The sequence below is a fragment of the Triturus cristatus genome, chromosome 12, assembly GCF_964204655.1.
Source record: "Triturus cristatus chromosome 12, aTriCri1.1, whole genome shotgun sequence".
Lineage (NCBI taxonomy): Eukaryota > Metazoa > Chordata > Amphibia > Caudata > Salamandridae > Triturus > Triturus cristatus.
In genome coordinates, this window is record NC_140595.1 from 569,881,965 (window position 1) to 570,026,143 (window position 144,179).

Here is a 144,179-nt window from a genome sequence, read left to right on the forward strand (position 1 = left end):
TGCAGAAAGGTCTCAAAGAAAGAGTTGTGTACTTACCTTTAGATTTTAGGAAAACACATTGACTGTGGGCGTAGAGAGAGAGTAAGAAGGTATTCTAGTAAATGGTGTACAAACAAAGAGTAGGAAAATCTGGCAAGAGTTTGTAGATGTTAATAAGGATGTATGATGTTACAACGCGATCATTTAGATCGCGGTACATTACATCGCTGTTTTTACAACGCAAGTCGTTACAACGACTTGCACAGGAGGGCGCTAGGAATAGTATGATTTACTATTTCAACTCCAGCCTACGTACAGTAGGGAAGGTGTTGGAATAGTAAATCACACTATTCCTTAGTCTATAGCGCCATCCAGCGCAAGACGTTGTTATGAATTGCATTGTAAAAGCAGCGATGTAAATGTATTACGGTGTTTTGACTGCGTTGTTAAGGTCGTTCTCCTGTTAATAAACTTCAAAATGCTACATTATACCTGGTACACAATAATATTAATTATAAAAATGTTAATGTTGATGAGAAAGTAATATGCTTAGAAGATGAAACCGTAATGGCAACTGGCCCAATTGAAAAAGTGGATAACACTAGGACTGAAGAGATTTTTGAACATTATGCAATACATCCTCTGCATTCAAAAGAAAAATAGGACATAGTATTGAATTATTTCAAATGAAGAATGCAAAGGGAACTCCCATGAGTGTATGGGAAAAAAGTTGAAAAGCTTGTTGTTTTCCACAGCTATTTCCCACTGGAGATGATGGACAATTGGAGGAGTGAGATGTATGGGTTCCAGCTTCAGAATAACGATCAACAAGAATCTATTGTGAAGATCCAAGGTTTCAGCAGTGCATTCCATACATATTTATTCTTCTGTTTGAAAACGATTTGTCTGCACTTTCATATGCAGTGAACCATACATTAAAAACCGGATTTCATCTTCAACATGTTTCTGCAAAACAGTTCAGGGACAAAGCTGAACAAAGAGATGAGAATTTAAAATCACAGGTAATTAATTTGATGGCGTGTCAACGTGGTACCAATGAATATTGGTATCACTGTCATGGTGAACTTAAATGCATGTTCAGAGACTTAGGTACACCTACATGGTTTGTAACACTAAGCTGTGCTGAATATGCCTTTGGATGATTTACTTGAGTTTCAACGAGAAGCAAATTTAAATGTTATAAACATTCAAGTGAAGACAGATGGAGAACTCTGTTCCTTGGATACGGTAAATGTTTGCAGGTATTTTAACCATCGGTTTCAAGCTATGATGTCATTTATCTGCAATAAAAAGATTCCACCTCTTGGAGAGGTAACTAATTTATTTTGGTAAAAAGAGTACCAAGTCAGAGGTGCTCCACATATACACATGCTATGATGGATAAAACAATGCACCAAAATTTGGAACAGATAGTGAGGAAGCTGTTTTGTCTTTCATTGAACAGTATGTTACATGTTCCATTCCAAGAGATGGAGGAGAGAAGAGCTTGAGACAACAAGTTTCACGGTTTCAAAGTCATAGATGTGGGAAATACTGCAGATGGAAATATAAATGTAAAAGGATATTTTGTACAAAATATCGTTTTGGATTCGTCATCCTATAATTTCTAAAGAAAGAGAAAATCATTTTTCCTCAGCAGTAAGGCATACCATAACTCGGAAATCTCCCAAGAATACATAAACTTGAAAACAACAGAAGCTTCAAAGTACATTATTGACTACAATCCAGTTATTTTGAAAATCTTGAATTCAAACATGGATATTCAGTATGTTGCAGATAATTTAATTGCTGTTGCTTGTTATGCTACATCATATATTACTGAATCTGAAAAGTCAGAGGTGAAAGAAATGTGGGACGGAATGTCAGCAGAAAAGAGTCTTAGCAAGAAATTGAGCAGCTTCAGCTTGAAAATGCTTTCCCGTAGAGAGATTGGATCCTATGAATTTTCAGATCGGTTGAGCTCAGCCAGTTTATATTCTAAGTCAAGAGGAATCATTTGGATAAGTCTAGGCTTTTGCCTCGACATGAAATAGAGTATTGAAATCTTTGCAAGAAATTGAACACTTAGCACAATATGAGCCAGAAAGTACTGATATTCTCAAAACTAATATGATGGATACATACTATCCCAAAAGGTGTCCACATCTTAAAAACCTATGTCTGTATGAAATACTTCAGCATTATACATTTAAAAAGAATTCTAGAGAAAATATTATAGAAGAAAAATATGCAGTGGTTGGATGTGATGGATGTTTATTGAAGCATGTGAAAGGAAATCATATTCACCTGGGAAAACTGAGGTGTGAAACTGTAGATAAGAGAAAACAATTCTATTTAGCACTTCTGCAACTGTTTAAGTTCTGGCGTAGTTAGACAGAATTACTTGAAGATTTCGACTGCTATGAAGATTCTTTTAATGCAACTAATGACAGCATTCTGTGCACAATTTTTCCAACTTACCTACAAATGTTAAATGATGAGATTGAGCTAGAAGCTACTCTTGCAGCTGAAATAGCTAGAGAAAGTTCACAAAACAGTCAAAGTTCTGGTTCACTGACTGAAGATCCACTGGTACAACCAATTATTGTAAATGAAGCCGCAATAGCCATGAATGAGGTAGAAACTGTAATGCAGCAAGCACCACAGGATATTATTCAGTGTGAAAAGTTAGAGGAACAACTAAATATTGAACAAAAAGAAATATATCAACAAGTCAAACAACAGGTAAAACATGGTTTGCTTCGTGAAAAAAAAGAATGCCAATGTTCATTATTCAAACTTATCCTATTGTACATTAGTGGTCAAGATGGAACAAGAAAAGTTTCATAATGAAAAGTTTGACCAGTTATCTACACAAAGCTTCACAATCACATTTATCTTGGGTCATAACAACTCCAACTGGATTAGCAGCACACAACAATAAAGGTATTACTTTACATTGATTACTTATGCTTCCAGTTGCACATGATGATAAACTACAATATCAGAAGCTATCTGGAGAAGTTTGCTATGAAGTCTCAAGAGTACTGAAGAAACTGATACTTCTAATCATTGATGAGGTGAGCATGGTCTCAAATGTAATACTTGCCTTTGTGCACTTGCATTAGCAACATATTTAAAAACAGATTATGATGTTCTGTTTGGAGGAAACCATGTAATTGTATTTGGCGACCTACTACAGCTTACTCCAGTTAAAGGACAACCTGTTTTTAAAACAATTGTCCATGATAACACAAGGAAATTTTTGGGGAAGTATTGGCAATGTAAATATTTGGTTAAACTTTGAATATAAACAACTTGCTGAGAATATGTGACAAGCAGGTGATGAAGACTCTAGAAATATTCTTAAAGACTTAAGAATCGGTATGTTGACACAACTTGGTAAAGATGCTTTAGAAAGTTAACTGTTAAAGAACTTGGATACATCTGAAAAAACAGCAGCAGAAGTAATGTACAATATGCTTGTTGAAAAGAAGTCTACAGTTTGCCTAATGCCTACACTACAACAGAGGTCTATATTCAATAAACAAGTTCCAAAATGGAGAAAAAAGTACATTCATGAAATTCAAGCTATTGACAAAATCGAACATCAAGGAGTAACAAATCTTATTAATGAGAAACTACAGACTACATTGAATTCCTTGGAAAAGTCGGTATCTAAAATGGCAGGATTAGAAAAGAGTTTACGTGTATATGAAAACTGTTTAGTAATTTTGCTCCGTAATTTGAATGTAGAAGAAAGATTAGAAAATGGAGCAATGGGAAAAGTTGTTAATTTTGTTAATTTTCAAAATAGAGATGGAATAGAATTTATGATTATAAAATTTGACCAGATTGATGAGGTAAGACAGATTGGGCATTGTGTAGTACGTTTTTTGCTTGTAAAAGACTTGTATGTTTGTAGACAACAGTTCCCTCTGTCTCTAGCATATGCAGTAACTATTCATAAATCTCAAGGTTCATGTATAGACACAGCTTTTGTAGATATTGGAAGTATGGTGTTCAAAGAGGGAATGGCATAAGTTGCACTGTCTTGAGTAAGAACATTGTCTGGTTTGTATTTGATAGATTTTGATGAGAAAAAGATTAGTGCTGATGCAAATTGTGTAAGCAAGTACAATCGTTTAAGAAGACTTTATACTTCTCATTTAGGTGAATATCCAATATATGAGAAACGTATACTGTGTCCAAAACGGAAATACATCAAACAATCAATTGAGGCTGAAAATAAGAAAACAATTGAAGAGAAAGTTGAAGGCATAAAGGAAAGTGATAATGATATTGTGGTATACCAGTTGGAAAATAGTTCAGGTATCAACTGTTATGATAATGTAATTCTGAATGTTGTGTTTTATTTACCAAATCTTCATCATGAAATCATGGAAAATCGTGGAAAAAGATTCTGTTCTGCTTTACATCATGTATTTCAACAGTTGGTAACTGATAGAAGAAAAATACATACTGCTTCTAGCATTTGACATCTTTTAGATATATGTACTGGTTCATTGACATTCACTCTAAACATACAACAAGATGAACAAGAATTTCTAATGCTCATGCTTTGAGTATTAGAACACAAAGGAATACACACTGGTAACTTATTTGGGCTAAGTTACAAATGGGACCATAACTGTAAAGAGTGGTTGTTTAGTTCTACCACTGAAATGCAATCCGAACAGTTACTGTACTTAACAATATCAGACTGTAAACCAGTACCTTTTAACAAATTGATTAAAACAGCAAATCAAGATATGACATGCTTACATTGTAGTTCAGAGATGTTGTCTGCATTACATATAGAAAGATTTGGAAAATATGTCATTTTAATGTTACAACATTGTAGATCAAATGGAAGAACACTGGAAACAAAAATTACAGATTTTAAAGGAAGTCCAATATCTATTTGAGAGGGAAATTATACAACAGTGGCTAATATGTTTCATGATGAACCCACTACTTCATCTGGACACTATACTGTTTATTTAAAGTGTAAGAAATGATGGACACATTGCAATGATGCCCACCTGGAATTCACAGCCAGTTTGCCTTCTCAGTTACCACATTCTTATATTGGGGAATATGTCAACAGAAAGTAGAAAGCACTGCAACCTATTACAGTTTATAATTAGTGTTTTGATTATTATTTGGCCTAATTGATATCAAAACTGTGTTTTAAAGCAAATAGTTTATAATTTTGCTGTTAATATTGTACCAGATATACATGAGATTCTACATTATTCCAAATGTATTTGTGATAAATAATGGAGTTAATGTGGATGAAAATAGTGATTAACAAAGTGCAGATAGTAAAACACATAGCTACACATATTCATAATGATGGACTGTGTATTTGTTTTTTTTTCAACAATCAACTTAACTGTTTTATTCCCCGCTGTTCAATGATGATGCTTCATTGAAAGCACTGTGTATGGTGAAGTTATGTGCAATCAGAGAACAGCAAAAAAGGGAAACTAATATTGTTATCTAATTTTAAATTAATGTTGTGTTCTCAAACAAATTATATTATAATTCCTCTAATATGTTATAATTAATTTTAAAAAAATCTTTTTCATAGTTGGTACTGTTGATAATTGAAAACAGTTTTGATGCAGATCAGGATAATAGTACTCAAGAATTAATTTAGTAAGTGATATATGAAAATGATTAGAGAGGTAAGGATATGTAATAGAATATTCATAATAAGCAGCCTAATTATTCACTGACGGCTTACAATGTTACTCCTAGCCAAATATAAAACAGCAACTCATCTGATTTCTCTGTTGTAAGTGTTACAATGTTTTTCAAAAGGTCAATGTGTGTATCTGTTCCTCTTTATGGTGACATGGTACATCAAAAGAAGACTACAAATACCAGAATACCTCTGTTATATACTACATGCTGTCTACATTTGTGTACAAGAAAGTGTATGTATTATGTTTTGTTAATTATATGGAACAGGTGAGTATTGAAAGGGTTTTTTCTTAGATTTGAAAATATAACAGTTTTAAAGTTTGATGTATGTTCTCATTTGAGGGTACTTCCCATGCACTCATGCAATCAACCAGGCACTATGTATGCACTTCTGCAATCACATACACACTAGTTGTGCAGTTATCCAATCATTCATGCACTACTTTTACACTCAACCATTGATGCAGGCTCTATCAACGCACTTATACAATCATCCAGGCACTAGCCTTGCACTCATCCATTAACTCAGGTACTATCCATACACTCCTGCAATCACTCACATAATGCACATCCACACATTCAATGATCCACCCAGTACTGTTGCACTAATCCATTCACTCACGTACTACCTATGCACTCATCCAACCACCCATGCACTACTTATGCACTCATCTAATCACTCTGGCAGTACCCTTGCACTCATCCAGTCACCCAAGCACTATGCATGCACTCATGCAATCAGTCAGGCACTACCCTTGCACTCATCCATTCACTTGGGCACTATCTATGCATGTATCTATTCACTCATGCACTACACATGCATTTATCCAATCAGTAAGACACTACCCTGCACTCTTCCAATCACTCAGGCACTACCCATGCAGTCATCCAATCATCTAGACTCAACCCATGCACTCATCCAATCAAACAGGCAGTACCCATGCACTCATTGAATGAGACAGGTACTATACTTGCACTCATCCATTCTCTCAAGCACTACCCAGGTACTCATTCAATCACCAAGACACTACCCTGCACTCTTACAATCACTCAGGTACTACTTATGCAGTCATCTATTCTCTCAGGCACTATCCAGGCACTCATCCATTGACTAAGGTACTAACCATGCATTCATCTAATCCCCCAGGCAATATCTATGCACTCATCCAGTCATTCAGGCTCTGCTCTTGCACTCAAACATTCACTCAAGCACTACCCATACACACCTGTATTCTCTCATGTACTAACCATACATGTATACAATAACGCAGGTACTACCCTTGCACTCATCCAGTCACCTATGCACTGCTCATGCACTCATCCAATCATTCAGGCAGTATTCTTGCACTCAAGCATGCACTCAGGCACTACCCATGAACTTCTGCACTCTCTCAGGCACTAGGCTTGCACTCATCCAATGACCATGGTACTACCCATGAACTCATGCATTCTCTCAGACACGACCTATTCATTCATCCAATCACCCAAACACTAGGCATGCACTCATGCAATCACCCAGGCACTCTCCTTGCACTCATCCAGTCACCCAGGCTCTACCCATGCACTCATTTAATCACTAAACCACTTCCCATGCACTTATCCAATCACTCAGGCACTACCCACAAACTCATGCATTCTCTCAAGCACTACCTATGCACTCATCCAATTACCCAGGCACTACGCATACACTTATCCAATCACCCAGTCCCTACCCTTGCGCTCATCCATTCGCTTGGGCACTAACCACACACTCATCCAATTACTCAGGCACTACCCTTGTACTCAACCCTTCATTCAGGCACTATGCATACACTCATACATTCTCTAAGGAACTACCCTTGCATCCATGCAATGACACAGGCACTACTTTTGTAGTCATCCATTCACTCAGCCACTACTCTTGCACTAAAACATTTACTCAGGCACTACTCATGCACTGATCCATTCTCTCATGCACTACCCCTGCACTCATTCAGTCACTCAGGCACTATCCTTGTACTCAACTATTTACTCAAGCACTACCCATGCACTTATCCAATCACTCAGGCAGTATCCTTCAACTCAACCACTCATTCACGCAGAACCAATGCACTCATGCATTTACTCAGGCAGTACTCATGCACACATCCAATCTCCCAGGTGCTACCCATGCACTCATCCAACCACCCAGACACTATGATTGCAGTCATGGAATCACCCAGGCACTACCCATACACTCATTCATTTAACCAGGCACTATCCATGCACTCATGGAATCACCCAGGCACTGCTCTTGCACTCATCAAGTCACTCAAGCACTACACATTAAATCATCCAGTCACTCAGACTCTACTCATGCACTCATCCAATCACTAAGGCACTACCCATGCACTTTTTCAATTACTCAGGTTCTACTCTTGTACTCAACTCTTCAGTCAGACACAATGTATAGATTCATCCATTCTCTCTACCCTTGCAGTCATCCATTTACTAAAGCACTACCATGCACTCATCCAATGACCTACACACTACCCTTGCACTCATCCATTCACTCAGGCACTACCCATGCACTCATCTAATTACCCAGGCACTACTTGTGCACTCATGCATTCAGTCAGGCACTACCCATGCACTCATCCAATTACACAGGCACTACCCATGCACTAATCCAATGACAAGTGCACTACCCTTGCACTCATGCAATCGCTCAGGCAGTACCCCTGCACTCAACCATTCACTCAGGCAGTATCCTTAGACTCATGCATTCACTGAGGTACTACCAATGCAGTCATTCAATCATCCAGGCACTATCCGTACATTCATCCACACACACATTTATGCAAGCAATCAGTACCAGTATAGGTGGTTCCGTTAGAACCTGTTTTTTAACTATTTTGATTTGATTTTGTATTTCTAACAATTTTTGTTGTTGTTGCTGTTTTGACATTTTTCAAGAGAAAAAAAACGTATATAGTCCAACTTCAGTGTTTCTAAAGAACAATGAAACACAAGGTTCCAAACCCAACAAAAAAATGAACACTTGTGTGTTTTCAGAAGGTTGATGATAGCATCAATAGATAGTTCTCCAACACAAAGAGTAGTTAGGCATTTCCTGCAGAGTATTCCTGCATCTGCCAATTCGGGGAAGATCTGGGGTTGAGGTTTGGTGAGAACAGCTCCAGCAGATGTTGATGGCTGATTTGGGTCACCTTGTGCAGCTTGCTCCCTCTTCTCCCAAGCCATCACCTCTCTCACAAGACGAGTCAGGTGCATCGTCAAAAGGTGTATTTTCATCAACGATGTGCCATAAGAATATTTTTTCTCCTATCCTCTGGAGAGAACTTTCTGGCACAGAGAGCAGGGGACTTAGCAAGCTTTCACCTTTTTTCACCCTCAGACACATTTAAAAAGTCACAAACAATAATCTCCTTGCACTCTTTGATGGGCTTTTCAATATCGTCAATGTCCTCCAGCTGCTCTTCATCTGGATTTGAAGATGCCATTTTAATATATTTGTTGATCAAAACACGAAAAATATAAAAAATTGACTAAAGCCTACAAAAAAACTGTCTTCACATGCAGACAAATCCACAATAAGAAGTAAAGAACAGGTGTTGGAAACTCCTTCTAAGAGAATGAAAACCTTTTAAACAAATGAAAAGCTTTTCTTTCCAAGTCCCATGGAGTTGCATAGGAGTCATGCACCCATTAGGTATACCTCCGCGCACCCGTAAAATGTGCTAAATTTATTCAAAAAGTATGAATTGCTATGTGTAAATTGTATTTAAACTATTTTAGTTGAAAGTCTTTAAGCAAAACAGATATTTGAACTTGGCACAGTGATATTTCATACTTTTTAAAATTATGCCAGAGTTGCGACTCCCTACGTGATCCCGGAAATACGTGCTGGCACAGTTCACGACTCCTATGTGACCAGTGCACGATGGAGCTGTGTACATAAAAATGTATTTTAAATGTCTTAAATATATTTTACAATGACACTAATACTCATTTTTTATATTCAGCGGATTCACGCACCAAATGCTTAGATCTATGACCAGTGCCCGATACCGTCGCGTCCATAAACATCTGTTTAAAACATTTGAAAACAAATGTATAACTTCTGTAATTCCAATTTTTTACACTCAGTAATGAACCTCTTCCTGAGAAATATATATTATTTAATTCTAATTATGTTTTTTATGCTTACATTCATATAACGGATTTGCGCACCAAGCACGTAGGTTCATGATCGGTGGGTGACCTTTTTTTTTATGCGAGTGAAATGTCTGACTAACTATAACATCCCTGTACCCTTTGTTCTTTTCTGTGAATTGCTTAGGTTTTTCAAATGCTAATTTCTAACTATAACGTCCCTGAAACCTTAGAATTTTTCAGTGAATATATATATGTATATGTATATATATATATATATATATATATATATATATATATATATATATATATATATATATATATATATATATATATATATATATCCTACTGATCACGAGCTGCATGCTAATTGGCTGTCAACTGTCTGTCAACACTCCAAATCAGGAAGTGTTGGCAGCCATTTTGTGCCTCGGTAGAAGCAAGGCTGAAGAAATCAGTGGAATTAGTGTGTAAAACTCATAAAGGGGCAGGGTAGAAATACCCTGACCCTCTATACCTGCTTAGGGGGTCCCACAAGGACCCCCAGGGCCGTAATTTGTTGTTGTTCTTTTTTAAACGGCGAAATATGTGCAGGGTGAGCGGATCATGCCGTAAAAAAAAAAACCAAGCGCTGGCTTTAATAATTAGCCCCCGGGGGGCCAAATCCCAGGGGCAAAAGTTTTAAATTTTATGGGGGCCCTGAGGGGCTCCCCAGCCCCGGGGACTGCCACCCCCCGGGGCTACAACATAAATGGGTGGGGGGCTCAACCACCACCCCTCCAGCAAAATAGATGGGTGGGGTCTGAAAGGCCCCCCCAGGGACCGCTACCCCCTGGGGCTTTCTCAAAAATGGTTGGGGGGCTTAAAGGACCCCCAAGCCCCAGGGACCACCACACCCGGGGCTTTGAATGTTGTGGAGGGAGGCCGCATGGCCCCCATCCTGGAGCCCTCGAGGGCCCTGGGGACCGACACCCCCCAGGGCCAGCTCCTGCAATGTCCCAGGGTGCCCCCCCCCCGGGACACTGCTGTCTGCTATGGCAGAGCGAGAGCCAAGTCTCCCGCCCTGTCATAGCAAACTTGGTTTGGATTTTGAAAGAGAGAGCAGGGAAACCTGCTCTCTCTATCAAAATGCAAAGCATTTTGCTTTTCCACATGGGGAGCTGCATGTTAGCATCTCCCCGTGTGGAAAAACAATGCCGGCTCCCGATGGACGCGGGGAGCCGGCTGGAACCGTGGGGGCATTGGGGCTCCCCCCACGGTCCCCAACGTTATATATGAGCCCTGGGGGATGGGGTCCCTGGGGAGAATAGAAATTAGTGATAGGTGCTATTTTTTTTTTACAGTAAAATTAGGAGTCGCGCACCCAGCGTGGTGCTCAGCGTGGCCCCCTTGTGTGCACGCGCTGGGTGCGCAACTCCTAACGCGTCGAACACGTATATGACGTCACGCAGAAGTGCACGAGCGTCGTGTAAAGTAATACGTATGTGTCGCGTATGCTCCTGTAGTCGCGTACCGGTCGCATAGCAATCGCGCAGGAAAATACGCACCCATCGCACACCCTAGGCGGATCCTACACAACAATCGTAAAATGGTGGCTAAGTTCCACGCAGTGATCGAGAAAGGTACGCTTTGGGTGCGCGACTCCAAAAAACTAAATTAAGAAAAAAAACAATTAAAAAATATTATAAATATATTTAAAAAAATATAAAATAAAATAAAACAATATTGGAGTTTCAATATTGTTCAAAACATTTTTTTTTAAATTTATATTAAAAATATGTAATGTAATTTAAAAAATAAAATATGGAAAAATAAATAGTTTAAAAATTTTAGAAAAACAGTATCAAAAAACTAAATATAACAATTAATATATTTAAAAATTATTATTTCAAAAACCTTTGAAATTCACTGAAAAAACCATAGGTTTCAGATATGTTATAGTTAGGAATTAGCATTTAAAAAACCTTTGAAATTCACTGAAAAAATCATAGGTTTCAGGGGCGTTATAGTTAGGAATTAGCATTTAAAAAACCTTTGAAATTCACTGAAAAAACCATAGGTTTCAGGTATGTCATAGTTAGGAATTAGCATTTAAAAAACCTTAGAAATTCACAGATAAAACCATAGGTTTTAGGGGTGTTATAGTTAGCTGGACATTTCACTTGTACAAAACCAGTGAAATTCCCCTGTTATAGTTAGTTTAGCTAACTATAACTCCCGCGCCCGCAATGCACTGCTGATGACGTCACATATTAGATCACTCATGAAATGGTCAGTGACATCACTCATGACATCACTGATGACATCTCAAATGACATCACTGATGACATCACTGATGACATCATCCTTGTGATAGAGTGGCAGACCTCCTCTCAACCCTAATATAACCTTTGATACACACACTCAAAAATAGAAATTAACATTTTCAAAACAATGGACATACCAATATCACTTACAACACACCTATTCAGTAATTCCAAGATCTACACACACATCCTCTCATTCACTAACAGTCCTATACAGTCACTCATACATGTACTCACGCATCATATGTACTCACACACCTATACATCCTGTTACACACCGACACTCATCCATAGAGTTACTCACACACATAGTCACACATGCAAACAAAGTATCAAACATCCATTTACTTGCATATACAGTTAGACACACACCACCACCCTTACTTTTACAGAAACTTACACATACTTACTCTCTTAAACAATCATTTATAGAAACACATACTAATTTATACAGGAACTCTACCAATCACTCATTCTCACATATACTCACTTATATACACCAATACTCACATATACAAGTTTAAAACATATGTAGTTACTCATAAAGACACTATTGAGACAGTCATTCACTCACTAACACACCCATACATACACTCCTCCACCCATACAGTCCTGCACACATGCTGTCTTCAACACATACAAACAGTGAGTCACTCATTCATGCATCTATGCACTACGTAAGACCCCCACCAAACCATACAGGCACTCAGACACTCATACTGATACTCAAAAAAACAACTAATAACCTGTATAGACACTTATGTAGCTACTCACCAACCCATGTAGCCACTTATACACAAAGTGAGAGACTGATACAGATATTTATATATTTAAACATTACTCACTAACCCATGTATTCACTAAGATACACTTAATCAGTCAGTTATATAATCAATTTTTCAAAACAAAATCATCCATTTAGACACTTATATACCCATTTATTCTTCCATCAACCTTGAGATATACATATATAAAACATATTTAAATTTCAGAAAAACACACATTCAGTGGATGTTGTCATCAGTGATGTCATCAGTGATGTCATTTGAGATGTCATCAGTGATGTCATGAGTGATGTCACTGGCCATGCATTGAGTGATGTAATAAGTGATGTCATCAGCAGTGCATTGCAGGCGCGCGAGTTATAGTTAGCTGAACTAACTATAACGGGGGAATTTCACTGGTTTTGTACAAGTGAAATGTCCAGCTAACATATATATATATATATATATATATTTTGAAAACAATCTCCCCCGGTTCGAGGAGCACTCAGAAGCAAACCCAGCAAACCCAGTGAAGGCAGTCAGAATTCAAACGTTCAGAGCTTTATTTTCAAGCCTTACGCGTTTCGAAGTTTTATACTTCTTGTTCACAGGCATCATGTACAGCTGTGCAGTATAAAAGAGGGCGGATGTCCCAGAATGCCTTGCAGTAGGTCTGTGCATTCTGGGATGTGTAGTACAATGTCCTAAGTAGGATGCCTCTTTTAATCATTATTACCTTAGTAGGCTCTGCGCAGCGACATGCAGAAATTAAAAAGTTAATGATGTTCTCTAGTCGGCCTCCAAACGAAAGATTCCGGTATTTCATGCCGGTCTGCAACCCAAACGGACTTGTGACAGTTCCATGTCCATGGCCCCACAGTATCAGGGGTGGTGCCTCCTCACGGCTGGAAAGCTGTCAGTACATTTTGAAAACAATCTCCCCCGGTTCAAGGAGCACTCAGAAGCAAACCCAGTGAAGGCAGTCAGAATTCAAACGTTCAGAGCTTTATTTTCAAGCCTTACGCGTTTCGAAGTTTTATACTTCTTGTTCACAGGCATCATGTACAGCTGTGCAGTATGAAAGAGGGCGGATGTCCCAGAATGCCTTGCAGTAGGTCTGTGCATTCTGGGATGTGTAGTACAATGTCCTAAGTAGGATGCCTCTTTAAATCATTATTACCTTAGTAGGCTCTGCGCAGCGACATGCAGAAATTTAAAAGTTAATGATGTTCTCTAGTCGGCCTCCAAACGAAAGATTCCGGTATTTCATGCCGGTCTGCAACCCAAACGGACTTGTGACAGTTCCATGTCCATGGCCCCACAGTATCAGGGGTGGTGCCTCCTCACGGCTGGAAAGCCCTCAGTAAATTTTGAAAACAATCTCCCCCGGTTCGAGGAGCACTCAGAAGCAAACCCAGTGAAGGCAGTCAGAATTCAAACGTTCAGAGCTTTATTTTCAAGCCTTACGCGTTTCGAAGTTTTATACTTCTTGTTCACAGGCATCATGTACAGCTGTGCAGTATGAAAGAGGGCGGATGTCCCAGAATGCCTTGCAGTAGGTCTGTGCATTCTGGGATGTGTAGTACAATGTCCTAAGTAGGATGCCTCTTTTAATCATTATTACCTTAGTAGGCTCTGCGCAGCGACATGCAGAAATTTAAAAGTTAATGATGTTCTCTAGTCGGTTTTCAAACGAAAGATTCCGGTATTTCATGCCGGTCTGCAACCCAAACGGACTTGTGACAGTTCCATGTCCATGGCCCCACAGTATCAGGGGTGGTGCCTCCTCACGGCTGGAAAGCCCTCAGTAAATTTTGAAAACAATATCCCCCGGTTCGAGGAGCACTCAGAAGCAAACCCAGTGAAGGCAGTCAGAATTCAAACGTTCAGAGCTTTATTTTCAAGCCTTACGCGTTTCGAAGTTTTATACTTCTTGTTCACAGGCATCATGTACAGCTGTGCAGTATGAAAGAGGGCGGATGTCCCAGAATGCCTTGCAGTAGGTCTGTGCATTCTGGGATGTGTAGTACAATGTCCTAAGTAGGATGCCTCTTTTAATCATTATTACCTCAGTAGGCTCTGCGCAGCGACATGCAGAAATTTAAAAGTTAATGATGTTCTCTAGTCGGTTTTCAAACGAAAGATTCCGGTATTTCATGCCGGTCTGCAACCCAAACGGACTTGTGACAGTTCCATGTCCATGGCCCCACAGTATCAGGGGTGGTGCCTCCTCACGGCTGGAAAGCCCTCAGTAAATTTTGAAAACCATCTCCCCCGGTTCGAGGAGCACTCAGAAGCAAACCCAGTGAAGGCAGTCAGAATTCAAACGTTCAGAGCTTTATTTTCAAGCCTTACGCGTTTCGAAGTTTTATACTTCTTGTTCACAGGCATCATGTACAGCTGTGCAGTATGAAAGAGGGCGGATGTCCCAGAATGCCTTGCAGTAGGTCTGTGCATTCTGGGATGTGTAGTACAATGTCCTAAGTAGGATGCCTCTTTTAATCATTATTACCTTAGTAGGCTCTGCGCAGCGACATGCAGAAATTTAAAAGTTAATGATGTTCTCTAGTCGGCCTCCAAACGAAAGATTCCGGTATTTCATGCCGGTCTGCAACCCAAACAGACTTGTGACAGTTCCATGTCCATGGCCCCACAGTATCAGGGGTGGTGCCTCCTCACGGCTGGAAAGCCCTCAGTAAATTTTGAAAACAATCTCCCCCGGTTCGAGGAGCACTCAGAAGCAAACCCAGTGAAGGCAGTCAGAATTCAAACGTTCAGAGCTTTATTTTCAAGCCTTACGCGTTTCGAAGTTTTATACTTCTTGTTCACAGGCATCATGTACAGCTGTGCAGTATGAAAGAGGGCGGGTGTCGCAGAATGCCTTGCAGTAGGTCTGTGCATTCTGGGATGTGTAGTACAATGTCCTAAGTAGGATGCCTCTTTTAATCATTATTACCTTAGTAGGCTCTGCGCAGCGACATGCAGAAATTTAAAAGTTAATGATGTTCTCTAGTCGGCCTCCAAACGAAAGATTCCGGTATTTCATGCCGGTCTGCAACCCAAACGGACTTGTGACAGTTCCATGTCCATGGCCCCACAGTATCAGGGGTGGTGCCTCCTCACGGCTGGAAAGCCCTCAGTAAATTTTGAAAACAATCTATATATATATATATATATATATATATATATATATATATATAAATATATATATATTTATATATGTATATATATAGAGAGAGAGATAGATAGATAGATAGATAGATAGATAGATAGATAGATAGATAGATAGATAGATAGATAGATAGATAGATAGATAGATAGATAGATAGATAGATAGATAGATAGATAGATAGATAGATAGATAGATAGATAGATAGATAGATAGATAGATAGATAGATAGATAGATAGATAGATAGATAGATAGATAGATAGATAGATAGATAATTTAGAGTGGCGGTAGCCATACTTAGGATTACTAGAGATAAGAATTCCTAGGGATTTTCACCATTAATAACTTTGCTCCCTTTTGACGAGACCCTACTTTTTTTGGGTGACTGGTCAAGGGGGTGCAAACATAAATGGGAGTCCCAAAACGTGTATTGTCACCAATGCATTTTCAACAGTGCTTAGTTTGTAAAGACATGAAGTCCATGTTCTCACATATTTGTCGAAGGCCACACCCACTTCCCCTGGCTCCACCCAGTTCCTCCACAGTGGGCCCTTACCTCCCCATACCCCCTCTGTTCCCTCCACCAGACCTGCAAACACCCTTACACCTCCGTTCAGCTGTCTCCACATACCTGTGCACTTTCCCCTCTTGAGCTCAGCCTTTATCGAGACAAGCTCTAACCCCCACCCCCTTCTTATGTCTCCAAGGCCTGAAAATCACCCTCTTCTGCTGCCAGTCCCCATCTGTACTGATCTCTCCTTGAGTCCTCCTCCTCTGTCAGCCCTGACCATGACCGTCCTCCCCCATATCAAGTTCTCACTTGGCTGTCCCCCACTTTCCTTTATGCCTTTTTACTATGCCTGACAACACCCCATCCTACACGCCCTTCTGACCCCCTCCCTCCCGCAGGCCTGCACACTTGCTCCTCTCTTCTGCTTTCTAAACATAAACTTACCCCTCTATCCTGCTCTCTCCTACAGGGCTGCCCCCTCTTCCTTCTGGTGTCCAGTCTCCTGTCCTAGACTGACACGGACTGACCCCACACGCCCTTTTCAACTCTTCCCCAGGCGGACATCACCTGCCCTCCTCAGCCCTCTCAAGGCAGGCCTCCAAACCACCATCTCTCCCGCTCTATTCTCTGTTCATGCCGGGAGGTTCTCCAGGCCGGGCACCACCCCGCATTTTGACCTTCTCTAGGAAGGCACTGCAAACCCCCTGCAGGGGGGTGCCCCAATGTGATGTCAAGTCACTGCCTCACTCTACAGACTAAACACTCACAAGCAAGGATATCATGCACCAGAACCTGCCTGCCAACAGACCTTTCATTGCCACCAACCCTCAAACTCCCCTGAGAGGTTGCAGCCAGGTCTGTGGACTGCTTTAAGGGAGATGATATGGAACAGGTTACACAAAGACAGTGAAACTACTCTCTACGAATAAAAAAAAGTAGGAAATGATAAATTGAAATGCGTGCTGCTGAAAGAGAGAGAACACTTCTGCGTGCAGAATGTCAGCGTGCCAGTCGCTCTGCCTAAATTATAGCACTCATACTCATTCTGTTCCTTGAATTGAATTTGTAGCACGACGGTGCTAAAAAAACAAAGTAGATTATTTAATGGAGGCAGGGACAATGTTGCTGGACGCCAGTGAAGCGTCAATTAAAAGAAGGCATTGTTGAGTTGTGTCTTTTATTCGCAGCACCGTTCTCATAATATGTCAGTTAGCAAATGTGCTTCTGAAGGCCCCTGGTGCTTAAAAGTGTTCTGTACTGTGTTTGATGTGTCACAAATGGACTTACAGCCAGCTGGAGGGGGCTGTGCAGGTATTATTTTTAGTTTCCGAAGGTCATCTCGACCAGGGAGTGTTGTACATATAACGGTGCATTGAGGACATTGGAAATCCGGGACGAGTGAGCTGTGATTTGGCTGCGCAATGTTTTTGTCACATGTGCAATGTGACCAGAATGATTCTTTGCACTGTGTCGTATCAATACACACAGTTCCCCCTCCAACGCCAGTGGCATGATTGCTGAGGCTTCTTTGGCTCGGTTCAAGTGACCGTCACCACGAGCCAGTAAAAGCAGCATTGTTTTTGATTACTTACTGACTGTCTGCTCCATGGTTACTATTGGTGGCACTTCCCACACCGTGCAAATCACAGTTCCAGAAAGATCATCATACTTTTCTTTATCCCTTTGAGTTTCATGGATTTTTTCATTTCGTTTGAAAACTGCAAACCAAGTAAAAGTAAGTATGTCTTGAAGAGTATACACTTTAGAGTAGACAGGGGTTAATTTAAGGGAATGGCCCTGCCCTTACGGCAACCTCGGAGCATAGCACTGCACACAGTGCCCCGCCCGATGTCAGTGGCATGAATGCAAGTGCCTCTGACTCGGTTCAGGTGACCGTCCCCACCGCCCAGTAAAAGAAGCAGCATTGGTTTGTATTACTTACTGCGGTTACTGGTGGTGGCACTGCTTTATTAAGAGGCCTTCTGCTGCTTCAAAGTGCCCGCTTCAATGTCATTCTAACTGATGCTGGTGACTCCTCCAGTGCTTGTGTGCTGGGGTGTGGTCCACCGTCCCTGGAATTAAGAAAGGTTACGCACGGCACGCTGCCGCAGCCCCCTATCCCATAGAACCAAATACAGCCCAATCAGTGGCACGCCCACCACCAGCAGCACTGAAAGAAAATGAATTTGCATCATGGATATGGATTTATTGGACTCGCTCTCTCAGCAGCACTGCAGAGCAATACTCTTCTTCACCGAGGCATGACTCTGGAGACAGTCTGTGAAGTGAACAACACTGCAGTAAGGCAGTCATATTTAATTTACTTTGACCATGACGTGCAGACTGCAGTGCAGTTGTGTCATTGATGTAAGTTGGCTCTGGCAGTGTAGACCCGGCCCTGATAAAAAGGTGCAGTGCTAAGCACCAGAAATCACCGGCACAAATTTTCCATAGACATTTGCATCTCACATATAGAGAAAACGGCTAAACAGATTCATATCAAATTTGGCAAGATTAGACATTAAGGTGCACAGACGAACCTTTTAGATAAGTAGGGTAAACATCGGTTAAATTATAAGGCTTTTTAACTTATTGATATCTGTTGTCATGGTATTGTGTGAAACTGTGCGATATTTTGTGGTATTTCGCAGTACCATAGCACATAGCGATGACAAGTTATTATATGATTGGATAATGACTGCCTTTACAAACGTTAAAGGCAGCCATATTGTTTTTAGGTACACTTTTCCTGTGTTCTGTGTTTCGCCCTTATTTTTTTCCCTACCTATTATCACTTTATTAATTTTATTATAAGTTTCCATATATTTTACAAAAATTGACAGAGCACCGCGGAACTGCCTCGAGAGTACAGCGGTGCCACAAATACATTTGAAAAAATGAATATGTTAAAAATTTTAAAACACACTGCTGTGCCCTATATTTTAGAAATGTAGTGCACCACAGTGTATTTTCAATTTTTAACATATTTGAGTCTTCAGTTAAAAATATACGCAGTACCAGAATAATACCTAACAATGACGCGCTGCCTTAAAAAAACTTTGAAAAATAGTGCAGTTCTTCCTAGACTGCTGTAAAAATATATCGAAAATTATAAGTATATTTCTCTATGTACTAACACTTTAATAAAGGGGTAATAGGTAGGGAATAGCAATAAAACCTATTACTTACTTACATCTAAGACCCTAACTCAGAACACAGAGAAAACCAGAAGGGAGAACGTCCACAAAATGTGCTGAAAGTAAACACAGCCACTAGCCAATCACATACTGCTTATCATGCACATGTGCCATGGTATACCACAAACTTACTGTGGTATACAGTGGCACAATATATGACTAAGTGTTTTAAAAATGATCACTTTAACACTACTTACACTATTCACACATACTACCAAAAATACAATTTACACAAAATAGTCTATTTTCCTGCACATTATATTTACATCCATTAACACACTTACACATCACATCTGTTTCAATTACCACACTCCACTGTACACCACCTCACTCTATGCCATTCCACTCACTCTATGCTATTACACTACACCACTCCACTCTATGTCACTCCACTAGACGCCATTCCACTCTAGTCTAATCCACTCTACACCACTCTACCCCACCCCACTGAACACCAATCCACTTTACACCACTACACTGTATGCTTTTACACTATACGCCTATCAATTTTATGACACTCCAATGTGCGCCAATACACTGTATGCCCTTACTTTCTATGCCACTCCACTGTGCTATTCCACTGTATGCAGCTCCATCCTTCAATGCCACACTCTATGCTATTCCACTCAATGCCACTCCACTGTACACCAGTTCCGTGTACACCACTACACTGTAAACTATTTTTCTGTCGGCCATTGTATTTTATACCACTCCACTCTATGTCACTCCACTATACACCACTCCATTCTACAATGACCCCATGTATCTTTTATACTGTGCATCATTCCATTCTTTGGCACTACACTCCATGTGACTCTACTCTACGGCAATCTAATCTACTGTACTACACTGTACGCTATTCCACTGTACGACACTTGACTCTACGCCACTCTACTCAATGCTATTCCACTATATGCCACTACACTCTACCTCACTAACTATCCACCAGTAACACTTAAAGTTATTGCAGTACTTCACACTACTCCCTTGTTTGCCATTCTACCCTACGCCATTCCACTGTACATGAAGATATTCTTTGCTATTTCACTGTACGCGACGCCATACTACAACACTCCACAGTATACCATTACACTATCTGCCACTACAGTCTATGCCACTACACTATAACCCACTCCACTCTACAATGCTCCACTCTACGGTATTCCACTCTACAACACTCCACTGTACACAACTACACTGTACACCAATCCACTCTACACCACTCCAGTCTATTTTATTCCACTTTATGTGTACCTTACTAAATTCTAAGCAATGCTACTCTGCTGTATGTCACTCCACTCTACAGTATTACAATCTACGCCCCTCCACTCTACACCACTCCACTCCACCCCACTCCATGCTATTCTGCTGTATGCCACTCTAGTATACACCACTCCACCCTTCACCACTCCGCTCAATGCTATTCCAATGTAAACAATTACACTGTACATCACTACACTCCACATCCGTCCTCTGTACAAAACTCCACTGTACACAGCACCACTCTGTGCCGCTTTACTATATACCACTCTACTATACGGTATTCCAATGTATGCCACTCCACCCTAACACAGTCCAATATAGGCCACTGCACTATGCATCACTCCACGGAACACTATTACACTGTATGCTGCTCTACTCTATGACACGCCAGTTCACTCGACTCCACTGTACGTATGGAACTATATGCCAATACACTCTACACTATTTCACTCTATGCAATTCAACTACTGTACACCAGTCCACTCTAGCCTATTCCACTCTATGCCACTTCACTCTATGCCACTCCACTCTATTCCACTCTACTACACGCTATTCCACTATATGCCACTCCACTGTATGCCACTCCACTCTACATCACTCTATTCTACGACACTCCACTCTATGCCACTCCACTCTCTACCACTCCGCTCTATGACACTCCACTCTATGCCACTTTAGTCTATGCCATTGCACTGTATGCCACTTCTGTATACATCACTCCACTATACGCCACTACACTCTACGTCAATCAACTATTTGCTATTACACTGTACATCACTCCATTGTACACCACTCCACTGTGCACCACTCCACTCCACAGCAATCCACTCTACCCTACTACACTCTACCCTATTCCACTGTATGACACTTCATTCTATGCCACTCTACTGTACACTATTCCACAATATATTACACTCTACATTACTACACTGTACAGCAATAACACTCAATCAATCAATCAATCAATGTATTTGTATAGCGCGCTACTCACCCGGAGGGTCTCAAGGCGCTAGGGGAAGGGGGTCCGCTACTGCTCGAACAGCCAGGTCTTGAGATGCTTCCTGAAGGAGAAGTGGTCTTGGGTGAGGCGGAGGTGGATGGGGAGGGAGTTCCATGTCTTGGCTGCCAGGTAGGAGAACGATCTTCCTCCCATGGTGGCTCTTCGAATGTGTGGAACGGCGGCGAGGGCGTGGCTGGAAGATCGTAGCTGGCGGGTGGGAGTATAGAAGATCAGGCGGTTGTTGAGGTACCTGGGGCCCAGGTTGTGGAGGGCATTGTGTGCGTGGGTGAGCAGTCGGAACGTGATTCTCTTGCTGACGGGGAGCCAGTGAAGGTCTTTCAGGTGTCCGGAGATGTGGCTGTGTCGGGGGATGTCTAGGATGAGTCGTGCGGAGGCGTTCTGGATGCGTTGAAGTCTTTTCTGTAGTTTGGCTGTGGTTCCGGTGTAGAGGGTGTTGCCGTAGTCCAAACGGCTGGTGACGAGTGCCTGGGTTACCGTCTTCCTGGTTTCGGTGGGGATCCATCGGAAGATCTTTCGGAGCATGCGTAGGATGTTGAAGCATGATGATGAGACGGCGTTGACTTGTCTGGTCATTGAGAGGGAGGAGTCCAGGATGAAGCCCAGGTTGCGTGTGTGGTCTGTTGGTTTGGGTGCGCTGCCCAGGGCGGGGGGCCACCAGGAATCGTCCCAAGCGGAGGGTGATGGTCCGAGGATGAGGACTTCCGTTTTGTCGGAGTTCAGTTTCAGGCGGCTGTTAGTCATCCACTCGGCTACGTCTTTCATCCCTTCGTGTAGGTTGGTTCTGGTGGTGGTTGGGTCATTGGTGAGGGAGAGGATCAGCTGGGTGTCGTCGGCATAGGAGATGATGTTGAGGTGGTGTCGGCGTGCGATGGCTGCGAGGGGGCTCATGTAGACGTTGAAGAGGGTGGGGCTGAGTGATGATCCTTGTGGTACGCTGCAAATAACTTCGGTGGCCTCGGATCTGAACGGGGGGAGGCGAACTCTCTGGGTTCTTCCGGCGAGGAATGAGATGATCCACTCCAGGGCCTTTTCTTGGATTCCGATGTTGCGGAGGCGCTGCACCAGGGTGCGGTGGCAGACAGTATCCAATGCTGCGGAGAGGTCTAGGAGGATGAGGGCCGCTGTTTCCCCGTTGTCGAGCATGGTTAAGATGTCATCAGTGGCTGCGATGAGGGCGGTCTCGGTGCTGTGGTTGGCTCTGAAACTGGACTGTGAATGGTCGAGGGATCCGTTTGTCTCGAGGAAGGTAGCAAGCTGTCTGTTGACGGTCTTCTCGATGACTTTGGCGGGGAACAGGAGGAGCCAGATGGGGCGGTAGTTCTTGAGGTCAGTGGGGTCTGCTGATGGTTTCTTCAGGAGGGCGCTGAGTTCGGCATGCTTCCAGCTCTCCGGGAAGGTGGCAGTGTTGAAGGAGCAGTTGATGATGTCCCGGAGTTGGGGTGCGATGACAGAGTCGGCCTTGTTGAAGATGCGGTGGGGGCATGGGTCGGTTGGTGATCGGGAGAGGATAGTGTTCATCGTGCGGATGGTGTCTTCGGTGCTGACCGAGGTCCAGGCACGGAGGGTGGTGGTGGGGGGCATCGGTTCGGTGGTTGGGTGCGTGGGCTGAGCGCCGAAGCTGTTGTGTATGTCGGCAATCTTGCGGTGAAAGAACGAGGCCAGTGAGTCCCAGAGGTCTTGTGAGGGAGTGATGTTGTTGTTTTTGGCTCTGGGGTTGGAGAGCTCTTTGACGATGTTGAAGAGTTCCTTGCTGTTGTTTGCGTTGTTGTCCAGTCGTTCCTTGAATGCTGTCCTCTTGGTGGTGTGGATCAGCTGGTGGTGTTTGCAGGAAGCTTGCTTGAGGGTGTTCATGTTGTCTGTAGTCGGGTTTTTTCGCCAGGCTTTCTCGAGGGTGCGGCAGTTCTTCTTGGAGTTCTTGAGGTCGTCGTTGAACCAAGGGGCTCAACATTATTCCACTCTACACAACTGTAAGCTACTCTACTGTATGCCTCTACTGTATGCCTCTTCACTCCACACCCCTCCACTGAATGCAATGCCACTCTATGCCACTCTACTCTATCCCACTCCACTCCCCTCTATGCTACACCAGTCTATGCCACTCCACTATATGTGACTCCAGTCTACGCCACAGCACTGTACGCCATTCCACTGTTGAACACTCTTGTATGACAATCCACTGTACTCTATTACACTTTACATCACTCTATTCCGCGCCACACCAGTGTGTCACGGATGTCCAAGCTCCTCAGGATCAGGGTGATGCTCATATATGTCCACCTCCTGATTTCCCCACACTCTGACTATACAAACGTTTACAGAGCATAGAGGTAATCAAGCGAGGGATAGGGTAGGGAAGGAACCGCAAGGGAAGGGATACCTGAAATGAGAGAAACACACAGGTTAGCAAAATATCATTCCCTGACTACTCTCATTTCATTCTCGCTAAGATCTTTTCGTACCATCGGCCTTCTCTCTTCCTGGGTGTGCTGAGTGTGAGATGCGTCTCTCACCAATGAGAAGCACCTTCCTAACCCCTTATAAAGCATAGAACATCTCGGCCAACTCCAAGCATCAAGAAACAGAAAGAACGAAAAACCCCCACAGGGGTGGGAAAACGATGCTACAAAGTTTAGAGCTGGTTATGAGAACGTACAACACGGGAAACAGCAGATTCCTTTGCCAATGTTTAACACCACAGACCCTTGCAAATAGTCATGAACAAAGGCCTCTTGAGTCAGTTGTCGAAAGGCATCACAGCCCGTCCCAGTGTTAGCAAAAGAAAGAAACTAGCCTCTTTTACTTCCTCACCGGAAGCCTAGAGGCGGTGACCAAATGTATCAAGAAAATGGGAAATGATTTCTCTCAACCTCCGATCCGGACGTCAAGAGGCTTACCACTCAGGTTCTCGGCATGCCCATGGTTCTCGGAGTCCTTCCGGGAATTCCCTGCCAAGGTACGGTGTCCCCCTCGGGGTGTCTGTGGTAGTCTGGCGAGACGCTGCGATTGCTCCCGCTTCCGAGGGAGGTCCGCGGCAGGTCCGCCACGGCGGAAAAAGGCCCCAAGGATCTCTCCACGCTCAGCCGAGCGGCGAAGCAAGACGGGTGGCTCTGAAATGAGCCCGGGTTTGGCGATGTCCTCGCTCTTGGCGTTCTCCACGAGAACGCGGTTTCTCCTTGCCAATGCGTCCGGTTGGCGATCTTGTCAGTATCACGTACGACGCTCCCAGTGTCGTACGCGATTATATGCGCGTGGCTCCTCCCCTCCGGAGAGGGCAGCCGGGAAAGGTAGTTCCTACGGAATGTCGGGGGTCGGCGCGGCTCGTTACATCACGGCCTGACACAGTGTGCGCCACTCCTCTTTACACCGATCCTTTCTACCCTACTACACTCTACCCTAATCCACTGTATGACACTTCTTTCTATGCCACTCTAATGTACACTTTCACTACTTGACACTCCACGCTACGGCACCACACTGCACACCAGTGACACTCTGTTATTCCACTCTACACCTCCCAACTTTATGCTACCCCACTTTATGCCATTCCATTCTATGCCACTCCACTATATGCCACTTTAGTCAATGCAGTGAATTGTACACCTCTCCAGTATACCCCCACTCCATTCTACAATAATCCAGTGTACGCTTTTACATTGTACATCTCTCAATTGGACGCCACTCCATTTTATGCTACATCACTCTGTACCAATCCACTTTACCCTACTACACTGTACCCTATCCTACTGTATGACACTCCATTCTACGCCACTCTAGTGCATGCTATTTCACTCTATGCCATTCCACTCTACGTCACTACACCGTATGCCAATAACAGTCACCATTATTACTCTACTGTAAGCTACTCCACTGTATGCCTCACCACTCACGGTCACTCAACTCCATGCCACTACACTCTATGTTTTAGCACTGTATGCCACATCACTCTAGAAACACTCCACTAAATGCAACTCCACAGTATGCTATTACAATGTTCATCACTACAGTCTACCTCTCTAGACTCTACCCTGCACCACCCTGCAGTATTTCACTCTACAACACTCCACTCACGCTATGGCACTTGACTGTGTGCCACTTGAATGTGTGCCACTCCAGACTACACTATTCCACTGTACACCACTAAGGGTGGGCAGAACTTACAGAGTTTCACTCGCGGAATTTCACAGAGTTACATGAAAGCTCTGTGAGATGGGCCAAGTCAAGACAATTTATAATGGTTTGGGACTCCGAAGAGTTCCACATAAAATAAATAATATACATCCAATGTCATCACAATCCACCCATATAAAATTCATTGTTTCATATAAAAACAGAGGAGGAGAATATATACACAAAATAACATTCCAAGGATCTGTCAAGTGCCAAGTGTGCAGGACCATAACAAATCAGATTACCACTGTGGGATTCTTCGGGAACTTCAGTTAGACTTTTATGGTAATTACAGAAATATATATATATATACAATACTACAATGAGCAACATAATAAATGTGCATGGGAATTAAAAACTCATAGTAAAAACAGGGTTTTCCGATTCAGGGTACAGTACACAATAGCTAGCAGCATAGTAAGAGTGCATGAAAATTAAAACTCATATTAAAAACAGGGCTTTACGAATCAGAATACAGTACTCGATAATTAGCAGCATTGTGAGTAGCAAAAAAGCACAAGTGCGTGAATACATTCTTAATAAACCAATACTCTTCTAGAATATATTTAAGAATTGTTTAAAAAAGCTTAAAAATGTAAAACAAACTAGTTCAGAAGGGGAGGCCAGCAGACAATTACGGGCTTCTTCTGCTGTGACAATGTTATACTTTAGGAACAAATTTCTTAAATATTTACGGCGTAAAGGTTGTAATATGGGACAAACGAATAGAACATGATTTAAGTCTTGAACACAGGAATTACATAAGTGGCAGAGTCTTTCATGTCTAGTAAAGCCCTCCCAAGCTCCTGTTACAATTCTTAAAGGGATTAAATTCAGCCTAAGCAGAAAAATAGCTCTACGTACTCCATGTTGAAGATTCCATAAAACATAAGGTTGAGGTTTTTTATAAATACTACTCCCTGCTATACAGTCATTATTATTATTCTTTGCACACAATGAAATATCTCTTTTACGAGATACACCAAAGATTGTTTTTCTAATTCTGGTTTTCAGGACTTGTTTAGGAAGCACCGCCATACTGTCCATCTCAAAGCCGAACAGTTTTTCGTCTTTTTGATAATTCCTAAAAAGAGCACTTTTTCCCTTTATGATCTCAAAAGTGTCCTCGTACAATGCTACCCGTAAGGTGTTCTCAGACCTATTCCCTAGTACGTTGCTCCATCTTAGGCACGCAGCCATAGAGAGCACTTAGGTGGAGAGTAAACCAAATTCTAGCCTAATCGCTGCTATAGGGGCAGCGCAAGTCAGATTACAGATTTGTCGCCAAATCTGTCCCTCTACTTTCTCAAAATTATCCCATTCTTCTGCATCTACTGTTTTGCAGTCATAGCTCAGTGCTGGCAGTATCTTTTTTTATAGACTGCTAATATATGTGCAAAATGTCTTTTCCAGCAGTGAGTGTGTATAAAATCGATTGATTGCAGAGGCCTGTGAAATTGCCTTGCCTCTGCATTGATCCATATGATTGCTGCTGGAACACCAGTTTGTAAAAAAAATCCTAAATATGGGTAAAACTTTACTACGTCAAATTTCTCATTCCCCCAAGAACCAATGCATGTTCTTTCTGACGCTGCATCCCCGATATCTAAAAACCATAAATTTACTCTTTAAAATATTTATTTTGAAGTAGTATTCTTCTTTGTACCTAGTTAACTCAGCAAGTCGTCTTTGGAGTCAAATTGGGGTTAAATCCATTAATATGGCGTCATCCATGTATAGCAGGCAGCTCACCTTTAAAGTTCCTAATTTTGGGGTATCCCTTTGCTGAGCCCCACTCTGCTTGGAAAATCATTAACATAAAGAGAAAATAGGAGAGGGGCCAGAAGTCACCCTTGCTTCAGCCCATTATGGGTCTCTATTTTACTTGACAGGCCCTGTGTTCCCCCCAATAGGCCCTACGTCCAGGTGGAGGAAAGCAGTGCAATAATCAGTCTTAGGGGCATATCAACAACAACCGGCGATAATTATCGCTCAGCGCTCTTAGCGTGAGGATAATTATCGCCGGCTAGCGTGAATTTTTATCGCTGAGATAGCGTGCTATTAGCAACGCTTATCTCAATAGCAATAAAAATCTACACGCTAACAGGTTAACGTGAGATTATCGCTGGAAACCCAGCGATAATCACACGTTACCTTGTTGATAGGGACAGGCAAACTTAGCCATGATATCCTCCTTCCATAGGATATCATGGCTAAGTCTGAAAATTAGCAGACGTAAAAAAGCAGCGTTAACCACGGTTAGCGCTGCTTTTTTTGTCTCTAACAGGGTTAGCGACATTCTTGATAATAGAAATGTCGCTTAGCGACATTTCTCCTATTATTTTACTCTGGAACGCCCCCTTTGCATCTCATTAGAGATGCAAGGGGAAGCGTAGAGTAAAAGGGTGCTAACATGCAAATTGTCGTGTTAGCACCCTGTTGTTGATAGGGCGCTAGTTTTATCTCTGCTTTTTTGGCTTTTAAAGCCAAAAAAGCAGAGATAAAGCCCTTGTTGAGTTCACTGGTATCCCCAAGGTGACCAATTTTCTCCACAAGGTCCCCCGATCAAACCGGTTGAAGGCCGTAGAGAAGTCTATAAAAGCCACATATAACGGCGTTCCCTGCCTCATTGGATATTTTTCAATTAAAGTTTGCAGGGCAGTGATGTTATCAAGGGTACCAATATTTTTGTGGAACCCTGTTTGCTCTACAGGAATAAAACCATTTCCAAAACCCCAATCTTGGAGATAGGTAAGAATGCTCTTAGCAAACAATTTACCAGTCGCATCCAGAAGAGCCATCTGTTTAAAACTGGCAGGGGAATTTTTGGGACCCTTTTTGTATAACGTAACAACTATACTTCCCTTCCAGGATAATGGAATGTTCCCATGAGTGTAACAGTGAACAAATAGTGGATGCAAGAATTCTGCCCATGCTTCGCCATCCTGTTTAATTATGGCTACTGGTACAGCGTCTGGGCCCATCGCACCTGAGTATTTTGCCCCTTAGATATAACCCTCGGTTTCATTGCACAAGGGGGCTCAATAATCACTCCCAATGGAAGAGTCAGAGCCAATGTCAAGATTCCATCTGACTGAGGAATTTAGAGCGTACAGCTGGGAAATATATGTAGTCCCCATTCTTCGTCTGATACCAGAATGGGCTTTGCCTTATCTCTCCCATCACACAATCTGCCTATTAAAGCCTAATATTTCCTGGTGTCACCGGACTGAGCGACCTCTCGTAGTTTGATGCACTTTGCATTTTCCACCCTTCTGCGTTCAGATACCACTTTCCTTTTCCTCACCGGGTTTAGTCTAATAAATTCCCTTTGCCTGGGTATTGAGGACTGCCTAAATTGGTCCCTGATCAAGGTATTAATTTCCCGATTTAATTTTTAAATCTCACATGATTTAACCACTGGAGGAGCTGAACTGATAACTGGCTTTTTACTTCCCCACGTTCTGATTACTGCCAGAATTCTCTCAAACCTGGCAACAGGGGATTCCTGTATGTGACTAGAAAACACATTTTCTAGAACTCTCTTGAAACTTGGGAGATGGGCGGAAACCTGAACATTGCGCTGCTCATGCTGATATTTAGAGCCAGGAGCTTGTTCTACACTGCAAAATCAGTGCAAACTGCACCACAAGGCACACCAGAGGGTGCTGCTTCCTTGCTGCCGCTCGAGTATATTTTCTACTCATGCAGCAGCTTTCTCACTGCAAACGAACACGACCGCCCGCATTGAGAAAAATCTCGCTGGGTGCCCTCCTAGTGCCAGAAAATTGTGCTAGGGGATGCCAATTCTTGCTCATGCTTGACAACTTTTCGTTGGCGAGCGGGGTATTAGAAAAAACTCTGCTACACAGTAGTTGGCAGAATTTGGTTGGATCTCCATGTTACAAGCATAACACCGAGTGGCCAAAACTCTGACAACGCGGTACAAAAGGGGGTGGTGATGGACAGAGCATCAGAACCAATCAAACACTCACACCCAGTCAACAGATCTGGGTTTGATCCATCACCGTTCTTTATCCCACTCTGCCACCCCAGTTCAAACATGGCCATATGCAAATCAGTCTGACCCTGTGCCTCATGGGAACAGTCCAGCCCGAACTGCCAAGCCATGCCTTCCCTGGACCGGAAACAAGCTTCCTAGGACCGGTTTCTGGCATTTCAGCCGTCTTCAGCAAGGCTTGCTTGAATCCAGTGGCAAAGTGAGCAAGGGACTCACATCTGAGCATACCCTGCCAACTTATGGCGAACAAAGCGGTACAAAAGGGGGTGGTGATGGACGGAGCATCAGAACCAATCAAACACTCACACCCAGTCAACAGATCTGGGTTTGATCCATCACCATTCTTTAGCCCACTCTGCCACCCCAGTTCAAACATGGCCATATGCAAATCAGTCTGACCCTGTGCCTCATGGGAACAGTCCAGCCCGAACTGCCAAGCCATGCCTTCCCTGGACCGGAAACAAGCTTCCTACGACCGGTTTCTGGCATTTCAGCCGTCTTCAGCCAGGCTTGCTTGAATCCAGTGGCAAAGTGAGCAAGGGACTCACGTCAGTTGACTGGGGGTGAGTGCTTGCAATGTTCAACACTCCGTCCATCATTTCCTTTGGTTTTTGCTTTGTTCGCCATAAGTTGGCAGGGTATGCTCAGACGTGAGTCCCTTGCTCACTTTGCCACTGGATTCAAGCAAGCCTGGCTGAAATGCCAGAAACCGGTCCTAGGAAGCTTGTTTCCGGTCCAGGGAAGACATGGCTTGGCAGTTCGGGCTGGACTGTTCCCATGAGGCACAGGGTCAGACTGATTTGCATATGGCCATGTCTGAACTGGGGTGGCAGAGTGGGCTAAAGAACGGTGATGGATTAAACCCAGATCAGTTGACTGGGGGTGAGTGCTTGCAATGTTCAACACTCCGTCCATCATTTCCTTTGCTTTTTGCTTTGTTCGCCATAAGTTGGCAGGGTATTCTCAGACGTGAGTCCCTTGCTCACTTTGCCGCTGGATTCAAGCAAGCCTGGCTGCAGACGGCTGAAATGCCAGAAACCGGTCCTAGGAAGCTTGTTTCCGGTCCAGGGAAGACATGGCTTGGCAGTTCGGGCTGAACTTTTCCCATGAGGCACAGGGTCAGACTGATTTGCATATGGCCATGTCTGAACTGGGGTGGCAGAGTGGGCTAAAGAACGGTGATGGATTAAACCCAGATCAGTTGACTGGGGGTGAGTGCTTGCAATGTTCAACACTCCATCCATCATTTCCTTTGGTTTTTGCTTTTTTTGTTTTCAAAACACTGACAACTCCTCAGGCAGAGCAGAATTTATCACCCAACCATATACACCACTGACTTCTACCTCACTCCACTGTAACCCACTCTACTCTTTGAAACTCCATTATATGCCAATCCATTTTACGCTATTATACTCCATTCCTCTCCACTTTGCCACTCCACTCTACCCCACTCCAGTATACACTAGTCTATTCTACACCACTGCACTCTATCCTATTTCAAAGTACGCCTATACACTGCACCACTCTACGCCAATCCACTCAACAACACTCCACTGTGCTCTACTCTATCTATTAAGAATTTTAGGTCTGAGATATGGGGGAAGGCAAAAAGACAAGGCACGATATCCCACTCGACCAATGTATCTTTAATGACCGCTCTAAGTGCACAGTGAAACATCCTTTCATATATGCCACTCATTCCTGTCCCAGCCACAGCTCACATACACAATGAATGTAACATGTAACAACAAAGCTCCGAAGTTACAGGCTTCTCCCAAATTGCTTAGATTTGGTAGAATTGAACAATTCTTTTGAGGATGCTTGGAGTCCGTGGCCGTTTGAGAATGCCGCTCAGAAGTTTCCCAACAGCATGTCGATTGACATATAACTACAGCATCTAAGCAATCTGTAACAAAGGACCGTTGTACACTACAGGCCATGAAATAAGGAGAAGTTATACTTAGTGCCCCAGGACCCCACAGGAGAAATAGAAATTTGATAGAAAATATCTCACTGTTACTTATGACAGGATACCTAAGGACATAACACCATCCCCCATTGGCAAATCATAATCTATGTTTTATATTGTGTGGTCCTGACGGTTAAGAAGGTGGATCAACATTATCTTTTACCCACCAAAATGTGCATTGACTGTCTTTATGAGAGATCCTAGCCCACAACACAAAAATGGCAGAAACTTGAGACCTTTTTCTGTTGTAACTTGCAGTGTATGTGAGGTGTGGTTGAGACAGGAATGAGTGGTATATATGAGAAGATGTGTTTTTTGTGAATGTATAAGTGACCAGATCAAGATATGGGGTGAAAACAGTCACATCTGCTATTATTTAGCCAATATTTACATTGCACAATGTTTTTTATAGAAAATGTATAAAAAATAATTTTCTTCTTTTTAGAAATATGTTTTGACACTTAAGAAGTCAAAGATTACAGGGATAAAACAATTAAAAATAATTTTGTGAATATGTAAACTGTAAAGCATGGCAGTATGCTTTTATCTATGTTAGAAATTATCAAAAAATAAAACATTATGTCAAAGTAACGCATATAAATTGTCTGAAATAGTTTTGGGTCACTCCACTGTGCTCTTACATCTGTTATTAAAGGTACATAGGTCAAGTGGGATATCGTGCTTTTTTTGCCTTTCACCAGTCCACTCTATGCCACTCCAGCGTATGCCCCTCTACTGTACGCTATACCACTGTATGCCACTTATTCTAACACACTCCAGTGTACACCACTCGATTGCACACTACTGCACTATATGCCAATACACTCTACACTATTCCACTGTACGCAACTCCACTGTACACCACTTCACTCTATGCTATTCCACTCTAGGTCACTCTACTTTATCCCACTCCACTCTACGCCATTACGCTATAGGCCACTCCACTATATGACAATCCACCATACATTATTAGACTGTACAACACCCCACTCTACACTATTTTACTCTACGCCACTCCACTATAAGACACTTCACTGTCCCGCACTGCACTGTACAATACTCCACACAATATGCTACTCCACACTACACCAGTCAACCGAATGCTTTTCCGCTGTATGCCACTCCACTGTACCACATTCCACTAAACTACACTACACTACACTATACAAGACTACACTCTGTGACAGTTCAATTTAAGACACTCTGCTCCACTGTATTGTACCATACTTTACTTAATAACACTCCATTTGACTACAGTCAACTATATGATGTCAAACAATTTTTTATTAAAAATAAAAAACATTGAAATTCAATTAAAAAAACAAAGGTTAAACCTTGATCAAAGTTAGGAAAGCTTTATTTACTCTTTCTATACAAGCCAAACTTAAAATACACAAACATTAGAAATTCTTTTTTATATAAATATACCTTATATTTATAATTTATGCAGCACCTATAAATGTATTTAATCTTATTTATTCTTCATCTACAAACTAAAGCTACAGAACATAAACATTTACATTTCAAAAATTATACATGTACCTTTAATTTATAATTTACCCAACTTCTTTAAATTATTATAACTCACATGCCTCCATACACAGTGTATTCAACTCGGTACTCACACTACATTAACTATAACTCGCCACTCTGCCATGCACTGTGTTCTCACAAAAGATATGATTTGTGTTGCCAAAACTATTATTATAAATACAAATATTTTAAATGGCATAAGTGATATAATATAAAAGAGCATAAGCAGTGCATGAAGAAGGTGCATGCGGTTGTACATTCCAAAATATGTCAAAGGCAGAAATGGCAGTGGTCCAAACACTTGTGGTCAGATCAAGAAATCCAGCAGACATATTAGTAAAACAATTTCTGCATTTCTCCATGACTATGTTGTTGCGTCCATGTATCATAATAAAATCTGTTTGGACATGTCAGCTCTCTACAAAGTGAGAAGAAGTTCATTTCACTGCAGAAGAAGACAGGATCCTCCTTCCTAAATTCAAGGAATGCATCCAGTTCTTCATCTACCTGTAGTCTCCAGACTATTAACACAACAGCTCTTTTCAGAGCCACTCTACTTGCTCCCGTGGGACAACCACAAGACCTGGAGCAAGTAAACAGTGTCGTCTTCCATGTCTATTTCTCTTACTAATGCGAGTTGTTTCTCGGCCTGATAAATGGACATTTATTCCATTAAAAATACTGTGGAAATGTGGATTTTCCTGATCAGTTATGTCCCCTATCTTGGACCCCAACGGTTCTATGTGCATGTCACAAGTACATGTATGTTCCCTCCAGTTCCAGTTTCCAAACGCAAACATATGTGCGTCCACCGCCAACATGTTCTCTGTCAGATCCGCCATCAATGGGCTGGATATTCGATTCCTAAGTATGAAAGGCCACCGACTTTATATGGCTAAGTTACTCCATTTTTACAGTTCAGGCAAGTAGGCCCGATTCTGTCCTCAAAGCCTTCCCTGCTCTCTGTCTCTGACAGCTTCAGTTTGAGCTCGCATCTGTATCCATGAACTTTGTCCTACTCCCTGTGCAGCTAACGGTGCCTGCCTCGGCCAGTTTTGCCTGCCTGCCAAGAAGCTGTATTTCACCTTCGAATTATCTACTTTGCTCTTCAGCTGATGCATTCCTGTCTAGTGATTTAGGTAAACATTTCCTTTAGCTCATAAGCAAAGGACTCGGCCTTTCCGTCCTCCTGCAAGTAATTCATAGCCCTGTTGCCATGGAAAGTTTTCTGCCCCTCGCATCTCATATAGACACTTAGACGCTTGTACACGCACACACAGTCAGTATAGAATAGATTCTGTCCGAGAGTCTTTTCTTGTGGATAACATAGTTCTCTAAACATAGGATGTTAGATATGATTTGGGATTAGGTTGACTTGACCCCCCAGACTTCTCGTCTCCACATGTAGAGCTAAATGTCAAGTCCCCTTCACCTCCTAGTTGCACGTCAATCACACGTCATGCTGCTGCGCGCGCATCTATGTTAAGTATTATCTTATAGATCCACCTATGCATGATAATCAGAGCCAATCATGTTTCTTTCTGCTCCTTATTACGCCTAGTTTCGATTACGTACCACTATGTCATTTCTCTTATCAATTGTTACGCCTTTTGCATTCGTTTCATTGTAATGTATGACCTATAAAAGTTACTTCTTGTCAATAAAGTATTGTACTTCACTTCCTGAACCCTCGTGGTGACGGAACCTGAAGGCCGCCACTCGAGTCGGCCATTTTGGAATAAAGCCCATTCAGAAAATCTCTTATACCACGGATTCTGCCTCTTGTTATTCTGAGCTATTTTACTTTATTTTAGATTCCGTATGAAATTCAGTCAAGGTAAAAAGAATATTTACCACATAATGGCGCCCGAATAGGGACACTTTCTCATCTCACGCGCCGGCGGTGCGTTGCAGGCCCGGTCTCCTGCCACAGCTGGACGGACCATAAACGCGTACCAGCAGGATTTCCTGTAAGCTCCCTCCGGTCAAGCGGGGGCGACTGAGGCTGCGATCAACCCAGACGAGGCGGTGAGAAGTGCGAAGTATCCCGACCAGAGCCTAGCTGAGAGAGCAAGATCCGAGGTATACAGAGGCCCACCAGGTTTCCGAAATCCCGATGTCCAGAGGGTCCGCTGTCCGCAGTCATCGAGTCCCGTTCATTCTCTGAGGCCTTCCGTTTCAAGGAGCTACTCGGTGAGTACCATCGCCGGGGAGGCGTGTTGACGCACACATAGGTTGTGCCGGTCAAGACGGATTTGGGTACACAAATCCGGTCTGCACTGTTTAGCAGTGTATATGTACTGTTTAGCAGTATATCAAGTATTCCGAAGTATTCAGTTATTGTCAAGAATTCAGCTTGGTGATTAGTTATGCAGACTGTCATCATCGTCGGTCATTTTTAAAATGTTTAATGTTTAAATGTTTAAAGTGTTCAAATGTCTTGCATATTGTGGTATGAATGATTGTTCATTGTTCACCGTTCATTATTGTGTTTTTCGTATTAAGTGAATTCAAGAGTAAGTATCAGATCAGTTGTCAAGATGCCGCTCTTCTCGAAGTTAAGACAGATTACTACCAGAAAAGGGGTGCTCGAAGAAGCAGTTCCTATTCCTCCTAGGGACACCCCAGGGCATTTTATGTATCACAAGCATGGCTTAGATGCCATATTGTTTCTTGATCTATGGGTAGATTATACCAAGGGATTGCCGGAAAGTCAAAGGTGGCCCGCAGCGGGAACCTGGGATGCAGAGTGCATCATGAAAGTGGAGGAAGAGTTATGGAAAAGAAAAGTCAGACAGTCACAGAAAGACGCTGTTGAGTTATGGCGTAAAGAATCTCACAGACGTACAGAAAAAGCACGTAGACAAAAAGAGAGGAGTAAAGAGAGTTCAAAGGAAGTCCAAGAAAATATATTAATTGAGGAAGGTATCCGAGTGAAATCAGAACAAGTAGATAGACAAAGAAACGCTCTTATGAGTGGTATGTATCCCCTCCTAGCCGAAGGACTACCTAAGGCTGTTCCAGAGATGCCAAAAGACTTGCCACCCCCATTATTTCCAATTAAGGTACATCCAAAAGGGCATCCCAGAACCGCAGAAGATGTTTTTCTTTCCTCATATCTAGATGACGCAGCTCCCGAGTATGCTAACCCCACACCACATAGACCGTCTGGCGGAGGGGTTCAACGTCAGGATCAGGTATCTGTCCCCGTGCAACAGCAAGTCCCGACACGAGCTCCGGCAAGCACATCTGTTTCCGCATCTGTCCCCGCAATCGATTCTACAGTGGTATCGACACCTATAGTTGCTGTATCACGTTCGACGAATCCATTCACACCCGACGCCCCTGAAGGGGCCACGGGAGGTGCAAGCAATACTTTTACGCCACCTAGAATAAATAAACTTGTTTTTCAAGAATCAGCGCATTCACGTACACCCAAATTCGTAAGTGAACGTACGCTTAAGGAACTCCTTATAGATTGTAGATATGACCCGGTGGTCGGTAAAGAGGACGAAATGGTCCTGGCATCATTACGTATCAGACGAGCCGCAGAGTATTTAGCGAGGTTACCAGGAATGATTACGCATCTAGATAAAATATATCATTTTGTCCAAACAGGGCGAGACCCAGAATGTATTAACAGAGCTATGGAATTCCAGAAAGTAGAGATACAGGGGGAACTGTTACGTTTCCTCATAAACTGTGTGATCAGAAATCAAGACCGACCGGGGGTAGACCCGAATACAATGCTTATTCTTACAAGATGGAGCCAGAATATATCAGAAGGGAGACACGATAAGAAAAACTGTATAATAGCCATGTGCCGAAAAATCCGTAGAGAAATAGAACGTATTCACGAAGAAAGATTGGAAACAGACGAGTTCGAGCAAGATGAAGTATCCGAATCAGGGAATTCCGCAAGACAGTCAGAAACCATAGCATACGTAGGCAGAGGAAGATCCTGTAATAATACTAGATGCTTTTCTGATCCCATACACTCAGAATGTCCAAATAATAGCAGAACGTATCCGACGCCTGTAATAAATTTAAAGTCTCCTGAACATTTGTTCCAAGCCGCAGATAAAATACTACGAGAACGAAGAGGTTACCATCTCCTCGATTCCATGGATGAGCAAGAATTAGCCAGATCAGCCGTTCACTGGATTGACAGTCCTGAAAAATACGGTGATGAGACCGTAGCACACACGTTTTTTAATCTTAGTGCAGATGAACAACGTTTAGCTGGAATCTATATGATTCAGCAACTTCTTATACTATATAAGAGCCAACATGCTGACCCTGGTCCTTTACCTGATATATTAACGGAACTACTCACGAACAGATGGAGAGGTTCTAGTAACAAGTTAATTAAGGAAATATTAGTGTCACGTAAACAGTATGTCCTTTTTGTAAGTCCGGATTCTTTCTCGCTGCCCCGCAGAGAAAGAACGCCGTATTATATGGATAGACAAAATCCCTTACGAGAAGTGCACCCAATAAAAGGCGAAGACAATGAGTTTCACCGTGTATTTGTATACACACCCATATCAAAAATTGAATTGTTAGAAATGAAGAAAGTAGTACCAAGTCATGACAAAGACCCAGCGGGTTTCCACCGAGAAATTAAGGACATGTTGCTGATGGGAGAGTATACCTATCCTGATATTATGACGATATTAAAGGTGCTCTTACCTGCTGGCATTTATGAAAAACTGAAAGAAAAAGAGTGGGAAGTGGGAGACCAAAAGATAGATTGGACAGCATTAGAAACGGAAGAAAAGGCCCGAGCTGCAGGTTCAGGGCTCGGGGATAAAGTCAAAGCATTACCAGGTTTACTAGTACAAGTACTGCCACGTTTATTAACTACGAAAAAGGAAGATTGGGGTGCAATCACGGCCTGTAAACAAAAGCATGATGAAGACACAAGTGACTATTATGCCCGATTTGAAAAATGTTTTGGAATAAATAGTGGTATAAAAACAAGTAGTGAGTCGTATCCACATTTATTTGTGACAAAATTAGTAGAAAATGCTTTACCTCCAGTAAAGAATAGAATATTGAAATTCGAGAGTACCTGGCAAAGTAACACTCCGTCACAAATGCTACAAATGTTACAGTATCATCACAATAGAATTAGAGATGAACAAGAACACGAACAAAGACGTATGAAAGATACAAAAATGAAAATGCTAGTGTCTCAGACAGTACCGGCTGAAGGACATAAAAAGGGTATGACACAGTCCGATTCAGCAGGACCGGTAAAAGGGACATGCAATTATTGCAAAAAGCCAGGTCATTACGTACACGATTGTCCAGTTTTAAAACATAATATCGCCATAGGTAAAACACAAGAAAGATCACGGCCACACAGACAAGATCAGAATGAACAAGGAGCTATGCCGCATTCCCAGGCCATGCCAGCCGCACAACAGCCAATACAGTTTGTGCCAGCTGCACCACCGTTGCCTGTTACTGCCACACAAACCACCACACGACAAATGTATCAGACTGCACAGTATGAATATCCTGAGTATCAGCGTTACGCATGAACCAGCCTAGAGAGGGAAGTTGACTTACCGCTTATCGAGATTCCTGTAGATCAAGAAGGACCTTATGTACATAGTGAATTATTAGGTCAAGATAGAAAATTCTTACTCGATACAGGGGCAAGTCGAACAACTATAAAACGTAGTGAAGTTCCAGGGGCACCCCTCTCAGGCTCTCAAAATGTTTCCCTTGGTTTTTCAGGAAAACCTATTGTTAATGAAGTATCGCAGCCTCTTCCACTTACGATAGGACCTTTGACACGAACTACAGATTTATTGCTTACTAAATCATGCCCAGAAAATCTGTTAGGAATTAAGACTCTGAAAGCCCTAGGAGCCATAATATGTTGTTCTCCGGGAGGAATAAGGTTGTTTTTACGTGATTTTAAAGGTCACTATGTGTCTAGAGACATGGATCCCCGACTACAGACTTTACCAGCGCATCTATGGGCACAAGGCCCTACTGATGTTGGTTACATGAACATTACACCATACCGAGTTACACTCAAGGCAGGAGTGGTATTACCACGAATGCGACAATACAAGTTACCGCAAGATGCTGTAGGGGCTTTGTTGAAAATCATTGATGAGCTAATTGCCCAAGGAGTAGTTGTAGAAACAGACTCCAATGTATGTAATTCGCCGATAATTCCGATTCTTAAACGAACTGACCCTACTGCTCCGCCAGTATACCGATTGGTTATTGATTTGCGTGAACTAAACAAGTGCATTGTGCCACAATTTCCTGTGGTCCCCGATATATCATCATTATTGACAGCAATTGATTCCGAAGCAACATTCTTTACTGTAATTGATCTCAAGAATGCCTTCTTCAGCGTCCCAATAGATCCGGAAAGCCAATATTTGTTCGGATTCAGTTTAAATGGGCGCAGCTTTAAATTCTCACGCGCTCCCCAAGGATTCACGGAAAGCCCCAGCATCTACAGCCAAGCACTGAAACGAGAACTTGACAGTATCCACATGCCAGTTAACACTGCACTGCTTCAATATGTCGATGATCTGCTGATCACCGCGAGAAGCGAACCTGAATGTGAAAAGGCTTCTCTGACAGTTTTACATTTTCTAGCCGACAAGGGGCACAAGGTGTCTCCTTCTAAGCTGCAATTCTGTGTCCAGCGAGTTATTTATCTTGGTCACTCGCTGTCCAAGGAGGGAAGGCAGCTTACACCAGATCGCATCCAGTTAATTGCTAACATGTCAATACCCCAGACACAAAAGGAGGTGCGGGCTTTCATAGGCCTCACTTCATATTGTAGGCAATGGATCCCTCAGTACGCATTTCTAGCAAAACCACTCATTCAGTTAACCACACAGGAGGCAGCCACATCGACTGTTCTCCCTTGGACTCAGGAACATACACAAGCTTTTGAAAGCCTAAAGGAAGCTTTATGTCAAGCACCTGTTTTAGCAACACCATGTTATAGCAAACATTTTACACTCTTTGTTACAGAACGCGAAGGTACTGCTTTGTCAGTACTCACTCAGGATCAAGCAGGATCACGCAAGCCATGTGCTTATTTTTCCAGTACATTAGATCCCGTAGCTCAGGCTTTGCCCGCGTGCCTGAAATCAGTGGCAGCAACAGCTTTAGCAATCAGACAAAGCGATGCCATAGTGTTAGGACATCCATTGACAGTACAAGTACCACATGCAGTAGAAGTTCTTGTGAACCGAACACAAACACAACACTTGACCATAGCAAGACTTACCGGTTATGAACTGACATTGTTTCAACCACACATAGAGATCCGACGGTGTAATACATTGAATCCTGCTACACTATTACCTGTAATTGGAACAGACCCACTAGCTCATGATTGTGTTGAAATTATTGAAATAAAGACGAAACCTAGACAAGACTTGACAGACGTTCCATTGTTAGATCCAGACCTGACGCTGTATGTAGATGGATCGTGCATGAGAGCAAGTACAGGAGACTTAGTGGCCGCGTATGCAGTCACAACAGACACTGAAGTTATTGAGACAAATTGTATAGATACTTTGTCAGCCCAAGCAGCAGAACTTATTGCTCTAACACAAGCCTGTGTTCAAGCCACAAATAAGAAAGTTAATGTATACACTGACTCACGTTATGCATTCGGAGTTGTACACGACTTCGGCGTGCTGTGGCGAGAGAGAGGTTATTTAACCTCCCATGGTGCCCACATTCAGCACGGAACCCTCATTCATGCCTTGTTAGACGCAATACATCTACCAACTGCCATATCGATTATGAAATGTAAAGCACACACGAAGGTTACTGATATCATTTCTCAAGGCAATGATTTAGCTGACAGAACAGCTAAACAGACTGCTCAGAATCGCACATTAGACATGACAAAGCCAATAGTTCAGACACCAACACAGTGTATGACAATTAAGGATCCCGCACTTGACGTAATTGACATACAGACACATGCTACTGCAGAAGAATTAAAGAAATGGACTGAACTAGGAGGGATCCAGACAGATCAGGGATGGATGACGAAGGAGAAATCTGTATGGTTTCTTCCTGACTCTATGGTCCAAGCCATTATAGCTACAATTCACAGCCCAGCGCATTTAGGAGAGAAAGCTATGCTAGATAGCATTCAACACATTTGGTTCAACAAACATTTACGAGCAGCAGCTAAACAAAAAGTCCGTACCTGTATGATATGTTGTCAGTTCAACCCAGGAAAAAGTGTTCCCGTAGAACAGGGTGGATTCCAGACTCCTGATCATCCTTTTGAAGTGCTCCAAATGGATTATATCCAGATGGAACGATGTCGAGGATTCAAATATGTTCTGGTAGTTGTCTGCGCTCTCTCCCGATGGACTGAGGCGTACCCAGTATCAGATTACACGGCCCCGACTACTGCCAAACAGTTAGTTCGAGAATTCTTCCCGCGGTACGGTTTACCACGTGTTGTATATTCAGATAACGGCCAGCCTTTCTCATCCGAATTAATGAAACATGTCTCACTTTTGTTGGGATATCAGTGGAAATTCCACTGTGTCCGACACCCCGAGGCAGCAGGTCTCGTGGAACGACATAATCAAATTTTGAAAATCAGATTGTCTAAAATATGTAAGGAGAAAGGTGTTGACTGGATAGTAGCATTACCAGTTGCACTATTTTACATAAGAATGGTAGCACACTCTCGAACAGGGCTATCCCCGTATGAGGTGATCTTCGGAAGGCCACCAAATATGTGGGGGACGCCTATACCTCGTAAAATAACTGATGTTAATTGTAATATGCTGACAGATTACTTGGCTTCCTTGATGTCTGCACTACAATCTTGTCGTTCACAGGTAGCTGCAGCTTTTCCTGACAACACTGAGGTGAAACCCCATGACGTTACTCCGGGGGATCTGGTGTTTGTGAGAAATTTTGATCGGAAGACCCAGTTGGAGCCCAGGTGGAAAGCACCGAAGCTAGTCCTGCTGACAACAAGAACAGCCGTGAAAGTTGAGGGCCGCAAGGGCTGGATACATTCCAGCCACATTAAGAAATTTCATGGACTATCCTCGGATATAGACACTGTGCCCTGCACTCCCTCACAGACTGATTTAAAACTTCCTTTTGTTGAACAGAATGACTCTCAGTGCTATAAATCAAAGCTTAGGCCCAAACAGTCGAGCAATTTGATTGTTTAAGTCCTCTCCAAGGTGAAGCGGTTGAATTGTCTCCGACATGTATCCCTTGGACCTGAGTAGAGAAAATACCCGAGAAATGTTGAAACGACAGGCGTATTGTAAATCACTGCGTAGCTACTGTATGAGGACATTATTAATTTTGTTTTTATTGAGTGTTTTAATAATTATTACGAGTGTGATTTTGCACATATATCATCCTATTTCTAGACATGTTTATAATGTTGCTACTGAACATTCTTTTAGTGACCTACCGCCACATGAATTATCTTATAGACTTGCGCTGCGCAATAACACCTTCATTAGTATGTTACATCATTCCCATCAGACTAGTAATGCCACCAATTGTTGGGTGTGTGGCCGACTCCCTCCCTATCAGAATAACAAAGGAGTTCTGCCTTTCTTTCCACATCCGTTCACACACAATGGCTCCTGTGGAGCATGGTTTAGTTTACTAAATTCCATAGACCCAGACACAGCAGTTTATCAACAACATTGGATATGGGGAAATCTGAATCTAGTTTTATTCAAAGTCTGTCATCCTAATAAGGAGGGCCACCCCAGTAGAACAGGAACTGATCTAGAAAACGAAGTGTATAAATTAGGTAATTTTACACCTAATCTTATGATTCTGAATGTCAAATCCGAAATTGAACTAATTCTGCCCACTATGTCAGTATTTCCAGTTAAGGGTGAATTATGTGTAAGAAAAGTTGGTTCCATACATATGGGCCATAGCCAATGCGTTACTACAGTAGAATATAGTGATCAAGGTAAATCTTCATTTAGAGCTTCTCGCCATTCTTACTTTATATGTGGTCAGACGGCATATATGCGTCTGCCTCTAGATTGGGATGGTACCTGTTACATAGCATTCCTTCTGCCACCTGTTTTCCTAGCCCCCCCTGATTATTATCGGAATGTTCATTTAGTACACAATAGAGAGCGAAGAGATCTCCCAGTTGTCGATTATACTGAGACGGCATGGGACAAGTATGTAGATTTCAATAAAGGTATCTTTCCCTATATAGGTACAATATCAAATAGTAAGCTGATACGTAGACTAACCAAGACTCTCGAAGCTGTAGTAAACGAGACTATAGCTGCCCTAGGCAATCTGACAGAGGAACAATCAGTGATGAGAATTGTTGTTCTCCAGAATCGTCTTGTCCTTGACGTCATCCTGGCCGATAGGGGCGGAGCTTGCAGGGTCATCGGATCCAGCTGCTGCATATTCATACCAGAAAATTCGCCATCTGTATATAAAGCTATAACACGCCTTCATAAGATTGTGAGCCAGATACACGAGAATCCAGGCACTTGGACGTGGTCCGGGTGGTTTTGGAGTGTGATATCAGCCTGGGGATGGAGAGTTCTATCCTTCCTAGGTATTGGCCTTCTTATGCTCTTCAGTTGTTGTTTATGCCTGCAATGTGGACCAGCGATTTGTGGTCTGTGTGCCACATCATGCATCCCATATCAAAGTTCTCGTTCAGAATGCCGGAAGAAGAAGGAAGAAGAAATGATGCTCCATGAGCAAATCGATGGAATGATGAAGATTGATATCTCTTGAAGGGCAAGTAGGGGACAAGGAGGGAATGTGGAAATGTGGATTTTCCTGATCAGTTATGTCCCCTATCTTGGACCCCAACGGTTCTATGTGCATGTCACAAGTACATGTATGTTCCCTCCAGTTCCAGTTTCCAAACGCAAACATATGTGCGTCCACCGCCAACATGTTCTCTGTCAGATCCGCCATCAATGGGCTGGATATTCGATTCCTAAGTATGAAAGGCCACCGACTTTATATGGCTAAGTTACTCCATTTTTACAGTTCAGGCAAGTAGGCCCGATTCTGTCCTCAAAGCCTTCCCTGCTCTCTGTCTCTGACAGCTTCAGTTTGAGCTCGCATCTGTATCCATGAACTTTGTCCTACTCCCTGTGCAGCTAACGGTGCCTGCCTCGGCCAGTTTTGCCTGCCTGCCAAGAAGCTGTATTTCACCTTCGAATTATCGACTTTGCTCTTCAGCCGATGCATTCCTGTCTAGTGATTTAGGTAAACATTTCCTTTAGCTCATAAGCAAAGGACTCGGCCTTTCCGTCCTCCTGCAAGTAATTCATAGCCCTGTTGCCATGGAAAGTTTTCTGCCCCTCGCATCTCATATAGACACTTAGACGCTTGTACACGCACACACAGTCAGTATAGAATAGATTCTGTCCGAGAGTCTTTTCTTGTGGATAACATAGTTCTCTAAACATAGGATGTTAGATATGATTTGGGATTAGGTTGACTTGACCCCCCAGACTTCTCGTCTCCACATGTAGAGCTAAATGTCAAGTCCCCTTCACCTCCTAGTTGCACGTCAATCACACGTCATGCTGCTGCGCGCGCATCTATGTTAAGTATTATCTTATAGATCCACCTATGCATGATAATCAGAGCCAATCATGTTTCTTTCTGCTCCTTATTACGCCTAGTTTCGATTACGTACCACTATGTCATTTCTCTTATCAATTGTTACGCCTTTTGCATTCGTTTCATTGTAATGTATGACCTATAAAAGTTACTTCTTGTCAATAAAGTATTGTACTTCACTTCCTGAACCCTCGTGGTGACGGAACCTGAAGGCCGCCACTCGAGTCGGCCATTTTGGAATAAAGCCCATTCAGAAAATCTCTTATACCACGGATTCTGCCTCTTGTTATTCTGAGCTATTTTACTTTATTTTAGATTCCGTATGAAATTCAGTCAAGGTAAAAAGAATATTTACCACAATACTCAGAGTACCTTCTACATTTAATTTGAAGGAAATATCAACAATGCACTGGTAGAAAGTGCTACGGTGTCCTACTTAGAGGGTATTGGGAGCATCCATCCTCTCTGCAGCTACCAATGAAAATATGGATCTTTACTAGGAAGAGGTGAAGAAATGTCCTCTATGCTGAGACCACTACCTAGGTCAATAACCATGTAAAGTAAACTGTGAAAGATTACTGGGCTCTCTTCGGAAACCTTTCCCCAGGACCACAGGGGTGCATGATAGGGTGTGAGGAGGGACTGAGCTCTCCGGCAAGACAAATTAACGGACCAATGAGGTGGAAAGTAGGCTTGGAGAGGGACTGACCCCTCTACTGTCATCACTGCTTAAGTCAAAAAGCATGCATAGTAAGGTGTGGAGAGACACTGCCCTCCGAATCGGACATGTTACAACGCGTGCAATACATTGCATGCCATTATAACGTGGTCATGTACCTTCACAACTGAAGTCATTACAACGACTTGCTGTAGGGGGCGCTGGATGTTGGAATAGTATAAATTGCTCTTCCAACTCCAGTCTGTGCAACAGTAGAGAAGGTGTTGCATTTCAAATACAACATCTTCTGCCCCCTACAGAAAGTCCTTGTAACGATGTATCACATGTGATGTAAATGATGTTTCCCCTGCCCTCCCTGCTGACCACTCCCCAAGGCAGCAGGGGCATGTATTAGGATGTTTGGGAGGGACAGGACTCTCCACTGAGACAATTCCCTAAACCAACAGGTGGAAAGTGGGGTGTGGGAAAGGACAGGCATCTCTGCTGGGACAACTTCCCCTGGTGGACAACCAAACATAATAGGGTAGACTCTCCACAGAGACATTTCCCCAAACCAAAGGAGGTGAGTAGCAAAGTCTATGGAGACACTGGACTCTCCAAAGACATACCTCTCCAGACCAATGAGAGTGTGTAGTGGCTGTTTGGAGAGACTGGACTACCCACAGACACAACTCCCCAGACCAAAGGGGTACATGTTAGGGTGTGTAGAGGAACTGGCATCGCAGCTGAGATGACTTCTCAGGTCAACTGCCATGCATAGACGTTTGTGGTGAGAGACGGGCCTCTCCATTGAAACCATTCCCTATGACAATGGGGGTGCATGGTAGGGTGTGGTAAGGGACTCTCCTAAGACACACCTCTCCAGAGTAAGAGGAGTGTGTAGTAGGATGCATAGAGAGACAACTCACCACAAACACAACTCCCCAGACCAAAAGCAGTGTAGAGTAGGGTGTGTGGAGGGATTGTCCTCTCTGCTTTTCAGGTCATGAAGCATGCATAAAACGGTGTATTGAAGGACCAGAAATCCATTGAAACCACTCCCCGGGACAGTTGGGGTGTGTAGTAACATATGGTAATTAACTGGACTCTCCACAGACACAGCATTTCAGACCAACCATTCCCCAGAGCCAATGCAGTGCTTAGTAGGTCGGCTGTGGGGAGTAAATGGTTTCTCCATTGAAACCATGCCGCAGGACAAATGTAGTGTGTAGTAGGTTGTGCTGAGTGACTACACTCTCCATAGAGACACCTCCCCAGACCAATGAGGGCCATGACAAGTTCTGTGGAGACACTAGCCTTGCGAAGACACACCTTCCCAGAACAACAGGTTGTATATTAGGGTGTTTGGAGATACTACACTCTCTCGATGTTTTGATTTTGGGCAACCATGGGACTCTCACAAACCTTCCACGAACCCAACCCTCCAGGTATGCAAGGTTTTGGCACCTAGCTTTCTCAAAATCTACTAAATGTAGTTACACCAAAGCAGAAAAAGCACATTTTCTGGACCAAGATCTAGCTTTCTGCTGAATCTGGTGTAATTCCATCCAGCTGTTTTGGCTTTAGCCCTTTACAAAAATCCGTAAGGAAATTTGATTGAGAAACTGTGTTTTTGGAGCCCCTACCCCATTTTCTCAGCCCTTGCTTAGTGGATCACACTGAAACTTTCCAGGAATGAGCTGAGATAAAAAGAGGACTTTTATGGAAAAGTTTATGAAGATTCATTAGCAAACCAAAATATATATAGCTATAGCTAAGATCATGTTTCCATCGGAAAAGTGTTGGACTTGGCACTCTCTGCAGGGTCACCACAAAACGTTTTCCCCTTTCCCCTTCACTTTTTGTTGAATTCTTTTTTGTTGGCCTGAGTACTCTTTGCACTTTATCACTGCTAACCAGTGCTAAAGTGCTTGTGCTGACCCCCCTAATATATAGTTAAATTGGTTTATACCCAATTGGCATATTTAATTTACTTGTTAGTCTCTTGTAGAGTAGTATGCATATACCCAGGGCATGTAAATTAAATGTGACTAGTGGGCCTGCAGCACTTATTGTGCCATCCACTTACATAGCACCTTTTTTATTTTTTTGAGTTTTAAATAGCGCAAGCTAGACCCAAGGCACTGGGTATCAGAGCGCTTTACATGAGCACCAGTTTTGTTACCGATTTTTTGTTAGGCACGGGAGATTAAGTGATTTACCCAGAATCACAGGATGTGCAGCGTCATTGCCGAGACCCGAAACTGGTTCCCCAGGTCCGAGGTCAAACGATTTAGATGTAATGCTGCATCCTCTCACATGTTCAGGCCTGCCATTCTAGCCAGAATCCAGTTTTAACTGCCATGCTGATTTGGCATTTAATCCCCCTTACCGAGCCTTAAAATCCACCTTTATTGCATATAATTCACCCCTAAGGTAGGCTCTAAGTAGCCCATATGGCAGGGTGCTGCAGAGTGAAAAATTCTTAACTCTGTTTTTCACTACTGTGAGACCTATCCCTCCCTTATGATAATATTGGAGATTCCTTATTACATTTAATAAGCTGTGTATTTCCAGTTGGAAGAGGGTGGGTGTGTCATGTTTGGTGGCTTTCAACTATAAAGTCAGCCTTTTTATTCCAATTTTGAAAACTACACTTTTAGAAAGTTAGCATTGTTCTGTCCTTATCCCTTTTGTGCATATAGCCTGTCTTGGGTCATTTGACATGGCGCAGCTGACAGTTAGACTTTCTGAAATTCCTCTCAGATAGTGACACAATAGAGGGATTAGGTATGTCTTAATGGGCCATCTGCTGGCAGGATGAGGAGGTGGAGGTGAGCACAGGCTCACTTGCAACTAAATAGTGAGTGTGCTGCCCTCACACATAAGACCTTTCCTCCCCAAATTGTTAATGAAGTCATGGCAGGGGCAGCAGGAAATTCCTTGCACTCTAAAGCCACTGTCTAAAAGCTTACCTTTCAAAACTACAGGTGCATTATAGACAGGTTGAGTTCTTTCAAGATATTTTTTGAGGGGATGTTAAGGCGAGACTAAAACTTCATACCCTTATAAGGTGGCAAGCAAATAAAGTCAATTAAATGCGGCTAGTGGGCCTGCAACACTTTTTGTGCCATGCACTTACGTAGCACTTTCAAGCATGTCCCAGGCCTGCCACTATAGCCTGGCCTAGCCTGTAGTTTGGCAAGCAATTGGCTTTCCTCCTTAGACACAAGGATAGTACGCCACAGGGACTACGATACAACAGGTGTGGTGGATTCTTTGGGTCAGATAAATTGATGATGGAAGGTCTCTCCTATCCGACAAATTAGGAAAGGAAAGAGGGACAGCCTCCAGATATTCCCCTTGATGAGAGAAGGGTTTTGCCTGATATCGACTTCAGCATTGGATGTTAGATAAAATTATTGGAGAGTAAAGATTTGTATAGTCCTGAAGAAAGGGGTTATTAATAAGAGTGTTCAATGAAACGTGCAGATGGAACATTAAAGTAGATTCTGCAGTGCACAGGGGTTTCTATACAGGATGCAATATTCTCGTGGAACCTGTTGATATAATGAGCAGATATGCTGTTTTGTGAAGACTAATTGTTCTGTCTCAGTTGCTTATTTTATTGTGTTTTTATTTTTATCTATTATTCTTTTTATTTACTATTATTTTTTGTGATAGATATGTGTTTTAAATGTAAAAGTATTATTTGATATGGAATATTAATGTGGAACTATTTTGTACAAGAGAATTAAAGCCATATGTTTTTCTAAACCTCTGTCGTATTTAGAGATGGTGTATTCTTCTGTATGTGCAATGTATGCATAGTGAAGTTTTAGTGGTTTATGTGATTTATATGTTTTTCATCCTAAGGGAAATTTTGAAATTCTTTTGCAGAAGGTTCTCTCACTTGTCAGGAAGAAGGACTGCTGTGCTGCTGAGAGGCCTGCCCCTCTGCTGGATTGCAGACCTGCTGATGAGAGGACTGCCTCTCTTCTGGATTGCAGACCTGCTGCTGCTTTTTCTGAAATACTGTCTTTCTGCCCTGCTTCCCTCTTGCCTGGAATAGACGAACTGAACCTGCAACTTCATCTTGAGCCCAAGGTTACCAGGTTGACTCCAATGGCTAGTCTACTGGCTTTCTGATCTGAGCCTCAGGGACATAAAAGGCTCCCCAACATCCTGCACCATCACCTGGACCATCAGAAGTGAGTTCCTGCCCCTCAAGAGGTGCCTCTCAAGTACTCGACCCTTGGTGTGGCTCAGAGAGCTGTTTCATCCTTTTGGGCCCTTCGCAACTGTGAAAAGGCCTGCTTGCACTGAGACCTCACTGCTCACACCGTAATTCAAGAAAGCTCCATTAGCCCGACCCATCACGCTACAGCATTTAACCGCTTGCAGGGACCACCAACACAAAGCTTCAGCAAAGCCCATCCGCCACCATGAATGTGACTCTTGGCATGTATTCAAGAAGGTAAAACTTCAGCAGGCCTAATCTGGTGACTGCAGCCAACCTAAACTCCATCGCGGCCGGCCTGGACTTGTGATTTTGACCAAGTCCAGTACAACCAGATATCCATAGTTGGCGCTTTGAGCTCTGTGGTGCTATTTTTGCTAAAATCTTCAAACATTCATAGCTCCAGTACTACTGACTGGAGTTGTGTAGCTTTGGTGTCAAATAATGTAATCAAATTAAATGTTCTCGATTTTTCAAAATTGGTTTGGGATTTTTCTTTTTTGTGTTTTCACCTTATTGTTGTTTGTGTGCTGCATAAATACTTTGCACATTTGCCTCCAAGTTTAGCCTGGTTACTCAGGGTGAAGCACAGGGTAATTCAGTGACTTTTTTAGCTTCACCCTACAAGGGATTGTGGTGGTTGGTTGACCAGGGCTCACACCGCAGCCAACCAACAACTCAATTTCTCACTAAAAGCATTTTTTAGTTTCCCAAAAAAATCTCAACCACTTCAGCTTCTTCATGGAAAGTTTCAAAGTGATTCATCAAGAGGGGACCGAGAAAATGGGGGGCTCCAAAACATATATTCCCCATTAATTTTTCCATAGGAGAATTGAACAGCGATACCACAAAATCTGCTAAATGGAATTACACCAAATTTGGCAGAAAGCTAGATCTTGGTATAAAAGTGTGCTTTTTGTGATTCAGTGTAAATCAGTTTAGAAGTTTTTGAGAAATGAAGCTTTAAAAAATGTGTATATTTAATGCTGCAGATCCCATTCCCTAGGGTCAAAAACATTTAAAAGGGGAGGGGGCATGTGCCCTCCCCCCTCCATGAGCCTCAATAGGCCCAAGGGACCCCATCCTTGGCGTTGCTATTTTAAAGAGCAGAGGGAGTGCGCAGCCACCTCCCTTAACCTCAAAAGGCCATAGGGATCCCATGCCCCAGGGTGGCGCTACAGCTGTGTACCAGGAAGCTCAGCCCTAGGACATAGCTTTCCTGTCTGCAACAGCACGGGCAGGGAAAACATGTATGCTCCCACTCGAATGGAGCTGCAAAATGTGTTCCAATCTACCAGAGGGTTGAGCGCAGGTTAAATTTGGGTTGGCCTGTGCCTCACCATGACAAGGATTGTGATTGCTGTTTGACCAAGGCTCACATCACAGTCAACCAACAACCCCATTTCTTACAGAGACAAATGGAGGGAAGAGATGATGAATGGGGACTGAATGTGCATGGAGCTAAGGCAAATAGATCTGCTTCAGGCCTTTTTAGTAACTATGCAATTTTTAGTTGAGCCTATAGTCAGCGCACATGTGCTGCTCCATGAGGCATGCTATAATCCCTCTGTGGACTTTGAACATGTCTACCACTTTTTCATTGGTTGCTTGGTATGCCTTCACAAATTCCATTGCTTTCATTGGTGAACAGTGTGCATTTGTCCTGCCTTATGGCTGGTTTGTTGCCACCCTGGTGACCGCCCCTGCTACATGGATCCTTTCACTAGTGGCCATATCTTTTGTTTCAGTCCACTACTTTTTCTTTCCGCTCTCTCTTCACAGCTCGCTTGTTTTTTTTTTTCAATGCACGGGATAGCTAATGCCGAGGCTCGAACCCTGTTTCCAGGTTCCAAAGTTGGCACCTCTAGATGTTATGACATATCCTGTTTCCAAGTGAGTCAGCATTTTTTGGGGCTTTTATCTAAGTTTCCCTCAAGACATGTGGAAGTGCTTGTTTACTTTGGTGAAAGTGCTTGTTTACTTTGGAAACAGATGGTATGTTTCATATGCTTTCCGTTTCCTGATCGTGGTTTAGGACTTTATTTCATTTTACTTTTTACACATCAAAGTGCCTCCGCAAAACTCCCTCTGGATTTTTAACGTGACCCGTCCTCCTCCACTCTCATGCTCTTTGATTCAGTGACCACATGCATTTATATAGTTAACTTTTTTTCCTTCCTCGGGGTCTGGGGCCGTTTAATTTGTGGAGGGGGCAGTGTCGGGGACACTCTGCAGGCTTGTTTTTCACATCAGAGCTCATCATATAACATGGATATAGCTGTCACCTTCTCCTTCATCTCAGCCCCCACCGGCCCGAGCTCACAAGAGGCACTCCATGCAGCTTGAGAATGTATTTCTGAAAGGAAAGGGCCATGCAGCTGTGTTTGTCTTTTTCAATTAATAATTTTCATTAAAGATGTCTATTCGGAAGCACCACCTAGGACATGCTATATAGCAGACTGCCAGAACAGTCATTTTTTGATAACTTTTCTGTTTATGAGAACACTTGAGATTGATGTGGAGTGAAGACTGTGTAAGACTTAAGAGCTGCCATAAGGCACTGGTATTGTGAGTGAGATAAGGGGTTAATACACTCTTAGAGCAAAGAATATTTTTTCTCTGGCATTCTCTTATTTATTAGTAGTTGTAAATAGTGTACACCAGTCCCAAAGATTGAAGGTGCCCTTTACATATAATCCACTTACAAAAGGAACAGCACCCATAAAATCGAAGCCAAATGAATATATTTAATATGTGTTCAATGATTGCATTGAACATTAACACAGGGACATTTTTTTTAAATATAAATATATTTCCCTCTTTCTGTGTGTCTGTTTATTTGGTTGTATATGTTCATGCCTCTGTTTTTGTGCCTTATTTTTGTTTGTATTTGTGTATGTAAGCAAGTATTTCTATATATTTAGCTGTGTGTATGTTTTTCTATGTGTCTGGGGGTGTATTTTGTGTGCATGTCTGTGTTTTCTATGCATAGATGTGTGTGCTGGCATGAGAGGCTTGCTGTTTTCTTTTTTACAGATTTTTGGTGTAGTTGCAGTTAATTAATTATTATAACAGGCAGTAAGTCTGCTGCTTGGCACACCACCAGAACGAGTAGTATTAGGGCTCAAGCAATATACAGGCACATGCATCAAAAGAAAAACCGGTCGCAAACGAGCAGATTCTCATACAGGCACATGCATCAAGCTCGGATTTTGCGAGTCCTTAATTGCAAATATTAAGGATTCGCAATTAAGGACTCGCAAAATCCTATGCATGTAGAAATCGCTTTAAAAATAGCGATTTCCAAACATTCCTTAATTGCAACTCACAAATTGCGAGTCGCAATTAAGGAATACCTCCCCATTCCTTTCTATGGGCCTACAGGGAATTAGAGAATAGCAAATTGAGAATGCAATTTCAAGGGTGCTAGGGTGTCAAAAGGACAACCTGTTGCACCCCTGAAATCTGCATATGAGTACATCTTGCACACACACATGCCCCAAGTGCATGTGTGTGTGTAAAATAGAACTTTGAAAATTGCACTTTAGTGCATTTTTCAAAGTTTATGCAAATTACCATGATGTTCAACTTCATGGTAATTTGCGCACCCTTTTTAATTTAATGCATTGCATTTAAGGAATCTCAAATTGTGATTCCTTAAATGCAATCGCAATTTCAGTAATCGCAATTTAGAGATTACTTAAATTGCGATTTTTGCATTTGAGATGATGCATCCCAAATGCAAAAATACTGGTCGCAAATGGGCAGATTATGAGAATCTGCCCATATGCGACCGGTTTTTCTTTTGATGCATGTGCCTGATAATCTGCCCCTTTGCGACCGGTATTTTTGCATTTGGGATGCATCATCCCAAATGCAAAAATCGCAATTTAAGTAATCTCTAAATTGCGATTACTTAAATTGCGATTGCAATTAAGGAATCGCAATTTGAGATTGCTTAAATGCAATGCATTAAAGTAAATAGGGTGCGCAAATTAACATGAAGTTGAACTTCATGGTAATTTGCATAAACTTTGAAAATTGAACTAAAGTGCAATTTTCAAAGTTCCATTTTACACACACACATGCCCTTGGGGCATGTGTGTGTGCAAGATGTACTCATATGCAGATTTCAGGGGTGCAACAGGGTTTCCTTTTGACACCCTGGCACCCTTGAAATTGCATTCTCAATTTGCGATTCTCTAATTGAGAATCGCAAATTGAGAATGTCTTCCCATTCATTCCTATGGGCCTCTAGGCCCATAGGAATGAATGGGGAGGTATTCCTTAATTGCGAGTCGCAATTTGCGAGTCGCAATTAAGGAATGTTTAGAAATCTCTATTTTTAAAGCCATTTCTACATGCATAGGATTTTGTGAGTCCTTAATTGCGAATCCTTAATATTCGCAATTAAGGACTCGCAAAACCCGAGCTTGATGCATGTGCCTGATAGAGAGGACAGAAGGGGGTTTACGGTTCTTCCAGACATTTAACTATTTTTACTTGCATATCCATGCACTTTTTCTTTATGTTGCTGGTGTGTAACACTTCTCACCACACACCTCCCACCCTTGTTCACTTACCCCAGTCCCAGCTTTCTCTTCCCAAGTCTTTATCAAAGCTTAGAACTATTTCAACAGTGCATGAGATCATGTAATATGAGACCACAACAGTTTAAAGTAGCAACAAAAATTGACCATGGACATGTAGTACATGAATCAACGACTCAGGTAAAGCTTCGACACACCGAATCTGATAGCTTACTAGGAGATTATGTGATTTTAAGGAAATGCATAAGATAAATAACACACTGACCACGGTACATTTGAAAATCAGCATTTCAATATTCAAGTCTAGTCATCTAGGTTTATACATGTTGGTGTGTGTAGCCTGGGTTGACAGCCCTTCCTTTTTCAACACACCTCAGTACTCCCCTGCGCCTCATTTTCTCTCCTCATTGTTGATTCCCTGTTGTTGCTGCTTGTCCTCTCCCACCTCATTGCTTTCCCATTGAAGTTGTCTGCCCTGCCCCCCACCCTCCCTGCTGCTTGCCCGTTGTTACTGCCCTGTCCATCACTTGTAAGCTTCTCTCCTCCTGAGAAATCTTACAGGGTACAGAAGCCAGGAAAATGTGCTGCATGGCTAAACACTTAGAGGGTCACAAAGGCGAGACCTATTGGCTATGCCAATGCTTGTTACATGGGCAATCTCTAAGCCAGCAAGGCTTGCTCATGTATTGACCTATCTTTAAAGAGGTATTTATGAGCTTCCTCGAGTCGTGTGTAACTTTCAGTTTTAATTCCTGTTACGGCCAACTCAGCCTTCAGTCTCTTTTCGTTAATAAATTGGAGATGGTAAAAGTAACACCTCTTTTTTACATAAATTAGAAGTAGTATCACTGCAGTATTTATTCTAAGCAAAAAAAGAAGCTATAAGTGAAACACGTCATCATGCCCTGCTGCCTCGAACTCGAATCACCCCACTGAGTTTAGTTTACTTTAGACGGTGGTCATTGCATGAAGGATGTTGCTGCTCTAGTGGTACAGTATGATCTTTCTGCTGAAAGATCTCTTGTACCCATGTTGTCTTAGATTTGAATCCTGGTGGGCCCACTCAGCCCTTTACTCTGTCCAGGACAAAAGAATAACTAATGCTTTGACAATCATATTCTTCTGTTAAAAGTGTAACAAGACAATGTTGGAAGAAAACGAGCAAAATATGTCATGTTATTGACTGTCTAACATGCCCTCATCCTGATTGTCCTGTTTTTAAGACTGAGTTGCTACATCTTTCATGTTTTTATTTGAAATCACTGCAATTTCATATGTTTTCCTGAATCCGATTCCCCATGCCTCTCTCTTCTCATCCCATCTATCTTCATTGTGTTATGTGCAGGAGGACGTTTGGTGAATTCCCCACTGAAGGCATAACATCAATATCCCCACCAACGCTGTGGCGAATGGTCACTTTGATTTCTCGCTATAAAGCATGGCTCAATCATTAACATAGACCTGACCTACCTTTGATGAAACATTCTCTAGAACCAGACACTATTTTAGACGTGATTTCTCGCAAGCTGTACAACAAATAAACAGATTCGTGCTGTTTGTCGGTACAGTTTGCTTTTCCGTGACTCTCTCTGCACTGATGAACTCCAACATTTTCTAGACTCATCATCAGATTTTTTCACGTCATAATTTCCAGAATATCCCCTCTTTTGCAACAGTTCCTTTACTCTTCTTCCATTCAAGCATGTATCTAACTATGCATCCCTGTATTTTTCAGACTAATCCTGCACTCCAGACCAGTTTCGTTTGGCTTTTCACAGATGTGCCTGTCGTCACAAGTTGTAAACAGCACGTTTTGGGGGCAAAGTGAGCGGCTGTCACTGATACCTAACTACAGACATGTTAGCTGTTTGTTGGAAGACCTGTTTCAAGTACATTTCATATACCTAGAGTAGACTTTGGGTCAGCCCTTTGCTCGTCATTAAATGGCTTTGTTGTTGATCTCAGATGACTGCTCTTGGCTTGATTGCTTTTATCCCTATCCCTGTGTGTTTTATGCCCAGGAGCATTTCAGTCTCATCGTTTTCTGATTACAATCATTGTGGTCCTCCTCTGCTAACTTGAAAGGACTCTTTTTTTCTGTATGTAAAAGTAGTCAGGGTGCATATGTCTCCTTGTTCTTTCCGCCACTTCTTTTCTTCTTATATTGTCTGTAAGGATCTGCAGCTGTAAAGTGATAACTGCACCCATGCACATTCTTTTAATAGCTTCAAAGGTGCTACCAGTACTCTTGTTCCCTGTTTTGCACTCTGTGCTCTCCTTTTTTTCAATTTTAAGTTATTTACTCGCCTAACATGGCCTAACGGTAAATTAAAATGGCCACCGTTAATTTCAATGAGTGTGCCACAATGAGTGTGTCTTGATACATGCATGCCTATGCATCACACTTCATATACACCGGTCTGCATGTGTCATGATGCACGCAGGCACATGAGTTAGAATTAATATATATTCTTCGGTGTCCATCTTGGAATGGGTTTTGCTAATAGGAAACATCTTTGCAAGAATCCTAGCCAAATGTGTACATATATCTTTTGCACAAGTGAATGGTAAAAAAGCATTGGCGTTGCCAATGGTTGTTAGTAATGAGTTTTTACTTAAGCCTAAAAGCAGGAACTCAAAGTTTAAGGTAATGACAAAGAACCCGTTTTGGTGTTATCGCGCTTTGTACCCTTTCTACAATGTTCATGGTTTGTTGACAATATTAAAATATTTGGATAAACTCTTTATGTGGATCTTGGAGTCATTGGTAGGCATATTTTTAGATCAGCATTTGCAATTATAATGTAAAATTGCGTATTTTTATAACCAATCAGTATTTGATCAATTGTAAACTGATTAAACTTGCACATCAGCTTTAGGGATTGAAATGATTATCAAGTCAAGAAAGCTTTATTCGACGATTGTCATAAAAGCATACAAAATTTATATATATACACAGTTACAAATAACATATTAAAAAATAGTTTAAGACAATAAATAAAGGCATTTGCAGAAAGATTAACATTACAGAATCTCGGGATGGTTATCCCGCCAACATTTTATTCCTGATCACCCATGCCCTACCTAGAAACTTGGCAACAGATATGTAGACAAATGGGATTTCAGCAGAACGCATAATACGCACTGCCACCTTAGCAATTCTGGTACCCAGCTGTCGGCACATTGATTTTAACCAAAACTTGCGGGGAATTACATAGGATGGACATTGGAACAGAAAATGATTAACCGATTCAATAGGTGCAGTACAGCCAGGACAGTTAAGCGCGTTGGACACGGCCCATCTAGAAGTAAACTCTCTTACTGGGAGACTGCCAACCCTGAATTGAAAATATAGCTTCCTGTCCAAAGGATTTGTAATGTCATCCCAAAAAGGTGCCAGAGAAATAGTATCCTTAAAATCAAGAAAGATACCAGACAATGAAAGCGGGGCTGTGGAACTAAAAACTCGAGTTGCTACCTTTTCCCAATATAAAGCCTTCAATACTTGTTTAGACGGGAAGCTAGCATTTAGTGGATCCTCCCACAAGATTTTTAAGCCCAAGTCTTGGAACGAATCACGCATTCTACGGAGCCACTTGACCTTGTGAAAAGTATCCAATTTAATAATATCCATCAGGCCAAGAGCAAAGAGCCTAAGTTCAGGAGTCACCCATAGGCGTCTCCAATATAAAACTGGCCGAAACAGGGCAATTAGTGCTATTGGCCTTATACCTAGATCATAGGACAAGGGACAAAGGGGAGTACTCTGAGGTAGTTTAATGAGATTCCTTAAGAATCTATTTTCAGAGATAGATAGTTTATATACATTATCAAATCCCCACAACTCTACCCCGTAGAGCGCAGCACCAACCACTTTGACATCATACACCCGAAGAGCAGGGTTAATGGGTTTAGTCAGGGATTTGGCGTGTTCTTTACTTAACGCGCCAGAGAGCTGGGAATGTTTAAGGGATGCCAAATCTACTTGTTTTTTCCATCCCAAATCATGTTGAATGCAAATACCTAAATAAGTAAAATCTTGGACCTGGTCCAATGGCATGTTATTCATATATATTTTACTTTTAAAAGATTTCGACTGGTTAAAAGACATAAATTTAGATTTTAAAACATTAATTTCGAGGCCGCGGGCTAAACAAAAGTCCTCAAAAATACCTAGAGACTTCTGCAGGCCACTCGGCGTTTTAGAAATTATAAGACAATCGTCAGCGAACATTAAAATAGGAATTTTTCTACCTGCCAAAGAGGGGGCATCTACGTTTGCATCTATCAATAATGCAGCCACATCGTTAATATACAGGGAGAATAAAGTTGGTGCAAGTACGCATCCCTGTCTGACCCCCTTCTGGATAGGAAACTGTTTAGTCACTTGGCCGACACCACCCCATCGGATCTGTGCAAAATTATCTACATGAAGTCTGGCAATTAGGGAGATTAAGACTGCAGGCATCCCCATCTTATCTAGAGTAGTCCATAGGGATGCCCGGGGGACAAGATCAAAGGCTGCCCTAAGATCTATAAAGGCAGCATATAAGCTGCCCCCCCCCCTAAGTAGACTACTTTCCAATAGAGCATAGCAAAATGCAGCACCTGGTCAATGGTGCTTATTCTAGCTCTAAAACCAGCCTGTAAATGGGAAAGGATTGTATTCTCTAAAGCCCAGTCCAGCACTTTATTCAGGATCAACCTGCCTAAGATCTTTTGTGTAGTATCAATCAAGCTGATTGGACGATAGTTGGCAGGGAGGGACTTATCTCCTTTCTTGAACACCGGGATAATTTCAGCACCTTTCCAAGAAGTGGGAATCGGGGCACCTCTGGCAATCAAGTTGGCTAAAATTAAGATATAATTTCCCCAAGATTTACAATTATTCAAAAAAATATCAGCAGGTACTCCATCCATCCCAGGGGCTTTTCCAGGAACCAGTGTCTTAAGGGCAACAGCAACATCACCTATGGAAAATGCATCTTCCTTATAAAAGATAATTTGATAGTTAGAAAAGGGGGCACGTATCTTCTTCAGCAGCATACAAAGCCTCAAAATGCTTGACCCAAGCATCTTGCGAGACCCAATTTTGTGGTTTATCAGGATTACCCCCAGTACCCCATTTAAAAACAGACCAGAAACGTCTCATATCCTTTTGGGCACCAACTTCCCTAAGTTCCTGCCATCTTTGGAAGTCCCACGCTCTCTTTGATTTAAAGATAGCTTGCTTGTAGTCATATCTGGCGATACGAACTTTCAGACTGTCGCCAGATTTCAATGCAATTCCCAGATTCACACGGGCATCTCTGCATTCAGTAGAATACCATCGTGTTGAAAGATCTTGTTTGGGCTTAGGTAATTTGCAGGGCCTTACAAAAATATTTTTAAGTTCAAGGAAGAAAGAATCGTGGATCGACATTTCGGGTGTGCAATGTGAATCCAAGAGACACTGGTTATATACAACACCTAAATCTTGGGTAGCAAGCTCTAAACTATTTAAAATACGTGTTAAGCATTCTTGACTTTGGACAATCTTGGTCCACTTAACATGGCGCAAATCGTTAGTGATAACTACATCTTGTTGATACTGTGGAGGAAAACCACTATGGGCGGTGGGGGTCACCCAATACGAGATAGACAGGGAGAGAGGATTGTGGTCACTCTCCAATCTGTCTATAACCGTCATGTCCCTCAGGGTCTCCCAAAGCTCTAGTGATAGTAAAATATAATCAATCCTGCTAGTACGGCAACCACTCTTAAAGGTAGCAGTCCCTAGCTTATCTTGTACAGCCCTGCCATTTGTTGCACGAAGCCCCATATTCAAACAAAGGGCATTAATCTGGATTGCTATTTCAGTCCAGCGAATAGCAGGTTCAAGATCTAGACTTGGGACACCCCATAAGTCATCCTCTACCACTGAAATACTCCGATCAACACCAAGAAGCGGTTCAAAGGTTGTGTTAAAATCACCAGCTAAAATAACATAGGAGTGTTGGGAATAAGAAAGCATAAGTTCATCCAATCGGCCTATGGTATCAGATTTCTTTCCACCTGTGCTTCTAATGTAAACATTATAGATATCCAGGAGTTTTCCATCTTTAAACTTGAGGTTAAGCAACTGGATATATGGGTGTGAGGTAGGAAGCTCCTTAACAATGACACCAAGATCCTGCCTGATCCAAATAGTGAGACCACCAGAAGGACGACCCTTTTTACCCTTGACCGCCAAAACATTGAAATTCAGGAAACCCAACAAAAACTGGGCCTCAAGTATCCAGGTCTCCTGGAATAAGCAGATATCATAAAGATTAATAAATGTTACCCAATTTGGATCTTCCAATTTAGATTTTAGCCCTGCAATATTCCAGGACAAGAGCATCCCAAGCTCTGCATGGGATGCACTGCCCGCCACTTGGGTCACCGGAATAGTGCTCGATTGGTTTGCCCTTGTCGGATCTATGGAAAGGCCTTCTATTTCCCCACAAGCCAAAATACCTGGCTCAACATTTGGGATTTTATCAATCAGCAGTGAGCAAACAGGATGAACTATTAGGCTGCACTCTTTATGCAGTCAGTCATTTTGCTCTAGGCACGACTCTCCCATGGGCAAACTAGAGGCTCCATCTAGGCGAAAAGAACCAGTAGGAGTAGACCTCATTTGGATAGCAGAGTTATCCGGGGAACAGCTTCTAAACTCGAGGTTAATTAAGTTGTCTGCTATAATAGGGTCGGTAAAAGTAACCTCAATAGAATCCATCCCTCTACCACCCTGGGAGATCCTACTTACTCTTACTATATCGGCTCTAATTACAGAGCAACAGCCCCTTACGTGCCTAATCCAATGGATAACCTTATTGGTCAGGGATTCATTGGTTTCATAATCAGAGCCAGAGGACAGACTAGGGACATTCACCATATAGATTTTCCGAGGATGCGGAACACGAGTATGTGGCCCAGAATTTTGTATTTGAAGATGGGAGATACCCCTAGGGTTGGTACCAGATCTTTCATCAACACGTTAGAGTCCTCCAGCATACGAAGTGTTCTGACACATACCAGGGGGACCAAGGGGGACTCTAGTAGGATATCTAGCAAGAGATGGAATAACAGCTTGATGTGTATCAGCCCTAGATTGAGCTAAAGAACGGGACTGATTGCTCGAGGGGCGAGAGACATGAGACAGAGTCCTACCACGTATGTTAGATGACTTGTATAAACCATCTACCACTTCAGGAGGGGCTCTAGGCAGAACCCCTTCAGCTGAGGTGGAATCAAAATCATGATGGGTGCCTGAGCCCAAGTTAGATTCTTCTAGTTTTTTAACAGCAACCGTTAACAACTCAATCTTGTTTTGCATGGTTTCAATCAGGGAGCAAAGTTTTTTCACTGTCACCACTAGAGATTTCACATCCTGGTTGCTAGCCTCAGATCCCAAAAGAACCTCTGTTAAATTCATGGTAAAACTTTCTCCAGATGCAGAGGCACCCGGATTAGGGACCAAGGGTTCAATGGGAGGCGAAGCACGGGTACTAGTATCGATGTCAATTTCACTCAATACAGAAAACCTATTGCTGCAAACAATAACAGATGGTTCATTAGAGGCAAGAGGAGGCTTGGGGGAATGAGCTTGCCCCTCAGTCAATGATGCTGTACGAGTAATAGGAGCCACTACTTTATCCATTTCCAGATTAGATATATCCTCCCCGCCCTTTTTCGGGAGGAACATGTCCGGAACCGTAAGAACACCTCTGGCAATCTCCCTCCTCCCACCTGCGGCAGTTTGAAGGGTAAGATTAAGTAGGTCCTCGCATTCATCAATAATGACATCTATGCGGTCCATCACACAGTTACTCCCCGCATGGTGATGAGTTTTCTTCGTTTTAGTCCTCCTCAACTTAGGTTTAGTGGCCAGAGATCTTGATGGCTCGGACCCACCCTCCGAGTTTTCCTCTTACCCATGACTTAGACTTAAAACATGGGCACATAGACCGGATAGCAATACCTTGAGATGGCGGATACGTGATGTCAGAGACTTGGCCGACCCGACCCTCGTCGACCCCGGACGGCCACAGACGGCCCGCCCTCTGCCCGGGCTCAGCCCGGCGCCGCCCGCGCGTGTCCCGCGACGCGGAGGGAGCCTCGCTCTTTATTGCGCCTCCGGGCGCGTTGTCCGGCGGAAGTGGGCGGGGCGGGAGAGAATGCTGGGACCTGTGGTTTTCACCCGACTTCAGCCTCGGATGACAAGAGGCGGCGGGGAAAACGGAACGGCCAAGGAGATGAATAGGCTGCCACCAGAGCCCAGGTAAGTGCTACGCAAGTCCGCAGAGTCCGCTGGCCTCAGGTGTCACTGCAATGTTCCCCCGTTCCACCGAGGGAGCCTCGCTCTTTATTGCGCCTCCGGGCGCGTTGTCCGGCGGAAGTGGGCGGGGCGGGAGAGAATGCTGGGACCTGTGGTTTTCACCCGACTTCAGCCTCGGATGACAAGAGGCGGCGGGGAAAACGGAACGGCCAAGGAGATGAATAGGCTGCCACCAGAGCCCAGGTAAGTGCTACGCAAGTCCGCAGAGTCCGCTGGCCTCAGGTGTCACTGCAATGTCCCCCCCGCTCCACCGAGGGAGCCTCGCTCTTTATTGCGCCTCCGGGCGCTTTGTCCGGCGGAAGTGGGCGGGGCGGGAGAGAATGCTGGGACCTGTGGTTTTCACCCGACTTCAGCCTCGGATGACAAGAGGCGGCGGGGAAAACGGAACGGCCAAGGAGATGAATAGGCTGCCACCAGAGCCCAGGTAAGTGCTACGCAAGTCCGCAGAGTCCGCTGGCCTCAGGTGTCACTGGAAAGAGACGCACTTGACGCAGCCCTGACCTTCCGGCGTAGCTGTGACCCCAGGAGCAATCTAAATTAAGAATTATTTGATAGATATGGATTAATCTCGGTTTGTTAAATAAAGCCTGTGTTTTTGCATGCTTGGCAATCTCTGCCATATGAACCAAAAGTCGATATTCAATTGTTTTATTTCAATTCTGATCCAATCATCAGTGCTACATTGGGAAGGCAGAACCCCAAGTTTGTTAACTTATCAGTTTTTCCTGTGGGAAAGCAGCTATGGACGATGGCCTTTGGGCTCCCTTGAGACTGCACATTTCTATTCTTCTTTTACTCTACAATTTGTATTATTTTATTATTCTAAAGGGACCTACAGATGTTTAATAACTATTGCTTCTGCATTAAGTCATCTTTTGCTGACGGCTCAATATATTTTAGTCACACTAACGACCCAAAGGGGAATCTAGATGTTTTATACCCACCAAAACCAACATGCAGGCTCTTCATCTCCTGGGGCAGCAAAAGAAATGGGGTATTTATTAACATACTTTTTTTACCTTCAAATATATCTTCGTTTTATGTCGGTTAATAAAAGCAATTAAATACATAAAACGTGATAAAAAATAAGGTACAGTCAACATTCCTTATATATTCATGACAGTTCGATATTCGTATGAAAAGTTCTAGACATTGTTTAATTTTATGTATGTGCTGCATGGTACTCCAGATCACTTTACACCAACTTGGTACATAAAAGTATGCATGATATGGTAAAATACGTTTTTCAAAAGAGAGATAGAAAAGAAAGAAAATATATCCAACAAGAATGGCAACAAGAAAGAGAAGGAAAAATAGCATGACCCCAAAGAGGGAACATGCGGCAATTGGAATTTAGCTTCTGTTGCTAAAAAATAAGATTTGTACACTGCTCATTAAATGAGATGGGGAAACAGAGTCCAGCTGATGGAAAGTCAGACCTGTGGTCCCAAATTATGAAACTCTGATGACCAGAAGGTTGGAATTTAAGTAGCAGTCCTAAACTCCAAAGCTGGAATGCTACAAGGGCAAAAACTGTGTGTGACTATTAGCAGAACCAGCCAATCATGAGGTCAAGAAGTGAAAAATAGGGTTGAAGTAAAAGGGATACCTGAGACTACGAGGCTGGAAAGCAGGAAGACGACCCCTAGCTGACCAAAACAAGCCCGAGGGTCAGTACAGGCCAAGGCACCGCTGGAGCCGGGAGGCTGGAGGCCGGCAGTACAGCAACATACCAGCCAGAAGCAGAGCCAACAACCCAGTATGCCTGCTGGGATACCAATGGGATGAACAACAGCAACACACTGTGTGCATCCTGCCTGCTGGACTGCCATGAGACTGAGGAGCCAGAGGCCTCCATCAGAAGCTGCCTGCCCACTCCACCCAACCTTCCGCCACGGTCCCAAACTATATTGGGACCAAGAAAGAACGATGGCCGCTGGATCAAGGTGGCATCTCAATAAAGCTGACTCCCTATGGTGACGTTATTGGGGCTTTTTATTTAGAGAGGGCAACCATCCTAAAGTGAATATTTTGTAATTGTTGCGATGCGTCTCACACTTTTCGTGGGAATTGAAAAAAATCTTAAAGGCTATCTTTACCAGTTTCCGAAGTTATATGCACAAATTATCTCAAAGGACAAAAAACAGCACCAACCTGTATGAAATTTATAGTATGTAATAAGTATGGCCTATGACGATTGCCCCTAAAATGGGGAATAAAATGTGGAGTTTGCTGCTTACCTCACCAAAATGTGCTTGTCCCTGTATTTACTGGCATTTCCCACTGCAAATATAGACAGGTTTGAAATGCTCAAATGTATGAGTGAGTGCGGTTTTTATCGCACCTGATACAAACTGGGTCCACAAAATGTGTAAAACCCCTATGTACAGTAAGAGGCATTACAACACATATCGGAAGTCATCTGGGCATTCATAGTGAAGGCCTAAATCGCATTAAACTCGTTTAGGCAGTACATGTAATTTACAGCAAGACTGAAGAAATGGTCTTCGGTCTTGTCCGTCTCCTTCATGTTTAGGGCTCTGTTTTGTGATGCTCGTCACAAACCATTACAAAAGGGCAAATTCACATTGTTCATCGGAGGTGTAGGCAGATCTGCTCATCACATGTAGCGGTATTTGTATAATTCCTAAAGTTTGGAAGCTTTGTGGTCACGTGCTTTACATGAAAAGAGTCATTATTTTCCAAGCCCCTGCCATCCGTCTTTTCCCCACCTGCCAGCTGCTTTGTAATGAAGACTGCACCGTTCACTAAATCAAGCATCACTAATTGTCTGAACAGTATTTGTTGGGCCCGTGCTGTCAATACAATCATCAAAGTGGAAAACGTGTCATTTCTTGCCTTCGATTGTTGTGCTTCCTTCGCTTCGAGCGATTGTGGAAACTGCGAACTGCGTCTGGCAGACACCTCCGACGTGTCACTGTGCTGAGAACGCTCATGCGCACTCGGGGACGGCGCCGAGGGCCACCGTCTGCGCCCCTCGGCTCATCACGTCTTAGCAATCGTTATTCGCAACCAGGGTTTAGAGAAACACTTCACGGCACATCTACGTGAATTCTAACTTGTAATAGTTGGCAGACGTGTGCAGTAGCGTTGCCAGTGTCGTGGGCAAGAGTGCAAGAAAGGAAATGGCCCCCTGGCCGCTGTTTGAATTATAAAATTACAGTAATAATCAGGGTTCGGTAGGTTCCTCAGACCTCTGAGCCTTGGTGCCACTGCTCCTGCTGCACCAATGAAAGTGATGCCACCCCCCGGAATTCTCCAGTCTGCAAACTATTCCTCCTGTGATTTGATGCGGGTAGGACACTGCACACATCATATAGCTGTAGGGAGCCAGCAGTCAAGGAACTAGAGAGGGAGCACTGTTCCTTACCCTACTAGGCAGTAGCGGGAACATTTCAGTGAGACTCTTGCATTCATCACCACCTGGAACAGCCATTTACATTGGTCACTATATGGTTCATTGGACAAGCCACGTGTTTGACCATGCAATCTACCTGTGCTTGAACCAGCAACAGACATTTGTCAGTTTCTGCCTTTCCAGCCGCCACCTCCTCACTACTTGCAGGCCTTCGACCCACAGCATCAGCCTGCCCATCTTCAAGACGAGGGGAACCAGCTGGTGTTGGAGAGTCATTCACGGCGGTGTGACGCGAGGTGTTCCCATATGCAGCTTTCGAACATTATATGTTCTGCCCCATTAGGATCTTCACACATGTTGTCTACTCTAGCACTATTCATGACACAGATTTTGTTTATTGCTGCAAATGCTGCCTATTTCTCCCATACTTCATGTTTGCTTTGTGTGTAAGATGCCCGTTTCATTGTACTGTAATGTTACTTTAGAGTAGTGTAAGTTCGGAACAACCTTAAAGACATTCGAGAAGAAAAAACACAGCGGCAGCTTATTGTGTTAAACAAAAGTATACGACGCATCTAATGCTAAAACCATGCGTACCCCCTCTAAAGCAGATGCCAACATTATCTCGCAGGTTCGTTAAAGGAAGTACTACTTATAACAAAATGCAGCGTCAAAGCAAGAAACAGTTGCTGTATATGTGAGAGACATCCGGTGTGTGAGATTGAAATGCGTTGTTTTTTGTTTTTTTATTGAGCCGAAGGTTTTGGTTTTTTTTTCGGATTCGTGCCAGTTTTCAATTCGCTCTTATTTTAATGGTATATATGCAGGAACGCCTGTTCCAATCCATATAACAGTAAAAATCAAAGGTGCTTGACCGAGATATATATATATATATTTATTTTTTTTAAAGTTGATTTGCGGATCAGTGTCAGGGTGAGTTGTGAAAACGTAGAATTCTAGAGCAGTCCTTAATTAGAAATCTCTGTATATCCTTTCCATAAATTTGGTGCACTTTGCGGGGCGCGTGAGTTGAAAGTGACAGCCTCCACGTGCTCAGAAATGTAATTAGGATGGAATGGTGCTAAGCTGAAGTATAACACCACGTCTCCAGGAGAGTAAATGCACAAACACAGCTGAAGGCTGTTCTTTTCCAGGGTACTCTGAGAGGCGGTGAGAAACGTAAAGTTAATCACATAAAAGTTCAATATCGAATCCAACGAATGAAAGCAGACGGCTTCTGAGAGAAACGTTCTGCCGTGACCTTGACACCGCGCGCGCACCGGAGTCCCGGGGACCAGTCTCTGACAGGGCGGCGACAGGGCAGGCCACGGACAGCGAAGGTGACCCTCAGTGCAAGATGCACCCTGCGTTTGTAGAAACAAGTGGTAAGAACAGAAGAACGGACACGTTTCAAAGCATTCTGCAAACACCACTTGTAAACCCAGCCCAGAAAGGATTATTTGATGCGCAAGAACTTTGAAACGTCACTGTATGGGGCTATTAATATAGATTTGGGGGAAATGCATATATTTTGGGACTATTTAGGAATACACAATATTTTGTTCAGAGTACCAAAATAATGCATTGGTTGTATAGTAGAAAAAATAGATCATGCATTACAAAACTAGTCTACATCCATAGTTATTCTATCAAATTTAGAGACATACGAACAACAATAAACAAACACAAAATATTGAATGTACGAAAATATGTAAGTGCACTGCCAGAATCATGCAAGGGTGGCTCATGAATCAGTGCATCGGGCCACCACACCTGGACTAGCAACTTAATAAACGCATAAAGGGCCTAGGCAGTACCAGTGCTTAATTTGAGCCAGTGGTTTCTGGTGCTTGGCACCAGCATTTAATTGTCAGCACCGGCTCTAGTGACAGTCCACCACATGGTGACGCTGTCTTTTTAATTTTTAGATGGCCACAACAACTGTGTTTGTTAAGTCAATATACATTGAAAATGAATAATACCAGCCATGCCATTATTATAGTTTTGAGTGGCCGGAAATAGTCTGAATTGTCGCACTTGTAGGAGTGAGATGGTTAGGTGTTATATTAGTACTGTCGTTGATAGTGCTGGCAGGGTGTGGGTGGTGCAGGTGGTAGTGGCCTTCCAAGAAGAGCCCTGGCACTTAATGTTTTACAAATTAAGCACTGGGCAGTACAATATGGAGATGCAAGTGCATTTTCGGAGAAGTGACATGCAGATCACGACCTCTGGTACCTGACCCTACTAGTGGAACTGCAAGCAGTACTGCATAGAAATGGGCTTAAAAACAAGTAATTCAAACGATAATCCATTCTCCTCCATTCCTGGGCGTCATGGCAAGACCAACTTCATAGAGGCATGTCCGCTGAGGGGTTCACTTTCCATGTCTGAGGAGATCTTCAAGCATTTGCACCCTGCTAATATAACATCTGACGAGCTTCAGTCAAAAAGAGGATCAAAGATCAGATCCTGGACTATTTCAGGGTGTATTGCCAAGTGGCTTTGCAAGTGAAGGTATCGAAACAAAGCTCCCATACACTTTGACCCCTGTTCCTCATGCTGCTTGTAAAAAGAGAGTGGACTAGCTCCCATATTTCTATCCGTCCCCATGTTGGGATGGCTTCACTCAATGCTCTAAAAGGGTAACAAAGTGAAACACAGCTCGTCTAGTCCTATTAAAAAAAAAAAAAAAGATGTCATCAAATTATTCTGAACTTGATTTTGTTAAAGTATATGGATCCCTGAAACTTACATGCAAAGTTTATTAGATCTAAAGTATATATCATATTTTCCAAAGTCACAGATCAGAATTGGAAATGAATTTCCTTAACCACAAACCACTACAGCACCTGACTGGATGCAGATAGGCAATGCTATCAAAGTTAAGGTGCGACCATTCTCCCCCACTAACTCACTGCACTACATGGATTCCATCAGCCAGCTGGAGTGAATGTCCAGTCCCAGGCAGATGATCATTCGGTTTCTTTTAAAAACCTGATATAGGTGAAAAGGAAAGGAGCAGAAGCAAACGTTGTGGAATGTCATTGTCTTAATATGGTGCACTCATTTCACAACTGAGTACCACATATTAAACAAGCAATGGCAAAGTCAATTGAGGCCCGGCCTCAACTGTGTCTTTTATATGGTGAAGTTCAATGTATAATAAATGTAATAAAATAATTAGAATGTGTGAGTGTTTTTCATATTTCATGCATAATGTTTTTTTTTACCAGTATGTTTAGCATGTAATGGTACTTTCACCATTTTGGCAAACATATTGAATTCTTTACATATTTCATACATATATAAAAAGGGGGTTAGTCCAGACTTCTTCCACTATTGGCTTGAGACATTGTCAAACACACCCAAGATCATCCCGCAGTAGCATTTTAATCTTACGTCTTTCAATCAGAAGAGGTGTTCTTTTATTTATTTTTGGATGGAATGCAAGAAGAACTATTATATATCTGAAAAGCAGACTCTTTCATTACTCATTTAATTCTTTATCTCATTCATGAATTGTATATTCAAAGCATTTGTTTTTGTTTTGCACTGCAGCAGGATGTTTTTATTCGCTTTTGTGACCAATGGACTAAAATACCTGAATCTCTGCATGATCCAAAGATGTAAATGGCTGGTCCTACTTTTACCAAGAGTGTCACTAGGTCACTACTACCTGCAACCAAAGCTAGGACCAGGAAAGCTGCAGTTATACTATACTGCTGGCAGATTCCTTACAGGAGAATACAATTGTTTGAAAGCTGAAGTTGCACAATATAGCCAAAAGACACCCTCACAGAAGAAGAAACTGGAGAATTCAATTGTGCTTTATTACTGACAAATGTCCTCACAGAAGATGGGAGATCAGTTGTACTAATGGGAAGGCAGATATAATAACATACAATTATTATGTAGGATGAGAGAGAACTGGAAATCCACTAAATAGTTTCTTATAAAAGAATAATGGAGAAGGAGAGCAGGACGGGGCTAAAAATTCAGAGGAAGGTAACACTTTCTAAATGTCAGAGCACTTTCTGGGTAAACACTTGATGGTTCATCCTGTTCAACTTTTTCCTTGCATTCTGTTATTTTTAAATGTTTTAATAATACTATACGCAGGAATAGACACCAGACCAACATACATACGCTTCAGAAGAGTGAGTTATTGGACCTCCACATTTATTCTGTGTAAATGCAAAGTCAGACAGTACCGTACTTGCCTATGCCTCAGTGTGGGCAGGGAAACAGATCAAAATTCTGCTCCCAGCTGGAGGAGTATTTTTAAAGATCTCCACCTGCTGGGAGCAGGCGATTCAAAAATGCTCCAGCCAAGCAAGATCAAACAGAGGTTTCTATGCAAAAAGCTGGTGCAGGCAGGAAAAATGCTATTTCTAGAGGGTAGGCTGCCCGGGACATAGCAGGTTGGCTGGCCCCTGGGTATGGGGTCCCTGGAGCCAATAATGGATCAGGGAGTGGGACCGCATGGTCACCTCCCTTTTAATTAGTTTGGCGACCCCGGTAGATGGGGCCCCCTGGGCCTTTAGAGGCTCAGGGCACTGCCCCCTCACCTTTTTGACAAATTCCAGCCCCGGGGAGGGCTCTCCAGGGCCTGTGATGGCTGGGTGGGGGGGACACACTCCTCTCCCCTTAATTTATTAATGTGGCCCCAGCCACTATTTTTTTTAATGATCCCATCGGAGTGCCATGGCATTGTGGCAGAAAGTTTTTAAAAATGTATTTTGACCCTGGGTGTTCCTTCTGGGTCTTCCTCCCCATGGTACCTAAGAAAGCAGGGTATCCCTACCCTACCTCCTTATGTTATTTTTTCATTGGAGTGAATTAGCCCAAGGTAAGAAAGGTCTCTGGGCCAAACAGAATGCTCTATTTTTATATATACACATATCATCAGTAGGTGGTTATAGTTAGGACCTAATTTCCATAGAGAAAGCGTTTTTGTTTTGCTAATAACTTTGACACCGTTTTACGAATCTTCATGGAGTTTTCAAAACTAGTTTTCCACTCACTTCAGCTGTTGTCTTGAAAGTTTCATGTTGATTTGTGAAAAGGTGGCCTAGAAAAAGGGGTCCCAAATTGCGTTTTCCCCATGCAATTTCCCGTAGGGATTTTAGACATGACTACAGCCCAAACTGCTGAAAGGAATTAGACCAAATTTGACAGAAAGCAAGCTCTTGGTCCAGAAAGAGTCCTTTTTGTGATATGGTGTAAATCCGTGTAGTAGTTTTTGGAGTTAAATAAAGGAAAATTAATTTGTATATCTAGGGATGCGAATCCTTCGCGGATTCGACAGATCTCATGCTGAGATCTGATTGGCTGCCAACAACCAGCAAGTATTGGCAGCCATCTTGGGACTCAGACACAGCCAAGTCCCAAGAAAAAAGGTGAAAAAAAGAAGGGGTAAGGTAAGAATGCCCTGAACCCCTAGGCCTAGTAGTGGGGTTCCACAAAGACCCCTGCTGGGGGCCAAAAAGTTAATTTTTAAATATTGGCATGATTTCATGGAGGAAGCGTCTATTCACAGCAAATTGTAAAATTAAAAAAAACAAGTGCGGGCTCCTGCACTTGTTTTTGTAAATGCCCCCTTGATGGGCCAGGTCCTGGGGGTGGATTTATTTAGTGAATATAAATTGGATTGTATTTGTTCTTTAACCAGATTTTGGAGTTGATTGAGGTGATAGCAGTATGAGCTCAACTTGTAAGCCTCTCTTACCTTTCCTTAGTAATGCCAGGACAACAATGGCCATTGTTTAAGCACATATATAACTAACTTACTGCTATGATGGCGAAGGAGCTAGTTTTGGAAGGCAAGGGGGCTCGCTTGTATACAAGTTCATTAAAGATATTTCTGCTTATGTATATGCCTAAATAAAGCGTACCAAAATCCCTAACATCAATCCAATGTCTTTTGAAAGTTGTGCAAAAAGATTAGCTTATGTGTAGACACAGCTACACAGTACTAAAGCTTCTCTAACTATCCCTTCATGCCTTTATGGAAAATCACTTCTTCTTCAGCAGCAGAAAATAAATTCCTGCAAAGGAAAGAATCACATCACACATGGAAACTCCTGCTGGAGCAATGATAGGTATTTACTTATTAAAACTAAGGGGCTCATTACGATGGCGGAACGATCGCCGGTGGTGGCGATCGTTCCGCCATTGTAATGAGACTTACCCACCGCCAAATTAGGATGGTGGTGGGTATCACGGCAGATGCAAAGTCCGTCCGCCGCTTTACCGCCAGTGGCAATCGTAATGATTGTCTAGCGGGCAGAGCAGGGCCACTAATATGGTGGCAGTGCCTAGCAGGCACCGTCCAGCATATTAGGATGTGGGAAATGAAAGGCCTTTCCATGGTAGCATTGCTGCCATGGAAAGGCTGGCGGGGATTGGGTCTAGGGGCACGTTGCGGGCCCCCCTTGTGTCTGGGGGAGGTGGGGTGCACTTGGGGGTACCGTTGGTACCCCCCTACATTTTGCTGCACCAAGTGGCAGTCACCGTGTGGTGCCTGCCATGTGGTGCAGCGAAATGTTAGACATGTGATTTTAACATCGCGGCAGGTGCTGCTTTCAGCAGCACCTGCCGCAATGTTAAACTGCAGAATGCCATGGTGGTGGTCGCATCCTAATTCGCAGTGCGGGACTGCCGCATGTCTGGCAGCCGGTCCAAACACCGCGGGGATGGCGGGCAGACTCAGGGGCGCCCGCCATCCTAATGAGCCCCAGAGTTCCCAGAGAAGTCTGTGTGAAAGACTCACCCCCATTTTCATCAATAGGAAATGTTAAGACTTTGGATACTAAAAACCTGCTAGATATTACTACATTGAATTTTACTTTCGACCAATACAGATGTTCTGATTCAGCATAGTGGTCTGGTTAAGTGGCACTTCCATGATTTTTTGCTGAAAGAAATAAAAGAAATCCTTCCATGGAGAACTTGCCTTTCTTAATTATGTATTTCTATTCAACAAGAGAGAAAGATCTTTTCATCCAGTGATAAATTTGAAATTGTTGAAGGGGTCAGCGTTTCCAGAAATTCAGTGTGGAGGGTATAGGTTTTAAGTAGGAAACTCTTCTCATGTCAAATTGCATACTGAAGATAGACCTTACTGATGCCTACCTTTTGGTCATTTCTTGGCAATACGTATTTCCCTTTTATATGAGTTTATATTGAATGCTCTGTGTGAAGCAAGTCATCCTTTTTTGCCCTAATCTTTGACTGACTCTGGTGGTTACCAACTCTGAATTTGCCCTGGGCTCTGCTACCCAGGACAAGAGCCAGTCCTGTGCTTAAAAGGTATATGGTAATTGGTATAATTGCAATTGATACAGGCAACCTACCTGTAAGTCCACAGTAGATGGTAGGGCATGTAGGTTAAGAGAAACCAGTGGACTTAAGGCACTTATGTTTGCACTGCTGTGGTGGCTGCTGTCATTTTAAAGCTAGCCCTGCCTTGCAGGCTGGTTTTAAAATAAAACTGTGTTTAAATTCGACGTTGGTATTAAAAGTACTTTCAAAGTGTAAAACTACCTTTTTATTGCATATAAGTCACCCATAAGGTCTCCCCAAGTACCCCAAGGGTAGGGTGCCATGTTATAAAAGGCAGGGACATTATAAAATATGTTTTAAATGCCCTGGTGAAGGAAAAACAAAGTTATTTTCCCTATTGTAGTACTGCTAGCTGCATAGGCTAACCTGGGAAGGCTTTATTAAACTTGACTAAAGTCTAACTTTTGACAGGAGCGACTTAGCAACTTAATTTAAAGTTTCAAAATAAGACTACAATAAATCCAACAGCTTACCAAGGTCAGAATTATTATAACTATTGCTGGAAAGGAGTTTGAGAACTTATTTTCCTGAAGTTACCTAAAGCAGGCCTGTAGCAGTCTCTTCTCGTTGGCCAGCTTTGACAATCTGAGAAAAGCTGTTCCCTGATTAGATGTGAAGAGGCCTGGTGGAAAAATAATACAGCCATTTGGTGGGAGGAGATTTGGTTCCTAGATAAGCCAGGGACAGGAACGGTGTTGGGGAGATAAAATGATTTTCAAAGGGAGAAGCCCAGATGTCACAGGACCCAGGCCAGTCTCCCACTTCCTTGATCCCCAGCAAGATGGGGGCCCCTCTAATTATATTAGGAGAGGGGCTGGAAGGGGAGTGTTAGGAACAGTTCTTCACACCTGTGGGTTTGGTTTGCCAGACCTTAACTCCAAGGAGGGGTTATTTCCATTTTGATTTTTGCTGAGATGTGCATTCTGGGACAAAAATATGGCACTCTTCACATGATGTTGTCATGACAGAGGGTGGCAACTTGAACACCATTGGTCGGGGTGTCCTCCTCTTGCTAGCCCAGAATGAGAAATAAATATGGGAGTGCAGCAAGAGCACCTCAGATCCCTGCCTGAAAACATCTGCAGAAGAAGGACTGCCCTGCTGGACCCTTGGACTGAACAAGAGAAGACAGCATTCAGAAGGACTGCACCTGCTGCACTCTAAAGGCTTCACAACAGAAGGACTTTGCCTGCCTTTAAAGATAAGGAATCGACTCCCTTAGCAGCCACAGGTAGAAAAGTGCTGGAGGAAGCTGCTTGCAACATTCACTTCCAGGACAACACCAGCTGATCAGCTTCACCTGGATTTTACTAAGATTGACCAGGTGCATTGTGAAAGTGGAGTCCCAGACCCCTAAGATGCAAACCAGAGCTTCTGAACCATTGGCTGGTGCTGTGGACCCTTTCTGACCCTAAGGGAACTTTTCAGAAGAAAACCCAAAAGTTTGGGAACTTTTTAACAACTTTTGTGAAAAAAGCTCCATAAGAAGACTGGCATGATGACAGGAGTCAAGCCAGCGAAGTCGAGCTGCGGCTCTGCCTGACCGCACCGGCTCGCCCCACTGAAAGATACAGAGCTTCTCGCTGTTGATAATGAAGATAAAGACCTCCAGGACTCACAGAGGTATCATGCTGCAGTAGGCCGTCATCGACGACTCCAAATCTGGATCCAAGGACCCAATCGCTCGACATCGAAAAAAGCTCCCAAAAAAGTGGCTAAATCAGAAGGTAAAAACTTCATCGTATTCAACCCGAGCTCCAACTGCCTAAAACTTTCACTTTGTCCAGGTCTAGTGTGACCAGATAGCCTCAGTTGGTGCTTTACACTTTTAGGTGCTAAAAAGGAATTTTTTTTATTTAAACTTTAAAAATTCATCTCTCTCATCACCACGACCGGCAAATTTTAATTGGAGGCGATCTCAACCTATTCATGGACTCTGGTAAAGATCGATCGGGTCAGCGCCGGGGGGGGGGCAGGCGCGATCTCGAGTGTGGGACGGGACTGGCTGCGGAGTAGGGGGTTGATAGATCTTTGGCGAGCGGCTCATCCCCACAGCACGCAATATTCCTTTTATTCCCATGTACATCAAACGTATGCTCGGCTGGATCACTTTATAGGGTCGTCCGACCTCAACGCACTGGTCCAGACCATTGAAATTGTCCCGGTGGCTCTTTCCGATCATGACGCCGTGACTGTCACGCTTGACCTTCGCCCTCTGCACGACCAAAGGGGAGGTGGCGTCTCCGGGAATCCCTACTGCAATGTCCCGACGTTGTACAGCAAGTGCATAAATGCATCACTGACTATTTGACGACTAATGACTCCCCTGACGTATTCTTGACTGCATTATGGGGGGCCCTTAAAACAATAGTGAGAGGGGAACTAATAGCTATTTCCAAGGCAGATAACAAAATTCGCAGAGAGAAGAGAGAGGAGCTGACGGCCAAAGTGGCAGAACTCAAAAGAGTTCACAGTCGTACTGGAGCCCCGAGAATGTGGTGGCAGCTGAAATCGGCCAGGGCCCAGCTGGCTAGCCTGGACCTTGATAGGGCGGAGTACGCCGCCTTACGACTTAAACACTCCTACTATATCGGGGGCGATAAAATGGGGAAGCTCTTGGCGAGCATACTTCGAGCCAGGGCTCAACGATCCAAAATCATGGCCCTCAGCACTTCTGCCGGTGAGCGGGTCGAAGACGATGAGTGGATTGCAGAAGCCCTTCGTGAGTTCTACGCAACTTTGTATAGTAGGGACCCTACGGTCTAAGGCTCAGGGGAGGCCTATCTTAGCCAGGCAGCGGTTACAGCTCTAAATGCGTCTGGTGCTACAGCGTTGGACGCTCCAGTTAGAGTGGAGGAGGTCGTGGGCGCGATATCCCGTCTCAAACCTCTGAAATCCCCGGGGCTGGATGGGTTCTCGGCGGGTTTTTACAAAGCCTTCTGCCAGCCCCTTGCCCCGATTTTAACCCACCTGTTCAACTCCTTCGAGGGACCAGGCTCTATCCCTGCGGATATGCTGGAAGCCAATATAGTGGTCATTCCGAAACCTGGGAAGGATCCCACTCAGTGCGCAGCATACCATCCAATCTCCCTCCTTAATCATGACCTAAAGCTCTTTACGGGTGTCTTGGCTGCCAGACTGGGCCCCCGCTTGCCGGGTATTATCGAACCTGACCAATCGGGTTTCATACCCAACAGGCAAAGTAGTGACAACACCAAACGGTTAATGCACTTAATAGACAAGGCCCACTTTATGGATCTGGACGCCGTCTTGCTTTCAGTCGACGCTGAGAAAGCGTTTGACAGGGTGGATAAGACGCTGGCACACTTTGGCAGAGGGACTCGTTTTAGTGCTTGGGTCGTGAGCTGCTATGATCAACCCACAGCGACAATCCGGGTCAATGGGGTCATTTCCCGGTCTTTTGACATCCAGCGGGGCACAAGACAAGGGTGTCCTCTTTCACCTCTGCTCTTTGCGCTATATATTGAACTCCTAGCGCAATGGATTAGGGACAATCCCGACATCTCTGGTATTCCCTTCGGGGGGATAACGCCATACTGTTAATTTATATGCGGACGACATCTTGGTGACTCTTGATACTCCCAGCCACTCTGTCCCAGCGTTCTTACAGGAGCTGACTGACTTTGGTAAAGTCTCGGGTTTTAAAGTCAACGTGGGGAAATCCATGCTGCTGCCGCTGGGCCTCAATAAGACTGCTTCTGAGAGCACGGTTGTAGGATTTGGGGAATTGCGACCCCAATCTGAAATCCCCTACTTGGGGATAACTCTGACCCTGTCCACCGACCAGACAATTGCCCGAAATTATTCCATTCTCCACTCCCAAATCACTTGCGAATGGCAGACTCACCCCCTATCGCTGCTCGGCCGCGTGGCAGCGGTTAAAATGTCCATCTTGCCTAAAATACTCTACATTTTTCAGACAATCCCGGTGGGACCCCCCATGAGGTACATCCACTCTTTGCAACAAGAGCTACTCCGTTTTATCTGGGCAAGGAAGCACCCGAGGGTTCGTAGAGACATTGCCTACCGCTCCCCGAACGAAGGGGGGTTGTGAATTCCTCACCTACTGACCTACTATAGAGTGGCGCAACTTTGCTATCTCGTGGAATGGAGTAGACCTGAGTCAGAGAAAAGATGGCTGTTTCAGGACAGTGCGATGGCAGGTCTCTCCTTGTGGAAGATACCATTCCTGAAACCTGCAGATGGACCAAGGTATCTCAATAGATCTCCCATCACGCGCTCAGAGGTACAGGCGTGGGATGCGGTGGCAACCCAGCGGCACCTTACATCCTTCCCCTCGCCACTGACGCCCTTATTTGACAACCTGGCCTTCCCTCCGGGACTTGACGCGAGGGCGTTTCCGGAATGGCGAGTCTCGGCCTGGAAATCTGCAGGACACCTATTTGATATTGACGGGTTCCTCCCATAGGCTGAGTTGACTAACTGGCACGGCATTAAACACCCCAAAAAATTTCAATATTTCCAACTTCGCCATTGGTTACTTCATCCTGACACGCGCCCGCTTGTGAGTAGACACCTTACGACCTATGAGAAGTGGCTTTTATCGAAGCACTCTGACCGCCATTTGATTTCTGAACTATATCTTATGTTGCGACCTCCGGCCTCCACGGAGTGTTCGACTGGGCAGCGACGGTGGGAGATGGAGTTAGGTAGGAGCCTTTCATTAAAGGAGTGGCAACAGATCTACTACAGAGCGAACCATACTACCAGGAACACTGCAAGCAGGGAAGCAGTGGTTAAGGTCGCCCTTTACTGGCACCTGACTCCGACCCGCCTTAATAAAATTAACCCAGATCAAAGCCCCACCTGTTGGAGGGGCTGTGATGAGGAGGGCACATTGACGCATATCCTTTGGGACTGTAGGGAAGTGACAGGTTACTGGGCAGCAGTCCTTGATGATATAGACACTTACTTTGACACGGAAATACCCCGCTTCCCTGTCTATGCTCTTCTAGGGTTGCCTAATGCACTCACCTTCCCGTTGAAATCCATTGGGGTGAAACAAATGGGGCTAGCAATGGGTGCACCAGTACATCATATCTTATCGCTATGGGGCACGCAAACTCGCCCGACACACACTGGGTGGTTACACAAACTGTGGTACATTATCGGGATGGAACGCATACACGCTAACCTGACCCACTCATCAGATTTCTTCTGTACTATCTGGCGCCCCATCCTGGCACTGCTGGCGCATGAATTTAATGAAGTCACATGCCCCAAATACCTCCGCTTACTCCGACTTACTGACGCCTCAAGCTCTAAGGATACAGATTAGGGGACATTTCATCTTCTTGCTCATGAGGAGAGGCAGCACACCGGTACTGTGGCGGTAGGGGGGGGAGTTGGGGGAGTTGGGCTAGGGAGGGGGGGAGGGGGTACGTAATGGGCGGGTTTAGCCAGGGTGCAGAACTAGGTACTGCCCTTTCAAAGTATGTTATAATTTTTGGGCCTCATGCTGGACATTCCCCTTTTTTCGCATGGACAGTAGTCGCCAACTTTGGCTATGTACGCTAGGGATAAGTCACCTACACCAAGTTATGGGGTCTGTTGGGCTACGAATGGGCAATGATGGGTTTGTTCGAATGTCAATTTGCCTGCCTAAAACCAATAAATAAAGTTATTAAAAAAAAAGTTAAAGATTAAAGTGTATAATCTATAAATTGACTTTTCCTATGTGCCAGTTAGAACCTTGTCAGGACAAGTGGCAATTTTGTTTTGGGCCTAGTCGCTAGGGAACATGCCATTTATAATGTCACACATGTTCCACTCTAATATATTATGCATCCTACCTTGTGGGCTGCAAGGTGTCCTCAGAGGTAACATATTTAATATTTAAAATCAGATTTTCTTACCTTTCAAATGGGTGATTTTGACAGATCTGTGAAGAAGGGTTCCAGCTGGTGCTGTCATGCTACATATGGTAGGCCTGACGCCATGTTTTCTAGGCCCATTCTGTGGATTGCGCAATAGGTGCTGCACTCCATATGGTGCATTTGACTTCCCGGCCCTAGGTACAGTCTTCATACTATATCCTTATAGGCAAGTTAAATATGTCAATTAAGGATAAGCCTGTTTAACCATGCTTAAAGGGATCAAGCAGGCATTTTACCTCTGTTTAGCAGGGGTAACAGTCCACTAAGTTATAAGTCCAGCAAAGTTAGGGTCGAAAAAAGGCAAAACATTTGGAGTGACCAAGCAGAAAAGGTAGAATTCATACAGAACTGTTTGTCTCCTTCCCATTATCACTGGGGAGTGAGAAGTGAAGTGACATTGGTCCCCTGATGAAGTAAGTTCATCTATCTTGTAGTCTGACTGCTGCTAATCAAAATATGGTTTTACGTTCTACTTTGGCTTGAATGTAACACAAACCCCTTTTGCTAAACTTACGTTGTGTTTTTGGTGTTTGATCACAGCGAAACTTCTCCTTATTTCCTCCATTGAGGCAGGTTATCTTGACCCACAGGGTGAGTCTTGCCCCATGTTCAGCCATTACATACCAGTAGAAACACTGTTACACTGGAGTGCATTGCTTCCCCACATAGTTTACAGTGTCACTGAGGGTTTTAGTACATGCATATGGTACTCTGGAAATGTTTAACAAATGGTTTGACTAAATTGACAATTGCTCCTATTCATATATTTTCCTGAAGGAATTGACTGTGATCACTCGTACAAGTGAGTATTAAGTTTGTTTGTCCTCTACACAAGTAAGATACCAGTTGTTAGGTGAGATGACTAAATCGGTATGTGGTAGTCCTGACAAAGGCCACTGACTTCTTAAAAGATTGTCCCAAACATGCTAATAAGGATGTTGGTGTACTTATGACCCTTAGCTATCTGTTTTTTTTTAATCTTGCCAGAGTATCCATGAATAAAATATTTTTGGGCTATGTGCTCTAGACAATTTTATCACTTTCACAATTGTTATCCCTATATCTACTATCAACTATCAAGAGCTCACAATTGTGGTTGAGCCTGTCTCGACAAGACAGGTGTCTGTGATGAAGCATACTACAAAATGTGGGTGACGGTTTATTTATTTAATTAGAGGGATCCTATAAGTCGCCAAACAGCAATGCGAGGGACATATGCACACAGCTGTAATAGGAAAGTAGACCGCAAATTAATAGTACTGTTATGTGATTAACCACTGTATGTATTTATCTTTCAAAAAAGTATAAAATGCAAATAAAGTGATTTAAAAGTTCATCTCTCCAGTTCCCTACATTGGATTTTTGTTGTTTTGGTCTCATTATAAAGATAACAATATTTACTATATTTATAAATTGGTTATGGATTTTTATTGTGTGGTGTCTTTTACTTATTTACTGCTTTGATGATCTTGAATGCTTTACACACCTTTCTTCTAAGTTAAGTCTGACTGCTCATCAGCCAAGCTGCCAAGGGTTGAGCAAAGTTTAATTTATTGAGACTTGAAAGGACCTTATTTGTGATTGTTTTATTATCACAAGCTGTAGGTACATACCTGCACCTACTAATAAACCACCTTCCAACACTCAGGGTTACCTTTTGGTTACGTTTGTGCAATCTAAGAACAACAAAGCTAGTGGTTGGAAGAAATGGGTGAGATATAGCACATTAGATGATAGTGAGCCCAGAGAGAGATTTTTTGTGACATCTAAGTTAACATAAAACCTTTAGTTGAAGGAAAGTCAGAACTGTTCTGCTTCCATGTCTTTCCTAAAACTAAAGTACTTGGGCTCTGCCACCACACATTGATTTAGTATGTTCCACAGTCTAGTACCTTGAAGACCCCATTTCCTCCCTTCATGTTTAATCTGACTGACTGCTTTTTGGGCTATTCAGTTAGCAAAAGTGACTGCATGTAACGGGAGTAAGCCTTTTAAGACATCTTGGAACTGTGTCCAAATAGATGTTGTGGACTGTGAAAAGGGCTTTTAACTAGTGTCTACTGAAAGTAAATGATATGATTTTAGGCCTGAATAAATGTTTTTGTGTTTCTATAGAACCAGGAAGAGCTTAACAGACTGCTTTAGTGGTTCTTGCATCATGGTAATAGTATGTTTTGAGAACCATTGAATCCAGTAGAGAACATGTTGACATGATCCTGCTGGGAAAACTCAATAACATTATCAATATTGCCTGGTCCATTTGGATTTGAAGATGGCTGGAGGAACACTTTGATTCAATACAAAGCCTCTCCTGTAGTATTTATACATTTCCCGGTGTCTCAGCTGAGTGATGATAGAGTGTATTAGAAGATGTGTTATAAATATGCTGATGACAGTCATTTCACCCACCCCTAGCATTGCTGAAAGTGTTTGTATTTTATTCTGCATTATTTTTAACTTCATTTGATTTGTGTGCCGTCTGCATTATTGTTAAGTCCAGCATCATGCCATACCCCTTGATTCAAATTCGGTCTCTTCCAAAGGAACTTTCAGAGTTTGGATCTCCATATGTTAGTGTGGAGTTCTTGTTCTTGATTCACAGCCACGTCAAGCGAATCAGCAAAACCAGGAGCTGCTGCACTGTAGACGCATCCGTCATTCAAGCCAAACAAGTCCCAGATTCCAAGTCAACAAACCCCAGCTTTATAATCCCAAAACACACTAGAAGGTTCCAAGAGGCCTTCCTCTGCACCAAGGAAACTTACTGGAATTGCCCACTTGCCATGCAAGCATTCCAAAGGCACAAGAGTTCTCACCTTCCTTCTGCATTCTCATGTGTTCCAGCATTTATCTTAACAAAGCTTATGAAACTCTCCGGCAGTATATTCAACAATCTCCAAAAGTATAGAAAACAACCTTGAATGTGAATAGCCTACACAACCTGAGTAATCTGGGGGCCTGCCTGTGCGTGCAAAAAACTCAAGCAAGACAGAGTCAGAATTCAAGATGATATGAGATCATGTCAAAGCCAATAGTGAGAACTTTATAATACTTCCCAATGTATAACACAGTGCACTTTTGTGGACCACTGCCTATAGCATCACACACTTCATCTCCCAATGTACAACATAATGCACATTTGAGCAGCACTGCATATAACACTGCACTTCGAGACCAAGAAGTACATTCCACATCTATTTCTCTCTCTCTTGCTTTCAAATGCACATCCCACACGTTCTGTTCCTGGCAAGGCTGTTCTACTCTGTGACAGTCTCCAACTCTAAAACTACAAAGAGTTACAAAAGAAATCTTCAAGGCAAGGAAGGCACATGCAGGAAATGATGTCCTACATTCAAGCTAGGATAAAGTAAAACACCAAAAGTTAATTAAAATAATGTCAAAGGTCATCACGTGGTTTCAAAATATAAGAGTGCCTCTAGCACTACAGGCAGAGATTGAGGTGATCTGGTTTAGACCTCATAAACCCCTTGACTGCGGCAGCAGATAATGAAAATGGCAGAGTGGTCTTATGAGTCCACCTTTAGGGTATTTTTGTTACGCATCATTGATGTGAAATTGTAGAGCATCATGTTTTGCAACAATGCAGAATCATTGTTTCATTTCTATTGAAGAGACCAAGACAAAAATGTTCCCACCTGTAACCCTTTCCAGTGGCACTTGGTTAATTAGAGGACTAAGGAGGAACATGCATATTTCCACCCATCCATTCAGAAGCACACACACATGCACTGTTAGAAATTGGGCTACTGGTAACTGGGATGTGAGCCCTGGTCAAGCAGCAACCACAATCCTAGCCAGGTTAAGGCACACAAAACCCCAAATGAACCCGTGCTCAACCCCCTGGTAGCTTTGCACAGAGCTGTCAGGCTTAACTTAGGGGCAAAATGTAAAGTATTTGTGCAACACTTCAAACAGTAAAACAGTGACAATATCACACAAAAAGATTCCAATTCCAGATTAGAAAAATAAAGCAAGATTCAATAAATATAACAAGACCAAAACCAACATAAATACAATCAGTGTAACCAGAGTGAAGAGTTTTTAAAGCATACGCTGTATAATAGGGCCTAAAAGCAGAAAGCGCCAACTGTGGCTATCTGATTGTACTGGACCGGGTCAAAGTCCAAAGTTCAGGCTGATTACGATGGAGAATGGGTCGGACACAGTCCCAGGTTAGTCCTGCTGACGTTTTGCCTTCTCAAGTTTTGTGCCAATAGTCACGTTCGCATTGGAGAGGGTCACAATGAGCAAGGAGTGGGTGGTGGGCAGCAGGCCCAGCGTCACAGACAAGTGGGCTGGGACTTCACGTTGGCGGTGTACCGTGGGCTGTCAATGCTGCTATGCACCTCGAAGGGCGGTCAGCTGCTCACGCTGGATTTCGGGGTTAGTGGTTCGGTTCCAGCGAGAAAGGGCCCGTTCATGGTCACAAAGAGCCCAAAAGCTTGATTTCCAGAGCCTGTGAGCCACACACAGGGTCCAAGACCTGAGAGGCACATCTTGGGGGTCAGGAACTTGCTGAAGACAGGTCCAGAAGCTGTTGGAGAGTCTTTTATGTCCCTGAGGCTCTGATCAGGAGGCCAGCAGACTAGCCCTATGAGTCACTCTGGGGTCCTAGGTTCAGGATTAAGTTGCAGTTCCAGGTCTTCCGCAGGCAAGAGGACAGCAGGCAGTAGGTCAGCACAGCTGGGCAGCAAATCCTTTAGCAGCAGCAATCCAGCAGAGAGCCAGTCATTGTACCAGCATAGCAGTCCGTCATCCTGGCAGAGTATCCAATGGTCCAGAAGTGTACTGAAGAGTTGGTGTCTGAGATGTCCAATATTTATACTCAGTTGTATCTTTGAAGTGGGGGGGCTTCTAGAAATTTCACATTTAAGTCCCCAGGCATCCTGCCTTCCCTGCCCTCGCTCCAGAATAACTAAAGGTAGTATATAGCACTTTGGGTGAAGCAGGACACAGCCTATTCAGTTGTAAGTGGGGCTGCACCCAGATCTTACCTCTCATCCACCCAGTGATGGCCCATCTAGGCACATCTAAACTCCCTTTTGTGTGTGGCTGTCTAGGAGGAAAACACAAAGCTCAACTTTTAGCTACACCCAGTCATATGGCCAGAGACAGGCTACAGGCACTAAACGGCTAACACCAAGAAAATGACCAACTTTCTAAAAGTGGCATTTTCAGAGTTACAATTTAACTTCTGACTTTACCATAAGCTAGGATTTTAGAGTTTGGTTTTCCAGAGACACCCATCATGCTCTGTGCATCTCTTCCCCTTTGGAAATTACACTTATAAAACTTAATAAGGCAACTCCAATGCTATCCTAAGGGAGAGACAGGGCTTGTAGTAGTGAAAAACTAATTTCACTTTTAGGACATGTAAAACTAAAAAGTACATGCCCTACTTTTTAAATGCACTGCACCATGCCCCCTGGGCTGTCCAGGGCCCACCCAAGGGGTGACATATTTATTCAAAAAGAATGTTTTGACTTGGAAAAAAGTTGATTAAGCCAAATCGAAATGGCAGTTTAAAATCTGTACATACAGGCTCTGCAATGGCAGACCTGAGACATGTTTAGAGGGATGCTTAAGTGGGTGGCACAATTAGTGCTGCAGGTCTACTGGTAACATTTAATTTACAGGCCCGGTGTCCATATAGTACCACTTTACCTGAGACTTATAAGTACATTTAATATGCCAATTGGGTATAAGCCAGTGTTACCATGTTTGGAGGAGAGAGCACAAGCACTTTAGCACTGGTTAGCAGTGGTAAAATGCACAGAGTCAGCCTAGCAAAAACGAAGTCAGTAAAAATGGAGGCAGAAAGCAAAAAGTTTGAGGGAAGACCACCCTAAGGCTGACAAGTCTAACATGCACACATTATCACAATCAGCCATTTGCACGCATACAAACACATACAGTTGCACACACCCATTTACAGCACATTCATGCAACAACATGTGCATTCATACATACACACGGACTCAAACATTCAATAAAGCACATGTCCAGTCTGTGGTGGCGAAGGCAATGCCAAGAGGTGGTGCAAACGAAACGCATGATGTCCCAGGAAGAAGCTGAGGCTTCATGGCGGGAAGGAAAAAGCAGAAGGCCCCATCACTTCCTCTCATTGGCTAACCTTGTCATGGGTCAGCCAATGAGAGAAGTTTCTTACCTAACGCGCCACAGAGTGGGGTGGGATCAGTGAAACTTGATGATCCCACCCCACTCTGTTACGAGTTGGTAAATGGTGGTGTGAGGTGTCATTGATAGACAGCATATAATGACCTGCCTGCCATCGTGTTCTGTGCTCCACTCTCGAAGTAATGACCTGCGTGTCATCATTTTCACCTCACTGTGCACTACCCAGCCCACACACCCGCAGGCACCTTACGGCTGCTTCTTCAAAAGATCCCTGACACCTCTCGGGGTGTGTGAGGGCATCATGAAGAAAGACCTGTCTTCCCCACATCATTTTCTGTGTATCACACTTCAGAATAGGGGTTCTCCATTCTAGAGCCTTGATCGAGTTTGAGTATCTTTAGAACTCCCACTGGTCAGTTCCTGCTGGCACTGTGTGGGCAGGATCTTACCTCTGTAGATTCCTGCTCCTCCTTCAATAAAACAACTTCTGCTAACCCCATCCAGTGAACCAGCTTTATTACACAGCACTGGTCATTTCAGGGCTAAAACCTGAAGCGTTCAGGTCTAACTCTATCGGAGGAGGAACCTTTCAGGGTTTCGATGTCACTCCCGTCAGGGCTGTGAGACCTTCTACCTTGCAAACCTTGGCTTATGCGGCAGGCCCCTGTTAATTAGCACATGAAAAGTGTCTGGCAGCCTGCCCCAGACATCATGATTGTCTGTCAGGCTCATGTTTGCTCAGCCTGACAGGCACACATCATGCTTTGGAAGGGGGGGGCAAAGTCCCAGTACCCAAACTGACAAGTTATCACTGACCCATACCTGCCAACTCACTCTATGCCAACGTGTGACACACAATATCGGCTCCCTTCACACAGTCACCAGTGAGCAGCCGATATCATATGGATCGTGATCACCAGTGTGGTTGACTGTGTTGTTGGGAAACAGATTCACAGTTTTTTGCTGGCTTTAAGTCATTAATAAAGGGGTTCATGCTGTGAAGTAAGCCCACAAAAAAAAGAAATGGAAGGGCAGACTGGATAAGATAAAGGGCTGTCACTGTTCTGCGTTGGCAGAGGAGGAGATGGGGGCTCTTTGGACAGCAATAAATAAACAAAAGGGACAGGAACATTGTATTTCGATTTTGTTTCATAAGCTGAATAACTCTGTTTTCTTCTTTTCTTTTGCTATTGAGAGCGATAGTAAAGAGGCCATATTTGCCTTCATGTCCTTAAAAGAATCTAAACTGCAAACTCATAATATTAGGTGAAAGTGTGAATTCTGGTTTTATATTCATATAACACAACTATCATTGAGGGAAGGTCAGATCTTCCCAACATATTAGCCAATGTTTTTTTTTTAATTCTTTTTTTTTTTTTTTGGTGCGTGGAGGCTCTTTTCTGGTTGAGAAGTCTCAAAATAAATGACACGCAGCATCCTGTGATCTCAAAAAACGGTGGCTGTTTGTGAAGCAGGCTCGAGTGTTGTCGCACACGTTTTAGCAGCGTTTAATATCTGTTAATGAAACAGTTATGTGAATACTAAACAGCAGAGTCCTGGGGACGCCACGCTGCTTTGAAAATATTAGGTCTAATTAGGCAAATCAAAAAACAACCGAAGAGGTTGAACAGCCTAGAAATATAGCAAAGAAAAGTATCTCCAGTTCTCCACCTGCACAACCATGTCAAGATGAAGTTTCCAAACAACCAATTAGGAAGAAAGACCTTTCAACCCGGTGGACACATGTAAAGGAGGAACGTCCTCGAGAAGCCGGCACCCTAATTAAAATGTAAAGGTTGCTGATCACTGCATAATTAAGCCATGTGGCGTGGCGCACTGGCTGCCTGTTGCAAAACAAGGCGGCCAAAAATCATTAATGACTTCCACAGCGCAAAGACGTGCCGAGAGACTGCAAAACTGCACACTGTCAGAACACACAGCAACTTATGGCCATTATGGAGATAATATGCTCCAAAGGGGCTGTTATGTACAAAATGGTGAGTTTCTTCTCCTCAGAATGACGACTGCTTTCTTTACATCAAGTTTTCTGCACTAATTAGTCTGGAATAAAAGGCGAGCATGGCTAATTAACTCCCAGCAACTGCAATCTAAATAAAAAGCTTTGGACATGAGCGTTTTCCCAGTGGATGGTTCTCAAAGTTTTTACGGCAGCGAGAGCGCTTCTAATGAATATTCAAGTTGTTGTCTGTACCTCGAGGAGAATTCCGGCGCGTGCAGGCGCAGAGCGTCCATTGACGCTTTAGACCAATAACAAGTGAGGTTCACCTGCAGCCGTGTAATTGGATGTTTATAGTGGTGAAATTATCCACTTTATACACTTCGACACAATCACAGCAACGGTACGTTGTCTGCCCTTACAGACATGTACTGCTGCGCATGATGGCTCTGCATTTAAGGCTGAGTCACAGAACGGAAGAGGAGACCATACTAAGTGCGTATGAGCAATGCAGACAGTGCGTGATGACGTTTCGAACCGTATTGCTTGCTCAGAGAAAGGTGGAGCTGGTGGTGGCAGGCCTGCCAACTCCTCAAAAATATCTACAGTGTGAGGAGGAGGAAGGAGACTGGAGGGGCACGATTTTGTGCTATCCACTGCCTAAAAAAGAACGTAGACCCTCCCCATCCTTCGCGCCCTTCCTACCAAAAAACACATTAGCTTCAGAGGCTGCCACTGACGTCCTGGGGAGGTTTAAACACCTATAATGGACATTGGCTGTGCAGATTCTCCTCTTTACATGAGCTGGATATCCACTCTCAGTGTGGTTTCAAGCGCCCTTTGTCTCATGCTGTACCTGTATTATCTGGTTAGTTAGGATAGATCCCCAGAATGCTAGGTCATTATTGGCAGTAGAAAGGCAAAAACAAGGAGATGTTGCTGAGATTGGGTCATTTGAAGTACACAATAGGATAATAATACAATGTGAAAGGAAGCAAAAGTAGGGAGTTTATGGCCGAAAAGGTCAATACGGCAGAGTTAGCTGTTTTATCGATTTTTCATTGATTTGTATTAGCATGCTGTAGGGAGGGGAGATTGTCTCAACAAAACATTTGCCAATAATGCTGTCACTAGCTAAGGGCGTGGCATTAACCATCCAGAGATGGTGGCATGAAGCAGCCAGGGACAGTGCATATGTTTCCCGTGTGCTGGGTGAGAGTGCAAAGACAGAGGCTGTTGCCCCCATACTGTCTGATGTTCACAGCTTTAAAGTGCCCATCCCGTCATTAGATACCCGTGATGCCAGCTTGTGTTTATAAACGTAGGGAAGGCAGTTAACTCACACGTTACCTTCATCTTACTTTATTGTGCTGTAGCTGTTGGAAACACGCTTCCAAGCCAGAAAGGACCCCAATTTGGCCCAACTGAAAAATCACACTAGGATTTCTTGTCCGTAAACGCCAACTTCATCAATGCCTTGCTACCCATGCCATATTTTCCAACATGAGAAGCAGATTTAGGTGTTGCTCTCCTTCGCTCAGTCTTTCCTTGTAGCCTAGGGAGTTTGAAACGTTCACAAATTTTGGTCCTCGAGCTGAAAGATATGTATACTTCGGAAGCAAATCCTCAGCTGTTAGTCAGTCAGTCATATTGGCTTTATCCGGAGTCATGATAAGAGGCGTCCATATAAGCAGTCAGCTTTATTATTTGGCCCTGCCTAGAAATCATGCAAACCTCGAAGCAGCAGCAATTCGAGAACCATGAACACCATCTATACATCACCTTTTTTAGACAAAGTGGAAAATGAAACCTTCTCCGTGCTAGGAATGAAACTCTGTTTCCGAAAATACACCCACCTTTACCTGCAGAGTACATATCCTTCCTTTGATTATACAAGTATGTTCAAGGAATGGAGGGCACAGATGGTTTAAAGAATTTCAAAAAAAAAGAAAAAAAAAATGCTATGGTTCAGCTCTGGCTCTACAATGTAGGTTTTGGATCTTCACACAATTACGTTAGGAAGAGCTGCAGTGGCATCTCAAAGGAAGTTAAGAACATCATTCACGTATAAGTTGAACAGCAATGGGGCCAAAAGACACCCTTGCTTCAATTCGCTCTTGTAGAGATTTCCTTTGTTAGCCTGCTCTGGGTTTCTGAGTAAAGTTGCAAATTAGTGCTGTTTACAGGTTAAAGATCGTGATCCATAATTTAGCCCACTAAAGCTAGCTCGCAGGGGCAGGGCATCAATAACAGCGAAGGGAGGAAGGGGGGGGCTCTGGCAGCGACGGTTGCCTCCCCAGAGCTGTGGCGGAGTTACAGGGCGATCTGGAGGCAGAAGGGTACAGTAAGGGTAACTCTGCGACAGTCGGTACAGTAAGGGTACCCCTGTCCGGCACAGTAAGGGTGCCCGAGCCAAGGTCCGGGAGCCAAAGGCGGTTCTGGGAAGACCGCGACGGCGCCCCGTTAGTCCTTCGGGCGGTTGGGGGGCCTGACCAACCGGGGGTGTGCCATAACACGCTCCGCCCCGTTAAAAGGGGCGGGAGTATTTGACAGATCACGTGATCCAAAGGAGGATCTGAAAAAGGTGCCGCACTGCCAGGCATCGACCCACCGTGCGTGCTGGCTCGCAAGGCGGGCGGAGCAGCGAGGGGCTGCTTGCCCTGGATCGCCCGTAAGATAACCCACTCTATTGTCATACTTATGTTGTATGAAATAAACCTGCAGCAGTTCTTCACCCATCACAAATGTGTCAGTGTAATCATTGGGTGATGTTTGTGCATACGTGTTGAGTGGAGCGGATGACGGTGTGGTCACTATGCCGCTGCCCGCGTCCCACGCAGGGGGACATCAGCAGGGCAGCTCTCTAGTGGCCACCCGTCGGAGCCTCACCCCCCCCCGTTCCATCTCCATTGAGAGGCCGCGCCTTGGGGAGGGGAGGCCCCAATGGGCTTTGCTGGGGGAGGCGGGCCGCTGGGGTGGGCGGGGCCAGGCCCTATTTAAGCCTCCCACCCCGTAGATCGCCCTCTGCTTCCTGTGTACACTCCTGGCCACGTGAGATCCCACCCTTTCCGCTTACCCTGCGTGGCATAGGCAGCGCGCAACTGGAATGTTATAATGTTTTTTCTTGTGTTGCAGGCGGAGTTACAGGGCGATCTGGAGGCAGAAGGGTACAGTAAGGGTACCTCTGCGACAGTCGGTACAGTAAGGGTACCCCTGTCCGGCACAGTAAGGGTGCCCGAGCCAAGGTCCGGGAGCCAAAGGAGGTTCTGGGAAGACCACGACGGCGCCCCGTTAGTCCTTCGGGCGGTTGGGGGGCCTGACCAACCGGGGGTGTGCCATAACACGCTCCGCCCCGTTAAAAGGGGCGGGAGTATTAGACAGATCAAGTGATCCAAAGGAGGATCTGAAAAAGGTGCCGCACTGCCGGGCATCGACCCACCGTGCGTGCTGGCTCGCAAGGCAGGCGGAGCAGCGAGGGGCTGCTTGCCCTGGATCGCCCGTAAGATAACCCACTCTATCGTCATACTTATGTTGTATGAAATAAACCTGCAGCAGTTCTTCACCCATAACAAATGTGTCAGTGTAATCATTGGGTGATATCTGTGCATACGTGTTGAGTGGAGCGGATGACGGTGTGGTCACTAGGAGACTGGAGGGGCACGATTTTGTGCTATCCAGTGCCTAAAAAAGAACGTGGACCCTCCCCATCCTTCTCGCCCTTCCTACCAAAAAAACACATTAGCTTCAGAGGCTGCCACTGACGTCCTGGGGAGGTTTAAACACCTATAATGGACATTGGCTGTGCAGATTCTCCTCTTTACATGAGCTGGATATCCACTCTCAGTGTGGTTTCAAGCGCCCTTTGTCTCATGCTGTGTGATATTGGCTCCTCATCTGATGACGTGTAAAGGGAGCTGATATCTGTGACGCACCGTGACACCATGTGTGCTGGCAGGCCTGTGGTGACTACTAGAGATGGCTACTGATATTTCTGTGAATCCAGGATGTATTAGCCCAAAACTTGCGGGACCTAGTTTACGAGCCATGCACTTGGTGATGACGTATGGACCTCCTTGTCCAATCACCCAGAGCTCTCCACTTACCCCAAGTTAATTGCCTGTACCTCAACCAGTCCTTTGCTTTTTATTTTATAATAGTATCGCCATAGGCACCCCTCAGTCCCCCCTCCAACAAAATACATTACCCAATAATAACACAAACTCAGACTGTTTGATTGGGTACAAAATGCTGCAGGTTAATTACATACACCGTTATGTAATAGGTGGGTTATCTTGCGGGCGATCCAAGGGCAGGCAACCAACTGGACCGCCTGATGAGCCGAGCAGCACTGGGGCGAACCCCGCCTATGCTGCCGTCCAAGTGATTCTCTTCCAGGATCACATGACCGTTGGTAACTTCTACTCACGCCCCTTCCCGGGGCGGAGCGTAGCATAGCAAACCCACGGTTGTTCAGGCCCACAACCGCCCGAAGGACTAGCGGGGTGCCGACACGGCTTCCAGGACCCTCCCATGAGGCTCCTCGGATTTGGCTCTGGCACCCCCTATGGTGCCGCGCAGAGGTACCCTTGGTACCGGCCTGCTTCCAGATCGCCCTGTAACTCCGCCTGCAACGAAAAAAGGAAATATTACAATATTCTCACCCCCACCTGCCAACCACGCCGGGTAAGCGGTAGGGAGGGATGCGGCGTGCGAGGCGACAAGAGGTCGCCGGCATGGTGGGAGAGGGCTATATCGCCTCCCCGCACGCCCAGAGGAGCCCCGGAAGTGACGCCTGTTGAGTCACTTCCGGGCAGGAAAGAGGAGGGGGACACCGGCCGGCGTCCCTGCCCCCCAGGAGGGGGGGCGGGGAGGGGTGACCGGTGCTCTGGCGACACTAGGGCACCGACCGCTCAAGTGGCCCCCTGTGGGCACCGCGGTCAGCGGCATAGTATCGCCATTGGCACCCCTCAGTCCCCCCTCCAACAAAATACATTAACCAATAATAACACACACTCAGACTGTTTGATTGGGTACAAAATGCTGCAGGTTTATTACATACTCCGTTATGTAATAGGTGGGTTATCTTATGGGCGATCCATGGGCAGGCAATCAACTGGGCCGCCTGCCCACCTGATGAGCCGGGCAGCACTGGGGCAAACCCCGCCTATGCTGCCGTCCAAGTGATTCTCTTCCAGGATCACGTGACCGTTGGTAACTTCTACTCACGCCCCTTCCTGGGGCGGAGCGTAGCATAGCAAACCCCGGTTGTTCAGGCCCACAACCGTACGAAGGACTAGCGGGGCGCCGACACGGCTTCCGGGACCCTCCCATGAGGCTCCTCGGATTTAGCTCTGGCACCCCCTATGGTGCCGCGCAGAGGTACCCTTGGTACCGGCCTGCTTCCAGATCGCCCTGTAACTCCGCCACAGCTCTGGAGGCGGCCACCATCGCCGCCAGAGCCCCCCACCAAAGTAGCTATAGTCTTACCTGCCACCTCTCCCGTCTGGAGCTTCCTGCAATCCAGATGCAAGAGAACCATCCCTGCTGGTTATCGATGGCCCCATCTATATCCCAAGCCCTTGATGCTATCCTGGGTCAGATAGTGCCTGCTGAAACCAGAGGCCCGTCAGGCCTGGGGAGTTGTGCCAAGAGCAATTCACCCCCATGCGTGAAAGTTCCACTGCTTCCCTTGCCTCGTCCCTGAGCCAGCTCAGGGCGGGATGACCGCCGACGCCCGGGCTCGCAAAGCCCCGTTTATGTGCTGATCTCACCTAGCTGTTGTTCTCCTAGCACTGAGTGCGCCTGAAAACCTGCGTGCCCATCTATGGGACAGTAGCCCGCTTGCTAGGTGACGACTCCCCCACCCGCCTGGCTGCTCTGGCTATTCTGGCTAGGGGGATTCTATTTAACCTATGAACCGTCCCTTTGTTTGCTAAATCCTGACGTGCAGGAGTGCTCATAACTGAAGGGTCTGGCCATGGGCAAGGGACTCTCATGCCCTTGCCATGTATCCCTTATTCCTTATGGGAATTATGCTTGTTCAGCTCGCTCCGTGGAGAAACCGCCCAGGCATACTGGCTTAGGGAATCTGTCTGATTTAAGCAGTGCGCATTGCCTGCGGCATAGTCCAAGCATTACGGATTGGCTAAGTCCTACTTTACCCATCCTAGAATGCTCCCAGCTAAGAGGGTGTCCATGGGGGGGGTTACCTACCGCCAGCCCAGGGCATCCCCAGCGGTGACAAGTTACCTGCTCCGTTGAAGTTTAGTTTTAGTTACACACTGGGCGTGCCAAATCATCTATTGACATAGTGTCCCCTTGTGTTGACACGCTGCTATCCCCTTATTGGGACAGCAGCACACTATGCTGGCTGACCGCACCCCACCAAGCGAGGTACAAGTGTCAGTATCCCAGGTTCCCAGTTTCCTGCTGGCTCCAGTACACTACCAGTGGTTCCGCTGGGAGGTACCACAAATGGAGTGGTCATCTGAACCTTAAGGAGCGCCCCATTCTCACCTGGGCGCACCTCTAAATGGTAGTGGTTTCACACAGCTGTAAGGCTAGAGAGACACCTCTTAAACCTATCTACAGGTTTTGCTACTCGGCACCCTTATGGTTGGAGCTTTGTGTTTACGCAGCGCGCATGCCCCCCTGGCACGATGTTGCTGAAGAGCCGGGTCTGTTACCTTAAATGTCTGAGGTGAGGGGTTGCGGAACACAGACAGGTAATAACAACTGGAGGATATATGTACTTCTGCCAATGCCTGACAGTGGCCCAGCTGTGCCCCCAGACCTTGCGAACTCACACCCTTGGGCTGTTAGCCGGTGGCATGGCAGGCTGTAGTTCAGCAGCTCATGACATTGCCTACTTGTATAAACCCAAACACCGTGCCTCACTACTTGCCAGTGCCTTTGCCTTAAACAATGCTTGTTAGTTGTATAAGAAAGATGAAGCAAACTTCTAGCTTCGCAGCGTAGCCTACTGCGGATGCTTCAATTCTGACCTGGTGGGACTGTCACCTTTACGTGTTGAACCTTCCTCAACCGTCTCCCTTCGATGAATAGCGAGCTCAACCGCGAATGAACCCGCACACTAATCAACTTCCGCAACAGCCAGACAGGTCACATACACATGATCAAGGTGCGGGAGCGGGAGCCCTTTGGGAACAGAGTGGTGACGCACAATCCCCGCCTTGGAGACAAAATGTTTTACCTCGTTGTACTGCGAGATCGGTGCATGCAGGAACAACATAACTATCCTTTGCCAACCCTGGGCCAGACCATAACTTTAGTCTAAATTTGGGACCAGGGAAGACCCTGGTAATGTCACTGATCAAGTCTGTGATGTCATATATGACCTCTCCCCCTGTGCTTTGTGTGATATTGGCCCTCCTAGGTGTGGGCAGAGCCCCGGGAATTATACATGGGTTCTAGGCCGATAGTGCACCCTTGTCGCGGAGAAAGCTGAAGTCATGCTTGCCGGTACCAGGCCAAAACCGACAACCCTTTACCCTTTTCCAACAGCAGCACATGCATTAAAAGACATTTATAAGGTCCACATGCCTAACTCCTGATGTCCAACGGACCTAGTAGGCCAAGCAGCTGAAACTCACTAAATGGAATAATACGAAAGTCTTCTCACGGCGCAAGCCACAGAGGCGCCGGCAGGACACCGAGGTTTACACCGAACAACCCGATTCCAAAGTAATCCCAATGTGACCTTGGCTGTAGAAGAGCTATCCCTGTACCTACCGGAAATGAAAACTTTGTAGCTGAAGCCACAAAAGCTAACTAAATGAAGACCAGAGACTGGGGTACTCCACAGGAGTCTATACTCGCAAAGCTGGAGTCATGGAACACGACACGTATAGGATACCAGAGCCTGTACAGTGGACAGCGAGTCAACCGATACTCATTTACATATTGATCGATTTTGAGACACAGGCACCCTCCAAACTCTGAAACAAAGTTGGCAAGACTAGTTCTATGGAAAAAAGCATTGAAAGAAACGATCCTCGACGTCAAGTGACACAACTACCCGCCTACGTCTTCCTTGCTGGGAAAGGTGGAGCGATGCCCACTATCGGGATAGTGAATGAATAATCTATTCCTACTGCCAAATTGTTAGAGAGTGCCCCCCGGGTGGTCTTTCCGCTTAATGGCCCCCTGGCAGTGCACTTGGTTAGGGCACCAATAATTGACCCTAAACTGGTGTGCTGCTTTGCCCCACCCAGGGCACCCTGTCCGGTAACCACCATGGCAGATGTACCGCAATGCAAACTGAAGGCAGAGTAAAACACAATTCTGACCCAGGGTTGTTCGCGGCGACACATACATCGTGATGCCCAGTGTAGCGCAAAACTAGGATCGGCATACACGCGCGCTACACACCGCAAGGCAGTTCTAAGGAACGCCTGACAATTATGCCCCCATAAGCCAGGACTCCTGTCCGACGCCACTCCCTTATGCACCACGCCTTGCTCCCGCCATGCTGCCCCTCAATAGTAACACCACAACTACGGACCCGGGTACTCGTGCAAACGTGAAAATTCAGCCTATTTCAAGCCCTCAAAATTAAAAAAGGTTGGCTTGGGCAGCTAGGAGCAGTGATTTTAATGCTAATTGCATTAATCCATGCCTTCGGGGTCATCTCTACAATAGACAGACAGTGCCAACCCGTGGCAGACTGTCCCAAGCGCCAGCGAGCAATTAAGTCACGGGCAGCGCACCAGCACCCACTTAGTCCAATTACAGTGGCCCTATAATGGTCCCCTTGGCCCTTCAGCGACCATGTTGACATCCCCTTGGACTTTAAACTGTACAAACCAGCTGGCCCTGTGCTCCCAGCCCTATGATGACCTCCGGCCACCTGCGGCCCTCAAGCGCGGCGACTGCCAACTTGGAGCGTGCCCATACACTTCATCACCTGGCCCCTTTTCGCCGTCACGGCCCCCTGTCCCACTTCACTGCCAAGTCCTTGCAACCCACAAGAACATCACACACATTTCTACAATTGGCAAAACATTTGGGAAGTGCACAGGGACACCGCAGCAAGCCTTCGCACTCGTGGCCTGCGCCAGCCGGCAAACAGCGACCACAGCCTCTGCAGGCCACTGCATGCTCAGTGGCACCTCCACCCAGACAGGGCAGACCATGCTTCCTGTAGACAACCTGCGCGCCCCCAGGCTCCGCTGCTCTATACCCCCAAACTACGCGCCATGCTTCCCTCGAGCGCCGCAAAGCAGGGGAATATAGGGAATCAGAAGGGCACATGTGTTTAAGGTATACCTGACCCACCCCTGTTGGATTAATTTCATAAACCTGAGCATGACATCGACGTGGAGCAGCATTAGAAGTATCTCTTCCCAAGGGAACAATGCAGAGAGACAACGGGGTGCAGAGTCCTGTGACATGCAGAGCACATGGTGCATCCAGTGGCGTGTAATGTGGACGTCACATCCAGAGATGAACCAATTACACAACGTGCGTAGAAACTGCGCTGCAACGCATACTTGTAGTAGGAGCGTAAACACTACACTGCTGACTAATGCACAAAAGTGTTGGGGAGAGTCGCCAATGTGATTCCGAGCAGTGGGAACCCGACCGAATAGGTGCTGACACGTGGCAGGACCCTTGGTGGCTGTGTGACTACAGGGCTACCCTATGTGTAGCGGTCCCACTAGAAGTATTTCCTCTCCTAAATTGGGATGGAGTGATTTCAAATACGGAATACTATTTTTATAAGGAGCAGCTATCTGCCCTTACTACACAATAGCATAGGGAACTTCTCTTCTCCTTTCCCACACGCAGGGGGCACCAGCCCTGATGAATGTCCGTGCACCCTTTATGGGGCATTAAGGACAGAAACATGTTGGCAATAGGGTCCTAGGACCATAATACCCCTAGTAACCCTTCTTGTTATATTTTAACATCAGTGCCGAACCCAAGAATAAAGGGATACTGGGGTTCGACACCGATTTTTAATCTTTATACCCCCTGGCCAAAAAATCATTTCATCAAGAGCTCCCTGGAATATTGGTTGAGCCCACCCTGACCTCTAGGAGTCAGGGTGTCCCAATGATGAAGCATGACACCACTAGGGTGTGTGAGGGAAAATATTAACAAAAGGACTTGCCTCCTTCCCCACGCATAGGTGGTGTTTTTGACTTCAAATAGGGCATACCAACACCTGATCTGGTAGTAGAGGCTTCTACTGCTTATTGGCCCATTGCGGGAGTACTTATAGTGGTTTAGAGTCGCCAATGTGCACATGTCTGGTGATCACAACACTGCTCATGCTCTGGGTAATCAATCAACGCAATGGCCTGCGTTTACCAGTAGGACCACCGCGAAAACACGCCCTACGTGCCCCCAGATCCCGATCCCAGCTATCGACATTACTAATTGCCACATCCACCACGAAGAGGCCTAGCCTGTATAAAACTCCATGGTTGCGGCACAGAGGATCAGATCACTAGCGCTATTAACTCATGGATGCCAAGCTGGCGTTGGGAACATCGTTCGGAACACTTCTGCTGCCCATACCCCGATATGCTCCGGATGATGCAGAGGTCTGAAAAGTACCTCAAATGCAAAAAGTCACCCCCACGCAACAGCGAGTTGCTGTATTTCGCCCTGCGTCTGCTCTGACCAAGGGGTCCTGACGGAGCACCAAAACAACTCACACACCTACGCTATGGAGGTGGTAAATAATTCCAGAAACCTGATATGCTGCATGGTACACGCCCCACCCCCAGGCTCTCTAATTAGCTTGCTCTGACCGGCGGTAGGAGACATGCATGAGCAGAGTGTAGCGACCTGCGAGGACACTGGAGGCAAGCCAGGTGCACGGAACAAGCCATCGCTCGTGTGCACTCGCTGAGGTTGCCAACCATGCCACTCGTGCTTCCCATATTTTAGTGGGAAACTACGGCCCCCGCGCCGCCCCATGCCTGATTCATCAACCGGTTACATACCGTGTTCGTGCGCCAGAAAGCCGCAAAGTGTATCCCCGGCCACAACCATGTACGAAAGTATATCCCAGGCCGGGCCTCGTACGCAAAGATTACCTTTGTGGCCATCATCTGCAAAATCCCAGCAGGTACCATCTCGGCGCCTCAGGAGTGAATAAGTCTCCCCCCGATACCACATGGATTATCAAATGTTTTTTGAAAATTCGGCCATTTTCTCCAAACTACAACTTCGCAAAATAGACAAATGTCAGTCTCAAATACCGATCATTCAAAGTTGGGAACATATGTTTATCCACAATATATTTGCAACGTCCATGTGACTTCCCTGTTCCAAACCCCGAAAGCCACTGTTCAAAGTGGGATGGTGCGGTGCGTCAACGCTCTGAGTTTCTGCCTAGTGAATAAAACATCACAGTACCAGCATTTTCTTAAATCAGGGTTGGTACCTAAGTATCACTTTTTCAAGAAAACATTTCTTGCATGAAAACTTGTGAAACGCGCCGATGGAAACCAACACCACGCAACACACTTAAAATAAGTCTACAGTGTGCCTCGGTGAGCAGTGCGCCCAAAGGAGTGTGGAGCGCGCCTCAACAACAGCCGAGCGCCTCAGTGTGGCTGGGTGTACACAGCGCCTCCCTGTACGATGTACACAGCGCCCCAGAATCCCCTTGGTGGTGCTCCCCCTGGTTGGCCAAAGTCCCTCTCCAAAGCTACCACTACCACTCAGGCAGCATGCCCCCCCCCGCCAGGAAAAGGAGGGCTGTTCTCGAAATGTGCCACTAAGAGGTGAGGATTTTTTTTTTTTTTTTTTTTAAACAGAACAGACCATTGGTTCCTGCCGACCGGCTGTACTGCATGCAGAATGACGGCGCTGCTCCGCAGACAACTACCGAACAGGCAGTAAAACCACATGAAAACAACTCCGAGACCCAGTACCTTGCCTGCTAATCAAATTGCTGTCTTACACATACCGCAGAAAGGGCTAACACACCAAGCCACGTCAAAACATTCATCTTTTTAGGCACAAGGAGATCAAGCGATCACATTCTGTTTGAGCCTCCAGGCAGGCTCGAACCTGGTTCCGCAGACTCTAGGTCGGCCGCCCTGGCCTCTAAGCCACAGCCTCTGTACAGGAGGAAGCAACCGCTAACTATCCCTGCTTTAAGACCCAGAGAAGCACCTCCCGCGATCTTCAGTCTAAACCCAGGACGGTAGCTACATCTCCGGAATCTCCCGGCGAAAACCTGGGACCGTCCTGGCGAATCTGGGACACCTGGACACCCCACCACTAGACCTACGCCCCACGCAGGAGGTTTCTTTTCTAGATCCAAGCCTGTACTGCCCTGGTGACAGCACCATGTCCGAGCTGCAGCCCCCACATGCTGCCACCCAACGACCCGATTTGCAGCCATGTGCGGGTCAGGGCAGGGCCGAGGGGGAACCGGAGGGAACTCCAGTCAACAAGAGCGCCGAACCGGACGTTCCCCCTGCCAACAAAGGCAAAAGTTCTTTGCTGCCCCCAAACTCACCGCGCACGTCGACGACGAGGACGACCCCCGCTCTTGGGCACATGAAGGTCCCGGTGCGCTGCAGGCACAGCGTGTCCAGCGGGGGAGGGAAGAAGCACCACAACGCCGACCTAACGAGACAACCGCGTGTCCAACAGAGGACCAAAATCGGCAGCAAGACGGCATGTCCAATGCGGCATGCGAGGCTACAAGAGGTCGCCGGCATGGTGCGAGAGGGCTATATAGCCTCCCCCCACGCCCAGAGGAGCCCCGGAAGTGACGCCCATTGCGTCACTTCCGGGCAGGAAAGAGGAGGGGGACACCGGCCGGCATCCCTGCCCCCCAGGAGGGGGGGGGCGGGGAGGGGTGACCGGTGCCCAGGCGACACTAGGGCACCGACCGCTCAAGTGGCCCCCTGCGGGGGCCGCGGTCAGCGGCATAGTGCTTGTTTTGATCCTCCCTCTCCGACCCCCGTATACCAGCAAGGATCCATGAATTTGAATTGAAAGAAAGAAAATAATCGGGCTATGTATGTCTGAAGGAAATAATGGAAGAAGAAGATTTAATTTGGATTTTTATATTAATGGATTTAAAAATGCAAAGAAACATTTGAACATTAACAAGTTGTAGAGAACACTACACAAGTCAGAAAAGATAATACGCCGATGATCACAGGTAAAGTTCAAAACCAATATGTTGCTTGTCAAGTATTGAAGCGATTTGCGTAGTTTTGTAAATTTGCACCCTGCCCAATAAGAAGTTAAAATAAAGCATGGGAGGGGACTGTAAGTAAAGAATGGTCAGTTACAGACACTGTCCAGACTTTCGAAGAAGCTTTAAGCAGACTCCTCTCAGTGGGGAGGCACAGGCTCTGAGTCCACAGCAAAGGAGAAAAGACTTGCAGGGACCCAGAAAGGGAAGGCGTGCAATGTGAGTAGTTTGCTAGTTTGTAGAGTATTTTGGGTGGAACTGACTGTTGGGAATGAATGAGATTGTGCCTGTGTGTGTGTGAATGTGTGTCAGAGAGCATATGTTTGTGTGTAAGTGGATGTGCGTATGATAATGTGTGTATGTATTTATACATGTGAGTTTGTGCATAAGAATGAGTTTGTATGAGCAGTGTGGCATCTGATGAACTTTGAAAGTGGTGAGGCATAAACATTTTCCTTGAACTGGAACATGCACAGGAGCAAAGTCAGAGAGAAGGTTTGGGACAGCAGTACACACCAAGAAAATATTAGATGTTACCGCCCAATCACACATTTCACATACATTACCTAACATTACCATTGGGTAGAGGAATTGGCCAAATGACTAGGGCGGTCGACCACGAATCTGAGGAACTGGGTTCGAGTTTCGGCAATGACGCTGAACATCCTGTGGTTCTGGGCAAATCACTCAATCTCCCCGTGCCTGACAAAAAATGAATGTGTGTCCTCATGTAACCTAAGTGGTGCTATGTAAAGCCTCTGATACCCGATTCGGGTCAAGTTTGCGCTATATAAAACTCTGCAAAAAAAAAAAAGATGCAGAGGCTCAGGATCAACTATTCCAATAATTTTGTGGTGTGCCAGGTCAACCATATCCTCTTTAGAAATGTTGGGGCTAATTATTCCCAATAAATAAGCGAAACAAACACTAGCAAAATAGTTGTCTTTCATTCCAATTCCCATAAAAATTGGTTAAAGAGAAATTCGTATTGCAGGCAGTTCAGGAAATTCGATTATGCAATGCCACATGATCCATCCTTTTTTAATGTATATGGCATCATTTAAGGTCGTTTTTCACTGTGTTTCTTCATTGTAGAGCCTCAGCTTCGCTTTTATTTGGGGGTAATGCAGGGAGGAAAAATTAAAGTAATAAAAATCATGGGCTAAAGACACCAGAGATACACAAGTCCTAAATGCTCAAAAATCAAAGCTACAGCTTAATGACATAGAGCTTAAGGTAACAGACAGGTTACACCACTTGTATATGTACAGGCTTCGAATAATAGCAGTGACAATAATATAACAGCTCTTGCTATTATGGATAGAAAAATGTGCCAACGCATATAATGAATTATTAGCCATAGCAGTAAGTGCCCACTGTTATCAAGAAAACAAAATCCGCAATAAGATCCCCAAACTCAACATAAATGATTGCTCAAATACTGTTTTATATTTTGTGAAGGAAGTCCTTTCCCCCCCCCCCCAAAAAAAAACTTGCCTTTTTCTGAAAATACAGGCACATGAGATGGCCAGTATCTCAAAGCTAGACTGGGTGACATTCTATGTAACACTATTTATGTTATGGGTAACGAGACTTGATTATGGGAATTTGAATGCAAAAATTTACTTTTGGAAGCCCTGCAAAAATCTGTTCAAAACCTTTCAAAGTCAGCCTAATGCTGACACATTTTTCTGAAAAACAGTTACAGAGCGATTCATCAAAGTGTCAAAGATATTAATGAAACAAAAGTTGAACAATGAACAATAATTTAGAGGGGCTATTTACCACCTTTATAAGAAATATTTATGCTATGTCAGTTAAACAAGCACTTGCCTAAAAAAACATATAATTTGAAACAATTTCACTCAGTGTATCTTCTATTCTATACTGTATGTTTCATCAATATTGTTATCTGAATCATCTCTTTGGATCCATATATTTGAAAAAATGTGTTTGCCTGTGTGGTATGTTAGCCTTATTAAGTATCGATGTGTTTTGTTTTCTTTGAACAAACATATATATTGCCAATATCCTCTGAAAGCAATAGACATGCCTTTTCCTTCAGGTTGCCGGAGGATGATTCTGGGATGTATGTCTGCCGACAGATATGAGATTACATTTTTGAAATTTCTTTGCTTCTGGCAGCTAAAAAAGTGATTATGGCAAATAGAAAAATATGATTCTCTTCTTGCCAAGCGAGATACCTGTGCACCCACAATAATGTTTGGCCTTGGTTTGTGAGACTTAAAGTATACCTCTTCTGAAACTAACTGCCTGCTTTATTGTTTAGCATGTGTGTTTAATTTCACCTGAAGATCTGTAGCTGTGCCCGTTCCATGACAATAATAAAGAACCCGAGACTGCCTGTGTTTCGATACGAATACATCCTCATGGGTTATTAACCAGCTTTTTTTTCAAAAGAAATAATTTAATCAATAAAGAGCTTGATAATAACTCGGCAAGTCCTTCTGTTCTGTGGCAGACACCAACGATGGATTTAGACAAAATAGTCCTTTTACAATGGCAATCGGATAGGTGCAAATGTTTTACAAACACAAATTACTGTAGCATTTAATTTCCAAAATAGAAAGGCTACACTGCTGTATTTTCACATAACATTTACTGATTTGATTAAACCGGGATTGTGACTCATTTACATACTTTCCACTTGCCACCACAAGATGTGAGCTGGTACATTTTAACTTGAATGTTCCTATTATCCATTGTACGAAAAGTGAGGGCCTGGTGTGTTTTTTTAAAACAAAATTGCAAATCTGTATCCGCAGGTGTACTCCCTCGGATTCAGATTATTAACTTTTTTTAGATTTAACAAATATTTTCGGAGTATCCCTAGAAACCTGCCACAGTCACCAGATTCCAAGAGTACCTGGGGATACATTTCTGGAATTCCAAATTAAGTGCATAGAAAGAGAGTTACATATGCATAGTTCGACCTATAGTACTGATCCAGCGCGAACCCAATACATTGAACAGGGATACATATTCAAGAATCACGTACTTTGGCCCATACTTATTCACCCAAATCCCTGATGCGCTGGGGTCAAGTTTAACTTTGCTTCACTTTTACTCTCACCTTTCAGTTTGAAACTTTAAACATTCTATATATTTGCGTAATCTGAACAAATAATAATTGACTTTTCCTCTACTTGGTCGATGGACCAATTAGTTGAAGAGTTGATGGCAATGGAAATTCTAAAGAAAACATCTAATCCACAAATTGACTAAAATAATCACAGTGGGTTTTAATAATTTTATCTAGTAATAATAAATGCTCATATTGGTTATTTCCTAAATTCAAATACTGGAAACCTCGTGAGAGAGAGCAAAAATCTAATAATAACAATAACAGAAATATTATTTCAAATATACTTTGCAAAGAGTGGCAGATGAAGAGACATCAGATGCAAGTAAAATATATCGATTAAACGGTCAATTCGGAGGAATAGATGAAGAGACAGGAGGTACAGAGACAAGAAATATGACTGCAAAAAATATTTCTGCAATGATAAATTAGATTAAATACAAACCCAAAGGATCTGTAAGGGGGAAACTACCACCCAGGCCTATGTAGCAGTGGGGGGCCCCTGGACCAAGAGTCTCAGGAATCAGGACAGGATCAGGACAGGAACAGCTAGGCCTCTCTGCAACCCAACAATCAGTGGCGCACCCCTCACTCGGACACCTTCAGTGTATGCTACCTGCAGCAGCTCAAGCTAAACCTCACCCTTAAAACACCTATTCTTATACTCTAAAATTACAGGTCCATCCTACAATAGTTGCTAAGTTTATATTTTCTAGGTAAGGGATTGGTTGAATTCAAGGGGTGGGATGTCATCCCACCATGAGATCACTTACTTTTGACTACCCCATTGTTCTAAATAATTTTTTTATACAGTCATCAATACAGCTTCTCACTCACGGGTACATATGTTACAATTTATTGCACATTTCATAAATTCAACAACTTTGGCTTCCATTCCCATGAAGACACTGGCCGCTTGTCAAATGTTCTGTCCTTCACCAGGTCACGCTTTCACAGCCTTGCACAGTAGTTCAGTTCATGTGATCACATGATTCCCTCGCGCTCCCAGTTTTACCCATCCATAAAGAGGGCAACTTTAACAAAATGGAGGATTTATCCATTACTAAAAGAACGGGAAGCAAACATTTATTAATTATGTGATAATGTATTTTCACTGTTTACCACCCTCTTCAACTTTACTTCATGTTATCGGTTATCCTAGCATAGCATGAGCAGGTAAGCGGCATTATTTATTAGGATAAAGCAATACAAAACATGCTTTCTTACTACAAACACATGCGGCCTTGCCATGCAAACCTTCTAAATTCATTCTATACACAAGATTATTAAATTTCCGGTTATTTAAGCATTAATTTTTGGTTAGTTCATGCATTTTGCAAAGCAAGCTTCCCACGTGTAATGTAATTGTGTGCATTAATCATTCTATCACTACTGACTGTTAGTACGTGTTATAGGGGTGTTCAATTAAGCAGGTTTCCTTCACGAAATCCTGCTCCATCAGTACCAATGTCTTAGTACTAGCGCTGCTGCACTTTTGTTCTTTTTTTTTCCTCCGGTGGGCAAATATTTTTCCATATGATGAAAAACCTTGCCCAACACAGGCACCGGGTGGGTGTTTCCCTTCCATTCCCACCACGAAAATGGGTTTACTTTTCACCTTCAAAGAAATACATCTCAGACCATTTCCACGGTGCTATTGAATCGTGGAGAAGTTTGAAAATGCTAGGGTTAAATACCAATAATTGTTGTTACTTTGATTACCCTTTTCTCTTCCCAGTGCCTACTAACTTAGGTTCCACCTCCTATTTCCAGCCCCATGTGACACAGCAAAAAAAACACTCCTCAATGTCCTTCCCTCTCCTTGGCTCCGCCTCCTACCAGGCAAACAAAGGGAGAGAAAGTCTTGGCTGGAAGCACGGGGAATCAATGTAGAATTTAAGTGGAGTGGATGGGGGTAAGTACAAGGATGAGGAAAAGGTATCAGCCATGGCCGGTGTAGCCGGCAGGGGGGGAGATTTTGACAGATGGAGACGAGGGAAAATGAAATAAATATTTAGTTTTCCATCATCATCGTCCGTCGAAATCAGCCCCCACCCGGCCCCACCGTTCTTACCTGCACAGGGCGCGGCTGAAAGGTAATCAAAATGATGAAGAATACATTTAGGTATTCATAGCATTACCTCTTCAACCTTTATGTCAACTCCCACTTACTGAGAATTCACCAAAGCAGAAATAATGACCAGATACCAAAACAAAGGCACAACTCCAGATTAATAAAACAAATGTAATATTTAATGTAATATTGAATGCATTGCAGGAGAAAAATAAAGTTTACTTAGAAATCAGAGTTACTGGTACCCTAGACCCAAATACCAAAGACTGGTGAGCTCCATCACGAAGTCTGAAGCAGGATACCAATCAATATAAACTTTATTTCTGCTGAGGGCCAAAAACACATATCATAAAATGCAGATTAAAACATTAAAACAGCACAAATATGAGCAAAGTAAAAAGTAGGCAGAAAAAGGACAGCGATCATCATTTTAAAACCGAACTATACATCAGAAAAAGGAATAAAATCACAATGATTATAAAAACAATGGAAATCCACCAGAATGATATTATATAACTTTATAATCAGCAAGTGGACCCCAATGATCCTAATAAATTTGTATAAAAGAAGTAGATAAAACATACACATAAGCAAAGACCTCTATCCCTAATGGAGTAGAATAATCAGTCATACAATGTTGGTCAATTGTATATCAGCAGGCTAAAGAGGAGGGGAAAAAAGAAAGCAAATCAAGTGACCTATACTGTATGTGGAGAGTTAACCCATTTCATTCTGCGCCTCCAATGTATAATAAAAACCGGGAAACTGCAAAAACTATTTGGGGGATGTGTTAGATCTGAACATTCTTAAGGCAGTTTGATGGTCCTTGACCCCAACTTGCCACATAGAGGAATGATCCAAACCCTCCTATGGTGCAAATACTGGGGGCAAAAAAACATAACTTGCTCCACGGTTTTCTTGAACTCTGGGCAAAAGGAAGTAGGATACAAAAGTGGATGGATTAGCCCAGGATGCAGTCCTGCAAAGATCCTGGATAGACGCACCACAAACTTCCGCCCAGGATGTTGTCATTCCTGGAGTAGGGTGTGGATCTGGAATATAGATGTCAGAATGTCGATGGTCCAAAGTGTCGACAGTGAGTACCAGCATATGGTGGAATTGAATATTGTTGGTAAGTATAGCATTTTGTATGTTTATTACATTGTATACATTTTTTACATAACATCTACTTCAGTATCGTTGTGTGTAATATTGCTTTTAAGGTCAAATTATTTATGTTTTGGTATTAGAAATTAATTATACATTTGTTTTGTTCTTTGGTGCATATCATACATATGTAATTTTGTTTGTTTAAGTAATATTATATTTTTATTTTGGGTTATTTGGTAATATCAAGATTTTGTGTGGGTAGTGTTTAAAAAATGTTCTTTTTTTTGTTTAAAATAATTATTTGAATTTGTTTTTGTAAATAATACATGTTATTTTGTATTGTTTTAATTCTAGGCATTTGGTACTATGAGGGGTTTCTTGGGTATTTGCTTTAAATGTATTTTTTATTTTTAATATACATGTTTGCCTAAATTAATTAAAATCTTTTCATAAATTCTGTTTTGTTAGTTACATTGATTGGTTTGCATGTGTTTTTGGGTGGATAGTGTTTTGTAAATGTGTATATATCTATTTTTATAAATATAACTACATTGTTTAACATTTCTTAATTTGAGTATGGAAATTTTAATTTATTGTGTATTGTTTGGTTTTATAAGAGCTTTGGATAGTTAGTGTGATAAAATATGTATTTGTTTTATCATTTTATTAATATTAAAAGAGTTTTAAACTTTTGTAATGTTTTAAGATAATTGTTTTCCATGTTGTTATGTTACTACATTTTATAGGTGCTTGGGCGATTTTTTAACTTTCAAAACAAGTGTTTTATAAAGTTTTTTGAAAGTTTTGAAGAAAATCTGATTAATTTTCGGAATGAAAATTAATGATATAACATATTTTTAATATGTTTAATATTTTATTTTGTAATTATTGATTTAAAATCAATTTTTAAAGAATTTACAAAATGTTTAAAATTGTATTTTGAAATGTAGTAACTGGCTTTAATCAAAACAAATATTAATATATTTCAAATGTTAATATTTGGGGGATTAAAAAATGTATTTACCTTTATTATTAATTATTTAACATATATTCACACATTTGGAATGGAAATATTAGATTATACCCTCCCCCCAAATAGTTCAGTATTTACCACAATGTGGCTATGTTTGGAGTGGGAATACTGAATCTGACCCCCAGAAATCTCATCATTTTTCCCAATATGGCTAAGTTTGGAATGGAAATTGTAAATCAGATCCCACCCCAGAGTCCAACTTTTTGCCCAATGTGGAAATCTGTGATAACACGAATCATCCTATAGAGAAGACAACGAGAATACAAAGAGGTGAATCTCCACCAAACAAGGGTTCTTCCTTTTATCTATATGAATTAAGTGCTTCTTTGTTTTGTAGAGATGTTCTCATATTCCTCAGCATCACGTACGCATCACCAAAATCAGCGGGAAACGTGCTGTAGTCCCTTTGTTAAGCTGTCCATCATCCTGGTGAAAGGCAGGGAGACCTTTGTATAACACTAATGTAGATGGTGAGGGACCAAATGGATTGAGATTCCAGGTGATTTGCAAATTAGCATACTCTTAGTAATTTAAAGGGAGTACTATAAATTCTCCTCTCACCAGGAAAGGACAAGAAACAGATCCCCTTCTACCAACAGAGGGGAGGGGGCCGAGCGACCTCTCCTCCCCCAGCCCCGGGGACCCCATTTGCCGGGGACCGGCCTCTTTATCCTGGGTGCCCTGAATCCCACCCAGGGTACCCAGTATGCTACGATGGTGACAGCGGGGGTAGCCTTAATGCCCCCGTGATCCCTGCCGACCCACGACCTGCAGCAGGAGCAAGCATTGCTTCCACATGTAAGAAGCAGCAAAAAATGCAGCTCATTATGCATTAGAGCAATTTTTTCATCTGTTTTTCTGCCCACTCGACAGTGGGCAGTAAAACATATAAAAATTCAGCCCCGCCCACTGAGAGCGTACTTATTGTTTGCTCACACTTAACAGGAGCTGTCAATGCTCCCACCAAGAGAAAGTAAACTGCTGTGTCTTGGGGATAAGCACCTCAGGACATAGGGAGCTGGCCCTGTGGGGTGGCAATCCCCAGGGCCATTAGCAGTTCCAGGAGGGGGGGCATGCAGCCCCCTTCCTTCTCTCATTTAGGCCCAGGCACCAGTGACAGAGAATGGCCTGGGAGGGGGTCCGCATGGCCTACTGCCTTCTTTAGATTTTACTAAAGCCCTAGGGAGGTGATGGTCCCTGGAGCTGTACATTTCATGGGAAGTGGCTGTGTGGTGCCCCACCACCTTTAAATGTAATTTGTGACCCCCAGCGACGTGGTGGTCCCCAGGGCCCTTTAAGGCAGTAGCGGGAGGTCCACAAGGCCCCCCTCCAATTCATTTATAAAGCCCTAGGGAGGTGGTGGTCCCTGGGGCTCTTAAAAGCCTCAAGAAGGGGGCCACAAAGCCCCCCTCATTTTAAAATACCATCAGCCTGCCCCGTAGAGGTAGCAGTCGCCAGGGCCAAGAATGCAAGTGCTATGTGCACCCCCGCCTCTTCTTATAAATATAAAGAAGCACCCGGCCCACCCGGGGGCTAGTATTTCATCAAGCGCGGTAGACCACCCTTGGTTTTTTAAAGGTTTTGCCACTAATTTGCAAATCGTCTTGATTTTGCGGCATGAATTAAAAAAAAAATACTTATTTGCCCTGGCGGGGTCCCTGGAGGACCCCAGCACTAGAGCTAGGGAGTCAGGGTGTTTCTACCCTGCCCTTTTTTCTTTATTTTTACAATTTGTTTGGGACTTGGCTGAGGCCAAGTCCCAAGATGGCTACAAGCATTTCCTGGTTGAAGTGTTGGCAGCGAATCAAATCTCTGCACTAGATGGCCAGGATTTGCGGAGGTTTCACGTCCCTAAATCGCAAAGTTTGTTTTTCATTTAAAATCTCAAGAACTACTGAACGGTTTTGCACCAAATAACAAAAAGCATGCTTTCTGGACCAAAAGCTAGTTTTCTGCAAAATTTGGTGTAATTCTGTCCAGCAGTTTGGGCTGTAGTCGTGTTCAAAATCCCATGGGGAAATTGCATGGGGAAAGCATGCTTTGGGACCCACCCTTACTCTTAGCACTTGCGTGATGAATCACCCCAAAAGTTTTAAGACAACAGCTGACTGAATTAGCGTACGAGTTTTGAAAGATTTGTGAAGATTCGTCAAAGTTATTGGCAAAACATAAAATGCTATTCCTATGGAAACTAGGTCCTAACTATAACTACCTACTGGCGACCATGTATATACATATATATTATGCACAATCCAAAACTCCCTCCATTAGGGACACCCCCGACCTCATGGGAGGTAGAATGGCCGCCTAGTGTGCATAATCAGCAAAGATTCACAAACTCACAAAGAAGTCGCCGTTCAACACAAGGTGAAGATGAAAAGTAGAGATAATTCCAAGTTTATTGCTGTCATCACATGATACATTTAAGCCGAGGCCTTGTACACAACGGCTACCACTGTCATAATACATCAATATATAGAGCAAAAACACAAACATAAAAGAGGGACACAGGTATCAACAAAAACATGTCGGCCATCTAAGAATGGCACTTTTTATTTAGCATTGTATAAATATCCAAAATATATCATCATATATATGGAACAGGGCATAGAAGCATGCAGACACTTTTTGAGGCACATCCTATACATCTTCTTTCCCACACCAACATGCTTCTGGAGATGAGACGTATCTGTTTAGATAATAACATTTTTCTTTCTCAATGGTTAACTGTATTGACAAATAAATGGGACTACGATGGTACCTGGTTCACAAATTTGTCCATTTGTTGATAGGAGGGGCAGGTGGGCATAGCAGTGATTACTGCGGAGGACATGGGACAAGCTGTCCTTTGGGTGCAATATATAAGTGATCTGTTTATCATTTGGCAGGGCACAGATAGGTTTGCTAGAGAGTTTGTTTCCGAGTAAAAAAAAAAATTCAATCTGGATTTCACTATGAACTTAAGAAAAAAAAATGGAATTCCTAGTTCCAGTGGTAGAATAAAAAATGGGTCTCTTACTACTTATCTCCACAGGAAGGCTACTGCTGGTAACACTATCCTTCATGCCCTCAGTAGCCACCCAGATACCATGAAATGTAATATCCCATACAGTGAACTCCTTTGAGCAAAACATAATTGCAGAAATGTATCTTGATATAAAGAAGAGGAACTTGCTATGTGTAGGAGGTTCAGAGAAAGGTGATACCCAGAATGGGTTTTAAAGAAAGCCAGATCACAAGTTAAATCCCTTCCTAGAGAAAGCATTTTGTTTAAAGATACTCCTCTAGCCACATCTGACACAAACTTCACTATACAATTCATTACTATTTTCAGTAATAAAACAGATAGAATCTCCCAAATAGGGAAGAAACAGTGGGGCATATGTACATCTGATTCCATCTTGGGTCCACTTATTCAGGATAAACACAGTTTCACATATAAAAGAGGAAGGAACCTCACAGATTTTCTTTTCAAGAGTGTTACAACAAGACGTCTGCTGAACAGGAACTTAGAGGTTTTCACCCTTGCTTGAATTCAAGACGTGTAAATACAGCCCAAGCAGGAAGCCTCAAATGGTGCCATTCGGTAAGGGGAAAAGAGAAATTAAACAGTTTCTCACATGCAGTAAACTTTATGTTATCTATGCCTTGGAATGTCTTTGCAAAAAATGGGACATAGGGCGCCAGATTCATCCAGTCAAGAAAAGAATATTAAAACATATGCGTGCTATTGACCTATGTCCAGACTTTTGGTACAACATCCTTCTCAAGAAAGGAATATGCTGTCTTAATTTGCCATTGAACACATTCCTCCTAGTGGCCGGGATGGGAGGACAATAGGGAACTTAAGCTCAGACAAAAATAATCAAGGTGGATCATTGACTTGGAAACTATGATCCCGAATGGGCATAATACAGAGGAAGAGCTCAATATCTACATGACACTTTATATTCTTGTTCTGCCTTGTTAGAATGCCTATTTCTGTGTTGTGTATATTATGAGCAGATATGGAATTGTTTTTAACTCTTTTCTTCTTTTATTTCATTTTCTATAATTCCCAGATAAAAAGGAAGGTGATTTTGTTTGAGATGCAGTGGTGCCCATCCAGGCAGGAGCCCCCTACCCTTTACTCACCCCGATGGGACCTTGATGCAGTGTAGCACAGATAAAAAATTAGGGGCCAGATGTATGAATGATTTGTGACATCAGTCGCAAACTGGTTTGCGAATGGACAAAGAGCCTACACTATGTACGAAAGCCATTCACACACCTAAAATTGTGATGCAACCAATTTGCAAGTCACAAATTTTAGTGAACGGAATTAGTGAGTCGTATTAGGGAATTGCATATAGTGACTCGCAAACAGGATATATCCAAGTGAGTTCCAAATAAAGAATAGTCCCTATTTGGCCTATTTGCACATGCAATTTACCACCAATTCAAAGCAGGTGGTAAATGGGTGCAAACTATAAAAGCAGGCCCAGAAATCACCAGGGCTGTCCGCAATGGCTGCCCTGTACTCGATAGCAAGGAGGATGTGCATACTGGCTGCTCAGCAGAGAAGGAGACAGAGACAAGAAAGGATTTTTCGAGTCAAGCTGACCCTTTTCCAGCAAGCTGAAGAAGAAATTTATGACCAATACAGACTAAGTAGCACTGTCATTCTGGACATCATAGCCCTTTTAAAGCCACATTTAGAAACCAGTAATCTGTGCAGTAATTCCATCCTCACCTATGTTCAGGTGTCGTGCTTGTTTGACCTATTAGCCAGTGGAAGTTACAAGGATGTTACAGCTGTTGCAGGAGTGCACTTTTGAGTTTCTTTAGGAGATTTCTAGATGCCATGCTCCTCTACATTCACCACTACATATACCTGCCTAGGAATGCGCAGAAAATACAAAGTACAAAACTGCAATTTTGATGGATTGCCAATTTCCCCCGTGTTATAGGGTCCTTAAATGGGACATGTGCCCATATTTCCACCATCCCATATTTAGGAACCACAAAAATACCCATGCCCTTAACATTCAAGTAGCATACAATGCCCACAACATTATCACTGATATAGTGTCACAATATTCTGGAAGCACCCACGACTCCTTTATGTTTAGGAACAGCGGAATTTACAGACAACTGGAAAGAGGGGAGTTTGATGATGGATAATTATTAGGTACTGAAAATAAACGTCAAAACATATTTGTAAGTGCCCAATCCACACACAATGTATGTTGCCTCACACTAATGTATGTTTTTCTAGCAGCAGTGCATATGTCCTACGTCCCTGGATTCTCACACCCTACCTCTCTCCCACCACCCTGAATGAGAGGCAATACAACACTGCACATCATCGAACCAGGACTGTAATTGTGCGGACATTTGGGCTCATGAAATCACAGATTTGCTGCCTGCATAAGATTGGGGGTGCTCTACAATATGTGCCAGAAACTGCCTGTAAGATGGTAGCAACTTGTACCATACTAACCAGCATAGACTGCAATAGAAGCCTCCACATTACGTTTTCAGAATCCGATTCTGATGATGAACAACCCGGCCCACCAGTTCCACATCCAACAGAGTTTAGCAGAGCAGTGGAGGGGAGGAGGCAAAGGGACCACATTGCCACACATTACTTTCCAAGGTAAGCCATGGGTAGTTCAACTAATTGAAATAAAATGGTTGCACAATAGTTTGATTTATCAAAGTGAAGATACATTTATTGACAGGTCTTCCCTACTGTTTCCAAATAATCTGTACATGTGAGTTGGTTACAGCACCAACCTAAATTAAACCAAACTATTTAGGCACTCTCTGATCCATACCCCTCAATTTGTTTCCGTGACTGCGTCCAGAATGGGACATGCCACCATGTTGAGGTGCAGGAGTACGGCTACTACTGCATCTCAGCACTTGTGCTTTTGTGGCACAGATGCTGCTAACATTTAACGTACCCTCACTATCAGGTTGCCCTTCAAGCACCCTAATTGCAACTTGCGCTCTCTGTATGGTTTCCAATGCAGTGGTAATCTGGCCAAGGCTCCTAAACCCATTCCCACTAAAGTGCCCCGTTTTAACCAATAGTGTCACAGTAAGTTTTGATAAGGCTGAGGTGGCTTGTACAAATCTTCCAATGTAACATGTTAAGGCACCTATACCCAGAGCATTGCTCCTCTTTCTGCACCTCACTGCTAGTGTCCTCTGCCATCTGTGTGCCTAGTTTCTCTAGGACACTAGTTAGGTTGTCCATTTTAGCGGACACTGTATTGAAACCCACTGATATTGCATGATGAATGTTATGCAATTTTCTGCTGACTAATTTAATGTGTTTGTGCTGCAGGCACTGAATCTGCAGCATGGACTCCTCAAGCACACCAAATGCTGCTTGCTGTTCTGCAGTTGCCATGGACCGAGAAGGCTGGCATACATGAGGAATATGACAGTGCCCATGAGCATGCACTGCAGTATGTTGTTGTCGGGCCTGACAACTTGCCACTGGATTGGAGTGGGGAGGCTGGATGCCATCCTCATCATTACATGATTGTGGCGGTGGAGAGAAAGACACACCTCTGGAGTGGCCAGGAGGTGGTGCGGGCAGAATCTTCACCAATACTGCTTCTTCCTCTAACGCTTGGCCCTCTTCTTCTGTCTCATCAATTGGGCATTCCGTTTCTTCCTCAGGTGCATCTATTCGAAGAATGGACATGCTATTAATGTCATTATGAGGGGAACCCATTTGTCTATAATTGTACAATATGATGTAATAAATGTCTGACACTGAAAACGGTGTGTAATGTTTTGACTTCAAGTCCCTTGATGCACTATAAGGGGTACTTTAGCTATGTAATGATCCCATACTGATCTGCTTGTATCAGTCCTATTCTTACATGCATGTTGTTTACAGTTATATAGATATACACTTACTTTGCAATGGTGCTGATACAGAAGTGCCAAGGCTCCCAAATCCAACTACTGCCTTGGGCTCCAGGGTAGTCTCTACCATTGCCTCCAGTGTCGTTGGTGAGGGCACAGTTGAGGGACCACTTCCTGTTGCCCGGGACTCACTCAGGAGTGTTGTCCCCTTTCTTTGGTGCAAGACCGGAGGTCATACCACCTCTTCCATATTTCTTCCACGAGTGCTATGCCACACCTACAGCATTTATTTTCTGCTTCATGTCTTTCCAGATTTTGTGTTTCTGGGTCTCAGGGACAGTCATAGATGCACGGCCAAACAGCTGCTCATGGTTCAATCAATCAATCGAGTGTTTGTAAAGTGCAGCTACTCACCCGTTAGGGTCTCAAAGTGCTAGGTGGGGCGTATGCGGCTCCGTTGGGGTCATCTGAGGAGCCAGGTCTTGAGGACCTCCCTGAACTGGAACAGTAAAGGGGTTTGCCAGAGCTGGAGGGGGAGGTCATTCCAGGTTATGGCTGCGAGGTAGGAGAAGGACCTTCCACCCTTCTGGTCCTGTAGAAGCGTGGTATGGTGGCAAGGGAGAGGTCGGCTGATCAGAGGTTTCTCTTCGGGGCTTGGAAGGGGAGGGGGGAGGGCTTTGGGGGCAGTAGCAGCGGGGAGCGTGGGAAAAAAGCAAAAAGAGAAAAAGGAGTGCTCTTCCACTGGACCATCAGGGATGAGGCGCAGACAGGAGCCTGTGGGTGGAGGAGGGCCTCGAACACGTACCTGGCACGGAAGCTCTGGGCTCAGAGGGCAGTCCCTCAACCATTGAGCTGCACAGGAGGACAGCAGTGATACTGACCAGAGGTCTCATGGTTGTTGCAGCAATCCTCAATCAGTATCTCCCGTTCATTTTAAGAGAACTTCAATTTGTGCTTTTGCACATCTGCCTCCTTCTCTAGCTGTTGGCTGGCAATTTCTGTGGTATTTATTAAGGTTTTGGGGCTCCTCTGGCCACTTGGATTGTGCAGCAGTTCTCCCCTCCTCCCTCTGCCTGCTCTCCTGGCTTCTTCTGGGCAGAACGTCCTGTTTGTGGGGTCATCTCCCTGACCCAGGAAGCAGATTTGCTTTTTTTTATGGTTACTTGAAATTATGTTTTCTGCACTGTGTAGGGTTATGTTTTCTGAATATTGTGAAGATAAGCCTCAGAGTGGAGCTCTACTTCAGATTAACAGACTGGATTACTTTGAGAAATTATTGATACAGTCAACAAGCCCACTCAGGATTTATTCTTGTCAGTTTAGTGGCATAGTCCTTTTCTTGGGTCCCCGCTTAACTTAATAGCCCACTTGGGTAGTATTTTTCTGATTAGGTTGGTTTTCTTTGGTCCCTGAGAGTAGAGCAGTCCACTTGGGCATTGTCAAATTTACAAATCATCTCACTAGGTATATCTGGGATGAGATCTGGGATTATATTATCTATATTATTGGAATGATCATTATGTTGTCACCAGATCATTTTTTTCACTCTGTTCTAACAATGACAATATTGTCATATTTGACCTGACCCCAAAAACGTTTTTGATGATTTGGGTATTAACATTATTTGTGGCCCATGGGGGTGCTAGGGGACGCACAGCAAGATGGTGGTGCCATAGTGCTGCTCTGCCCAGCTGATCCCAATCCGCCAAATATTTGTCATAAAATAGCTGAATCAATGGCCGCAGTTTAGCTGCCCTGCCCGCTGAACTGCTCAGGAATGGTGTGGCGGTTCTGAATATCGCCGGAGCTGCCATTGTGGGCATCTAATCGCAGCCTGGACTCCCACTACATTTTCGCAACATGGCGGCCACCATTACATAGCGGCTCACTCCTCCCCTGATCGCCTGGGTCGTGAGGCTGATTTGGTTGTGGTGACAGCTGGGCACTGGGCTGCTTTCCCTGGGACCCGGAGGCTGTCCATGCATGCACCGGATCCCGGACATCGGTGGAGTGTCGAGGAGGAGACTCTGCGGTCCATCTCTTTGTGGTGCCAGCGTGGCGGATGGTGGCGGAGTGACGGTGCACGAGGACTGCCTGGAGGAGTCACGAGCAACATCTTCGGAGGGAAGACATCGCATCCCGATTGAGTTGCAGTGAGTGGGGTCGCGGTCTGGCCCTGGCCTGCTGCAGCAGCAGTGGGTGTGGGCCTGGGCGGGGTGCCGCAGCCTATGAGCTGCAGCTCTAGTGAACGAGCGTTGGGGACAGAGGCCCAGGAGCAAGGGGGCCATATCTGCACACCAGCAGTTCCTGGGGGTGGATCCTTGCCCTATAGCAGGGTGTTGGGCTCTGCTCCCTGCATCAGACACTTTGTGCAGCAGACTTCGGGGTTCGGCGTGCTTGTACCATTGTCCTGCACAGCAAGCACTTGTGGGGAGCTGCGGGGCGAAGTGTGGATATCGTAGCCCCCTCCCTATCTAAGTCTGCGGTCCTGCAGAGGTGAGGGCAACACCGTCAGCTGGGTCTCCTGAAATTGCAGGAACGCTTGTGGGGGTGGCCGGTTGAACTGCTCCTTTGCCACCACCTTCAGCTGTAGTTTTGCCTTAAGACCTACGGTGCAGGCTCTAGGTTATACTGCCTGTGGTTTCAACTAGGGATGCTTGGTGGGCCCTCAGCATTAGCACACTGTGTGGAACCCGCCCCCTCATGCTGGTACCCATGCGCAGGGCGATCTGTGGTGGAATATACGACGTTGACATTGGTGGGCAGCGTTCTGTCTCTGGCTGCCTTGGTGGGGGATAGCGGCGCTGCTCCCTACCCCAGCCTTCCTTACACGCCCCCATTATGTGGGTGACCCCCTGGGGCCCACTGTTAATGATGGGGAAGACTGACAAATCACAGCCTCGCCTCACGTTTGAGGCGTATTAATCCAGTAAAGCACATCAGAAGGCGGCGTCCAACTCGGAGGCAGATCCACAGGGTGATGGCCCATCCATGGCGAGGACCACCTTGCTGGCAATGCAGCACAGTCTTCATTCCATCAAGGGAACCATGGCAGCTGTGAACCACCACCTGGACCATATGTCATTGCAGCTGGAAAGGCAGAACGCCAGGATGGGGGAGGTGGAACAACGGGTCTCTGCTGCCAAGGATGGTCTGAGTGAGGTCTCTGGAAGAGCGCTAAATATGGAGAAGATCTTGGGGCTGATACAGGCCAAGAATGAGGCCCTAGAGGCCCGGTCCCGGCGTAATAACATTAGAATCACTGGGCTGCCTGAGTCCATCAATGTTTGCAGGAAATGAACTTTATCGAAAACCTGATCAGGGATATTTTTGTCGCGGAGCACTTGTCCCCCATGTTCATCATTGAGAGGGCCCACAGATCCCTTGCAGCGTGACCTATCCTGGGCGCCCCTCCCCGACCTGTCATTGCAAAACTTTTGAACTACAGGGACTGGGATGCTATCTTAAGGATGGCTAGAGACAAAAGCACCATTGAGCATCAGGGCAACCCCTTGGCTTTTTTCCCGGACTTCACTGTCAATGTGCATGTGGCGAGACGGGAGTTTGGGGCTGTGAAGAAGTTTCTGCAGGCTGAGGGTATTCCATATGCCATGTTGTACCCTGCTCGTCTCCAAATTGGTCTGGAGGGGGACTCCAAAATATTCACGAACCCTAAAGCGGCTTTGGAACATGCTAAGCAACTGAAGCGTCGGAAACGAGCATCCACAGCGGACTGTGAAGATGAGGAGCAGTAGGGTGGCGGTGTGGTTTGGTTTGACTCCGGGCCTGTTAGTTCCCTGTGGGCATGACTCTAATTGCTACAGTATTGTCTTTTTTATTTGCAATTGTCCCTATGCATGAGTGCAGAACGGAACTGTCGAGTTGCTTCATATCTGGTATTGTCCTGTAAAAGGGAGATAACTTTGCGGCACATGTTTAGCGCTATTGTATTTTCCTGTTTTGGTGCAGTGATTGAACTGATCAGCCACCTCCTGTAAGGAGGCTAGTAGTTCTCTGGCGCTGAAATGGGTGGGGGGTTTGGCGGGGAGGGGTGGGAGTGGGTTGTGTGGCACTATTCCTGTATATCGTGACTGACTCCCTCCGGCAGTATGCTATTGTTGGCGTACTCATTTATTGTAGTTTATGGTGGTGCAGCCTGAATGAGTAGTAAAGTGAGATTCCTGACTTGGAACGTGCATGGTTTAAACACCCCCAAGAAAATCAGGTCTGTAATGGCATACTTGGACAGGTTGGACTTCCAAATTGCATTCTTGCAAGAGACCCATCTCACCACAGTCTCTGTGAAAAATGTAGGTGGGCCCTGGGCAGGGGTTAGGGTGGTTCCTCTTACTCCACTTACTCACAGGGGTGATGAGTTTGGTCAAGAAAGGGGTTCCATTCTCTGTCATTTGCTCTGAAACAGATGACCAGGGTCGGGTGGCGTTGGTCCAGTGTAGGCTGGGCGGAATGAATGTGCTACTAGCTAATGTATACGGACCGAATATTGATGATCCGTCCTTCTTTGTGGATGTTTGGCGCAGCATCTCACAGTTTCCTCCTGCAGAAATTATCTGGAGGGTGGGGATACCTGCTTAGATGTGGCCATGGATAGACTGGGAGGTGGGACAGCACAACATAGGCAGGCCACGGAGATCCTTCTGGGTCTAATTGAGGCGGTAAACGTACATGGCTTCTAGTGCCTGCGGCATCCTGGGGAACGGGAAAGCACCTTTATATCCTCTGTACATGGGACATGGTCCGGCTTAGACTATTGGCTCGTCGCTGAGGTCGTCTGCACGTGGGTCGTCAATGTTCGCCAACTGGCGAATACGCTCTCTGACCATTCCCCAGTTGTTCTTGAGCTCCAAAGTTCCTGCATGTGAACAGCCACCTATTATGTGGCACCTGCAACCGGCCTCCTTAACTGACCCAGTTTTTAAGCATACCATCGGCGAGGCAATCCACAACTACTTCATGGAAAATGAGGGCACTGTGGAGAGCGCAGTGGTCTTGTGGGAGGCCTTTAAGGGAACAATTAGAGGTGTCTGCATAGGTGCGCAGGCAGGAGTCCTGCAGGACTTGCGGCTCAGGATCCATAAATTGGCCATGGAGATATCCACTCCGGAATGTGAGTATGTGAGGAACCCATCTCCTGAGATACTTTCTGCGATGCGGGAGCTTGTGTCCGAACATAATTCCACAGTGGATCAGGAAATGGTGCATAGGTCCCGACGTAGCACGGCTCGGTATTATGGCTAGGGGGGCAGGCCTAGTCATTCGTTGGCTCAAAAGTTAGCAGCGCCCCAGTGTCAGGAGTATATTACAGAGATGCTGGATGAGGAGGGAACAGCGCATTATACCACGCCCAAGATTAGCGAGGTGGTCCAGCACTTTTATACCAGACTGTACGCAGACCGCTCTATGGTGCAACTGGCGGATATACATTCCTATCTTGACAATATTGCTCTTGGGTGGCTGTCTTTGGAACAGAGGGAATATCTCACTCAGCCCTTCGATGTCGCAGATGTTAAGCTGGCTATGATGTCACTCCCCACTTGTAAGACCGCAGGGCTCGATGGGATCCTGAGCGAATTTTATAAAGCTTTCGCGGATGCGCTGACCCCTAGACTTCTAGCTGTATATGTGGAGGCATATGAGACGGGGCACCTTCCTCCCACGCTGAAGGAGGCCCTCCTGGTGACGTTAATGAAGCCTGACAAGGCTGCCAATCAGTGCGACTCCTATAGGCCTCTCTTGATTATTAATATTGACGCCAAGATTCTTGCCAAAATAATAGCCACTAGGCTCCAGGTGACACATTGGGCCCCGCTGCCTCTCTCGCTTGCTGACCGGATTGTGGTGACAAAAATGTCTATATTGCCCAAACTTCTCTACTTGTTAGTCAATATCCCTATTCGAGTTGAATGCCTCTCTGTTTAATACACTTCAGTCTGCCTTGCTGGCATTTGTATGGGGTGGTAAGAAACCCAGATGTAGCTGGGATGTCCTCGTCCAGTCATTTGCTTGTGGGGGCTTTGAAGCCCCTGACATGTGGTTGTACGATTTGTGCACGCAGGCCCAGTTTGTGCATTATTGGTTCTTTATGCAGCAGTTCCTGCTGCATACCGTAATTGATAATTTTGAAAACAGTGGTCCTTGATGAAGGTAAGGTGAAAAAAACAAATTGAATATAGAATGAAATCAGTCCTATATTGCTACTGTCCAGCCGGACAGTAAGATTTAATCAACAACAGTTATGAGGATCAAGTGAAACATAGATAAAGTGGGACACAGTCCTGTATCCAAAACACAAAGGTGTACAGAATAACGAAAGAAACAAATAATCAGGCAAGGCACAGTGCTTGTTTGTAAATGTGAAGGGTTAAACAAGTGTGATAGTGCACACAACCGTTACACATTACATATAAATAAATTTGTGTGCACGGTGTCATTATAAAGGATGAAGCAGTTTAATGGAGGCTCTCGTGGTAAGCAAGAACGCGGGGTGGAGCAGCAATTTACCTCTGTGTCCGAGATTAAGCCATTGGTGGACTTCAAGGGATTGCGGTATTCCAAGGTGGAAAGGCATAGGCAGCGGCAGAATAAGAGATGGCCGGGCTGGAAGCCTACGGGTAGAGAATGGTAGTGAATGCGGAGTAGGGACGGGACCACAGAATCGCAAGTGGAGTGTCACTTACCTGTAAGAGGGGTGGTGATCAATTAAGCACAGTGGCTTCACGGGCAATTGATTGGGGTGGCTCGATTGTCTGGATGAGGAGAAAGGAGGTGGCATTACTTGAGAGCGCAGTGGTGGCAACAGGGGAAATAGGGACAGCAGGAAGTAGTGGGCTTACCTTGAATCGGCAGTTACAAGCGGTGCTGATACGCAGGGGGTCCGGGAATGATCAAGTGACGTCTGCGTGGTGCTCAGTGGCTCAATAGGCAGACGAGGGCCGAGTGAGCCCCAAGCGATTTAAATACCACGCGAAGACGCGCAAAGTGATAGTGAACTAGAGAAGGAAATTAAGGCGACCATGTTGGGTGTGGGGACAAGCGGCCAGACTTAGATGGTGTGCTGGTTTATATAGAAGCTCAATAAGTGACTAGCTAGTTTGCGATGTGACAGCAGGTGCATGCGACTAACGGAACAAGTGGCTTGAAGAATTGAGATAAAGCATCGGGAATTTTTTTTGCAGAGATACGAACAGCATGAATTACAGCGGTTATTAGACATTCAGGGCAAAGTATATCATGACATATTAAAAATGAACAAGTAATAGCAAGGAATTGATCAAAGGTTTGGAAGTGGTAACCATCAGACATTACAATAGGGTTGTCCAATCTTCGTTTCTATTTAGTCCATTTTTTATACTTTCAGTGCGCAAAATCCATTTGAGTTCATCCTCATAATTGTTGTTGATTAAATCTTACTGTCCGGCTGGACAGTAGCAATATAGGACTGATTTAATTCTATATTCAGTTTGTTTTTTCACCTTACCTTCATCAAGGACCACTGTTTTCAAAATTATCGCTACCCAAGTTCCTTGTATACCATATTGGGTCCCCTTGTTTTGTTTAAAGCATACTGCAATTGAGGCAGATGCTGTACTGCCAATGCCGTTGGTAGCGGCGGTGTTGTCAGGTGGAGGGGGAGGTCCTAGGACGGAAATTAATCCTGTGCAGTGCACCGCGTGGGTCTGGAAGGCACTTGCCAAACGTGCTCAGCTCGACTACCTCTATACCCCGTTGCTGCCGTTGGCTGCGCATCCGGAGATATCTGCAGCGCAGGAGCAAACTGCTCAACGCGCGTTGAAGGCAGTGGGAATTACACGGATGGGGGACCTGTATGATAAGGGTACGTTTCGCTCCTTACTCGACATGCAAAGGGGTCGGGAATATGGCATGATGTTGGGGTTCACATATGTGAGAGTGCGGCAAGCAGTTAGAGCCATTTACCCTGATTATCCAGCAGAACCAAGAACATTGCTAGCACTGCAGGTGGTGCTGGCGGGGAAATAACGTAGTTGCCTGATTACTAAGATATAATGCATCACTGAGAGAGAGAGAGCCAGGGGAACACCCCTCATACCTCAAATGGATCGCAGCATTGGGGTCCACGATATCGCTTCAGCAATGGAAGTTTTGCTGTGAGCTGACAAGACGCTTGACGGAGAACTATAATCTCCACATAATCCATTATAAGTATCTGCATCAGTTATATTCTACCCCAATGAAACTGCGGGGATTCGGTTTGCGGGAGCATGCCTGTTGCGTGAGCTCTGGGCAGGACGATGTGGATTTCCTCCACCTGGCATGGTTTTAAGGAAGAATATTTGCATTCTGGACTCAAGTGGTACGTGTGCTTTCGGAGGTAGTGTTGGAAAATGTTCATGTGTGTGCCTGAGGTTTGCTTGCGGGGATGGGTGAAAAACCTTAAGCTGTGCAATCGGCGCTTAGTTGCCGTCTCGACCTTGTTACCTAAACGGGTGGTTGCGAAAGGCTGGGGCGCCAATACTACCCCTACTGTCAAGAGTTGGGTTCGCAATTTGATCTATTGTAGGGAGCTGCTGGTGACCTATGCAGAGGAGCTTCCCGAGGCCTCGCGGCCTAAGGACTTATTGGGCCCGCCTCACTATGTACCTACTAAGTCATCCTGACTTGTAGTGAATCTGATGTAACATCGTGTGTATTGTCAGGGGTAGCCGGAACTGGATTCTTACTAGGAACGCCACACAAATTGTTATGGGGGTTGGAGATTCAAAACAAATGCAAACCTAAAGTGCCGGGTGGGGTGGGAGGGGGGATACTTTTGTTGTGGCCTTGTTGTGTGTTCTGCTGTTTATGAGGTACTAAAAACAAACAATCATTGCTTGCATCATTATATGCTACATTGGAATTGTGTGTCCCAGTATTGCAGCTATATGTACTATTGCTACAAGCTACTTAATAAAAAGATTTTTTTTAAAACATTATTTGTGGCCCATTATATGGATTGGATTTTATATGTCAGCTGATTCATCAAAATGTTAGACCTAGCTGCAGTATCTGATAGGACCCTATATATAACTACATATATGTCTGAATAACTGATGAACCATTGTGGGAATTTTAGTTGTGTCCTGAAAGTTGGGCTGATTGACAAATGTGAGTTATTTTCCTTATATATGATGAAATATGTTGGATATTTATACAATGCTATGAAGGTCAGTGCCATTCTAGAATGGCTGACATGTTTTTGTTGATACCTGTGTCCCTCTATTATGTGTTTTTGCACTATATAACGGTATATGGGTGTATTATGACAGTCAGAGTTGTGTGAACAAGGCCTCTGGCCATAAGGAGTCATGGTGACTCCAATAAACTTTAAGTTATCTCTACTTTTGATCTTCCGCTTGTGCTGAATAGAGACTTCTTTGTGTGTTCATATATATATATATATATATTACCTACTGGCGGTCACCAGTAGGTAGTTATAGTTAGGACCTAGTTTCTATAAAAAAAGCCTTTTTTGATTTGCTAATACCTTTGGCGCCGTTTGAAGAATCTTCACAAAATTTTCAAAATGAATGCCCTGCTCCGGTCAGCTCCTGGCTTGAAAGTTTCGGGGTGATTCGTCAAGTGGGGACCACGACAAAAGGGAGGTCCCAAAACACATTTCCTCCATGATAATTTTCATAGGAAACTTTAGACAAAGCTACAGCCTGCACTGCTGAATTGAATGACACCAAATTTGGCAAAAAGGAAGGTATTGGTTCAGAAAACGACCCTTTTTTAAATGGTGTAAATCTGTTCAGTAGTTCCTGAGAAATTAAAAAATAAAAAATATCGATATCTGGTGACTGGGGTGAATCGGCGAACCCTCCCGAGCACAAGCTTTATTCTGATTGGCTGCCAACACTTCAAACCAGGCAGTGTTGGCAGCCATCTTGTGGCTCGGTAGAACTGAGTCACAAGAAAAAAGGTAAAAAACAAGTTACGGAGGCAGGGTAGAAACACCCTGACCCCATAGGCCTGGTGGACACCTAGGGCCCAAAAAAGCATTTTTTTTAAAAAGAATTTTGGCTGGTATCCCATGCTTTGTTTTAATAAGCCCCCGGGTGAGCCAGGTCACGGGGGCAATGTGACAAATATATGCGGGGCCACGCGGTTCCCCACAGCCCCAGGGACCACCACCTCCCTGGGGCTTTACTAATTATGCATGGGGTTATGCGGCCCCCCGCAGCCCGGGGACAGCCACCTTCCCGGGGCTTTCCTTAATTATGCACGGGGGCGCGGGCCCCCTGCAGCCCCCGGGTCTGCCACCTCCCCAGGGCTTTCCTTAATTATGGGCAGGGGACCTCGTGGGCCCCCCAAGGCCCGGGGACCGCCACTTCCCCAGGGCTTTACTTAATTATTGGAAGGGGGCTCACAGGGCTCGCGGGCCCCCCAAGCCCCAGGGACTTCCACCTCTCCAGGGCTATTATAAATAGTAAGTGTGGGGGGGCTTGAGCCCCTCACACACTGTCCCAGGGACCATCACCTCTGTGGGGCACACTGTATGAAAATGCGGGAGTCCGTTGCGGACCCCCGGTCCCGGGGATCACCACCTCCATGGGGCAATGTTCACATTGGGAGGAGAGCCGTGCGGCCCCCCTCCAGGAGCCCTCTTTTGCCCTGGGGACCGCCTCCCCCCCAGGGCCAGCTCAAGCACTGTCCTGGGTTGCCTACCCTACGTGACTTTTGCTCGCATCCTATCAAGTTTATTTTGGATACGCTTGCCTTGTGGTTTTCAGTACTTGATAATTGAAAACTCAGGATACAGCTTTACGCAGCATGCTTGATGACGATGTGCTCTACCAAATAGAGCATTGTTAAACTTTATACAGGCTTCCTTTCACGGCTGTGTTTGGCGCATGACTTATGATACCAATATTCTCCTACTTTGGTGTTCGTGGACTAAGCTTCATTAGCATTTAGTAATAGTACAAGTTTGCTGTTGTACTATGGATTCATCTTTGACATGGTCTTTTTGTTTATTTTCATTATAGGAGAGATTAGTAAGGGGTGTCCAGGAGGATTTCAGCCTTATGCATATCAGTCTATTCGACAGCTAAGTGGGGGTAGGTGGAAAGTGTCTCATAACCCTTTTTTCTTCCTCTTCAGTAAGAGTGTTATGTTTACTTTACCAGTGTGATTTGTTGTTTCCTCACAATAGTATTTGTATCAGAAGACTGCAAAAACACCCTCTTCTCTCCCTTGATACAGCTCCTTCGTTTCCTTTACAGGTAGTGTGTTTCAGTCAGTTCTACTGTTTTAATAGCTCTATGTATCAAGGAACTGTGTACTTATTGTATTTTATATTGTTATCCTCAGATCTCCCTCCCTGCAGTTCCTATCCTTTCCTTCCCTCGCTTGACTATCTCACTAGTCCGTGTGTAGATTATTCCGGACTTGGGGGCAGTCGAGAGGTGGACTCCATTGAGCATCAGCACGATCCTGAGGATTCCGGAAGGGGACCTTACATCTGCAAACAAGCCTCTTGGCGCACTGCTGGTGGGGCGATGAGGTCCTCTTGTGTCCTGAGGACCTCAGGACTAAAGTGGACTTCATCCCCCAAGCAGCAGTGCCCCAGGAGGCGCATTTGGAGAGTGGTGTAAAAAGGGGGCATGGCATCAGACCACTCTCAGCAATCCAGCTGTGTGGGGCTTACTAGAGATAACAGGTGGGCTAGTTGGCCCCCTGGGACCCTCAGAAGGCAAGGGGACTTCATCCTCCAACCAAGAGCGTGCCAGGAGGCGCATTTGCAGAGTGGTGAAGAAAGGGGGCGTGTCCTGTTCCACCTCTCAGCAATCCCTCTATCTGGGACTGAATGGAGGTATCAGATAGGCTAGTTGGCCCCTAGGGACCTCCAGCAGTGAAGGGGACTTTAATCCCCATCCAACAGCACGTCAGGGAGCACATTTTCAGAGAGGCGGTCAAAGGGGGCATGGCCTGCTATGAGAACTTATCAATCCTACTGTGTGGGACTTACTGGAGGTAATAGGAGGGGTAGGTGGCCCACAAGGTTGTCTTTGGGGGCCAACTACCCCTTCTGTTACCTGCAGTAAGTCCCACACAGTGGGATTGCTAAGAAGTGTTCGGAGGCCACGCTCACCTTTCTCCACCACTATGCAAACGTGCCTCCTGGCACAGTACTGGTTGGGGGATGAAGTCCACTTTACTCCTGAGGGACTTTGGGGGCCAAGTAGCCCTCCTAGTACCTCCTGTCAGTCCTATACAGCGGAATTGCTGAGTGCTGGTCGGAGGCCCAGGCCACTTTCTGCACCACTCTGCTAATGTGACTACTACTTTATAGTTAGAAATTAGCATTAAAAAAACCTTATAAATTCACTGAAAAAAACCATAGGTTTCAGGGACGTTATAGTTAGAAATTATCATTTGAAAAACCTTAGAAATTCACTTAAAAAACCACAGGTTTCAGGTACGTTAAAGTTAGTTGGACATTTCACTCGTATAAAACCAGAGAAATTCAGCCGTTATAGTTAGTAGAGATAACTATAACTTGTGCCCTTGCAATGCACTGCTGATGACGGCACATATTACATCACTCATAACATGGTCAGTAACATCACTGATGACATCACTGATTACATCTCACATGACATCACTGATGACATCATCCACTTTTTATCTGATGTACCTACTCACACCCTAATATAACATTTCGTACACCTACTCAAAAATACAGACTAACATTCTCAAAACCATAGACACACCAATACCAGTTAGTACATACTCTCTCAGTGATTCATATGTCTACACACACATCTATTCACCCATACAGTCACTCATACACACAGTCACTGATCAATACAGTCACTGATATATGCACTCATACACCTAAACAGATACTCACAAATCACCACTCACCCATAGAGTTACTCATACACCTAGTCAGTCAGACAAAGAATCAATCACACTGCCATTTACTCATTATACAGTTATGCACACACACCCTCACTTATTCATACAGATACTAACAGATACTTACTCTCTTATATAATCACTGACACAAGTACACACTCATCCATACAGCCACTCTCACAATCACTCACTCTCACATATAGTCACTTCTATACTCCAACACTCATACATGTAGTTACTCATACATGTACCATTGAGACATCCATCTACTCACCAATACAGCCATACACACACTCACCCACCTATACAGCCCCTCACAGAGGCACTCATGAACCCATACACCCAGTAAATCAGCCACTCACACATCCATGCAGGGAGTGACACATCCCCCACCCACCCACACTGACACTCAGGCACCCATACAGGTACTCAGACAACCAATCATTAACCCATATAGACACTCATGAAGCTACTCGCCAACCTATGCAGCCACTTATCCACCAACTGACAGACTGATACAGACATTCACACTGATTAGTCACTCACCCATGCATTCACTAAGACACTTTTAATCACTCACTTATACAGTCAGTCACGCACCTACAAAGTCATCGATATGGACATTCATACACCCACTCATTCTTCAATTCACCTTGGTGTATATATAGATAGCATTCTTAAACTTTTCAGAAACACTCAGTCACTAGATGATGTCATCAGTGATGTCATTTGAGTTGTCATCAGTGATGTCATCAGTGATGTCATCAGTGATGTCACTGTACATGTCATGAGTGATGTAATATGTGACGTCATCAGCAGTGCATTGCGGGGCGCGAGTTATAGTTAGCTCTATTAACTATAACGCTGTATTTCTCTGGTTTTAAATGAGTGAAATGTCCAACTAACTATAATGTCCCTGAAACCTGTGGATTTTTTCAGTGAATTTCAAAGGTTTTTTAAATGCTAATTTCTAACTATAACGTCCTTGGAACCTATGTTTTTTTCTGTGAATATATATATATATATATATATATACACACACACACCTGCTCTCTCGCTTCAGTGAAGCAAAGCAGGATTGCTTTTGAGCAAGGCGAGCTGCATGTTAGCAGCTCCCCATGCTCAAAAGCAATGCCAGCTCCTGCAGGAGGCAGGGAGCTGGCAGGACCGTGGGGGCATTGGGGCTCCCCCCACGGTCCCCAATGGAAAGGGCCGGCCCAGGGGATGGGGTCCCCAGGGCCAGGAGTGGCCCGAGAGGGGGGCCACGCAGCCCCTCTCCTTGTTATTAAAAAAAATGTTTTAAAAACCAGGCTAGGTCCCAGGGAATGGGGTCCCCAGACCAAAAGTGGCCCAGGAAAGGGAGGCCACGTGGCCCCCTTCCCATTTTTTTTTTTTTTAAAGCAAATGGTCAGGCCCCGGGGGATGGGGTCCCCGGGGCCAAAAGTTGCCCAGGGAAGGGGGCCCACGCAGCTCCCTCCCATAAAAGAAAAAGAAAAAAGAAACTGACAACTCGCCGGATGCCCTGCCCCCTCCCTACAGCACTCTTCAAAAGCACCCCCTAGTGCATTCTAAGTTGGGGGATTAAGTCCCCTTAAATACTGAGGGTCCGTGGGGGCCAACTAGCCCACCAGGTACCTTCAGTAAGCGCCACAGAACTGTGTTGCAGAGATGTGGTCTGAGGCCACGACCCTTTTTACACCTTCATCCTCCGAGCAGCAGTGCGCCAGAAGCCGCGTTTGCAGCATGGTGTAAAAAAGGGGCGTGGCCTCGGAACACCTCTCTGCAAAGCAGCTCTGTGGCACTTACTGGAGGTACCTGGTGGTTAGTCAGCCCCCAGGGACCCTCAAGATTCAAGGGAACTTAATCTCCCAAGTTACAATGCGCCAGGGGGCGCGTTTGCACAGTGGAGCAGGGAGGGGGCGGGGCCTGATATAACAAGTGTGCAAACCGCCCCCTGGCACGTTGTAAATTGGGGGATTAAGTCCCCTTAAATCCTGAGGGTCTCTGGGGGCCAACTAGCCCACCTCCAGTAAGTGCCACAGATCTGTGTTGCAGGAAGGTGGTCTGAGGCCACACCCCTTTTTACACCACTCTGCAAACACACCTTCTGGTGCACTGCTGGTGGGGCGATGAGGTCCTCTTGTGTCCTGTGGACCTCAAATTACAAGTTGACTTTATCCTCCGAGGCTGGCAAGAGATTTTGGGCAGATATCGGGTTAGGAGGTGAATGCTGAGTAAACTGAGGTCATGATCCAGAATTTGGCGTAATGTCAGCACCAGACCAAGCGTGAGATGAGGTATCTGGGGGTCAGAATAGTTCAAGATATTATTATTATTATCACAGTTAAATTTGTAGGGCGCTACAGCTACCCAAAAAGGGTTTCCCGGCACCTAGACAGACTGGGTGCAAAAATGGTGGTAGTGTGATGAGTTTACTGGTTGAATAACCAGGTCTTCAGGGATCTGCGGAAGCTGGTGTAAATGGTTTCTTTGCAGGTAGCGAGAGGATGTGTATTCCAGAGGGTCGGGCCAAGATGCAAAATAGACTTTCCACCCATCCTGGCGAGTTTGAACCTGGGCACCGTACATTTTTCAAGAGTTGTGGATCGAAGATGACGAGTGGGAACATATGGGCAAACAAGAGATTGCAGATATTGTGGTGCTGAACCCCTTTTGATCTTAAACATATAGCTCGGGGCTTTGAACTTTATGCGGTTTTCAACCCTGAGCCAATGTAGGACCGGGAGATAGCCAGAGAGAGGAGTGGCTCTGGGAACTCTGCAAAGTAGTCTTGCTGCAGAGTTCTGTACCAGCTGTAGTCTGCTGGTCACGGCCTTATTTGAGCCTAGAAGAAGGACATTTCCATAGTCCAACCGTGAGGTGATAAGGGCATGGACCACTGTTTTTTGGGTGGCATTTGGCAACATCCAGATTATCTTCCTAAGCCATTTTAAGATGGTAAAACACACGGATGTGACCTTGACTGCTTGATGATGCATGGTCAAAGAATCATCAATATACATGCCCAAGTTAGGGACAGGGCTGGAAGGCCGCGGGAGGGCACCCATCTCGGCAGGCCAATGTAGCGGGCCCCAGAGATCTTTCTCCTTACCAAGGATTAAGACCTCGGTTTTATCACCGTTAAGTTTCAGGTGGTTTTGGTTTATCCATATTGCAATTCTCCTAAGACCCAACTGAAGGCAGGATGTTGAGCAGGGGTCAGTGTGTGAAAGAGAGAAAACGATCTGAGAATCGTCCACGTAGGTACAAAGAGTCAGGCCAGCCTGTTCAGCTATGTCAGCTAAAGGCCTGACGTACAAGTTAAAAAGCAAAGGACTGAGTATGGAACCCTGGGGTATCCCATTGGGTGATGGGTGGGTGTTGGAACTATCCATGGCAGAGAAGATCTGAAATGTACGGCCATCCAAAAAGGATATGATCCAATCCAAGGCTGAGCCACAAATGCCCAGAGACCTCTGCGTGTTAATTAGTATGGGATGGGAAATTGTGTCGAACGTCACGCTGAGGTCTAATAGTATGAGCGCGACGGTATCTCCGACATCAAGGTGGTGACGCAACCTCTCTGTAACCCCCAGCAAAGTAGTTTCTTTGGAAAAACCGGCTCTAAACCCAGATTGGGAGGGGTGGAGGATTTTGTTAGTTTCAACAAACTGGGAAAAATGAGAATGAATATGTCTCTCAAGGATTTTGGAGAAGACTGGCAAAAGGGAAATCGGTTGGTAATTTGAGAGAGTGGCAGGGTCGGCAGTGGGCTTTTTTAGAAGAGGGGTCACCATGGCATGTTTCCACTGTGAAGGAACTGTAGACTCAAGTAGGGAAGAATTTAAAACATTCAGGATGACGTGATATATTGATAAGATCGCAGTGACCAACTTGGCGAGTGTTTCAAGGGAGTCCCAAAAACTTATGAAGTCCTGGTTTCATCTCTCTTGAACTATACTTGGGAGGATCAATTTGGTAAAGATGGTGGTGCCCCCAAAAATCACCTTCCTCTTTAATGCCATTCCATTACACTTTGACAAATCGGCTATAGTTAAATTCCAACAGGCTATTAACCAATTTGTCTGGGCTTACAGAGGTACCAGGATCTCCTGGAAGAAGCTGAGATGCAGGAGGGAAAAGGGAGGACTTGCATTGCCGGATCTGCAATATTACGCATGTGCCTTTCAACTGTCACATTCTAGGATGCTCTTAAAAACTCCAGATAACACCGGGGTGGGGGCTATGTTTTCTGCGATGATAAAGGGGGAAGGCCTATCTCAGGAAGGTTTCCTGTTCAAATTTGGAGAACCAAAATATTTCAAAAAGATCAAACTAAAAGTCCTGCAGGGAATGGCTAGAACATGGGCTAGTATCAAAAGGCTGGCGTGTCTTAATTACTTTTCAAGTCGGGCTCCCATGTGAGACTCTCCAGGCGCACCTGACTGCCTAAAAGACAGACTAGCTCTTCTGCTTAGAGCAGCTGGGTTGAAGATGTGGGGAGACCTGGCCCATGATGGCATGCTTCTATTTTGGCCATCGCTACATAACAGGGTGGGAGAGGGTTAGTCAAAATTCAAATACATTCAGTTACAGAGTTGGACCCAAAACTTGAAAAAACCCATAGGTACAGGTAACATTCATGAAGAGCAGCTAGTTACAAGATCGGCTGGAAGGAAGGAGGTCTCATTCCTGTATTGGGCTATTGAGGAGGCAGAGGACCGGGATTTTAAACTGGATGAAGACTTGTGGGGGGTCACTATACCAAATGAACAGTGGGAACATCTGTGGCAAACATCCTGTAACATCTTGTTTCCCACTGTTAAACCAGCTTGGCTTCATAGGGCCTACTTATCTCCGTCAAGGTTAACCAAAATGTCAAAAGGGCCTCCAGTTAGTTGTAAAAAATGTAATTAATTTGGAGAGTGCCTCAGATGTGCATATGTTTGTGGAGTGCCCGGCCATAGCAGTGTTTGGGGAAAGAGTAGGAAACACCTTTGCGGATATTCTAGGCCTCCCAATACAAATAAATATTACCCTGATAATTTTTGGAACATCTAGTGAATCACGGGCCTTGCTAGATCTTTCCTTTATATATATTGCTAGCCAGGTGGGAGATATGCAAAAGATGGATAGAAGCTGTACCCCCTCTGTATTCTGAGTGGTTGTCCTCGTTGTTTGCTACATCTAGGAGGGATCTGTGTAGAACCCAAGGTAAGAAAAAGAAAGCATTATGGGATTTCTTAGCAAGTTAGTCCGATGCTTACGTTTGGAAGACTGGATAGCCCTCTTCTTTCTTTATTTATCTACATGATAATTTTGATGTATAAGAAAACCTTGGTCCTATGAGTACGCCTCCTTGAAACTCTCCTGACAGTGTTGGGCACTCCCAGTTGTTTCATCTACCCATTGCCACGCTGACAGTCACTAGCGTCTTTGGACCAGTTGGGAGAGTGGCCACCCCCTTTACTTTGGAGCTGATGTCATCTTAGTCTGCTGCGGTACTGGTAGGTGGGGCGCTTCTTCCTGGTCCCCATCCAATGCCTATGTCTATCTATTGTTGAGTAACAGTATGGGTGGTTGATATGTTCACTAATGGTCCACGGTGAATGAGGATAAAAAAAATAAAGAAGACATTGAATTCACATGTTAGTAGCGGGTAGCGCAAACCCTGCGTGAAGCTGTGAGTTATTTTTATTTGAAATAAATTGTACAGGATTATATAAATGTATGACCTAACTCTTTGATTGCTGTTATTATTGAAACCTGTCCTACGGGTTTAGTTTTTTTATGTTGTTTTAGTGTTGGACTTGTGGCTAGTTGCCAGCTGTAGAGAAGTAAAGGACTTACTGGGCAGTGGTTTGTCTTCCCGGTCCGCCGCGGGTGCTTCCCGTTTGAGCGGAGGCTGACAAACAAATTGTCCTCATTTCCATTCTCACCACAAAGAGTAGGGAGGGAGTGGACTAGTGCTCTGCTCCTCTCACGTCACCTCATCTCTGGGTTAAACTCAGATGAGGCCATGGGCGCGCAGCAGACGCACCGCTGGCAAGTCGAAGGCGTGCCAAAGGCAAGCCCGTCTGAGCCCGACCACGCTCGTTCCAAACTCAGCGCCAGCCATGCTGCTCAGCAGCAGCCGGATTTAGGGTCTCGCTGTTGCTATTTTCAAGAGGCACTCATTGCTCTGAGATTTGCGGGTAAGGTTCAATGTAATGATGTAATAGCCCCGCTGGAACAGGAGTTTGAAGGAACTTGTAAAGACTGTGATTTCCTCTTGAATCCGAAATGGACAAAAGCCACAGAGAAAATCAATCATTCAGATGATATAATGAGAGCCCCTAATGACAGTTTGTGTTGTGCTTTTATTCATGCAAGGTCATTCATTAAAAATAAATTGGCATTTTTTGAATTTATCCGAACCTACAAATTAGATTTCATCTTTATCACAGGGACCTGGGCGGATGATAGTTCTGGCCCAGATTTAGTGCATGCCATTTCAGCTAACTATGCTCTCTTAAGGTGTGCTCATCCAAAGATCTTGAGGCTAGGCTTTTTAAATGTCGATACGATGATCACAGCTCTTTTAACGGGCTGTTAATATATCGCCCCCAGGTCTGAAAACACATTTTCCGGAAACTATAGGACATGTGTTGGAAGTTATGGTTAATTATGAGGACTTTACAGTTTTGGGTGATTTAATTTTTAATCTGGAAAACTCCAAAGATAGAGATACCTGCAAACTGATCGATCCTATGAGTAATCTTGGCTAAGTTCAAAAAGTAACAGTTGCCTCCCATTCAGCTGGACATACACTAGATGACATTTTTACCAATAACCCCACCTTAATGTTCCTTGAATCGGTACCATTGATCTGGTCAGATCATGTTGCAGTACTTTTCCTTCTGGCAATTGCCACTAAGGGTGTTAATCCTCGGAACCATAGGTTTTCTCGATATTATCGTTTGCTGCATAAGATCAACTCAGTTGAGTTAGAAAATACGCTAAATATATCCTTCCCCTACTCAATGGTAACTTAGACCAGGATGCAGTCGAATATAATGCATGGCCATCACTTAGTAATGTCAAGGATATCTCTCCATCTCTTGTGGCTTTTTCATCTTTATTGACGGAACAAGTGCATGAACTAATTCTCAACACTTGCTCAGGGTGTCCATCGGATCCCTGTCCTCCAGAGAGCTTACATCCAGTTTCTAGAACTATAGCGGGTGTCTTAATGCCAATTATTGGCAAAATGTTTAGGCAGGGTTCCTTTCCATTAAATATGAAAGTGGCCTCAGTGCTCCCACTGTTGAAAAACCCCAGTTGCATCTTTTTGTTGTCAATAATTAGCACACTATTTCCAGGGTTCCCTTCATTACTAAAATTGTATAAAAGGCAATTAACAAAGAGCTTACTTCATTCTTGGAATCAAACAATTTATTGGATCATGCACAGTTTGGGTTTTGTTGCCAACACATTACAGAAATGGCTCTAATTATGGCCATGGAAGAATTTAGGGCATCGCTCAATGGTGGGAAATCAGCAGTGCTTTTCCTCTAGACCTTTCAGCGGCATTCAACACGGTCAGTCATAAGATTCTGATTAACCGCGTTGAATCTCTGTGTATTCGTAGCTCAGCTCTATCACTACGGCCATCTGCAGCAACTGCATGCAACAAGTCAACAACTGGATGTTCTGCAACTGTCTGAAATTGAATACTGATAAAACCGAAGTGGTACTACTGGGAAATAATACCTCATTATGGTCACTGGACTAGTGGCCAGAGGAGCTCAGGTCCCTTCCAACCCCATTCACCAAGGTGAAAAACCTGGCAGTATTTTTTGATAGCCAGCTGGTATTTGACAAACAGGTGAATGCCATTACTTCAAGCGCTTTTCTTACGCCAAAAATTCAGAGAAAGATCTTACCTTTAATCCCTTTGGAGCTGAAGAAACTAGTAGTAACTGCCCTTACTTTATCTAAAATAGACCATAGTAATGGCCTATTTGTTAATATACAAAAACGACTTCTGAGCAAGCTACAAATTCTACAGAATTCGACTGCTCGCCTATTGCTGGGAATACCTGGACAAAGCTCAGCAGTTAAGGCTCTTGAGGAACTTCATTGGCTGACAGTTATCAAGAGGATAGACTTTAAGGCATTGTGTATCGTCTTAAAGGCCCTGCATGGAGAAGGTCCAGACTATTTTAAAAATAAGTTGACCAGATATATTACCGCTAGGCCACTTCGATCATCCTCAACAGTTAACACTAAAGTGCCCAAGTTCAGAAGAATGTGCTGGAGGGTAGAAGTTTCATGTATGGCACAGCCAAACCGTGGAAGGAACTACTCAATTTAATTCAAGTTCTTCCTTGTTAGCTTTTATAAAGAATCTTAAGACCTGGCTTTTTAACTCACAGCTTCTTAATTAGCTGTCATAAATCATTTATCTTTTGTGCTACCAGAGCCAAGACGCCCCTGGGCATTCAAGCACTTTATAAAACATATTTTCATTGTTATTTCATTTTCATTTTTCATATAGAAATTCATTATCAACATTCTAATTAAGCTATAAATATTCAACAAAGCAGCCTCAGTTCATGGATCTCAAATATTAAATATAAGTTCATGTCTAATACATAAAACTGGATAAGTAACCAACGAAGAAGAAGTAAAATACTGTATATATCTAAAACTAATCAAAATAAAATGTTTGAAAAATATGAAAGTGCCAGCATGCAGACCTTGATGGGTTTCATTGGAACTACCTCGAATGAACAGTATGTTTCAGCTAAAATTCAAATTGGAACATTGAATCTCGATAAAATCCATGGGAGCTAAGAACAATGTACGATATATATATACATTTCATTAAAACCATCTAAAATTGCCAATACAAAATAAAATTTAAATTGCATTAGTAAATCACATTAAAATCCATAAAAATTAAGAACAAAAAGCATTCTGCAACCTAAAAAACACAAACTTGATCACCTGTCTGCATAAGTAACCATTGTCATTAAAGACCATACACTGTGGTCCAGCGGGCAGGAGATCCTGCCTTTAATAATTACACAGTCTGTATATTTCCTGACTACACGCAGCTGATTCAACATCAGAGGTTGTCCTTCTCTGGCAAGAAGCAGAAAATGAGGGCAATGCAGCTACAATGTATGTTGCTCTATCCAGCCAAGCTAAAAGTCATACATGATGGTCACACCCACTTTTTCCCTATGCCAGAGGCTGAGTAGGACTGGCTGGAGGTGCAGGGTGAAGGGTATCCTCTGGCCTCAGGGAGGGCGGCTACTCAGCCCCTGGGTTCACTTCTCTCATATAGATCAAACAGGCCAGAAAACAAAATATAAAATCTTCCTGCTCCTCCCAGAGGGTTGTGGTGCAACAAGATGGCTCTTTGGATTTGGAGCATCAGACTTCAGACAATGAACACTGTCGACTGCCACAAATTGATCTGGCATGATTGCTGTTTGAGTGGGAGGAAGCCAGGGCTCTAGTGGAAGTGGTGCCTGCATCAAATTCCGACACTAGTTCTGGAGGAGTTGTAAAGGACACCTCACAGGATACAGTGTCCTGACTTGCTGCAGATTTTTTGCGGACATCTGCACTGTTTTGGAAGGCACTGCTGTAGCTGCGTGGCTGGCCCAGGGTGCATGATGTTGAGTGCCTTGAGGGTGTGTGTGGAGTGTGTGTACTGGGAGCGCTCAGCAGCTTGCACATTGCTGCGAGAAGGGCACGGAATGGCTGTATAGGCGGGCTCTCCCCTCGTCTCCCTCTATCCCCCCTTCTTCTTCTTCCCATTTCCTTATACTGTGAGCTTGCGTGAGTGAGACTTAACTGAGTGTTGCATGCTTGCGTGGCTGAGGGGGGTGGACTCGAGCAACGCGCCTCTTGTGCTGCATTGGGGCTCTTCCTCTACCCTACATGGTCCCAATTTTTTGGTTGCCTGCTGTGTGATTGTTAGGTGTATGATTTGCTGGTGAGTCAGCCTGTGAATCGATTTTTGTGATTAGAGACTGATTCTAACCTGTTTTATTTTGGGTATTAGTTTACAGTTGGGGGTTGGACATATGATTGGGGAGGCACAATTTGTTATTGTGGTGTTTACCCAGGGGTGATGGGGTGTTATCCTTAGGGATGTTTTTGTTGGCAGCATTAGTGGGGCATTTGCGATTGATGATGCAAGACCATGCATTGCTAGATGACTCAGTTCTAAATTGTAAAGATACAAAAATGTGCCTTTGTTTCTTTTAATCAGGTTAGGAGACCTATCGATTAAAATTGTTTTCATTGGTACTTCCAAACCTATTTTAAACTTCCTTCAAGTTACACACCTCCACTCACTCATCTACACTGGTTAGGCCCCTCACCCACACAGCACCAAACCGCAATTTGGAATAAAAGATCTCTGCCAAAGAGCCCCTCATAGGGAGCCTCTCAGGTTTGGCAGCGCCAACCTGACGAGGAGCAGCCCTATGATGAAGCATGACACCCAGCCAGGTGTGTGAGGACCCCAAATTCCAAGAGGAGGAATACCCATCCTCCTACTTCTCATGACCACGCAAAATCGGTTCCCCTAGTTTTCCCTTGTCTCGTAATTAGGAACAGAATACTTTTTGTATCTTTACTAAGTTTGGGCACGTATGCTGGACCTGTCCAAAAGCCCAGAGTCCCTCCTTTGTGATTGGTTATAAGCACGGGCAACCCCCGTGCGACTTTCCTCATGTAATTGAGGGCAGGTAATTTCACCTTCCTCTTACACCTCACTTGGTCCCCCGGCAATTGCCGGTCTTGCCTACCCTTACTACGACCGATATTCTCCTGATCCCGGGGTCCATGACCTTTATATCATGGAGGAGAACCATGGTCTTAGCTTTGGTGATGAAATAGTTGCAGAAATTTTAAGAGCACTTTCACTTCTATGAGCAGAAAGTGGTGCAGCGACAGGCAGTCAGTCGGAAGACTGGCAATCCCTGACATCCATGAAAGGTGAATGGGTAAAAATCACACTACACGGCGCCTTGATGACAGAATATCTAAGGGCTAATAAAGCCCCCACCGGCCTACTGGTAAAAGACTTCCCATGTCTATTCCTTGAGGATGACGTTTAAAAAAAAGTATGGTCCCTAGTGGCATGGAAATGCACTAGGGACTTGTTAATTCTTGTAATTAACACAGCTAAAAGGATAGCCGATGCCCTGCTAATAAGGATCCAGGTAGCAGAAGACGCGCTTAAGACCACGATTCAAATCACTGCTTTCAAATCAAAGTTGACCGAGATAAAATGAGATTGCTGAGCACAAGGAGTACTTGATGAAGCAAAAACTTGCGAAATTACAGAAAGATATTCGCAAGTTTGACAAAGAAAAGGTGAAGCCATACCTTAAAGCAGACTTTGTTCTCCCTGGAACAAACAACTCTTCTGATGAAGTCTCATACACCACATTGAGGGGCTCAACCACCAACAGTGACTCAAGTTCTGAGAGCTGGGGCAAGAACAACCCAAGAAGGGGCGGTAGCCAAGGGTTCTCAGGGTTCCAGGTGCCACAGTACCAGGGACCGGCCTTTTGGCAGTACCCAATGTTCCCCCAAGCCCCCCCCCCCCAGTTCTACCCTCCTGGCAATAGCCAACCTTTTTTAGACAGAGGCTGAGGCAGGGGGCGCATGTGAAGAAGAGGGAACCAGCAACAAAAAAGAGCACATTGAGAAGAACCACAACAGAATGTCGTGGAGACTCGGAGCCACACTAAGAGGAGAATTTGACAGACATTGAAAAAAGAGTACTACAGAAAGGCCTAGGTTATGTACCAACCCCCAGAATAGATAAAGTTCACAAGCAATATGAAATTCAGAATTTGTTGCGCAAAGAACGCCTTAAGGCCTTCTTTCGTGAGACACTGACGCCTGAGACAAGTGATTCAGGTTTATGCAACCCTTCGACTATCACTCCCAACAGAAGTATGGTTTCTATTTAGTTGCTCACCTTTGAACAGGCTGTACTTAAGGACTTAGCAAAGAGCACCAACCCAAGACACTTGGGCAATATCTCTACAGCAGAATTGACGGCTGTCAGTTCCCTTGCTAATGACACTACCATTACTATTAAACAAGCTGACAAAGGCGGAGCAACCTTGATCATGTCTACCTTAGACTATGACACGGAATGCCAGAGGCAACTCAGTAACCGCCAATACTATACACCGATTGCCAGTAGCCTAATGACACGACGGACCAAGACCACTACAGCCATGGTCTTTACAGTAGAAAGTCAGGGCTGGTTGAGCAAAAAGGAGGCAGACTTCCTTATTAAAAAAGATCCTAAAGTGCCCTATTTTTACATCTTGCCAAAAATACACAAAGGCACCTCACCTGTCCGGGGCAGACCCATAGTATCGGGAATTGACTCAAAACTCAAACCATTGACCACATCTTTCGACCATTTTCTACAGCCACTAGTCAAACAACCCCCCTCCTTCTGTCAGGTGACTTGAAGACCTGTGAAGAATTCTGCAACTGGATTAATACTTTGAACCCCTACCTGAGGTTCACCAGTTTTATATCTCACTCTGAGATCCCTTTCCTTGACCTCACCATTAAACTCGAAGATGGAAACCTAAGCACAACTATCTATAGAAAACCTACTGACCGCAATAGCCTGTTGTTGTTTAGTAGCCATCATCCACGAGCATTAAAAGAGAACCAGCCTTTCGGTCAATTTTTGAGGCTGCGAAGTAATTGTAGCAGCTTAGAGGACTATAAAACTGAGGCAGATCTGCTGGCTAACAATTTGAGCAGACGTGAATACCCACAACACAGCATTGCACTCTCCAAAAAAAGAGCCAGGAATAATAACTGCAAGGCTCTACTCGAACCTAGCTAGAAAGAAAAAACAGACACTCTCACATGTGTAACCACCTATACACCTGATGCCAACAGAATCAGGGACGTGATCAAAAAACATTGGGGTATATTGAAAACAGGATCCCTGGAGCTTGACATTCCCAGATTTGCATTTAAGCGCACCAAAAATCTCAAAGATATGCTAATACATGCGAGACCTAAGCCACAGAAAGTAATATCTGAATTGCAATTGTGGGACTTGCCGCCAGATCAGTGCCATTTCCCTTGCGGGACCTGCACAGTATGTGCATTTACCTAAGTGACTAAAACAATAACTTTTTCATACTCCTTCACATGGGAAGTACGCGCTCACATGAACTGCAATACATCCAATTGTATCTATATAATTACCTGCCCATGTGACCTCAGGTATATAGGTATGACCACTAGACCTGTGAAAACACACATCACAGAACACTGCAGTAACTTTCAGTGTCATAACCTTAACACGAAAATGTGTACACATTTTAACCTACTGCAGCATTTATCTGACTCCCTACGATGGGTAATGCTAAAGGCACATCCCAAGATTAGTAATGGGGCCCTGTTTATGAAAGAACAGAGATGGGTTTACCATCTGTCAACCAATACATAAGGGTTGAATGAGGAAATTTCTTGGAGTACACTTAATACTTGAGAATGCCATAGGCCAACAATACAGAATCCCCATTCACTTAACAACATGCACACTAACATCGTAGCATGTATGAGCGAGGGTTAGATAACCCCTCAACCACGAAGATCACCATGACTCCTTATGACACCTTGGAGGTTTATCACATACAGAGTGCACTCTGTTATCATCATTCAGTAACCCACAGGAATCATCTTGGAGCCCCAGTACAATTTATTTAACCTCACCATGGTGACCTATCACACCTTGGAGGTTACCCACATATCGAGAGCACTCTGTTATTATTAATTTACCTAACCTCTTTAAATTTTGCTTGGTTAATGGATTGCAACTTCCTTTTAATTTAATATAGGGCAACACATGAGTTATTGCCACTAGACTTAGCTGGAGTACAGTAGCAACTCCACATCACGAGAGAAGCCCTAACCCACTCCAATATGCGGTTCCCATGATCAGGATTTCACACCATCCAAGATGGCCCCCATTGAATAACGGTTTCTCTCTTATGACTTTATAAAATTATTATAATTTTACCTAACCTCTTTAAATATGGCTTGGCTAATGGATTGCAACTTCCTTTTAATTTAATTTAGGGCAACACGTGAGTTAACGCCACTAGACTTAGTTGGAATATAATAGCAACTCCACACTACGAGAGAAGCCCTAGCCCACTCCAATATTGCGGTTCCCATGATCAGGATTTCACATCATCCAAGATGGCCCCCACTGAATACCGGTATTCCTCCTATGACTGTAGCGGTCTAGTGAGGACTGCGAGTCAACCGGGAGTTTCCCGCCAATTCAGGCTGAGTCACTTCCAGTATTTAAACAGGTTCACAATCCTTCCCAGTACCTCCCGATCCCGGCTGAAGTGGGTGGGTCAGAGAGCCTGTTGCTGATCCAGCAAATGTGAGTACCTTGTGTCCGATAACGCTGGTCTTCTCGGTGTTCACTTTGCCCAGAGCCTTCGTAATTCTCCTCAATGGTGGGGTTTTTTAGTTACTCTGCAACACGCAAGCTCATCTAATGTTAGTTTGTTTTTCCTTATGTACAGTTTACCGAAACAACAAGAGCTTTTGTACACCTAGCGGGGACCTATTATCTATGCAGTTGTTGTACCACACCAAACAATCTTTGGTACCCCCGCCACAGACCAAATGCTTCTAGATTATTGTAACATGTGGCATTTACACAAATATCTGTCTTAACAGGACACACGCAACTTTTAACACACAAGTTTTACACCCAGCTCATGTCTATTTGACCACCATATGATCTGGGCGAGTCCGTTTACATAACATATATTAAGGGCTGCCTCTTGTTAACTGTTGATAGTTTTAACAACTCCCTCACTGCTCCATATACCTAATCACGTACCTACAACTTCTCACGTATCGTGCTCTAATCTCCTTTTCTTTTAACCTACAACCCACACAGTACATAGGGACATTCCTTGTGTGATACCTGCCGGGTATTGATGAAGTAAAATGAGAAACCCAACTGGGGTGAGTTCATCATTTCTTTCTGCAATTATGGTGGTGTTCCACCATACAAGCCTATGTAATTTTCATGATAAAAGGGCTGTGAGATTCACCCACACGGCACTCACGTTGTGTATGTTTTTAGCCATCACCACTGTGTGCTGTGAGCTTGTCACACAGGGAACACAAGAGTTTTATTCATACTGAAGTCTCAGATCTTAATATTTGTTTTTATTCCTTCACCAGGTTGGTCATGTTCTATCAGGTACTACACATAGTATGTGTTAGGCTGGTTTAAAGAGGTAGATTACAGCATATAACCACCTGTGTGCAGATAGATATGATTTTAGAAGGTCCTGACGAATCAGCACCAGATTGATTGACTACCAGGCGAGAAACATGTTGACCACACAATAGAGCGCCCTAACTGAGACATAACCTCAGACATGTGCCTTTGTTTCTTTTAATCAGGTTGGTAGAACTATTGATTAAAATTGTTTTCTTTGGTACTTCCAAACCTGTTTTAAACTTCCTTCAGGTTGCACACTCCACTCACTCATCTACACTGGTTAGGCCCCTCTCCCACACGGCACCAAACGGCAATTTGGAATAAAAGATCTCCTCCAAAGAGCCCCTCATAGGGAGCCCGTCAGGTATTGCAGTGCTGACCTGACAAGGAGCAGCTCTATGATGAAGCATGACACCCAGCCAGGTGTGTGAGGGCCCCAAATTCCAAGAGGAGGAATCCCCGTCCTCCTGCTTCTCATGACCATGCATCACCGGTTCCCCTAGTTTTCCCTTGTCTCATAATTAGGAACACCATACTTTTTGTATCTTTACTAAGTTTGGGCACACATGATGGACCTGTCCAAAAAGCCCAGAGTCCCTCCTTTGTGATTGGTCAGTTTAAAATTGTAACATAGAATGTACG